We start from the raw sequence: 108,404 nt of genomic DNA on the forward strand, positions 1-108,404 counted from the left end.
CTAATTACAATATAAGGACAGGAGAGAACACAGGACAGGTGAGAACTGATTTTCTATCACCACTAGAACACCCTGCTTATCACTAATTACAATATAAGAACAGGAGAGAACACAGGAGAAGTAAGAACCGATTATCACCACTTGAACACCCTGTTTATCACAGATTGTGATAAATAGGAGCCTTATACACTGCACAATTGCAGGGCCAATTATCGAGAACAAAAATTACTACAAACGTTCGTCCCCGATAAACTGCCCATATAAATGTGCTGCCGACCAATTAATGAACGAGCAAAATGCTAGTTCATTGGGCGAGTTCTTCATTCATGCAGAACACTAAATCATCTTTTCTGGGCAGCAGAATGTGCTGTATGAACAGTGATCTGCTCATCAGAAACAATTAATCTGTATGAGGATGAGCGATGGCAGCAGCCATCTTGTGGCCTCTTAAAAATTAAAGAAAAAGATACATGCAGTACCAGATATGGCATTAATGTATACTAACACAAGCACAGTTATTTTTAAATTTACATTACAATATTTTAATTAAAATCTTGTCTAACAGAGTGCAGTTTGAAAAAAACAAAAAAACAATTTAGACAAATGTGTACAAAGGTATTGCAGTGTATATGAACAAGGCAAGCAGTATTGCTTTATCAATCTTTTCAGTGTAAGAGCATTACAATATGATCTACTATGTCACAGGGCATGTCTAGATATTAAGCTCTTACCCACTTAGTCTACTTTCACACTGGCGTTTTGGCTTTCCGTTTGTGAGATCCGTTCAGGGCTCTCACTAGCGGTCCAAAACGGATCAGTTTGCATTCTAATGCATTCTGAATGGTAAAGGATCCGCTCAGCTTGCATCAGTTCAGTCTCTATTCTGCTTTGGAGATGGACACCAACACACTGCTTGCAGCGTTTTGGTGTCCGTCTGATTTAACTGAGCCAAACGGATCCGTCCTGGCACACAATGTAAGTCAATGGGGACGGATCCGTCTTGGCTACGTTAAAGATAATACAAACTGATCCGTTCTGATCGGACGCAGACGGTTGTATTATCTGAACGTATCCGTCCATGATGGATCCACACAACGCGAGTGTGAAAGTAGCCTTATTTCTTTTTTTTTTGGTCCATACGCATTGGCCTCCAGTATCAAAACTGACCTAGTGCAGATCTCAGACTGCCACTACGGACAGTGAGGATACACTATTACAGAGGGTGTTTTCATACATCAGGCAATTAATGCTGGAGTCATGATGTACACAATTGTCAAAGGGAATATTCACACAAGGTGTATACGCTGCGGAGTCCTAATTTTGCAGCCGGGAAATCTGCAATGTATTACAGTAGCAGCAAAGTAGATGACATTTTGTACCAAACTGCGTCCACATGCTTCAGGAAAAAAAACTCTGCAAAATCAGCATTGAAATTGAGCTATGATGCCGAATTTAAATCTTTAGCACGTCAATTTATATTGCGGACTTCAGCCTTTTACAAAACATAATCTGCAGCAAATCCGCAGGTAACCACTTGTCCGAAATTGATTTTTTTCCGCATTTACATGGATGCACCACCAGGTTCCTTCACACGCTGTGGATTTTGTTGCAGAAATGTCCGTGACTGAAAATCACTTCTATTCAAATGAACAGGGCAGCAAGGCCCAAGGGTTTCCGCGAGTCACCGATTTTCAGTTGCGGAAATTTTTGCCACAAAATCTGCGGCGTGTGAAGGCAAGCTTAACTATTCCTAATCAGGTCACATAATATATAAATTGCATAACACTCCATATTACTTCATGCTGTGAATTCCTATTGGACAAAAATGAATGAAACGTCAAACTTGATGGGTACACTGTGGAATGCATTTGCGTCTTTATTCTAAAAATATGAACATTTTCTTAGACTTTGAATGGTGACACTGAAAAGTACCAATGACAAACACATAGAATGACATTTGCTAAGATTCTAGAATAGCTGTCAGATGTTAACAATGACTAGGTTCAATACAACTGTGTAAAACTAATGACCAATACTGTACACACACAGCCATTCCCGCATTTAATAAAAGAAAAGCTCCTATATTAATGCTTTCACATTGCAGAGTGGGTAAGGATTGCTGCCTATTGACGGCGAGACCGTCCTGAAAATACTAAAATAATTAATAGACTGATCCGCTATAGACCTAAGAGAATAAACACACAAACAGTTGGGTACCTAAACCTTCACACCAAGCATGTGAGGCGCGGCGGCGCTTCTCAGGCGATCCGCACCTTCCTCTTGCATCGGCTCTGCATTTGCAGCATGTGGAGTATGGATCCATAGAAGGTATATAGGATCTGTACTCTGCATGCTGCAAATGCAGAGCCGATGCAAGAGGAAGGTGTGGATCGTTCTGACAAGTGCCGCCGCGCCTCACATGATGGTTTAGGTACCCTTTAAAATTTTAATAGAGAGAGAAAAAAAGACAATGGCGACTGCACTGTATGCGACAACAATAGTGCAAAACTTTATCCCAGATTTAAAAACGGTCCATAGATGTAGAGCCAAAATAAATCATTTTGAAAAAAAAAATCTTTGGTGGAATAAAGAAAGTACAATGGGGGGGAAAAAAGCTCTTTTCTTGAGAAAAAGACCAGAAAAAAATCACTACAAGAGTCCAGATGTTCCCATGTTATTCCAGGGGCGTTTTCAGAGATGCGTCATCGCGGTCCCAGCACAGGTTCCACAATATTCATTATTCATCAATCTGCTCTTTTTTTGTTTTATAAAAAATACCCATTTGTAGAAGTAATAAATAAATTTCATGTAGGACTATGCTCATGTCAACAAGATGGATGAGACTGTTCAGTATATTCTACTTCGTTGGCTGTTGTAAAAGGCATTCCCTGTCCCAGTCCATTGTAGAGTTCTTGCTTCGTCTATTCAGTCACTCTTGCTTCTGAGGGATGCAGCCTTCTATTTCCACCACTTCCGGCCACCCTTCATATTTGTTTGTATCTTTATTGTTCTTTATATGCTGAAGGCAAGAAATAGAAAGCAGAACATGATGTGGTCATTTAAAATATAGATTTAAAAAAACAACATTTAGCAGAAATATACTTAAAGGGGTTGCCCCAAGAAAAATAGTCTTTAGTTTCCAAACCAGCACCTGGATCTGAATACTTTTGTATTTGCATGTAATTAAAAAGGGCATTCTAGCTACTGAGTTATTTAATTACATCTATCTGTATAGCGCCACCCGCTGTTTGCTCTTTTTCTAATTTCTCTGTCCTGCTCACTGAGATGAAAGCATATGCTTAGTTCCTTCCTTCAGCTGCCACCAGCTGCAGCAGAAGGGACACACCCCTGACAAAGGACACCTCCCCTTAAGTTGACAACTTGAAATAAATCTAGCAGAACAATTGGAGCAATGAATGGGGTTGCTATGTACTAGATTATATATGCTTTTCGTATTTTACATTATTCATCGGATAAATCTGAAGGAACCAGACAGCCAGGGGCAGACTAGCTACAGACCCTACAGGAAGACTTACAGATAGGCCAATGCATAGGGGGCTGCCGGAGACCTCCTCATGGCTGACAGCTGTATACCTAATGATATGATGCCTTCAGTAGTAATTAATTAATGCTAGGGGCATCAGGTACTTAAGCGCCTGGCCAGCGGCTGCAAGTGCCCTCCTGAATTTAACTGCATCGCCGTACTCAGGGCAGTGATACAGTTAAAGAGTAAACTATACTTTTGAATAAAATATTGATAAGATGTTTCTAATGCCAAAGTAAAACTTTTTCAAATATACCTTAAAGAAATGTTGTATTTTTCATACACTTCCCCCAAAAAGCATCGGTCCCAGTGCGCTGTACACTGCTCAGCAGTGTACGGAGTATGGACATGACATTGTATGAATGGGGCCGCAGCGCAGTGAGTACGGGCAGGAGCGCATATTGCTGCTCCTGCCTGTGCCCCCTGGAGGTTTACTAACTCCTGGCATAGCACATAGGTACCCATGTGCTATGCCAGGATTTGCTGAGCGGAGCGGGCTCCTGCTTCGCTAAGCTAAGAGTCCTGCATTTCCGCTCTTAGCTTAGTGAAGCAGGCACAGGCAAGAGCCCGCTACGCACAGCTAATCCTGGTACAGGGTACCCATGTGCTATGCCAGGAGTTGGTAACCCTCCGGAGCGTACGGGCAGGAGCAGCATTATGCGCTCCTGCTTGTACTCAGTACAGACATGTCAGTTTTAAGAGCAACGGGAATGATGCGCTTTAGGGGGGGGGTTTACTATGGCATTAGGAACATCTTACTAAAATTTTATTAAAAAGTTTAGTTACTCTTTAAATACTGCAAGGGGGTAGTATTTTATGCTGCACTGTGGTATTTGGTTTTGCTGGGCTGGCTTTTTGAGCTGCACAACGGTACTGCCGGTCCCAACTACTTCTGTTGTCCCTGCCTATTTGTCTTGACCCGTCTACCACAAAGGGACTCTGTTTTTTTTTTTTCCAAGGCCCCTTTAAGCTTCCCGTCCGCCACTGCAGATAACCGAATCAAAACACAGGGTAGGGTGAATTTTCTCATTGCCATCTTGCACTGCAGTGAAACTCAGTAAATTTATTAAGACAGTTTTTTCCCGAGCTATGACTGTACATCATAGTAAATGAGTCAGCCTTACCCCTTCCCACCTAATGTTTGAAGGTGGTTTGTGCAGTGCAAAACCAGTGTGCGCCCCCAAAATTTGCTGGTTTTTTATTCACGAAAGATTGTTCTACCTGCTTCCCCTTTACATGGCAGACTTCCCTGACAATCGGGCAGTGTAAACCCAGCCTAAGTATTCATGTTTATCAGAAAGCACTACAAGAACTAGTCTTAGTTAACAGATTTAGTGCACAGTACTGTGACCCATGTAAGTGATATGTTCATAGAAATAAGGTGGGTTTAGACAAACCAATAGTTGTCCAGATTATCGTTCCTGATAAACACACGTTCCCGTTAATCTGGCCATCTAAATGTGCCGCCGATCACCCGATGAACGAGCAAAACGCACATTCATCGGGTGATCCCGTAGTTCGAGCAGGCACCACCAATCATCGGTTCTGGGCAGCAGATCGTGCAGTCTAAACAGAGATCTGGTGCACAGAAACAATGGTTCTGTATGGGGATAGCAATCCCTCGTCCTCATGCTGTGGAGGTGATCACTGTGGTCTCCTTCACTGAACGAGCAGCCGACTGTCGGGAAAGAACATTTCCCTCCCAACAATCGGCCGCTCCATCAGTCTAAACCCACCTTTATGCTGCAGTCATTGTCCTTACTGACACAAGGTAAGTGACTGCACAGGCAGAGGTGAAAGCCTGGACTCTGTTTGGGTAGATCCGGATCGGTTTTGCACATACGGACAATTTCTCCTTATACGTCTTTGCAAAGCTGTTAAAGTTACATGTGAATTGTAAGTACACAGCTATTTAGTCCAACCACAAATTCCGAATTGAAGTGAGGTGTAGCCATGACGTACACTTCAGCAGAATCAACTCTGATAAACCGGGTTTACTGGCTGGTAGGGTTGACCCGGCTGATTAAATGAAACATCTGTTTTGATAGCTCCTTGGAATAATGTACATCTGCAAAAAGTCTTGTACCTGCTCAAATGGACTTTTAGTCTTTATGCCTTTTCCACCAACAAAGACCCAGTTGTCTCTGAAGCTCAGAGAGTTGATGACTGTACTTCCAAGCTCTGAAATCAGTTTTCGGGCTTCATCATTCAATCTGTAAATTAGCGAAAGACAAGATTCTAAAATGAAAAGTTTAAGGGAATGTCTAGTTTTACCCCTTTAACCTGTAAACTCTGTGTACAGTGTTGGTCAAATAGCTTACACGTAGTCAATTGGGACAGATCTAACGATAGGACAGCATGTCTGTAGAAGCCATGGAGAACTCATCAGCAGCTTTCCTGTCCTATCATTAGATGACTGCTGTCAGAATATTGGAAGCTCTGGTGATTCTCAGATCAGAAATGTAGGTTTAAGATCAACCTATATCCAAAAAGCACCTTGAAGGGAGTCCGTCACCTACTTGACTGGTTTATAACCAATCGCATAGTTCAGTGGGACACAAAGACATGACACAGATTTTACCTGTGTTTAGTTTTTCAGATCCTCCAAACTGCCAAAAAAAAAAAAAGTTTTAGGATATGCTAATGAGCCATCGGAAGTGCCCAGGGGCAGAGAGTTTGCATATGCCCATGTCCCCCTGCCTTACTCGCGCCTAACTGCTCCCCGGCCAGCGTGGGACATCATTTTTCCTTGTAGCCCAAATCCTCTGTGGGCAGAGGCACAGAGATATGCCGTGTGCATGCGCCAGCTACTGGTGGGAAATTGGAGTGACAGCACACATAACTTCTTCCTCAATGGTAAAAATAACAATTTCTGTTTGAAATAAATGGGTCATTCTCAGAAAAGTTTTCTTTTCTGCAAAAAAAAATAAAAAACAAAACAAAAGAAATTTGAGTAAGAGCACAGGGCAGGGCAAAGCCTATGGTCTATTTAGAATGTAACCTTTGTCCACAGCCTCCAGGTTGCTCTTTGCTTGCCTAGCCCCAGGACAAACCGGTAATGAAAAATGCTGACAGAAGCGGCTCAGCCTTCTGTCATGTGCACCAGAAATATGGCGGCAATGTGCATCTGTGCAGGAAAAACTGGCACGACACTAAAATGGTCTGAAAGGTGGTGAGGAACACTTCAATCTGTCTTCTAGTAACCACCAGACTTGGACAGAGATGAAGATATCATTTAGAACTGATGTGTCAAGTGCTTTTGTGCCTTTGATATATCTTTGAGCCATCAGGAAGGATCATCAAGACGACAAGGTCACCCTCTGCAGCTGGAAGAAGAATCTCTACTAGCATACAGCATATATACGGTATATAGACACATGTGCTGAGAGATCTTAGAAAGTACAGTGCTCAGTCACAATGAAAGGAAGGAGATCTGGGTAAAGAATTATTAAAGGGGACGTGAGGGCAATAAACATTATATAGAAGTGCTTCAGAAAGAAAAATCACACTCAAAAGTTCCACCGATTTTCTACCATCCTTGAGAATCCATGACCACCCCCCAAAAAGATGACTTTTTATATAGCCTATATTTCAACTGGATCGAAACAGCCTTGCGTTAACAAGGGTGTACCTCCTTAATATGTTTCAACAAAGAGAATCGGTACAACATGTTTACCTAATAAAGTTAAATTTTTATTGTGACATAAAACAAACATACATGTAGAGCCCATACAGTGTGCCTCCAGAGGCAGTTCACAATGCATTCACTAGTAGCAGATCTAAATTGTTTGAATGCCTGCATTCACATGGAGGGTGTTGTGAGTGCAGGGCCTGGATCAGCATGTATTATTTGAAGCTATATCCAGCCCTGTGATCATTCCTTTCTCCAATTTAAAACAGGTATAGGTGTGTATGCAGGCAGGCATAGGTTGCATATATATGCTATGATCGTGACTATTCAAATCATTAATCATCAGGCACTAAAGCCGTGTATATCAGACCGATCTAAATCCTTCACCTACCCGATATCCAGTGGCGTGCGTGTGAGCTGTCTCTGTGCGGCGTACTCCCTGAAGAAGCATTAAGCGAAACGTACGTCGGGGAGTACGCCGCACAGAGACAGCTCACACGCACGCCACTGGATATCGGGTAGGTGAAGGATTTAGATCGGTCTGATATACACGGCTTTAGTGCCTGATGATTAATGATTTGAATAGTCATAGCATATATATGCAACCTATGCCTGCCTGCATACACACCTATACCTGTTTTAAATTGGAGAAAGGAATGATCACAGGGCTGGATATAGCTTCAAATAATACATGCTGATCCAGGCCCTGCACTCACAACACCCTCCATGTGAATGCAGGCATTCAAACAATTTAGATCTGCTACTAGTGAATGCATTGTGAACTGCCTCTGGAGGCACACTGTATGGGCTCTACATGTATGTTTGTATGTTTGTTTTATGTCACAATAAAAATTTAACTTTATTAGGTAAACATGTTGTACCGATTCTCTTTGTTGAAACAACTTTTTATATAGCCTGTAGCACCAATAATTACAAGTAAAAGATCCCTATATTAACACACGTATTACGACGACTATTGCTTCTTAACCTGGGGTCAGTGAGACACGCTACATTGCTTCTGTTGTAACGGGTCTTCCTCCACATAGGGCAGGGGTGCTTAAAGTGCGGCTCTCCGACTGTTGTAAAACTACAACTCCCATCATGCCCTGCTGTAGGCTGTCTGGGCATGCTGGGAGTTGTAGTTTTGCAACAGCTGGACGGCTGCAGGTTGGGCAACCCTGTCATAGGGGAACGGGGAAGAAGTTCTCAAAAGACTGCTAGGTGGTTGTGGTTTTTCACTAAACTGACTCAGCCGTAGATTGGTATCTGACCATTGGGGCTAAAAATGACAATTAAGGGGTTAGATAAAACAGCTGCACATTTACATTCATGTATCCAAGCCACAGGCTCTGTTCACACCACCTCTAGTGCGGACACATGTGGGGTATACATTCAGGCTTAATAATCGGAGCATACCATGGGCATAGTCCAATATGAAAAGACTTTTTTTTTTTTTTTCTTTCGTGGACCCCGCAGAAAGCTATAGCTATGCTACAGTGTATATCCTTGCAGACCTGTGGATGTGTGGGGAGAGCCCTATACATCTTTGGCACTTACTTTGATGCTCCGTCATCATAGGTTGCCATACAAACTATTGTTCCATCTGGAATCTTCTTAAGGAATTCAATGAAGGGGGTTACATCTAGAAATAGTAGAAGAGAAACACTAATGGTTAAGGTTTATCTTCATCTTTTAGGACTACATTCATAAAGTCAATACCATCTATAACACAATCTCCCTCACTAGCTTGAATGGCTCATCTAAACATGCATTTCTTCACAAGCGCGAACAGGAGCCGGGTGTGATGGGTCATCATCAAGCATACTAGTGGCATGTAGGATGCTCGTCGCCTGTCTGGCCAGTCAGGGCAGATGTCCACGTAGTTTTGTTTTTTGTTCATTTTATGTTTAGATCTTATTCACAAAACCATATACACTTTGCGGACTCACTGACTTTAATGGATTGTGGTCTGCATTTTACTGACATATTGGGGGACATTTACTAATCATGATGCAAAATGCACTAAAAATAATGGCGTTTTGATTTGCACCAAATATATAAACAGTTTCCTTATTTCTCATCAGAAAGAAAGAAACACACCAGAAAAACGCTTTGAATGTCAAAGTGGGCGAGGCTACCAAATTGGCGTATATCACACCTCATTTATCAACTTATCCTCAGCTTAAAAGGTGCAAAATGTTTTGGTAGATTAAACTGGCTTCTGTGCCCCGTCATAGGGGCTCAATAGCGGAAGAAAACGCTTCAGTTTTGTCCCCATTCATTGTCAATGGGGACAAAACTGAACTGAATGAAACGGAATGCACCAAACTGCATTCTTTTCCGTTTGGTTGCGCTTCCATTGCGGACAGAATAACGCTGCAAGCAGCGTTTTTATGTCCGCAGAGTTGTGCAGAGCAAGACGGATCCGTCCTGACACACAATGTAAGTCAATGGGAACGGATCTGTTTTCTCTGACAATAGAAAACGGATACATCCCCCATTGACCTTCAATGGTGTTCATGATGGATCCGTCTTGGCTATAGAAGACATAATACAACCGGCTCCGTTCATTACGGATGCATGCGGTTGTATTTTTGTAACTGAAGCGTTTTGGCAGATCCATGACAGTTCCGCAAAAAACGCTAAATGTGAAAGTAGCCTTACTTCGCCACCCACGTCTCTCCTGATTCCCACACGGCCGCAGCTGCATCTCCCCGTCGCGTGGATCAAAAGACTCGTCAACGGGGGGTTGGGGCTATAGCGGTGGTCGCCTCCTCCACCCCCCACCTTGGACAGATGTTTTGGTCTGCGTGAAGGGGAGATGTAGCGGCAGCCGTGCAAGGATCAGGAGCGATGCGGCTGTCGAGTAACGGGGTAAGTATAACCGATATGAGGGGCCTGGGCATTGGGGGGGGTCATTACAGGGGTTGGAAGAAGCCGCACATTCAAAATCAGTTGAGGACGGTCACAAATGTAATTAAATCTTACATTTTAACACTTTGGCATAAAAACTAATTATTAGCCTACAATTACAAAAGACATTTTAAAAATAGCACACTCCTTTTGATAAATGAGGTGAAACAAACCACCACACTAATGATGTGAGGATTATTCTGGGGCAAAATACACCATTATAGATAAATGTCCCCCATTCTGTCTTTCTGTGGAACGGACATACGGATGCGGAAAGAATACAGATGACGGGTGTGCTTTCTGTATCCATATGTCCTATACTTGGTCGCAAAATGTGGACCATAGACCCCATAGGAGTCAATGGGTCCGCATAAAATGCTGATGCAACAAGTACGGTATCTGTATTTTTCGGGCCACAAAATACATACGGTGATGTGCATGAGATCTCAAAAGGGTTATTACCATGTGGATATTTATGACATATCTATCCAATACGTGCAGGTGCTCATACCGATCCCTATCGCGTATTGCATGGCTCTATCCATTTGCTTCTAAGGGAGTTCTTTAAATGGCTGAGCGCGCTTACTTTGCAGCTGACCAGATTCCAAGATGTGAATGGAGAGAGCCATGCATGATGTGCAGCCACCACTCCATCCCCAGTGGTACAGGATAGGGCCTCATTCTCAAGAGAGGTGTAGGTCCCCAACGTGGCTAAGGACACGTCAATAATTCCAAATGGGAATAAACCTTTAAAATGGTGACCTCATTTTATACGTTGTACAGTTTGCAGGAGAAACGCGTGCTGTGTCTTCCTGACCTTGCTCGAGGAGTAACAGGCAAGACCAGAAAGATATTACATGAGCAATAAAATCGATTTCTATAACATACTGAACAACAATATTCGTTTGAAGACAAGTTATTGCACTAGAAAACATCTCTCTAGCTAGGATTGCTATCAATATATAGAGAATATGCATACACTAAGGGTCCATTCACACGTCCGTAGTGTATTGCGGATCCGCAATACACCCGGCTGGCACCCCCCATAGAACTGCCTATTCTTGTCCGCAATTGCAGACAAGAATAGGACATGTTCTATTATTTTTGCAGAGCCGCACGTGGAGTGCTCTCCGCATCCCGTTCTGCCCCATTGAGAATGAATGGGTTCGCACCCGTTCCAGATATTGCGGAACGGATGTGGACTCATTTGCGGACGTGTGAATGGAGCCTAAGGCTCTGTGGTTTTCATTACAGCAGACACCACCTTCAGCGACATAATGGTGTCCAAGTTCCATTGCGGTGTGCATGTCACATCGAGAGGGTACACAGCCTAACAGGATTATTACTCAAGCCAGAATAACTGCTTCTTAGTATCAAGTTACTGAAACAAGAGTTTCTGTTTTTTTTGGACGATCAAATCCTTACCTCCACCCCACAAGTCGTAGTACTTTGTTTCAATTAATTCTCCAGTTTTACCTTAAAAAAATGAAATCATAAAAAGGTCATATTAAATGCTTGCATTTTCAAAAAGTCGATATAAAAATAAAAAAAAAAGTATATATATTAAAGGGATTGGATAAACATATTGACCGGTCATCCGTGAGATGCAAGATGGCGATGCCTTTTCCTCAGGCATGATTCTGCGCAGGCGCTGAACTGCAAATGGACCCGTTTGACTCACGCACAGATACAGGCACCAGAATTACAGGTACCCAGGAACAGCAAGAGGAAGCGGCACTGTCATCTTACAGCCCGTGGACATAGGGGATGGCAGGTGAGTAGGGTTACTCCACTCATACCAGGGTGGCTGCGGGCAGTATACAGTCATGTATGCTTGGATAGGGCATTCATTTTGAGAAATGCCAAGGGAAGCTGGCCGTTTGAATTTGTATAGTGTATTGTTTAATTGGCCTCAGCGTTATACTGCCAAATGTACGGAGGGCATAGATGTAGAATTTATATGCAGGCCAGTTGTGACCAAACCCATCTGCTGCCAAGAAAGGATCATTTTGGTGTCAGCATCAACAACACTTACACTAAGGCTACTTTCACACTGGCGTTTTGGTTTCCGTTTGCGAGATCCGTTCAGGGCTCTCACAAGCGGTCCAAAACGGATCAGTTTTGCCCTAATGCATTCTGAATGGAAAAGGATCCGCTCAGAATGCATCAGTTTGGCTCTATTCCATCTCCATTACGCTCTGGAGGCGGACACCAAAACGCTGGTGTCCGTCTGATGATGCAGAGCAAAACGGATCCGTCCTGGCACACAATGTAAGTCAATGGGGACGGATCTGTTTTCTCTGACACAAAAGAAAACGGATCCGTCTCCCATTGACTTTCAAAAGAGTTCATAACTGATCCGTCTTGGCTATGTTACAGGTAATACAACCGGATCTGTTCATGACGGATGCAAGCGGTTGTATTATTGTAACGGATCAGTTCTTGCAGATCCATGACGGATCTGCCCAAAACGCGAGTGTGTAAGTAGCCTAATGAAGAAGCATTTGTTTGCTCATTGGGCCAGTTACCAGGAACACGTGTCCGTACAAAGGCTCATTACTGGCAATGGTCTCGTGTAAAAGGACCTTTAGACTCCATGTGCACGGGATCACATACTGGAAAAGTCTGGCTGCTCATTGGCAACCATTTCGTAATAGCAAAAAGATTAACAACAAAAAAAAAAAAAAAAAGCTACCGTTCAACAAAACCGTGTTAATTCCACGTCCGACATTGTTCTTCACGCCACTCATCAAACTAGAAAGAACAAACAAATGCATCAGGAGAGGCAGTAAAACCATCCATGCTTTTCCTAGTTATCACAGGGATGCCTTCATTTTTGCAGTCAAACATTTTTAAACAGTCAGGGGACAAGGCAGGAAAGTGATCCTTACACAACATCATCCACACAAATCTTGGGCCCGACAACATTAGCTGCTCCGCTTGAAATCTTGAAAGGAAAGTGCTTCTCTGGACAAATCTTTGAAATGCCACATCTGTATCTTGGTGCCTTAGTAGCTGTGCGCAAAAAAGAACACAATATGGCGTTAACTTCTTCTGACTATATAACCGCTAGATATGGCACGTATTAAATGAAGGTGGTTTTGAATGAGTTTATCAAATAGAGTGTTGGTCGTTTGAGTTTCTTTTAACCTTCTTACGCCAAATTCCTCTGCAGACTCCTTATGAAGCATGGTATACTAGTATTTTTGAAAGAATAATTCACAATTACGCCCATGCTTACAGGGGTTGTCCGGGCTACAGAAATTGCTGATCTATTGTCAGAATAGGTCATCAATATCAGATCAATGAGGGTCTGATGCCCAGCACCCCCAACGATCAGCTGTTTTTGGGCAGCTACGGCCCAGGAAACTATACAGGGTATGGCGCCCAGCTCCATATACAGTGTGGTGTCCACGTGAGGTGCTGCCTTTCATGAATGTGAGCTGCACTGCAATATATGGAGTCTTCTGCTTCTGGCACCGCGGCTGCCCATAACTGCTGACCAGTGGAGGTCCTGGGTGTTGGACCCCCAACGATCTGATATTGATGACCTATCCAGAGGATCAATATCTGTAGGCCAGACAACCCCTTTCAGGTAGTGGTACGATTTCAAATCAGTCTCATGTTTAGCTGTAATGGGACATTAAACTCACTTCACTTCCATAATAGACCGGGTAACAGCAAACTTGCCCGCTGACAAAAATTTGGCGCAGAATGCACGCCAAAATTCTGATCGCAAAAGACTGTAAACAGACCCTTAGTAGATCAGCCCCAGCGATCATTCCTGATGGTCTACTAAATGCAGTTCACAGCATGGCGGCTTTATAGCAGAATAGCAGCAACACCAGGAGAATCCTTTGCATGCACTGAAGATGAAGTATGATTTACAGTTTTTACTTACTGGGATGTGTGACAATGTCCAGCTGTGACCTGGCTGAAAGACGGGAGAAAACACAATGACAACCATTAGGCATACAGAAGAGGAATGAAAGGCATCGATTACAGGGGGTCTGACACCTAGGAATAACGTGTCCGATGAGGGTCTTCTATGCGCTGCATACAAATCAGCTTTAGTTCGGCCTTGTGTCTTGATCCAAACCAGATTAGGTGGATTGGCCCACTAATGTCACCTATCCAGAAGGTAATGGATAGTCGCTGGGGCTCCAACTGCTAGGACCCCCACAGGGGGTCATCCAACAGTGAACAGAGTGCGGTGGCTCAGGTGCAATACTACTCCATTCACACAAGGGACTTGGGGACTCCCATTATCAGTTGGGGTCCCATCAGTAAGGCGCACAGCAATCATACATTTATCACCTATTCTGCATATGCTTTTATTGCCAGTGGTTCCTGTATGTGCACAACATGTATGGGGGCTGGTGGTAGATGTTGGGGGGGGGGGGGGGGGGGGGCACGATTGAGGTACGGCAGTTTTTGGTGGAAGGACTGTTTACTGCACATTCACTAGGAAAACATCAGAAATGCAAGAGATAAAAGAGAGAAACCATATTAAGATGCCATACACCAAGCTGACAAGTCAAGTATACCTATTACTCACCTAGAAGTTGGCCTAAATTAGAATCCATCTTTATTTCGAATACTTGAGAGATGATGTAAAAGGTCAATAAAGCTGCCGCCACGGCCACAACATACTTCACTGCACCTAAAGGAGTAAAAACCCAAATATGCTAGTAATACAACCAGACTGCATCAAGGAACAGGGTTGGTGATTAGAAGTTTAATGGAGGAGAATATCAAGACAACGTGTGAATCTGGACTGAGACGCTGAATCGTGTATTTGCCTGTATGATTGTGTGGATCTATTTAAGTGGACGTGCTCTTCATGTAATGCAATGACAGGTCAGATGCTACACGTCTGCAGCCAGCAGAGGGCACTGCCAGTTTCTCTACCACTGAAGACCCAGTAAATCAGAAATACCAGCTTCTCATGTACATGCATTGCTGCGCGGCTTGCTGGAAGTGACAGATTCCCTTTAAGAAGCAAAATAAAACTTCATATTCACATTACATCGGATAATAAAAGCCCCTATGTAGTGCTGTCAGCAGTTTAGTATGGTCAAAACTGCTGACAGACTCCCTTCAAGTGGAAAACTAAAATTTCAGAACAATATTTTATAACCATATTTTCTTCAGAGCGCATTGCTGTTAATGAAGGAGTGCTACCCCCCTGCCTGTTAACCTACTGATGACCAGGTGCCACATGGCATGCTGGCACGGGTGTAAATACTATGCTCCTGCCATTGGACAGGCCAAGTGTCCAGCTGCGAGAGGCTCCGGGGAAAGAAAGACATTTACTATAATTACAGAGCCCGTGTAACAGAAATCCAAGGCAGAAAACATCACAGTCCATTTAACGGGTCGCAGTACTTGCTTATTGCCATCTGTCCTACATGGTCCACAAAGCTACCAACCTGCTATCCTCATGTTTGACGATGACGATGTAATGTTCTCTGCAACATAAAAAAGAGCAGGGAGTTATTTACATGGAAACCAAAGCGTAGGCCTCGCGTTCTACACCTAAGAAAAGCTTCTCCATCACCCCGGACGCTTCTGCTGCTTCTCTTGAGGCTGTAAGAACCACTTTTGTTGAAGTTACAGTAATACATTTGGAAGTTGCAAAAATAATATTTCTCAAATGTGCGCTCAGTATAAAAGCTTGCTTCATAAACAAGCAAGTATTAGCAGAGTACAGGCTGCTTTCTATCAGGAGCGGCACGGAAGTGTCGGATTGAGAACATAACTGACCGGAACGGGGCCTAACAGATCCCATTACATAGAATAGGATCCGCTAGGTTTACATTCAAGAGAATGTTTAAAGGGATTCTGTCACCTCTTTTTACCCTATAGAGATGCGGACATGCACGGCTAGATCGCCGCTAGCATGGAGAAAAATTGTGGCACATACTACATGCTTTGTGAGAGTCTATTCTGCACCCAGGCCGCTCACTACTTCCTACACCCTCACCAACTATTATGGGTCTTCAAGATCTCCTTGCTGCTTCTTAAATGGTTCCTTTCCTACACTGAATTCACAGTTCCCCAATTTGGGAGGTTCTTTGCTGCCAGAAGCCCAAAATTGCTGCGGCTTTAAAAGCGTTATTTGTATGTATGTGAATACACTCCTGCAGGACCGGTCACCAGAGAGGAGAGCCTTGCTGCTTCGGACCCTAAGGGCAGGTTGATGAGGAGGTTTTGAGTCACATTTTCCTGGAGGTTTGTCCAGCTAAAACCAGAATTGGAAATCTAAAGGAAGGGCTTGGGCCTCTTCACAGTAACGTTATTAGTTCCGGATACAATGAACTCCGGCAGTCTGTTCCTCTGCGCAGATGTGAACCCAGCCTAACACACTGCTTTCAAGCAAGTAATCTAGAAAAATAGGTTTCTATATGTACCGTAAATGGAGATAAGATATACTGTAAGAAGTGTTCCAGTAGCTAATGGCCCTCCATAAACAGAGATAACAAACAGTACAGGTCCCCTATACACAACACAATAGCTGAAGATTAAATACACTCATTGACAAAAAAAATATATAAAAAATTATAATACACCCAGATAGAAATGTTGGATCGCTGCATAACTCAGCATGCGGTTATGTCTCAGGCAGAAATATCAATGGTTACAGGTATGGACTGAGATGACACTGTGTCTTCCCCTGCTGCCTATAAAAAGGCTCTCAGAGACTACATTTGGGTAGTGTACCTCTTGGTGAGAGCAGGGCTGTGGAGTCGGAGGCAATTTTGGGTACCTGGAGTCAGCAAAAATGACCCGACTCAGACTCCTACTAAATTTAAATTGGAATAAAAAAAATAAATAAAGCAAGTTTAAATGTCCCAATTCACAAAAAGTTATAATTAATGACTTCTCTACTGTAAGAATAAAGGCCAATGCATGCAGTGCGTCACGTTACAGCAAAACGAACACGTTAAGTGACCGTGAAGAAGCATGCTTTTCATGTGCTTCACTATATGGCACGCAACGCACAATTAGGAGCTGCAATACTTATACTTTCCATAGTGTTGTGTTCCGCTTTTACAGGGAACGCAACGCCCATGGTTAACCTAGCCTCTCACTGATAACGGATGAAGTAAATCTGTTTTTTGCAGGACTAGAGACACTTGTATAAGTGAAGGGAATGGATAGTCAATAGTTCAAGACAGAAGCTGTAAACCATTGGAAAAACTGCTGTCATTCAGCTAAGGCTATAAAAACTTGTAACTCATATTGTTAGCTTAAACTTTAAACATGACTATGGGATTCTCCTAGGAAAATCATGTTTTACAATAAATGCCCCTTCCTGGATCCCCCCACTGCCCTATCTTCAGCAGAAGATCAGCACACAAAGGAGAAGGCAGCAGCTTCTGCCCAACTACCTCTCTGCTATAAGAGCTTAGAAGAACTTGGTGGAACAGCCGTATGTTGCCTTTCTTTCCTTCAAGGAATGTATAAAATACATTTACATATTAAATACAGAGGAGTCTGAGCATTTATCTACTGACTCCACAGCCCTGGCTGAGAGATCAGATCGTTGTTTGCTAGACATGCCTCTATGATGCACTTGAAGACATTTTGCCCAGCTGACAGACTTGGGCTACTTTCACACTAGCGTTTCTACTGGATCCGGCAGGGTTCAGCAAAAACGCTTCCGTTACTGATAATACAAACATCTGCATCCATTATGAACAGATCCGGTTGTATCATCTTCAACATAGCCAAGATAGATCCGTCAAGAACTCCATTGAAAGTGAAAGGGGGGCGGATCCGTTTTCTATTGTGTCAGAATAAAACGGATACGTCCCCATTGACTTGCGTTGTGGGTCATGAAGGATCCATCTTGCTCCCCATCCCATGATGGAAAGAAAACCGCAGCTTGTGCGGGTTGCTCTCAGGTATGGGAACGCAACTAAACGGCACGGAATGCATTTTGGAGCACTCCGTTCTGTTCAGTTACGATTTGTCCCCATTGACAATGAATGGGGACAAAACGGAAGCGTTTTCCTCCGGTATTGACTTGAGACCCTATGACGGATCTCTATACCGAAAAATAGAAACACCAGTGTGAAAGCAGCCTTAGAGATTGATGCATCATTGGAGTGAGAGAAGCATGATGGTCATTTTGAGGAATTGCCACAATCTAGGTCATCGTGACCTAGCTGTCAGTAGTTCAGGAGTGGCAATTAAGTGAGGGCATGGAAACACAGTCTCCAGATGGTCCAGACAGACCACCAGTGGAGAGGAATACTTCAAAAAGCAAATCAAGTATAACAAAAAGTGACTGCCGTGAATCTTGAAGGCCCTTTCAGCTCTTGAAGAATTCAATAATGGTGAAGGCGAACAATCAGGACAGCAGAATCCAAAACTGTGCCACTAGATGAAGGACTCTTGGTGGCTATGTAAGCAGAGGTCCCCGTTTCTGTATAGGCTTTATCCTATGGCTATTTCTGTCTCACAATGGATATTTGTCACCAAAAGCTACAGGAGAACTCGAAAAATTAGAATATCGTGCTAAGTTCATTTATTTCAGTAATGCAACTTAAAAGGTGAAACTAACATATGAGATAGACTCATTACATGCAAAGCGAGATATTTCAAGCCTTTATTTGGTATAATTTGGATGATTATGGCTTATAGTTTATGAAACTTCAAAGTCACAATTTTGAGGTACCCTTTGCTCAGGGGGTATGGAATAATTAGCTGACTAGAGTGTGACACTTTGAGCCTAGAATATTGAACCTTTTCACAAAATTCTAATTTTAAGCTCCATTAATGCAATACCTTTTAAGTTGCATTACTAAAATAAATGGACTTTTGCACGATATTCTAATTTTTCGAGTTTCACCTGTATATAGCAAACAATCCCCCTACACAAAGTGTAGTTATTTTATTGTTGGGACACAAAGTTAATTCCTTGTAAAAAAAGTACTGCAAGGGTTAGAAAGGGACCACGAGGACAAGGGGAACCAGCTTCCATTTACACTACAGATCGACCCTGTGAAAGGACATCAGTTGTCCCCCCTGCTCTTTAAGGCTGTCATTTCATTTCTTTTTCATAAAGGAGTAGTACAGGCAAATATAAGAAGTAATATATCTCATCAGAGAAAGATGCTTCTTCTGCGCCCCCCCCCCCCCCCCCCCCCCCCCCCCCCCCCAAGGGCTGTATTACACCAACAAATTATCTGACCAATTTCTGTCCAATCAGAGCCATAGCTGGTGTGTACAACAAAAGATCTGTTTGTAAATGACCGTCTGACCAATGATTGGTCAGATAATCTGTTCAGTTCACTGCTCAGATCCATGTCCTGTGTATGGGTAGACAACCCACTAGAATTACACACAGATTGAAGAAGAAAAACTGCTATAAATAACGGCCAGAAATAGTGTCATTCCTCATGTACAACCATACAACCGCTTATTTTATTTTTTTAATTATCTGAAACGATAGTTAAACTTTTAAAGGAGTTTTCCGAGTGTTTTATACTGATGGCCTATCCTCATGATAAGTCATCAGTATCTGATCGGTGGGGGTCTGACTCCTAGCACCCCCACAATCAGCTGAAGAGACTGCAGTGTTTCGGTGAGCACTTAGTCCTCTTCCTAGGACAGTGATGTCATCGTACATCAGTCAAGTGGCCCAAGTGCAGCTCAGTCCCATTCACGTGAACAGGACTGAACTGCGATACCAGGCACAACAATACAATGGACGGCGCTGTGCTTGGTAACCAGCGAGGAGGCCACAGCACTCACAGGAGTGCTGAGAGTCTGACCCCCATCCAGAGGCTGTACTACAATAATCGTGATAATGGTATCACTACAGAGAAATAGAATATATCTTTTACGGATGGAAAAGATTTATCAGTCAGAAAAGACTCTTGGCCATTGACAGCTATCCTAAATGATTGTTTTCAAGGACCATAGCTTTACATTTATTTACACCCTGTTTACTAGTAAAAAAACAACCATCTTTCCCTAATAAATTATATTACAAAAATACTTCACATCCCTGTTATACTATTAAAAATAATCCAAAATGAGATTTACACTTTCAAGAAAGGATTACAGCATGAATGCATTCTTAATGCTGAGTCACTCTGATTTTCAGTAATGACTCCTATTCCCAAGGCACATAGGGGCAGATTTACTAAGAGTCACACTTTACCATGTCTAAGAATACAAATCACAGTCTTAAAAGGGGTTAGCCAACCCCTATAATGACCGTGCCCCTCATATAGATTATACTTACCCCCGCTCCCCAGCAACCCAAGTCGTTCTGATCCCCAGCATGGCCGCTGCTGCATATCCGTTGCGCGGATCAAAACATCCGGCGACCAAGAGGGGTGGGATCAGCCAATGGCAGACGAGAGGGGACGAGGCCCTGCCTAGCATTGCGGGGGTAATGCTAGGGAGGCTTGTCCCCATTGCAGCTGCTATTGGTGCTCCCCCCATTGCCGGATATTTTAACCCGATCAACGGGAAGATGCAGATGTGGTCATACGGGGATCAGAAGAGATGCGAGTGACGGGGAGCAGGGTAAGTTATAACATATATGAGAATCCCAGGCATTGGGAGAGGGGGGTTCATTATAGGGGCTCGATAACCCCTATAATATTAGACAAGTTTACTATTCTGGCACATGGATCTTGTAAAATTGGAGTACCAGATTTACGATAGAATTCTCTCCGTGCACCAAAAAAAGAGGATAGGAGTGTGTCCCAGGTGTGACCCGCACCTATTTGACATTAATGGCATATTCTAGCTAAAAGCCATGTCTACTATACTATACTGCAGGGCTTGACAAATTTCCTTGGAATCTAGGAGCCAGCTAAAAAAGTTAGGAGCCAGGCGGAGCCGCGTCATAAAATCTATATTGCGATATAATTTTAAGCATGTATATCGCAATATATTGTTTTCTATATTGGGGGGGGGGGGGGAGGGTGTTTAAACTTTTTTTTTTTTACTTTATTTAATAACTATTAGCCCTCCTTAAGGGCTAGAACCCTTGTCATATTCACCCTAATAGAGCTCTATTAGGGTGAATAGGACTTTTACCTCTCCCTGCTGTCCTGTGCTTTGTGCACACAACAGCAGGGAGATGACCATGGCAGCCAGCCCTCTGATCAGCCCCCCTCCAGCTCTGATCAGCCCCCCCCCAGCCTCTGATCAGCCCCCCCCAGCCTCCCTCTGATTAGCCCCCTCCAGGCCTCCCTCTTATCAGCCCCTCCAGCCTCCCCTCTTATCAGCCCCTCCAGCCTCCCTCTTATCAGCCCCTCCAGCCTCCCTCTTATCAGCCCCTCCAGCCTCCCTTTATCAGCCCCTCCAGCCTCCTCCTCTTATCAGCCCCTCAGCCTCCCTCTTATCAGCCCCTCCAGCCCTCCCTCTTATCAGCCCCTTCCAGCCTCCCTCTTATCAGCCCCTCCAGCCTCCCTCTTATCAGCCCCTCAGCCTCCCTCTTATCAGCCCCCCCCGCCTCCCTCTTATCAGCCCCTCCAGCCTCCCTCTTATCAGCCCCTCCAGCCTCCCTCTTACCAGCCCCTCCAGCCTCCCTCTTACCAGCCCCTCCAGCCCCCCTCTTATCAGCCCCTCCAGCCTCCCTCTTACCAGCCCCCTCCAGCCTCCCTCTTATCAGCCCCTCCGGTAACAAACCCACCCCGCCTCCCTCCCCAGTATTAATCATGGTGGCAGTGGCCACAGGGTCCCCCTCCTCCTCCTCCCCCCCATCATTGGTGGCAGTGGGCAGTTCCGATCGGAGTCCCCAGCAGTGTAATGCTGGGGCTCCGATCGGTTACCATGGCAACCAGGACGCTACTGAAGTCCTGGCTGCGATGGTATGTTAGTGAGCAGCATTATACTCACGTGCGCCGTGATCGCCGGGAGCTCCTTCTTCTCATAGGTCTGTGCGGCGCATTGCCTAATGCTATAAGCATAGCAATGAGCCGCACAGACAGAAGAAAGAGCGCCCGGCGATCACGGCGCACATGAGTATAATGCTGCCTCACTAACATACCATCGCAGCCAGGACTCTCAGTAGCATGACTCCTGGCTGCGATGGTAACCGATCGGAGCCCCAGCATTACACTGCTGGGACTCCGATCGGAACTGCCCACTGCCACCAATGCAGAGAGTCGAGACTGAAGAACCCGGCCCCCGACCTCTGACAGGACGCTGTGATCCGCGCGAATAACCCCTCAACTGAGGGGTTAATCGCGCGGATCACAGCGTGCAGTCATAGGGGCCGGGATATGGCCATTCATTGGTGGCGCAGTGGCCACAGTCCCTCCCCTCCTCCTCCTCCTACCCTGTTCTTAGTGGCCAGCGGCAGCCGCGCACAGTGGGGAGGGAGGTACTCCTCTCCTTCTCCACTGTGCCGACTCAGGAAACCATGGTGCGCGCCGAGAGCGCATCTTTGAAAACGGGCTGACAAATACCCAAGCGCCAGGACCAAATTCCTGGTCGCCATAACGACCTGGCGCCCGGGATTTGTCGAGCCCTGCTATACTGGCCTGCTAGCCATAGGGTGCCTGGCACAACCTTCTAGACCCTAGAGAGTATACCGAGAATGGATAATGATTCTAAAGCGTGACTGAGGGTCAATCTATGTAAAGTAAGGTAAGGTATTTACAGAAATATATGTTGATTGTAAAATGTTCTCCAAATCTCCTTACCTGGTTATGTTCATAAAATCAAAACCACGACAGTAACGCTTAAAACGCCAACCGCAGGAAACTAACTTTTCACTTCAGACGCTGTGAAGAAAGACAAAGTAATGAATCAGCAAAGAAGAACAATTACTAGAAAGGTTCCTTCACACGTGGCAAATGGGAAGGGGCTGCGTACTTGAATCTCTGCCAGCGCCATTCAGATTCTGCAACCAATTGACCATGTGTGATCATACCCTAAAAGAAGCCGTATATTACCAGGAAGCACATGGATACTGCCAAGACTGAAAGGGGAAGGGCGCAGACAAACAAAGAGCACGAGCCTACTGGACAATACTAGAACTATAACCCTGGAGTAAAGGAGCAGCTCAATAAAAGATATATTCTACTACAGGGGTAGGCAACCTCCGGCACTCCAGTGTTGTGAAACTACAACTCCCAGCATGCATACTTCCTCTGCTCTTCTCAGAACTCTCACAGAAATAAATGGAACACGCTGGGAATTGTAGTTTCACAACAGCTGGAGTGCCGAAGGTTGCTGATCCCTGTTCTACTAGAATATTTAGGCACCACACCCATGTGTGCAGAACAAACCGGTATCAAGGACCGGTAAGGAGTAGAGGCCTTAGTATGACTATCAGAAATCTACAATTTACTAATTGGCGCATCTAGGGTTTCTACACTTTTTTCCTGACATGCTCGTAAACTGAGTGGGGCTTAGCAGAAAGAGACAGAGCTTCACGAAAAAGGGCAGGGCCTCCGGTGCGCCATTTTGCACCACAATTCTGGCATAAAAATTTGTCTCAAATTAACCAATAGTTATGTGAGAGAATAAGGGGCAGTAACGTGTTAAAACCTAGAGTTTATTAGGACAATTAAGATCCCAAAATAGGGAGGAGAAAGCCCCTACCAGACAAACTAAACAAACATCGACGAGGGACCTACGTAAATAAGTCACCTGCAGGTCACGTCCACTACCACCTGCTGATAAGGTCCCGACGCGTTTCCTCTGTCAGTGTGATATTGGCAGATTCATCAGGGGATGAAGATGGTAAAGATACAGCTCAATGGCTGTTAGCTGGATAGCTCTTGCTGATGTTCAAGCTGGTAATGTGCAGTCCAGAATGATGTCTGGAATCTGCTCCCTAAAATACCCATAGCAATTAAATAAATTTAGAGCATGTGTGTAACTTACTCTCATCAGAGGCGTGCGTTCCACCTCCATATAGCAGGACCGGAAGTACTTCCGCTCGTCTCCACCCTGGAACGCACTGACGTCAGAAAAGTGCATCCAGAAATACGTATATGGGTTAACGACGGTGGAACGCATGCAAGTGCGCAGGTGCTGAAGGATAAATTCAGCGCCTGCGTGATTTATTCGAATAAAAATTCGATATCGACTCCTGGCTATTACAAATACGACACATGCATAATTCGAATAAATATTCAATATAGTTTTCTGGCTATTACCAGTTCGACGCATGCAGAACTCGTCGACAGGTTATTCGATAAAGATTTATTAGATCGTATGAGATCGAATAAAATTCGATATAACAAGGCCTTTGCAAAATTTATGCTTGTGTAATTTATTTGAATAAAGTTCCTTACATCCATAATTATCTTCAACTGTCATTTGTAATAATGAGAAGATTATATATATATATATATATATATATATATATATTAGATAGTCACTCAGCGCTAGGATGTGAATGATCATTGATAAGCCAGATAAGCATTAGCTTCAATGGTCATTCAAAAGTCAAAGACATTATAGAATTATATAATAAGCTAGGGTATATTATAGTGGGAACAGCAATTTTTACAACAAAGGAGGGAGGAAAAAGTGATTTAGGGAAATAAGGCTAACGGTTTATAAAATTTGCGATACGCCTTATCAAGATATCCTTCTTCACCTATAGTTTGATATATATACTGTTCGACCTTTTTCGGTCTGATACACTTATTTTCTGACAGGTATAAATATTCTTTATACAGAATGTAGATCTTTCCAATATATACGGATGCGACGGACAGTCATATAAAACATCCGAAGGATAACACCTCATTGAGGCCAAGTGGGCTCACCGTTTTTAGTCTGTGGGTCTACTGTCTCTTTTTGTAATATTTTTCTATTTAGGTCTCCTCCTCTCGGTGAGGGACATACAACTTCAATCACACAAAACCTCAAAGATGTTTCGTTTCCTTCATGAAACTGCTGTAAACACCGCTAAAACATTTTTTGGATCCTTTTTACAGTGGACGATTGTACAACAAAGATAGTTTTGGATCCATCTATCAGAACCTAGACCCACCACACCAGCCTGGAGTATTGGTGCATCAAACCGTGAGTGGTTACACTTACATATGGTGAACGTGGTGTCATTTATCTTTGATGCATGTGTATTAGCCAGATAACTAGTGTGAAAGTACCCTTACTAGTGTGAAAGTACCCTTACTAGTGTGACAGTACCCTTACTAGTGTGACAGTACCCTTACTAGTGTGACAGTACCCTAAAACTTGTGGTGGAAATCCGTAGCCTAAAGTGACATGCAGCAGATTTCAAATTTCAGCACCATGTGAATGAGATTTTGCAAAATCCCCTTAAATTCGCCTACAATTCTGCAGTGGAAAATCTGCAGTGTATCCGCCACGCATCAACACACCACTCCAAATAATGAAGGATAGGCGATAACAGACTGCACGGTGGTCCGTCTATCTCCACCAGCCCCCAAAGAACTGAATGGAGTGAACCAACGTGCGCACCACTTCTCCATTCAGAGAGGCGATTGAGAAATACCAGCAAAATGTACCCTAGCAAGGAGCTACCACCACTGGACAGGTGACATAAAATCAAGCCTAGACATACCGATGCTGCCGCTCCATAAACAAGACGCAGTTTGATTCCATCTCGTCCAGTAGGCAAATTAGAGTTCACCGGTCACTGCCAGGGAAGTATACTGGCTGTCTGACAATAATCCCTCCCAAACCGTACCCTTTCATATATGGATCTTGCGTTCCCTTAGGTCATATTTCATGTCATTAAAAACCTGAGTCTGCACCGCGCCGTCCACAGCAGACACAAGCACAGTGGATTTCCATACAGTCTGGAAATACGATCAGCCAGATATACAGGTTAAACTACAAAAATTTGAATATTGTGCAAAAGTTAATTTATTTCAGTAATGCAACTTAGGGTACTTTCCCACTAGCGTTTTTCTTTTCCGGCATCGAGTTCAGTCCTAGGGGCTCAATACCGCAAAAGTACTGATCAGTTTTATCCTAATCCATTCTGAATGGAGAGAAATCCGTTTAGGATGCATCAGGATGTCTTCAGTTCAGTTAAGGAGGGAGATAATACCGCAGCATGCTATGGTTTTATCTCCGTCCAAAAAAACTGAAGACTTGCCTGAATGCCGGATCCGTTTTTTCCCCCCATAGGAATGTATTAGATCCGGCATTCAAAATACCGGAATGCCGGATCAGTCCAAAAAAAGGGCATTAATCCGGATCCGGCCTTAAGCTAAACGTCGTTTCGGCGCATTACCGGATCCGACGTTTAGCTTTTTCTGAATGGTTACCATGGCTGCCAGGACGCTAAAGTCCTGTTTGCCATGGTAAAGTGTAGTGGGGAGCGGAGGAGCAGTATACTTACCGTCCGTGCGGCTCCCGGGGCGCTTCAGAGTGACGTCAGGGCGCCCCACGTGCATGGATGACGTGATCGCATGGATCATGTGATCCATGCACATGGGGCGCTCTGACGTCATTCTGGAGCACCCCGGGAGCCGCACGGACTGTAAGTATACTGCTCCCCCGCTCCCCACTACTACTATGGCAGCCAGGACTTTAATAGCGTCCTGGGTGCCATAGTTACACTGAACGCATTTTGAAGACGGATCCGTTTTCAAATGCTTTCAGTTCACTTGCGGTGTTACGGATCCGGCGGGCACCTCCGGCAAATGGAGTGCACGACGGATCCGGACAACGCAAGTGTGAAAGAGGCCTTACAAATGCCATCAGTTGGCATACGTTTTGCCGGATCTGACAGGCAGTTCTGGCGACAGAACTGCTTGCCGGATAGGGTTGGACGATATCAAAAATATTCCCACGATAACGATATTAAGAAATTTATCGCGATAACGATGTATATCGCGATAAATTCCCATTTCGAAGAAAAAACACTCAAAATATGGACTCGTGCTTCAGATCTTTAATTGTAAAGTATTACACATTTTACAATTGCTCCTATTAAGTAGGCAGAGGATTTAAAGGAAAAACTATATTTCTTTACATATCCTTTTACCAGATAATAACAGTAACAGTAGTGAAAATTCAGTTTCAGTGTAAAAGAAACAGATATGACGAGACAAACTGTCTGCTGTAGTCATAGACATTTATGTTTATCAGATAAAGTGGCCAAGTTAGGCGTTCTAAAAGTAGTCACCGTTTGTTGATCATTGTCTGGATGGTGGTTGATTTGTCAGGTTAGATATTTTCAGCTGACGGACACCATGCAGAAAAGGTTCTGAACGTCACCTGAGCCCTTGTACAGACTAAATTCTCTTAAAATTATGCAAATAAACTAAACTGCCTGAATGATTGGGCAGTTCGATACTGTGGCATTCATTGGAACCAACCCAGCATCTGAGCGATGTCGGATTCAGAATGGCCAAATGACAGACATTTGTTATCTTATGTGACAAGAACAAACAAGCTCAAACAATAACTTAGGAATCTATCCATATGCAGTCTGCAGATAATTAGCACCTACAAAGACGTTCTTTTTTGTTCCTTTTGAGAATGTCTTTGTAGTTTGTGGGTGCTCTTTCATGTGTATATATGGCTACCTTAAAGCCTTTTTCAGACAAGCGGGAATCATGATCTGTTGTGGTGTTGGTGTGGACTCACTGGAGTCTGGACACTGTTCATTTTGCAGGATTGCACAGCATTATTATACTGATTTATAATGCTGTGCGTCTCTGCATGGCCTTACTTCTACAGAATTATACTGACAGCATAACCAAACCATCAGGGATTCTGTCAAAGTAAGGTCAGGCCCTAAGACACACAGCATTCTTCTAAATCGGTATATATCTATGTGCATTCTTGCAACACAAGCAGTGTCCAAATCCATAATAGAGAATCATGCACAGTGACAGTCACACACACAGAGCATGATTCCTGCACAACAGGACACGACACACTGGTGACGGTCTCTCGTCTGACTGCACTGACTGACTGAACTAGCCAGGTCTAAAAAATTAGTCATATTTAGCCGACATATGTTTTCTTCAATGGTTAATTTTGCTCTCCCAGAAAGGGATTTTAAAATGCTTTACTCATTTTTACTAAGAAGGGCTTGACAAATTTCCTTGGAATCTAGGAGCAAGCTAAAAAAGTAGGAGCCAGGCGGAGCCGCGTCATAAAGCCCCCAGTAGGTGCCCCCATAGTGCTCCCCCCCCACTTTTCCATAGAGCCCCCCAATAATGCTGTATACCATGTTGCATATACCGCCGCTCCGTCCCCGGACCCTATTGACTATAATGGGGACGGGGGTGGAGCTCCGGCACAGCACGGCAGTTCGCGGTGAGAGGCCGCCGGACTAAAAAGTTGGACATGCTGGACTTTTAGTCCAGCGGCCTTTCACCATGCACTGCCGTGCTGCGCCAGAGCTCTGCCCCCATTATAGTCAATGGGGACGGAAGCGGCCTGGTCCGGCGACGAAACAGCGGAAGGACGGATCCGACAGGGTGATAACCAGCCTGCCGGATCCGTCCTGCCGCAAGTGTGAAGTACCCTTAGTTATATAGCTACTGAATGAGACAGAAGAAGGGATGCCCTTTTAACATGTATATCTCCTTGAGAAGCAATTTGATCTAAAGGGTTAATTCAACCTGTAATCTAAACTCTGTGTCATCTGTCACTTTTATCTCTCTGCTCCTGTCCCTTAATCTGATCACTGCTGCAACAAAAGCATCAGCCAACAGCCTCAGTGTAACCTGTTCTTTTAACTCAAAGAATCGAATGAGTCTCTAACTAATCGGATCTTTAGATTCTTTAACCTGTGACTCATTCGATTCTTTCTAGACTCCTCCTGTACTTGTGTCAGTGACTAGAGCTGCTAGTCCCTTGCCTCAGCTCTGATTGGTTGGTGGGCGGGGAGGGGAGGGGCTGGCAGAAGCAGCTTCCACTCTAGGATCAGATTACACTCCCTTTGAGCCCCTCCCCTCCCCTGCTGCCAGCGTCTCGCTTCTTGTGTGCTGTGACGGAGCTGACTGAGGAGCTGTTCACACGGTGCTGCCTCCGGACAGAAGGCAGCTCCTCACCCATCGCCCGGGGGCACCTTTGAAAAGGAGTGACAAATACCCAAGCGCCAGGACTAAATTTCTGGTCGCCAAGGCGACCGGCGCCTGGGATTTGTCGAGCCCTGTACTAAGAATATTAATTTGATACAGTACTGGGTTTCAGTCTTCCCGCAAACACCTGTTATCAGCCCACCCTTGGACCACATTCTTTCACTCGCTACTGCAGTTGCTTGAATTGCTAAATACTTTTTGGCCAAGACACATAGCAGTGGCAGTCTTGATTTCAGAGGAATGTTTCCACCACTGCAGTGGTTTAGTGTTTAGAGGTTCCACTGCAAGAGAGAAATACAGCTCCATTTCAGCTGTGGGGTTTAAAGCTGCCTCGTCACACATCTGAGTATTGGCATTTAATTTATTGTTCTTAGACAGAAAAAAAGCGAGACCTCTAGCCCTATCAAAACTGTTTTCATTGGAAGTACTGGAACTTTCACCAGATGGCAATGACTGTGACTGAATCTGAATGAGCTCATTTTCAATGCGCTGTTTAGTTAGGCTAGGATCAGCACTGACATTTAAAGGGACTCTGTCACCACTTTCTAACCCCCCCTTTTAAAAGTATTGTTCTCTCCATGGCGCCCTTGTGATTACAAAGGTGCTGTTATAAACATAAATTCGCCGATCGTTGGATAAAAATACCTTTTATCTAACCTGTCAATCTTGTGGATAAGGTGCCCAGGGCGTTTCTGAAGCTCTGAAGCTGCCGCCCGCCGCCGTTGGTGCCCAGCTCCTCCCCTGATCCTTTCAGCGCCGCCTGAATGTAAAGAAAATCCCGCCTCGGCTCTCGCTCAGTGCCCCCTCCTCCTTTTCAAAGATCCCGCGCTGTGCGCACAGGCCTGTACCTGATGCGCCCGTGCGGACCTTTAGAATCAGCCTCATTGAGCGAAGTGCGCATGCGCGCACTTCGCTCAACCTCCTCATAAGACGAGCACAGGCCTGGTGCGCACGCGCGGGATCTTTGAAAAGGAGGAGGGGGCACTGAGCGAGAGCCGGAGGCGGATTTCTTTACATTCAGGCGGCGCTGAAAGGATCAGGGGAGAGCTGGGCACCAACGGCGGGCGGCAGCTTCAGACCTTCAGAAACGCCCTGGGCACCTTATCCACAAGATTGACAGGTTAGATAAAAGGTATTTTTATCAAAACGAGACGGCAATTTTATGTTATAACAGCACCTTTTAATCACAAGGGCGCCATGGAGAGAACAATACTTTTAAAAGGGGGGGTTAGAAAGTGGTGACAGAGTCCCTTTAATTTATAACGGGGATCAAGAGCTGTACAAATCTCAAGTACAGACATTGTTTGGCTATCACTATACTTGTCTGTAAGTTTTACTTTGGCTCTTCTTTTCATTTTTTCCAACATCTCTGTATCCGTATCCCTTTGATTGAACACACCGCTGTACAGTGTATCTAGCAATGGCAAAAGAGAGCCTGCTGGTTACCGCCTCCTCCCCACTTAACAGGTCGTCAGATCACTAACTTCTTTTAGAGAGACAAACACTCAGACAATACATTTCTGTCTGACCAATTCAGCTCAAGATAGCCTGTTTGTGTGTTTTCTGTAAGAACAGCATTGATCAAATCTTTTTGATCCCAGATTCTGGACAGCATGTTATATGTCGAACCCCATCTAGTTTTGCAGTCACCAACTATTTTCGGGTTAGGTAAATTTTGCTCTGTTTGCTTCTCGCATAACCTAAGCTGAAGTTTCCACGAGGAACTAAATGAGAAAACTATTAAACGGCATTTTCCGGATGACTGCTTGACAGCGATCATCATCTAGTGAAGCCATTACAGCTAAATGTAGGCAATGGCCAAAGCAAGGTATTCTTTTCTGACTCATCTCCCTCAAAGCCTTTACTATATTTGAACCATTGTCGGTTGTAAAGGCGCAGTGACTGGTTGGGTCATGAGGGGATTTCCCATTGGGATAAGACATTTTTAATAGCCACAGCCAAATTAGCTGCAGTATGTGCTTCAGGCATATAGAATGTATCAAGGCGAACGACATACAAGGTTAAAGTCGTTATCTACCCAATGGCTGGTCACAGTCCAGTAAGGCTCAAACGATCCTTGGACGTCCACCATCAACATGTAAGTGAAATGTTGCTGTTGGTTTAAAGTTTCACAAAGGCCTCCTGCACACGAACGTTGTGGTGCACCCGTGGCCGTTGTGGCCGTTTTCCGTTTTTTTTCGCGGACCCATTGACTTTCAATGGGGTCCGTGGAAAAATCGGAAAAAGCACCGTTTTGCCAGCCGAATCCGTGATCCGTGTTTCCTGGCCGTGAAAAAAATATGACCTGTCCTATTTTTTTCACGGCAACGGTTTCACGGAACCCATTCAAGTCCAATGGGTCCGTCTTGATTAAAGAAGAACACGGATGCACACAAGATTGGCATCCGTGTCCGTGATCCGTGGCCGTAGTGTTAGTTTTTATACAGACGTATCCGAAGATCCGTCTGTATAAAAGCTTTTTCAAAGCTGAGTTTTCACTTCGTGAAAACTCAGAACCGACAGTATATTCTAACACAGAAGCGTTCCCATGGTGATGGGGACGCTTCTAGTTAGAATACACTACAAACTGTGTACAGACTGCCCCCTGCTGCCTGGCAGCACCCGATCTCTTACAGGGGGCCGTGATCAGCACAATTAACCCCTTCAGGTGCGGCACCTGAAAGGGTTAAGTGTGCTGATCACGGCCCCCTGTAAGAGATCAGGGCTGCCAGGCAGCAGGGGGCAGACCCTCCCCCCCCTCCCCAGTTTAAATATCATTGGTGGCCAGTGCGGCCCCCCCCCACCCCCCCCCTCCCTCTATTGTAATTATTCGTTGGTGGCACAGTGTGCGCCCCCCCCCCCCTCCCTCCCTCTATTGTAATAATTCGTTGGTGGCACAGTGTGCGCCCCCCCCCCCCCCTCCCTCCCTCTATTGTAATAATTCGTTGTGGCACAGTGTGCGCCCCCCCCTCCCTCTATAGCATTAACAACAATTGGTGGCCAGTGTGCGGCCTCCCATCTCCCCCCCCCCCCCCATCATTGGTGGCAGCGGAGTTCCGATCGGAGTCCCAGTTTAATCGCTGGGGCTCCGATCGGTAACCATGGCAACCAGGACGCTGGTTGCCATGGTTACTTAGCAATAGTACAATAGTAGAAGATTCATACTTACCGGCTTGCTGCGATGTTCGTGTCCGGCCGGGAGCTCCACCTACTGGTAAGTGTCATTGCTAAATGGAACTGTCACTTACCAGTAGGAGGAGCTCCCGGCCGGAAGCAGACATCGCAGGCTCCCAGGTAAGTATGAATCTTTTACTATTGTACTATTGCTAGTAACCCGCTGCCACCAATGATGGGGGGGGGGGGTAGATGGGAGGCCGCACACTGGCCACCAATGTTGTTAATGCTATAGAGGGAGGGGGGGCCAATGGGGGGCGCACACTGTGCCACCAATGATATTCAAACTGGGGAGGGGGGGGTCTGCCCCCTGCTGCCTGGCAGCCCTGATCTCTTACAGGGGGATATGATAGCACAATTAACCCCTTCAGGTGCGGCACCTGAAGGGTTAATTGTGCTGATCACAGCCCCCTGTAAGAGATCGGATGCTGCTAGGCAGCAGGGGGCAGTCATGTACACAGTTTGTAGTATATTCTAACTAGAAGCGTCCCCATCACCATGGGAACGCCTCTGTGTTAGAATATACTGTCGGAAATGAGGTTTCACGATCTAACTCATATCCGACAGTATATTCTAACAGAGGCGTTCCCATGGTGATGGGGACGCTTCAAGTTAAATATACCATCGAATTGGAGAAAACTCCGATCCGGATGGTATAAAAGGGACTCCAGACTTTACATTGAAAGTCAATGGGGACGGATCCGTTTGAAATGGCACCATATTGTGTCAACGTCAAAACGGATCCGTCCCCATTGACTTGCATTGTAATTCAGGACGGATCCGTTTGGCTCAAGGAAGACCCACGGACGAAAAAACGGTCACGGATCACGGAAAAACGGGTCCCGTTTTTGCGGACCGCAAAAAAATACGTTCGTGTGCAGGAGGCCTAACTTTAAGTTGTACTTTTATAAGTACATCATGGTACATTTTTGGGATAGCTACAGATGAAAAATATTTTCTATCTGGAATTTCATAACAGGGATTAAGTGTTTTGATCATGTTATGGAATGGTTCTTTTTGTAGCTGTATACATTGGCATCATATCTTTAACCAGCCATTTAGTGATGGCGTGTGTACATTTTTTCCATTCTGGGGAAAGAGCGGTCATATGGACGTCCTTTGTCCCACATTCTTTAATATTTGTTGTTGGTTGTGTTAACTGACCTTTGTCAGAATCACACAGCCTTTTTCCTCTACCTATTTTTAATGGATTTTAATTTTTTTTCAATTCAGTTACTATTTGGTACTCTTTTGGGTGATGGAATTGTAAGTGGGAGGTCAAATTTGATGTATTACCACCCTTGGCTTTTACATGTTTCCTACATTGGCGGCAAATTGGATCACCATCAACTATACTGTTCTCCCCCCGCCCCCAGCATTCCTTTTTTCAAAACCAAAAATTTCCATACTGGAGCTGAGCAATTTGGTTTTACTACAACCTCTTCTTGGCTGGTTTGCTCTGTTTCATCTGGTAGAAGAACTAGAACACCTTGACTGCTGAAGTCTGGCTCTGATGAATCTGAGTTGTCTGACTGTTGCTGCCATGTTTCTCCTTTTTCACGGTATTCTGGTGATCGGTCACGGTCACCTTGTGGACAGTGGACTAACCGATTGTCCTTGATCTATGATGTAGTGGTATACTAGTCTCTCTATCTATTGGTGCTTGCTGGTTAGTTAACTTTCCTATAAAAACAAAAAGATAAAACTTCTTAAATAAATTTCTTATGGCTCTCTAGACTGTCATTACACAGTCTAGTGTCAAATCTGCTTTACTGTCTAGTTACTATACTATAAAACCTTTGCTGTGTGTGGATGTCAAGATTGTTGCATCTTTTCATTTTGTTTAGGATTATTACTTACTCAGATATTCTCTGTTTTCCGGGTGAGGCTCAAGTGCCAACTGTAACTTCAACACGCAGCAAATTTGGTTGGACAGACTCACTTTCACTGGTCCTATCTGGTGGTGGGTGTCTGACCTGGTGGCCGTGTCCTCAATCCTCCTCGGTCAGTGGGCTGGGGAGGCCCTCTGTGTCTGGTACAAGGAGACAAGACACTATAGTCCTTCTGACTGACTCTTTATTCTTGCAATCGTTGCGGGTCCAAATTTGGGACCCTCAACGATCAACACTTTTGATACGTCACTATGACATATCAAAAGTATTAAAGTGCAGCAGTTACTATTACTAACTTACTAGGGATTATTACTTACTGAGATATTCTCTGCTTTCCGGGTGAAGCTCAAGTACTGCCAACAACACGCAGCAAATTTGGTGACAGTTGGATAACTTGGATCCCTTTCACTGTCCTCCTCACTCCTGTCTGGTGGTGGGTGTCTGACTGGTGGCCGTGACCGTGGTCCTCATCTCGTCTCGTCCTCCTCAATCAGTCAGGGGAAGGCAGAGGAGAGCGGGCTGGGGAGGCGGCGGCCCTCTGTGTCTGGCAGCTGGCTCAGCCTCCGCCTCAGGCTTGCTATACTAAAGGCTAGAAGGAGTTCAAGGAGACATATACTGTTTGTATGGTGGCAATAGGAGACATTATACGTATGGCAGGACTCAGGATGCTACAAATAGTAGCCTCCGTCCGCTCCTCCACCTCCCATACAGTATGATGTCTCCTTGTGGACTGAGTCTGACTCCTGTCCTGACTGAGTTGACCATCCTGTGTGTACAGTTCACTACAGTAATATCTCCTTGTTGCTTTGCCCCCATAGTATGGGGGCCAGCCAGCCACCCGCCAGGGGGCCACAACAAGTCGAAACATTATATACTACATGGCTGGGAGGATCGATGTGGGGCTGCATGGGCTGTGGCCCGGCCGGTGGGATGGGATCATAGGAATGCTGGGCAAAGGCAGAAAAAGAGGCCAAAAGCAGTCACTTGCCAGGGCTGGCAACCGTCCAGTCCAGACTCCAGCCAGGGGACTCAGGACTCGGTCCTCGGAGACATTATACTCTCTCTGGACTACTATACTAGGGGCCACAAGGGGACGTTATACTGTATGGGGCGGCCGGGGGCGGCCAGCCAGGCCACAAGGAGACATTATACTGTATGGGCGGGCGGTCAGGCGGCGGCCACAAGAGACGTTATAATGTATGGAGTTGGACGGACTATGGGGCAGCAGCCAGCAGGAGACGTTATACTGTATGGGGGGCCAGCAGGAGACGTTATACTGTATGGGGGGCCAGCAGGAGCGCAGCCGCAAGGAGCCATTACATACAGTTATAATGGGGGGCAGCTGCGCCTTCAGGCTGCAGCAGTCACAAAAGGAGACATTACTTAGAGTATATGGGCTGGGGGCAGCAGCTGCCCCCTCCATGTCTTATGGGCTACCTGTGTGACTGTGACATAAATTGTCACCGGTGACCTGTCTGGCCAGTGTGCCGGGTGGCTGCCCACCATTATTCCTTCTTGTTGGTCAACCGTCATGCTCATCATGTCATGGGGGAGCCGGGAGGTACTGGAGGGAGACAGGAGTGCAGGGACTCATGATGGCTCAGGAGCATGCAGCTAGTGGCACTGGTAGGCAGCGCAGCCAGGCATGAAGGACCGACTGAGTGGGCACTGGGCCTGGGCCTAGTCCAAGACATATAACTGGGGTAATAGGCAGAACTAAGTGGAGTGACATTTTACACCTTTTAATAGCTGCCCGTCCGGCAGCTGTGATATAGGGTCGACAGTCACTGGAATCTCTTCTCTCCGCAGGGGGTGGGTGGGACGGGAGTCGGAACGGAGTGTAGCAGGTTCATCTCGGAGTCTGACTGACTTTCCCGCCACTCTCTGCTGTAGTCTGTAAGTATACTGCGCTCAGCGCTGCTAGTCTCGGCCTGGGGGCGTGCTGATTCCGACGTTAGAGTAGACGTCGGTCGGTGGGCGGAGTCGGAGACAGCGCATTCCGAACAAGCAGGAGAAGATATAGATAATGATGGGTGGGGGCAGCGCAGCGGTGCCGCGGACTCTGTTTTTAAAGCTGTGACGTAACGAAATATACCGTGGTATTAGGAAACGGCGATATCGCCATATCGCCGTTTTTTTAATACCGCGGTATATCGAAAAACCGGTATATCGCCCCAACCCTATTGCCGGATCACTCTGCCGCAAGTGTGAAAGTAGCCTTAAAAGGTGAAATTAATCTATGAGATAGACTCATTACATGCAAAGCGAGATATTTCAAACCTTTGTTATAATTTGGATGATGATGGCTTACAGCTTATCTCAGAAAGTTAGAATATTGTGAAAAGGTTCAATATTCTAGGTTCAAAGTGTCACACTCTAGTCAGCTAATTAATCCATAACACCTGCAAAGGAGTCCTGAGCCTTTTGAATTGTCTCTGTCTGATTCAGTAGGAATCACAATCATGGGAAAGACTGCTGACCTGACAGTTGTACAGAAAACCATCATTGACACTCTCCAAAGCCTCAAAAGTTAATTGCAAAAAGAAGTTGGATGTTCCCAAAGTGCAAGTATCAAAGCACATTAATAGAAAGTTATGTGAAAGGGACAAGTGTGGAAGAAAAAGGTTCACAAACAGCAGGGATGACCGCAGCCTGAGAGGATTGTCAGGAAAATGGCCATTCAAAAGTGTTGGGGACTTTCACAAGGAGTGGACTGAGGCTGGAGTTAGTGCATCAAGAGCCACCACACACAGACGGATCCTGGACATGGGCTTCAAATGTCGTATTCCTCTTGTCAAGCCTCTCCTGAACAACAAACGTCAGAAACTTCTTACCTGGGCTAAAGAAAAAGAGAACTGGTCTGTTGTTCAGTGGTCCAAAGTCCTCTTTTCTGAAGAGAGCAACTTTTGAATCTTATTTGGAAACCAAGGTCCCAGAGTCTGGAGGAAGAATGGAGAGCCACACAATGCAAGATGCTTGGAGTCCAGTGTGAAGTTTCCACAGTCTGTGTTGATTTGGGGAGCCATGTCATCTGCTGGTGTTGGTCCACGGTGCTTCATTAAGTCCAGAGTCAATGCAGCCGTCTACCAGGAGATTTTGGAGCCCTTCATGCTTCCTTCCGCAGTCGAGCTTTATAGAGATGGTGACTTCATTTACCAGCAGGACTTGGCACCTGCCCCCACTGCCAAAAGTACCAAAACCTGGTTCAATGACCATGGGATTACTGTGCTTGATTGCCCAGCAAACTCACCTGACCTGAACCCCATAGAGAATGGATGGGACATTGCCAAGAGAAAGATGAGAGACATGAGACCGAACAATGCAGAAGAGCTGAAGGCTGCTATTGAAGCATCCTGGTCTTCCATAACACCTCAGCAGTGCCATAGGCGGATAGCATCATGCCACGCCGCATTGAGGCAAAAGTGGCCCAAACCAAGTACTGAGTACATATGCATGAATATACTTTTCAGAGGTCCTACATTTTTCTATTTAACATTCTTTTTTATATTGATTTCATGTAATATTCTAATTTTATGAGATTGTGAATTTTGGGGTTTCATAAGCCATCATCATCCAAATTATACAAATAAAGGCTTGAAATATCTTGCTTTGCATGTAATGAGTCTATCTCATGTGTTAGTTTCACCTTTTAAGTTGCATTACTGAAATAAATGAACTTTGCACGATATCAACTTGCAGGATAACAGGCCGAACTGGATGGACAAATGTCTTTTTTCGGCCTTGTTACTATGATATTCTCATTTTCCGAGTTTTACCTGAAAAAGCACGCTACAGCGATCAATGGGACAACAGAAACCTAAACCCGGAAAGACTGGTTCCTGTTAGTGGAGTTCATGCAGGTCATTGTTGAAAGTCAGGCTCCTGTCACCAGTATACAGCTAGCGATGCAGGAAGCGCATGCACCTCAATAAATTAGAATATCATTGAAAAATTAAAGTTTTTTAATTTAATTCAAAAAGTCAAACTCATTATTATGTATATTCATTTTTATTTCTGTTCATATTGATGCTTATGGCTTAGAGATAATGAAAACTGAAATGTTAGTACCTCAGAAAATTAGAATATTATGAAAAAGTTCCATATTGTAGACTCATGGGGGGGTCGTTTATCAAACTGGTGTAAAGTAGAACTGGCTTAGTTGCCCATAGCAACCAGATCCCACCTTTCATTTTCCAAAGGAGCTGTGAAAAATGAAAGGTGGAATCTGATTGGTTGCTATGGGAAACTAAGCCAGTTCTACTTTACACCAGTTTGATAAATGACCCCAATGGTGTCACACTGTAATCAGCACAAAATGCTGATTACAAATGCCTTTAGGCCCCTTTCACACGGGCGAGAATTCCGCGCGGGTGCAATGCGTGAGTTGAACGCATTGCACCCGCACTGAATCCTGACCAATTCATTTCAATGGGGCTGTTCAGATGAGCAGTGATTTTCACGCATCACTTGTGCGGTGCGTGAAAATCGCAGCATGCTCTATATTCTGCGTTTTTCACGCAACACAGGCCCCATAGAAGTGAATGGGGCTGCGTGAAAATCACAAGCATCCGCAAGCAAGTGCAGATGCGGTGCGATTTTCACGGATGTTTGCTAAGGAGATGTTGTGGATGTCCATTCACTTTATTATTTTCCATTATAACATTGTTATAATGGAAAATAATGGCATTCTTCAATACAGAATGTTAAGTAAAATGTTGCTTATGGGTAAAAAAAAAATAATAAAAAAAATTACCTCATCCACTTGATCACGCAGTCAGGATCCTCTTCAATCTTCTTGTAGGACCTGCAAAAGGACCTGCACTGACATAATGGCGCTCACCACGTGGTGAGTGCGATAACATCAAAGGTCCTTTTGCAGGTCCTGAAAGAAGAAGAAAAAAGATGATGCCGGCCGCGCGATCAAGTGCATGAGGTGAGTATTTTTATTTAACCCCTAAAAAGCCACATTTTAGTAAGCATTCTGTATTGAAGAATGCTATTATTTTCCCTTATAACCATGTTATAATGGAAAATAATAAAATCTACAGAACACCTAACCGAAACCTGAACTTCAGTGAAGAAGTCCGGGTTCAGGTCTGGGTACCACAGTCTGTTTTTTATCATGCACATGCAAAACGCATTGCACTCGCGGGTTTCCCCACAACGCATCCGGACCAAATCCGTGACGCCCGTGTGAAAGGGGCCTTACACTGTCTGGTTCAGTAGGCTACACAATCATGGGGAAGGCTGCTGACTTGACAGTCGTCCCGAAGACAGTCATTGACACCCTCCACAAGGAAATTAAGAAGCCACATAAGGTCATTGGAAGGACAAAGTGTGGTAGAAAAAGTTGCACATGCAACAGGGATAACTGCAGCCTTGAAAAGATTGTTAAAAAAAAAGTCCATTCAAGAATCTGGAGAAGATTCACAAGGCATGGACTGCGGCTGAAGTCACTGCTTCAAAAGCCACCACACACAGATGTATCCAGGGCATGGGCTATAACTGTCACATTCCTTGTGTCAAGTCACTCATGACCCAGAGAAAAAGTCAGAAGCGTCTTACCTGGGCTAAGGAGAAAAAGGACTGGACTGTTTTCAGATGAATGTAAATTTTGCATTTCATTTGGAAATCGAGGTCCAAGAGTCTGATAGAAGAGTGGAGAGGCACACAATCCAAGTTACTTGAGGTTCAGTGTGACGTTTCCACAGTCAGTGATGGTTTGTGGAGCCAATCATCTGCTGGTGTTGGTCCATTGTGTTATATCAAGTCCAAAGTCAGTGCAGCCGTCTAACAGGAAATTTTAGAGCACCTCATACTTCCTTCTGCTGACAAGCTTTATGGAGATGCTGGTTTCCTTTTCCAGCAAAACTTGGCACCTGCCTACATTGCCAAAAGTACCAACAACTGGTAAAATAACCACAGTATCTCAGTGCTTGATTGGCCAGCAAACTCCAGAGAATCTATGGGGTATTGAGAGAAGATGAGGGACACCAGACCCAACAATGCAGATGATCTGAAGGCCGCTATCAAAGAAACCTGGGCTTCCATAACACGTCAGCAGTGCCACAAGCTGATCGCCACACTGCATTGATGCAGTAATTCATGCAAAAGAAGCCAAGTATTGAGTGTATATACTGTACATACTTTTCATTAGGTTAACATCTCTGTAATAAAAATCTTTTTTTAATTAATCTTATATACCGCACCTAGGTTTTTGGGGAGGAAAATAAGAAGAAATTTTTTTTTTTAACCAAAAGGTGTGCTTTGGGTGGCACTGTTACAGGGGGGTGGGGATCTGTGGGTGGCACTGTTACAGGGGGGTGGGGATCTGTGGGTGGCACTGTTACAGGGGGGTGGGGATCTGTGGGTGGCACTGTTACAGGGGGGGGGGAATCTGTGGGTGGCACTGTTACAGGGGGGGGGGGAATCTGTGGGTGGCACTGTTACAGGGGGGGGGGAATCTGTGGGTGGCACTGTTACAGGGGGGGGGGAATCTGTGGGTGGCACTGTTACGGGGGGGGGGGAATCTGTGGGTGGCACTGTTACAGGGGGGGGGAATCTGTGGGTGGCACTGTTACAGGGGGGGGGGGAATCTGTGGGTGGCACTGTTACGGGGGGGGGGGAAATCTGTGGGTGGCACTGTTACGGGGGGGGGGGAATCTGTGGGTGGCACTGTTACAGGGGGGGGGGGAATCTGTGGGTGGCACTGTTACAGGGGGGGGGGGAATCTGTGGGTGGCACTGTTACAGGGGGGGGGGAATCTGTGGGTGGCACTGTTACAGGGGGGGGGGAATCTGTGGGTGGCACTGTTACAGGGGGGGGGAATCTGTGGGTGGCACTGTTACAGGGGGGGGGAATCTGTGGGTGGCACTGTTACAGGGGGGGGAATCTGTGGGTGGCACTGTTACAGGGGGGGGGAATCTGTGGGTGGCACTGTTACAGGGGGGGGGGGAATCTGTGGGTGGCACTGTTACAGGGGGGGGAATCTGTGGGTGGCACTGTTACAGGGGGGGGGAATCTGTGGGTGGCACTGTTACAGGGGGGGGGAATCTGTGGGTGGCACTGTTACAGGGGGGGGATCTGTGGGTGGCACTGTTACAGCGGGGGGATCTGTGGGTGGCACTGTTACAGCGGGGGGATCTGTGGGTGGCACTGTTACAGCGGGGGGATCTGTGGGTGGCACTGTTACAGCGGGGGGGATCTGTGGGTGGCACTGTTACAGCGGGGGGGATCTGTGGGTGGCACTGTTACAGCGGGGGGGATCTGTGGGTGGCACTGTTACAGCGGGGGGATCTGTGGGTGGCACTGTTACAGCGGGGGGATCTTTGGGTGGCACTGTTACAGCGGGGGGATCTGTGGGTGGCACTGTTACAGCGGGGGGATCTGTGGGTGGCACTGTTACAGCGGGGGGATCTGTGGGTGGCACTGTTACAGCGGGGGGATCTGTGGGTGGCACTGTTACAGCGGGGGGATCTGTGGGTGGCACTGTTACAGCGGGGGGATCTGTGGGTGGCACTGTTACAGCGGGGGGATCTGTGGGTGGCACTGTTACAGCGGGGGGTCTGTGGGTGGCACTGTTACAGCGGGGGGATCTGTGGGTGGCACTGTTACAGCGGGGGGGATCTGTGGGTGGCACTGTTACAGCGGGGGGATCTGTGGGTGGCACTGTTACAGCGGGGGGATCTGTGGGTGGCACTGTTACAGGGGGGGGGATCTGTGGGTGGCACTGTTACAGGGGGGGGGGATCTGTGGGTGGCACTGTTACAGGGGGGGGGGGATCTGTGGGTGGCACTGTTACAGCGGGGGGATCTGTGGGTGGCACTGTTACAGCGGGGGGATCTGTGGGTGGCACTGTTACAGCGGGGGGATCTGTGGGTGGCACTGTTACAGCGGGGGGATCTGTGGGTGGCACTGTTACAGCGGGGGGATCTGTGGGTGACACTGTTACAGCGGGGGGATCTGTGGGTGACACTGTTACAGCGGGGGGATCTGTGGGTGACACTGTTACAGCGGGGGGATCTGTGGGTGGCACTGTTACAGCGGGGGGATCTGTGGGTGGCACTGTTACAGCGGGGGGATCTGTGGGTGGCACTGTTACAGCGGGGGGATCTGTGGGTGGCACTGTTACAGCGGGGGGATCTGTGGGTGGCACTGTTACAGCGGGGGGATCTGTGGGTGGCACTGTTACAGCGGGGGGATCTGTGGGTGGCACTGTTACAGCGGGGGGATCTGTGGGTGGCACTGTTACAGCGGGGGGATCTGTGGGTGGCACTGTTACAGCGGGGGGATCTGGGGGTGGCACTGTTACAGCGGGGGGATCTGTGGGTGGCACTGTTACAGCGGGGGATCTGTGGGTGGCACCGTTACAGCGGGGGGATCTGTGGGTGGCACTGTTACAGCGGGGGGATCTGTGGGTGGCACTGTTACAGCGGGGGGATCTGTGGGTGGCACTGTTACAGCGGGGGGATCTGTGGGTGGCACTGTTACAGCGGGGGGGATCTGTGGGTGGCACTGTTACAGCGGGGGGATCTGTGGGTGGCACTGTTACAGCGGGGGGATCTGTGGGTGGCACTGTTACAGCGGGGGGATCTGTGGGTGGCACTGTTACAGCGGGGGGATCTGTGGGTGGCACTGTTACAGCGGGGGGATCTGTGGGTGGCACTGTTACAGCGGGGGATCTGTGGGTGGCACTGTTACAGCGGGGGGATCTGTGGGTGGCACTGTTACAGCGGGGGGATCTGTGGGTGGCACTGTTACAGCGGGGGGATCTGTGGGTGGCACTGTTACAGCGGGGGGATCTGTGGGTGGCACTGTTACAGCGGGGGGATCTGTGGGTGGCACTGTTACAGCGGGGGGATCTGTGGGTGGCACTGTTACAGGGGGGGGGGGAGATCTGTGGGTGGCACTGTTACAGGGGGGGGGGAGATCTGTGGGTGGCACTGTTACAGGGGGGGGGGATCTGTGGGTGGCACTGTTATATATGTGCCATCCACAGACCCCCCAGCCCATAACAGTGCCATCCACAGACCCCCCCCACCCCTTAACAGTGCCATCCACAGATGTTCCCCATAAAACTGTCATCCACAGATTCTCCCCCCCCCCCCCCCCCGCCGCTCCAGTGCTGCAGTATACAAATATAAAATGTCAAATTCAATTAAAAGTGATTACACATGCCCCCTCACTCCTAATATTACCGTACATCCTAACAGATTGTGTACAACCCAGGCAGGCCGGCATCACTCACTGACGTCATGTGCCTGTGCTGCCTGCTTCATTCATAAATTAGGCGGTGCAGGCACGTGACATCAGGGAGCTATGCTGCCGCCCACCCGGCCTGCCTGCATTCTACAGAAGCTGTTAGGATGTACGGTAATACTAGGAGTGGGGGAGATGTGTAATCACTTTTAATTGAATGAGACATTTTATATTTATAGTGCAGCACTGGAGCGGCGGGGCCGGACTACAGTGACTGCACCGCCCCGCCGCCCCCAGCTCCTCCTCCCAGTCCCTCCCCGCTCTCGCATACATCGCAGCCAACGATGTAAAAATGTCAGCATTCGCCCCATAAGACGCAGGGGCATTTTCCCCCATGGGGGGGGGGTGCGTCTTATGGGGCGAAAAATACGGTAATATTCTACTGACGTTTAGGTTTTCAGTAGCTGCAAGCCATAATCATCAACATGAAAAGAAATAAACACTTGAAGTAAATCACTATGTATGTAATGAATCTATGTAATATAAATTTCACTTTCTAAACTGAATTACTGAAATAAATTAAAGGGGTTGTTCGGGTTCAATCCCTGTTTTCACCCACTCAGCCGCTCTGACATGAGCATCAGAGAATTCCATGCCTCAAAGCTCTCCTTTGCCCTGCGGTAAATCACGCCGGGCAAAGGCTTTTTTTTTGGAGATCCGGTGACATCACCGGCACAACTGGGCAGGCTTTAGCGCTGCCATCAGTGCTGGTGACGTCACAGAGAACACTGCTAGGCGGAGGCCTCTATCTAGCAGTGTAAAAATTAGGGATCGACTGATATAGATTTTTTAGATCCAATACCAATAATCTGTGACCTTTCAGGCCAATATCCGATATATTATGAGATATTTTATATCTGTATAAATTATATTATATTAGTTAGTAGTCACTGAGGTGGTGAAAATTTGCATCTGGCACTAGTGTATTATAAATGTCAATTATAAATTAATAAAGCCCTTAGTTGGTAGTCAATTTATCATTTAGAAAAATTGGTGGAAATAGCTCACTGACCACACACTCACGGAAGGTGCACAATCTAGTGAATTCACCCTTCAATTAAATCATTATCAATGAGAGATTGGCACACTTACATACGGAGCCACACGGAATCTTTACAATTTATTATAACTGTGTATAATTAAAATATAATCCAATAAAAATGCACATGTAATAAAATACAATATACTATACAGTAGATTCAATTGGTCATACCCAATCACCTTGGTTAGGGTTAGTTCATGTGGATACTACCACTGGTGAGTGTTCACAGAAGGTTACAGATGCCCTAAGTATTTCTTTGGTATAAAGCCTGCTCTACTGGTATGCAGGAAACTACTATTGCGCGTCAGATTTACAGCAACCTAATTTTAAAGATAGTCATTTTTGAAGACATCAATTTGAATACAAGAATCACCAGAAATATAGAATGTATTGAGTAATTTGCGTATAACTGAGACTAGGGATGTGATTTTAAGAAAATATTACACACAGCAAACCCAGCATTGATAAATGCAAAACAATATGAAAAAAACGCACCAAAAGAAAAAAAACGCATCAGAAAAGGAAAAAAAAAAAACAACAATCGCATCAAAAACCGCATGTACAAAAATATTCTAAAAATAATAAAATCGCATTGACTACAAAACATACAAGCAAATACGGGTACTCACAGTAATAAGAAATACCAAAAAAAAAAAAAATCTATAGAATAATCATATATGTGAAAAATCGACATTCAAGGAATCCACATCCTTCTTTTCCATAAGACCATTAAAGGGTATAAAAACCCACAATCCACTTGCAATGGGTGTTGCCACTGAGGAAGGGGAGAGCCATCCCCGAAACGCGTCTGGCAAATGCTTCACCCCACAAGGACTTGAACCTCGATTAAACAGTGCACTGTTATTTAAAAGGATCTCGAGGATAAGAGAATGGACGCTTCGCATAACCTGCCTTAAACCTGCTGGGAAACTATCACTGGAAACACAATCCACGTGACCTACTCATTATCAAGACGCCGACGTAGCAGAAGCCGGGACGCCGGCCTGCAGCCGGATTCAACAAACGACTTGAAAAACCAGCTGGGTACAAGGGAAGGTAAGCCCACGATTGTAGGTCACCAGTATTGACTCTAACACATATCCTGTGAACACCATCAACATGGATTAGTCGATTTGTCAATGCGATTGTTTCATGCGATTTTTTTAAACGATAATTCATCCGAAAGTTTGTGCGGAATTTTGTGAACATTCCTTTAAGAATCAACTATAAAGTGTTTGAGAAAAACACAGGGACTGTATTAACAAGTGGAGGAATACACCTATGTGTCGCCTGCTGAGACACACCAGTGATACCTGCAAACTGGCTGCATTTTCTATTCCAACGCAAACAATTGCAATATGTGTTAATCTGATACAGGAGTAATCTAGCATTTATCAAGACAGGAGCCACAACTGACGCGCAATAGTAGTTTCCTGCATACCAGTAGAGCAGGCTTTATACCAAAGAAATACTTAGGGCATCTGTAACCTTCTGTGAACACCCCCCCCCCCAGTGGTAGTATCCACATGAACTAACCCTAACCAAGGTGATTGGGTATGACCAATTGAATCTACTGTATAGTATATTGTATTTTATTACATGTGCATTTTTATTGGATTATATTTTAATTATACACAGTTATAATAAATTGTAAAGATTCCGTGTGGCTCCGTATGTAAGTGTGCCAATCTCTCAATTTATATTTACATTTATAAAATACTAGTTCCAAATGCCAATTTCCACACCATCCCCCCCCCCCTCACTGACTTTATTAACCCCTATCAGACCTCAGATCAGCCCTTTATTAACCCCTATCAGACCTCAGATCAGCCCTTTATTAACCCCTATCAGACCTCAGATGAATAAAATAAAAAACTTCTCACCTCTCCTGCGCCGCAGCTCCTCTTCATCACCAGGTCCGGCGTCTCGCTCCCCTGTGTTCTCCGGCCCGCGCTGCACTGTCACCTGACAGAAGACCAGGGAGGGTGAGTATCGGAAGTGCTTGCTGCGCTTCTTTCCCACTCCTGGCACCCGTTGCCTACTAGTGCTCCCTTCAATAATGGAAGCGCCCACTAGTATTCCCTTTATACGCATTATCAGTATATCGGCAAGGTTAGATGCCGATAATGTACAAAATCCTGAATATCGGCTGATAATATCGGTACTTCCGATAATCGGTCGATCCCTAGTAAAAATAAACAAAAAAGCCCTTGCCCTGCACAATCCAGAGGGGCAAAAATGGGGATAAGTCCAGGTTCAGCTCTGAATGTGGACAACCCCTTTAACTTTTCAATGATATTCTAATTTATTGAGATGCACCTGTACCCACCAGTTCATTGCTAGCATTAATCTAAAGTTGCTCAAAATGGACAATTTGAACAGAAAAGATCATTCATCTGGGGAAACTTAACAGTCAATCATTTTACCTGATCGATGACAGACCACCATCTTCTGAAAAGAAGAACGCCAAGCCTGAAATTTTCATCCAATAGTAAGACTAACTATATTTTTTTCAAGGAAAGCCCGCTCATGAACAAACAATCTTTCGCCCATCCCCTGGTTTCATTGAACATGTACGGCCACTCTGAACAACTGTAACTGCCGATATGGACTAAAACGCGCATGGCTGGTCTGTGAAATGATCAGTCACCAGATGTTTGTGTGCTCAACCGTGTACCAAAGGATCAGAGAGTCTGGGCACATGCACACTGGCATGAAGCCTGTAAGGTGCCATACAGGTTCAGTTGGACTTCCACAGAAGTAATGCCCTATTGTGGCTCGGTGCCAGAACTACCATGTGCAATTCTAGCAGTCTGTCTACTCTCCATGCTTCTGGGAGCTTCCCGACACTTCACAGCATAGTCATAGGGCTAGTGACTTCCTCTGACTGTAGACTGTATGACAACTGGCTACAGGGACTGATGGGGTGGCCACGGCTGTGGAAGTTCAATAATAATATACCGCTACCTCCTTTATATTCTTCACTTTTCTTAAAGGTATTTTCTAGCAATCATATCTTCAGCATAGGTCATCAGTATCAGATTGAAGTGAAAACTCAGATCTGAAAAAGCTTTTATGCAGACGGATCTGCGGATCGGTCTGTGTGAAAGTAGCCAACAGCCACGGATCACGGACGCGGATGCCAATCTTGTGTGCATCCGTGTTTTTTCACGGACCCATTGACTTGAATGGGTCCGTGAACCGTTGTCCGTCCAAAAAATAGGACAGGTCCTATTTTTTTTGAACGGACAGGAAACACTGACGCGGATGAACAACGGTGCATTTTCCGAGTTTTCAACGGATTCATTGAAAGTCAATGGGTCCGCAGAAAATCACGGAAAATGGAACACCGGACACGGATGCACACAACGGTCGTGTGCATGAGGCCTTAAGAAGCTTTGATGCTTCTGGAGACTGAACTTTTTCCTCTCCAGTCGGAGGCAGTGCCCCTTGTCTTTTGAGGGCATTTGACATGGAGCAGTTTTTCACAGTCCAGACTCCATTCCAGCACCTCGGACCAACAACTACCCCATTCCCACATGGCAGAAAACCAGAGGTCGCTGTCAGCACACCAACCAATCACGTCACTTCAAAATTCACCAGTAGTGATATGACATTAACCATAAAATACCTAGAAAGTACTATATCATTTAGTACATACACACGGTTAAAAACTGAGGAAGGAGTCCGTGTTAACTCCGAAACGCGTATGGTGTGAATACGTCTCCGGACCAATTGAGCTTGAAAACCTACTGCACAAAAAAAAGCTACAAAGTTCCGGAGCGCTCCTGCTAGTTAAAGCACATGCAAAATTCTGTTGCGTTTGAATGTATTGAGACGCGTGGAACGCCGACACACAGACAGTGCCCAATGTTGGGAGACCTCGGCGCGGGCCAACAAGTGTCCATCTAAGCAATACACCGCAATTACTCACCATAGGAAGAAGCCAGAGGTAAGAGCCTTTTTACCGCAACACGTGGGACGCCACGGAAAGTGCGGGACTCCGTGCTGCGATCTCAGAAAGAGTGAGCAATTTCGCCGTTACTATGTTGTAGTCATTTACCTGCATACTACAAATATGGGACGATAAGAGAACTATCTATAGATATCGCAAGATGTTGACACTACAAAGCGGATTTATCGCGAGATATCAACAGTAGCGTTGAGCGAACTTGTGTTTTAAGTTCTGCGTCCAAAGTTCGGGTTATCGAAGCATCCCGTTATGGATTCCGCTACCACGGACCATAAGGGGATTTGGAATCCAGAACGGGATTCTTCGATAACCCGAACTTTGGACGCAGAAGTTCACTCAACACTAATCAACAGCAGAAACACTAATCAATCGGTGGGATCCATTTCAGCGTCTACAAAAGCCCGATCCTATAATCATATAGTGTTCCTAAGGGACCTTTAACTATCAATTCTAATAGATTTTCCAAGTTTTTATTACGTTTTATTTTATTACGTAACATGTCTTTTTGACTCCATTTTTTAACCATGTACTAAATGGTATACGGTCTACTTCCTAGGTACTTTATGGGTCTGATATTGTATAATAAACGATCTCTATCTGTTTCTCCAGGTGTAGGTGTGCCCTACCACTGGGTGGAGCCTGCTGCAGGTGCACCCTTTCCTTGCTGGTCGGAGGGTGAGCCATCTCAACAGCTTTTTTCAATCACATCACTTGTTTCATTTTTTTTAACATCAGCTGCAAAATAGAAGGCGAAACCTGATTGGTTGCCAAGTCCACATATTACAGAAAGGTGGCACACAAATGGCACCACACGCGGTACAATGCCCCGCTCCGGACTGCTCCTGGTTACTTTGCCCTCAGCCGCTGTGACAGGGGGCGAAGTCCCGGGAGATCATACACTACTCTCTACACCGTTTCCACGTTCCCGTACCGATGCCGCATCACACTGCCTAGACAGCAGCCTGACAGGATGACAACATAGTGGGCAGACAGCTGGGCCGCCCGAAGAAACATGGCGAGTGCTCCATGGACGGCTCTCTAACCACAGCGCACCGATAACCCGAAGCATCGCAGCGGTAAACAGGCTTACTGACCTCCTCAGTGCTCCCCAGGCTTCCGATCACCGGCCAGCAAGTGAGCTAGCGCTGCCGAGGAAACCAACTACAAGGTCCATCATGCTTTGCGCGGCAACCGGAAGTCCCTGGCTATTTGAAAACTTTATTGATGCAGAAACATTTCCCCTCCCCCAGTTTATCTTCTGACGCTACGAGCACGCAGATTAGCTCGCTGTTGTCAGGAACCTAAGGTTTCCGCCATTTTAAGGGGAAAGTGCAATAAACCTGCTACTTACTGACAAGCTTGTAATATGGAGGGGACAGTAGCCCTAATATCAGCCACACTCACCTATGTGTTCACATGGAGGGTCCCAGTGGACCATGGCAGAGGGTTGTATGTCCTGTTGGGATTTCCATTCACGTACATAATTGTGGGCATGTCAAAAGCCATAGTGCAGCATGGCATAAGTGCCCAGATGGGCAAAGATTACAGCTGGCCACTGACACAAGCCAATCCAGGGCCATGGTGGTCCGAATAGGGAAGGGCACACATTATGGGATTTACATAAGTAGTTTCTGCAGCTGTTTTGGTTGCACTGGATTTTTTTAAAGAAAAATTTGATGGTTTCGCTGTGATTATGAAACATCAGGCCTTATTCACACGTCAGTTATTTCCATCAGTTATTGTGAGCCCAAACCGGTAGTGAAGCCCACTCGGAGACAAGTTCTGTGTTTTTGACCACACCTGGTTTTGGCTCACAATAAGGGCTAATGCACACAAACTTATTTTCTTTCCGCTTCCGTTCCGTTTTTTTTGCGGACCGTATGCGGAACCATTCACTTAAATGGGTCCCCAAAAACAACGGAAGGTACTCCGTGTGCATTCTGTTTCCGTTCCACAAAAAAGTCGTGCATGTCCTATTATTGTCCGCAAATCACGGTCCAACGCCCTATTCAAGTCAATGAGTCCGCAAAAAACACTGAACGCACACGGAACACATCCGTATGTCATCCGTATTTTGCAGATCCATACTGTAGAAATGCTATGCCAAGCCGATATTGCTCATGTGTTTGCTGATTAATAAGTTACTCTTTCCGATCTGTAAAAAACTGATCGCATACGGAAACCATACGGATATGTTTTGAGGAATAACGGAACGGAAGAGGACTTGAAGCAGAGAAAAAAAAACTCAGATACGGAACAACAGATCTGTGAAAAACGGACCACAAAACAATAACGGACGTGTGCATGAGCCCTAACTGATGGAAATAACTGATCAAAAAACTGAAGTGTGAACTTGGCCTTCAAGGGGTTGTCTCACTTCAGCAAGTGTCATTTATTATATAGAGAAAGTTAATACAACACTTACTAATGGATTGTGATTGTCCATATTGCTTCCTTTGCTCCCTGGATTCATTTTTCCATCACATTATACACTGCTCGTTTCTATGGTTATGACTAGGGATGAGTGAATCGACTTCGGATGAAGCATCCGAAGTTGATTCGCATAAAACTTTGTTAGAATACTGTACGGAGCGAGCGCTCTGTACAGTATTAGAATGTATTGACTCCGATGAGACGAAGTTATTACTTCGCGAATTCTCGTGAGACTTCGGGTAATAACTTTAGAAATTAATTTCTACTTAAAAAAAATAACAATTTCCCGAATTTCCCAAGTGGTACCTTTATAATACATCCTAATACTGTACAGAGCGCTCCCTCCGTACAGGATTCAAAGTTTTATGCGAATCGCCTTCACTCATCCCTACTTGTGAGTATGACTTCTATTGCTCACTCACATACAATATGGGCACAATGAGGTAAAAAGAAAACACTGCATGTTTGAAAGACTGTCGGCGCTCCTGCAGTGGACTTGTATTTGCTACAGGTGGCTGAAGTGCTGCATATTATACATGACTGTGTGTATTATTCCCATACTTTGATATCACTATTAAAAATAACCCTTTCCTATAGTGTCTCAGTATCTTATTACTGCATCAGTGCTTCCTGTATTGTGACATCACTTTGATTCATCCCGATACTGTGACATCACTGTATATATTATCTTTATATGATGATGTGTTTATTGTTATTGTCCCTGTGCTGTGACTTCACTGTGGACTTAGCTATTAGCTATGACATCATGCTACATATCATCTATCCACTTTGACATCACTGTGGTCCTTAGCTATCATCTGTGACATCACTGTGGTCCTTAGCTATCATCTGTGACATCACACTAGATATCATCCACCCACTGTGACATCACTGTGGTCCTTAGCTATCAGCTGTGACATCACGCTACATATCATCCATCCACTGTGACATCACTGTGGTCCTTAGCTATTATCTGTGACATCACACTACATATTATCCACCCACTGTGACATCACTGTGGTCCTTAGCTATTAGCTGTTACATCACGCTATAGATCATTCATCCACTGAGACATCACTGTGGTCCTTAGCTATTAGCTGTGACATCACGCAATTGATCATCCATCCACTGTGACATCACTGCGGTCCTTAGCTATTAGCTGTGACATCATGCTACATATTATCCATCCACTGTGACATCACTGTGATCCTTAGCTATTATCTGTGACATCACACTACATATCATCCACCCACTGTGATATCACTGTGGTCCTTAGCTATTAGCTGTGACATCACGCTATAGATCATTCATCCACTGTGATATCACTGTGGTCCTTAGCTATTAGCTGTGACATCACGCTATTGATCATCCATCCACTGTGACATCACTGTGGTCCTTAGCTATCATCTGTGACATCACACTACATATCATCCACCCACTGTGACATCACTGTGGTCCTTAGCTATTAGCTGTGACATCATGCTATAGATCATTCATCCACTGTGACATCACTGTGGTCCTTAGCTATTAGCTGTGACATCACGCTATTGATCATCCATCCACTGTGACATCACTGTGGTCCTTAGCTATTAGCTGTTACATCACGCTATTGATCATCCATCCACTGTGACATCACTGCGGTCCTTAGCTATTAGCTGTGACATCATGCTACATATTATCCATCCACTGTGACATCACTGTGATCCTTAGCTATTATCTGTGACATCACACTACATATCATCCACCCACTGTGACATCACTGTGGTCCTTATCTATTAGCTGTGACATCACGCTATAGATCATTCATCCACTGTGATATCACTGTGGTCCTTAGCTATTAGCTGTGACATCACGCTATTGATCATCCATCCACTGTGACATCACTGTGGTCCTTAGCTATTAGCTGTGACATCACGCTATTGATCATCCATCCACTGTGACATCACTGTGGTCCTTAGCTATCATCTGTGACATCACACTACATATCATCCACCCACTGTGACATCACTGTGGTCCTTAGCTATTAGCTGTGACATCATGCTATAGATCATTCATCCACTGTGACATCACTGTGTTCCTTAGCTATTAGCTGTGACATCACGCTATTGATCATCCATCCACTGTGACATCACTGTGGTCCTTAGCTATTAGCTGTGACATCACGCTATAGATCATTTATCCACTGTGACATCACTGTGGTCCTTAGCTATTAGCTGTGACATCACGCTATTGATCATCCATCCACTGTGACATCACTGTGGTCCTTAGCTATTAGCTGTGACCTCACACTACATATCATCCATCCACTGTGACATCACTGTGGTCCTTAGCTATCAGCTGTGACATCACACTACATATCATCCATCCACTGTGACATCACTGTGGTCTTTAGCTATTAGCTGTGACATCACGCTATTGATCATCCATCCACTGTGACATCACTGCGGTCCTTAGCTATTAGCTGTGACATCATGCTACATATTATCCATCCACTGTGACATCACTGTGATCCTTAGCTATTATCTGTGACATCACACTACATATCATCCACCCACTGTGACATCACTGTGGTCCTTATCTATTAGCTGTGACATCACGCTATAGATCATTCATCCACTGTGATATCACTGTGGTCCTTAGCTATTAGCCGTGACATCACGCTATTGATCATCCATCCACTGTGACATCACTGTGGTCCTTAGCTATTAGCTGTGACATCACGCTATTGATCATCCATCCACTGTGACATCACTGTGGTCCTTAGCTATCATCTGTGACATCACACTACATATCATCCACCCACTGTGACATCACTGTGGTCCTTAGCTATTAGCTGTGACATCATGCTATAGATCATTCATCCACTGTGACATCACTGTGGTCCTTAGCTATTAGCTGTGACATCACGCTATTGATCATCCATCCACTGTGACATCACTGTGGTCCTTAGCTATTAGCTGTGACATCACGCTACATATTATCCATCCACTGTGACATCACTGTGGTCCTTAGCTATTATCTGTGACATCACACTACATATCATCCACCCACTGTGACATCACTGTGATCCTTAGCTATTAGCTGTGACATCACGCTATAGCTCATTCATCCACTGTGACATAACTGTGTTCCTTAGCTATTAGCTGTGACATCACGCTATTGATCATCCATCCACTGTGACATCACTGTGGTCCTTAGCTATTAGCTGTGACATCACGCTATAGATCATTTATCCACTGTGACATCACTGTGGTCCTTAGCTATAAGCTGTGACATCACGATATTGATCATCCATCCACTGTGACATCACTGTGGTCCTTAGCTATTAGCTGTGACATCACACTACAGATCATCCATCCACTGTGACATCACTGTGGTCCTTAGCTATCAGCTGTGACATCACACTACATATCATCCATCCACTGTGACATCACTGTGGTCTTTAGCTATTAGCTGTGACATCACGCTATTGATCATCCATCCACTGTGACATCACTGTGGTCCTTAGCTATTAGCTGTGACATCACACTACATATCATCCATCCACTGTGACATCACTGTGGTCCTTAGCTATCAGCTGTGACATCACACTACATATCATCCATCCACTGTAACATCACTGTGGTCCTTAGCTATTAACTGTGACATCACGCTACATATCATCCACCCACTGTGACATCAGTGTGATCCTTAGCTATTAGCTGTGACATCACACTTCATATCACCCACCCACTGTGACATCACTGTGGTCCTTAGCTATTAGCTGTGACATCATGCTATAGATCATTCATCCACTGTGACATCACTGTGGTCCTTAGCTATTAGCTGTGACATCACGCTATTGATCATCCATCCACTGTGACATCACTGTGGTCCTTAGCTATTAGTTGTGACATCACACTACATATCATCCATCCACTGTGACACCACTGTGGTCCTTAGCTATCAGCTGTGACATCACACTACATATCATCCATCCACTGTAACATCACTGTGGTCCTTAGCTATTAACTGTGACATCACACTTCATATCATCCACCCACTGTGACATCACTGTGGTCCTTAGCTATTAGCTGTGACATCACGCTATAGATCATTCATCCACTGTGACATCACTGTGGTCCTTAGCTATTAGCTGTGACATCACACTACATATCATCCATCCACTGTAACATCACTGTGGTCCTTAGCTATTAACTGTGACATCACGCTATTGATCATCCATCCACTGTGACATCACTGTGGTCCTTAGCTATTAGCTGTGACATCACGCTACATATTATCCATCCACTGTGACATCACTGTGGTCCTTAGCTATTATCTGTGACATCACACTACATATCATCCACCCACTGTGACATCACTGTGTTCCTTAGCTATTAGCTGTGACATCACGCTATAGATCATTCATCCACTGTGACATAACTGTGTTCCTTAGCTATTAGCTGTGACATCACGCTATAGATCATTCATCCACTGTGACACCACTGTGGTCCTTAGCTATTAGCTGTGACATCATGCTACATATTATCCATCCACTGTGACATCACTGTGGTCCTTAGCTATTATCTGTGACATCACACTACATATCATCCACCCACTGTGACATCACTGTGGTCCTTAGCTATTAGCTGTGACATCACGCTATAGATCATTCATCCACTGTGACATCACTGTGGTCCTTAGCTATTAGCTGTGACATCACGCTATTGATCATCCATCCACTGTGACATCACTGTGGTCCTTAGCTATTAGCTGTGACATCACGCTATTGATCATCCATCCACTGTGACATCACTGTGGTCCTTAGCTATCATCTGTGACATCACACTACATATCATCCACCCACTGTGACATCACTGTGGTCCTTAGCTATTAGCTGTGACATCATGCTATAGATCATTCATCCACTGTGACATCACTGTGGTCCTTAGCTATTAGCTGTGACATCACGCTATTGATCATCCATCCACTGTGACATCACTGTGGTCCTTAGCTATTAGCTGTGACATCACGCTACATATTATCCATCCACTGTGACATCACTGTGGTCCTTAGCTATTATCTGTGACATCACACTACATATCATCCACCCACTGTGACATCACTGTGGTCCTTAGCTATTAGCTGTGACATCATGCTATAGATCATTCATCCACTGTGACATCACTGTGGTCCTTAGCTATTAGCTGTGACATCACGCTATTGATCATCCATCCACTGTGACATCACTGTGGTCCTTAGCTATCATCTGTGACATCACACTACATATCATCCACCCACTGTGACATCACTGTGGTCCTTAGCTATTAGTTGTGACATCACGCTATAGCTCATTCATCCACTGTGACATAACTGTGTTCCTTAGCTATTAGCTGTGACATCACGCTATTGATCATCCATCCACTGTGACATCACTGTGGTCCTTAGCTATTAGCTGTGACATCACGCTATAGATCATTCATCCACTGTGACATCACTGTGGTCCTTAGCTATTAGCTGTGACATCACGCTATTGATCATCCATCCACTGTGACATCACTGTGGTCCTTAGCTATTAGCTGTGACATCACACTACATATCATCCATCCACTGTGACATCACTGTGGTCCTTAGCTATCAGCTGTGACATCACACTACATATCATCCATCCACTGTAACATCACTGTGGTCCTTAGCTATTAACTGTGACATCACGCTACATATCATCCACCCACAGTGACATCACTGTAATCCTTAGCTATTAGCTGTGACATCACGCTATTGATCATCCATCCACTGTGACATCACTGTGGTCCTTAGCTATTAGCTGTGACATCACACTACATATCATCCATCCACTGTGACATCACTGTGGTCCTTAGCTATCAGCTGTGACATCACACTACATATCATCCATCCACTGTAACATCACTGTGGTCCTTAACTATTAACTGTGACATCACGCTACATATCATCCACCCACTGTGACATCACTGTGATCCTTAGCTATTAGCTGTGACATCACTCTACATATCATCCACCCACTGTGACATCACTGTGATCCTTAGCTATTAGCTGTGACATCACGCTATTGATCATCCATCCACTGTGACATCACTGTGGTCCTTAGCTATTAGCTGTGACATCACACTACATATCATCCATCCACTGTGACATCACTGTGGTCCTTAGCTATCAGCTGTGACATCACACTACATATCATCCATCCACTGTAACATCACTGTGATCCTTAGCTATTAGCTGTGACATCACTCTACATATCATCCATCCACTGTGACATCACTGTGGTCCTTAGCTATCAGCTGTGACATCACACTACATATCATCCATCCACTGTAACATCACTGTGGTCCTTAGCTATTAACTGTGACATCACACTACATATCATCCATCCACTGTTACATCACTGTGGTCCTTAGCTATTAACTGTGTTCACCAGCCCTTGTTCTTAATGTTTTTGAGGGTCACCAGCAGGCCCTCGCCCATAATGTTTTTGAGGGTCACCAGCAGGCCCTCACCCCTAATGTTTTAGATGGTCAGATCAGCAGCAGGCACTCGCCCCTAATGTTTTAGAGGGTCAGCTCAGCAGCAGACCCTCACCCCTAATGTTTTAGATCAGTGATGCCCAACCTACGGCCCGCGGGCCAAATGTGGCCCGCGAAGCTGTGTCATGCGGCCCGCGCAGTGACTGGACTTTATCAGCGCAGGAAGCGCTGCGAACGGCACAGGCAGCAAAGCGATGCTGCCTGTGCCTGCAATCTCCCCGCCCAGCGCCGCCTCCTAGCTAATTTATTCACTGCACTTGCCTCTGTGAAATTGAAGAGAAGCGCCGTAATCTCGCACAGGCACACTGGCAGAGGCATTGAAGTGCGCATCATCCTGGCCTCTGCCAGTGCGCCTGTGCGAGATTACGGCGCTTCGCTTCAATTTCACAGAGGCAAGGCAAGTGCAGTGAATAAATTAGCTAGGAAGAGGCTCTGGGTGGGGGGGATATCTGTGGATGACACTGAGGCGTGATATCTGTGGATGACACTGATGGAGGGGATATTTGTGGATGACACTGGGGGGGGATATCTGTGGATGACACTGAGGGGGGGATATCTGTGGATGACACTGAGGGGGGGGATATCTGTGGATGACACTGAGGGGGGTATATCTGTGGATGACACTGAGGGTGGGATATCTGTGGATGACACTGAGGGGGGTGTATCTGTGGATGACACTGAGGGGGGTGTATCTGTGGATGACACTGAGGGGGGGATCTGTGGATGACACTGAGGGGAGGATCTGTGGATGACACTGAGGGGGGGGATATGTGGATGACACTGAGGGGGGAGATCTGTGGATGACACTGAGGGGGGGGATCTGTGGATGACACTGAGTGGGGGGAATCTGTGGATGACACAGGGGGGGATCTGTGGATGACAATGAATGTTGGGGGGATCTGTGGATGACACTGTGGGGGGGATCTGTGGATGACACTGAGGGGGGGATCTGTGGATGACACTGAGGGGGGATCTGTGGATGACACTGAGGGGGAATCTGTGGATGACACTTAGTGGGGATCTGTGGATGACACTGAGGGGGGATCTGTGGATGACACTGAGGGGGATCTAGGGAGGGGTGTGGGGATGTTGGGGTGGGAGCTCTGGAAGGGGTGGGAGGTCCGATAGGTATGTGGGGGTGGGAGATCCGGGAGGGGGGGCCCATACATTTTTTTTGCTATGGGACCCAGTCATTTCTAGCTACCCCCCTGATTAGTAAGATTGGGCGGGCACTGGAGCGATAGAGCGCCTTGCTGTAGGAGAAGCCGGTGGGAGATGAAAAGAGGAGGGGCCAGCTCCTGGTGGTGTCGGGTACACGGCGTAAGCATGGCGGTGGAGGATCTGACTGAAGCCTAAAGACCAGACATCAAGGTAGACCTGCAGAAGAAGGTGACAGCGCAGTATGTGATGTATACATGTGTGTAATGTATGTAGTGCAGTGTGTGATCATCACATACTGCACTACATACATTACACACATGTATACATCACATGCCCCCTCACAGTAATAATGCCAAGATATGTGCCCTCTTCACAGTAGTAATGCTCACACATGCCCCCTCACAGTAGTTATGCCCAGATATGTGCCCCCTCACAGTAATAATGCCAAAATATGTGCCCTCTTCACAGACGTAATGCTCACACATGCCCCCTCACAGTAGTTATGCCCAGATATGTGCCCCCTCACAGTAATAATGCCAAGATATCTGCCCTCTTCACAGTAGTAATGCTCACTCGTGCCCCCTCACAGTAGTTATGCCCTGATATGTGCCCTCTTCACAGTAGTTATGCCCTGATATGTGCTCTCCTCACAGTAGTTATACCCTGATATGTGCCCACTCACAGTAGTTATGCCCAGATATGTGCCCCCTCACAGTAATAATGCCAAGATATGTGCCCTCTTCACAGATGTAATGCTCGCACATGCCCCCTCACAGTAGTTATGCCCAGATATGTGCCCCGTCACAGTAGTTATGCCCAGATATGTGCCCTCTTCACAATAGTTATGCCCTGATATGTGCCCTCCTCACAGTAGTTATGCCCTGATATGTGCCCTCCTCACAGTAGTTATGCCCTGATATGTGCCCCCTCACAGTAGTTATGCCCTGATATGTGCCCCCTCACAGTAGTTATGCCCAGATATGTGCCCTCTTCACAGTAGTAATGCTCACACATGCCCCCTCACAGCGTTTGCATTTCTTTCTTGCAAAGCTACCTGGTTCCGGCCCGCGAAATTTATACCAAGTCTAGTGCGGCCCTCAGACGAAAAATGGTTGGGCACCACTGCTCTATGGCAACAAAGGGGGAACAGACTCCATGCAGATGCCCAGGGCTTGGAGTGAAACAATAAAAAGTACTTTTAGTTTATTGTACAGATCTTAGGTCACCAAGTATCCGGAATAATAAGCTCCACGCTTCCTTCTCAGATATCTTTCATAGGGTTGCCTGCCTTCACTGTACAGCAGTATTTTACCATCAAAGGACATAGTTCACTGCAATTTACTCAGGTTCTCTGTTCAAAATTTGCTTTTGTTGTAAACATTGAGTAGTGAAACCCAGGGTTAATCATTTCTAGTTCTGCTGAAAATGTGAGACATTAGTGCCTTATTTTTATTTTTTTATTTATCAGGTATAATGGAAAGAGCTGTACCTGTTCTGTGTATTTGACCTGCTACTGGTTTTATCTCACAATAAGGCCTCATGCACACGACCGTATGTATTTTGCGGTCCGCAAAAAATATGGATGACATCCGTGTGCATTCCATATTTTGCAGAACATAACAGCTGGCCCCTAATAGAACAGTACTATCCTTGTCTGTAAGACGGACAATAATAGGACATGTTCTATTGTTTTGCGGAACGAAAATACGGACATGCGGAAACGGAATGCACACGGACTACCTTCCATTTTTTTGGCGGACCCATTGAATTGAATGGTTCCATATACGGTCCGCAAAAAAACTGAACCGACAAGAAATGAAAATACGTTCGTGTGCATGAGGCCTAACTGATGAAAATAACTGACCAAATAACTGAAGTGTGAACTTGGCCTAAGGTGATCACACATGCTCAGTTTAAATCTTTAACTGTAAAGAAATAAATGGGGGTCAGTCAGCACATCCCAATGCGCAGGTGCACATTGCCTTGGCTGAAAGTGCAACAGCAAAAACAAACACAACGCAACAGCACTCTGCAAACACGAATAATAATGTAAATTCAATAGTGCCATACTCACTATAGAAAATGAACTAATGCTAATGCTACGTTATAAATGTGAGATTCTTTTCAAATATTGTATAAAATTATCTGTGCCTATCCGCCGGCGTCAAGGCGATCTCTTTAGGAACCTACACTAAACACTACCTCCATTGGTGCAATACTGGCCTCGATTAAGGAAATGCTGGTTCCACATGCATGCCGAGCCCAACACTATATTATACCTCTTTTGGTGCCACAATTAGAGTGGCCAGAGGTCTGGTTTTAGGCCAGACAGTCTGGCTTTCAGACTCCCTGTCCTCCGTCCGACCTACAGCAACTGAAAATCAAACAGATTTGACACAGGGTAAAATGGTAGAATGATAACAGCGATATCTGTTGGGCAGGATACATTTATATCAGTGCCACAACCCCTTTAATTGTCCCAATCTATGTCTACATTTAGATTGCCAACCAGCCTTTGAAACAGAGAAGTCTCCTTATTTTTTCATATGGCTATATATCAAAAGATATAGGAGGTCATTTATTACTAGATATATGCCAATTTTTGGCTTATATCTGTCGCAAATTCTGTCGTAAAGGACATTTGCAGCCGAATCTGTGACTTTTCCAGGCTCACGCCAGGTCTAAAAAAGGGGCGTGGGGGCCTGTTTTAGGCATAGAAAACTATATAAATCTATGCCAGCAAGGGAGCTGACGTAGATTTAGGCCAGCAGTGCATGCGCCTAAGTTATGTAGAGGCCAGCACCTCTAAATAACTTAGGCGCATCATGCAACAGCGCAAGGGGTATTAAGACAGGTGTCTAAAACGCCATTCTTAATAAATGACCCCCATAGTGCTGATGTATGTTCCTCGGTGGACACCAGTACACTCTTGATGACATTTATAATTACTGTATGTTCACATAGATGAAAACTGCATGAATTTGTTTTATTCATTAAATCCTTTTGACACATATGAGATTTTGTATCATGACATAGGGGAGTAATAATTTCCACATTGGTTTAATATAAATGAATGTTTCCTAATTTTCTACATGTCCATTGAAAGGATTATCGTTATGACTCATGTACCTTTTGTATGATCAATGACGGATGATAAAACTATCCCATTGTTTATTTTTGGTTTAATCTGAAAAGTAAATTTCACATTAATCTTTAATAACACTATTAAGCATGCCCTCTACAGATCTTTCAGAAATCTGATATAGTAAATAATAATCATTCTTAGGCCTCATGCACACAAACGTATTTTCTTTCCTAGTCCATTCCGGGTTTTTGGCGGACCGTATACGGAACAATTAATTTCAATGGGTCCGCAAAAAAAATTTAAGTTAGGCCTCATGCACACGACAGTTGTTTTTTGCGTTCGCAAATTGTGCGTCCGTCAAAGAGGATCAGTTTTTTTCCCACAGATCTCTTGTAATAAATGCCTATCCTTGTCCGCAAATGTGAAAAAAGTAGGACATGCACTATTTTTTTTGCTGAAGGGAAACACGGACAACGGACGCGGAACACAAACGGATGAACTATCAGCATTTTTTTGCTGACCCATTGAAATGAATAGGTCTCCATTCTAACCGCAAAAAAAATGGAACGGAGGCCGAGAAAAACAACTGTCGTGTGCATGAGGCCTTACTCCGTGTGCATTCTGTTTCCATATGTCCGTATTTCCGTTCCACAAAAAAATAGAACATGTCCTATTATTGTCCGCCTTACGGACAAGGATAGTACTGTTCTTTTAGGGCCAGCTGTTCCGCTGCGCAAAATACGGAATGCACACGGACATCATCCGTATTTTTTGCGGATCCGTTTTTTGCGGACTGCAAAATACATACGGTCGTGTGCATGAGGCCTTAAAGGGGATGTATCTCTAAATCTCTGAATTTTTCCAATACTGAACAAATACTTGAAAACTACCACTATTAACTACCCACATCTACCAAACAGGCATATAGAAGGTGCTTTCGGAAGTGTTTCCATACGATCCTACAGAAATATGACCCTGCACAACCCTGTGACGAGTGTAAGCATTTCCTGCTCTGTTTAAGGACTTATGCCTACGAACGTAAGGGCTCCGTGCCCGTGCGGTCTGCAATGCACGGGCACCGACCGTGACGCAGCCGCATGCGGATCACGGACCCATTCACTTGAATGGGGTCCGCGATCCGCATCCAACGGTCCGCACCGCAAAAAAGTAGTACTTCCGTGGGGTTCTGATCCGTGCTTCTGCACCGCATCTCTGGGTGTGTGGACCTATTCAAGTGAATGTGGGCCGCAATACGGCCACGGCGGGGCAACGGCTGTGTGCATGAGCCCTTTGACAGTTGAGATGTGCCTACTGGAAGATTCTGGCATATTCATTAGCTCTACACCCAAACCCAAGGTTGCCAACCAGATTTTTTCTTTTTTCTAGACAACTTATCTCAAAATCACGGACAACCCAAAAATTTTACGGACAAATTGGAAAACCATAATGAATGATAAAATGATAAGTAATACATGCCTATAGCTCACTAAACTGATAAGAACTCTTTACCAGCACTTGAATGGGTCCACAATCCGGAAGGAGCTGTGTGGAACGGAGGCACTACAGAGTTCTTCCGTGGGGTTTCTGTCTGTGCCTCCTGACCGCAAAAAAAATAGAACATGTTCTATTTTTTGGCGGTGCGGATGGATCACAAACCCATTCAAGTTGAATGGGTCTGGATCCGTCTGCGGAATCTGCACGGATGGTGCCCATGGAACGGCCAAGCAACGGCTGTGTGCATGAGCCCTTACTGTGAGCTGTAAAATGATGAAAATTACCACCAAAATAATCTTGTTAAGTACTATTAGCCTCAAAAAAAATCACAGGCACATCTAATTTTTTATGGACACGTAAAGAAGTCGCCAATTTTTACAGACTGTCCAAAAATTTCTGGACGGTTGGCAACCCTGCCCAAACCTGCCTTTTTTTTTCTTTGCTGAGTGATGTCCCAGATTTGTTCCACATCATCCAAACCATGCGGCTGAAATCACACACATGCACACTAAAGTCTGCTCAATGCTAACATGTTATACAATCCTGTACTCCTCTCTGGCTCCATTGCACTAATGCACATGTACCAGAAGATTGGTAAGGTGATGTTCTTGTCTATTCTGGATAATTGAGCTACATTTTTAGAATTTAGACCTGTTTACAGCAAGAAAATTATATTCAAAAATAAAAAAGACATTTACACAGAGGAACCACAATATTAAAACCACCTGCATAACATTGGGCAGGTCCCACTAATGCCACCAAAACAGCACTGACCTGTCACAGAACGGACTCCACAAAGCCTCTGCCTGTGGTATCTGGCAACAAGATGTTAGCAGCAGATTGTAATTTGTAATTCATAATTTGCAAGGTGGGGCTCAGTGCATCAGACCTGTTTTACAAGAGCATAACACCATTTCTCAATGGGATTAAGATCTAGGGAATTTGGAGGCCAAGCCAACACCTTGAATTCTTTATCTTGTTCCTCAAACCATTCTTGAACGATTTTTGCAGTGTGGCAGCATGCATCATCCTGCTAAAAGAAGCCACTGCCATTAGGAATTACTTTTGCCATGAAGGGGTGTAATTAATCTGCAGCAGTATTTAGGTAGGTGGTACATGTCAAGGTAACATCCATATGAATGCCAGGTCTCCACTGGTACATTGGCCAAGCATCTCAATGCCTCCACCAGTTTGCCTTGTTCCCATGGTGCATCCTGGTGTCATTCCCCAGGTAAGCAGCTCACATGCATCTAACAATCCACTTGATGTAAAAGAAAATGTGATTGATTGACAGGGTCACCTTCTTCCATTGCTCTATGATCATTTCTGAAGACCACATGGCAGGGATGCTCAACCTGCGGCCCTCCAGCTGTTGTAAAACTACAACTCCCATCATGCTCTGCTGTAGGCTGATAGCTGTAGGCTGCCCAGGCATGCTGGAAGTTGTAGTTTTGCAACAGCTGGAGGGTCGCAGGTTGGGAATCCCTTCTCTATGGCTTCAAGTTAAAATACACTGTGTGCAGAGCCAGCATTTGGGGTGGGGGCAAACTGTGCAATTGCCTGCGGCCACTCCAGCAGTAGTCAGTTCTGGCTTAGGAGTCCATGCTCTAAATCCATATATGGCTTGGGAGTCCCTGCTCTATGTCCATATATGGAGTCAGTGCTATGAAGGGGGTATCCCCAAGCATTGTCAGTATGCTTGAGGACACCCTGTGTATTTAAGCTTTATTTAGCCTCTATTTTTGAAATGTTTTTGCTAGGATTCAAACTCACAACCATCTACATTAAAGACAAGAATCTTAACCACTGAGCTATAGAGCTCAATGTTAAAGTGCTGTAGTTTCTCATGTATTAGGTATTCATGTACAGCAGAAGTATAATTTTATATATTTTTTTAGTAATTGTAAAATAAAAGTATGGCAAAAAATAAATATGTAATTACTTAAAAAAAACAAAAACATAAAATTACACTTCTGATATACACTGCCTGTCCAAAAAAAAAGTCGCCACCTGGATTTAACTAAGCAAATAGTTATGAGCCTCCTATGATTAATTACTGCATGGGCGATTATCTTTCAGCTGGCAACAAGTCATTTAACCCCAACTGTTTCAATGAGTTGCTTCTCATTTCTTAAACAACCATGTCGAAAGACACATCTTGTGGTCGTGGAAAAGATGTTAGTCTGTTTGAGAAGGGTGAAATCATTGGCATGCATCAAGAAGAGAAAAGATCTAAGGAGATTTCAGAAACTACTAAAATTGGGTTAAGTACTGTCCAACACATTATTAAAAACTGGACGAATAGTGGGGACCCATCGTATTTGAGGAAGAAATGTGGTGGGGAAAAAAATCCTGAATGATCGTGATCGGCGATCACTTAAACATTTGGTGAAATCAAATTGAAGAAAAACAACAGTAGAACTCAGGGCTATGTTTAATAGTGAAAGTAAGAGCTTTTCCACACGCACAATGCAAAGGGAACTCAAGGGATTGGGACTGAGCAGCTGTGTAGCCGTAAGAAAACCACTAATCAGTGAGGCAAATCAGAAAAAATGGAAGCTTCAATTTGCTAGGGAGCATAAAGATTGGACTCTGGAGCAATGGAAGAAGGTCATGTGGTCTGATGAGTCCAAATTTACCCTGTTCCAGAGTGATGGGCGCATCAGGGTAAGAAGAGAGGCAGATGAAGTGATGCACCCATCATGCCTAGTGCCTACTGTACAAGCCTGTGGGGTTGCTGTAGTTGGTCAGGTCTAGGTTCAGCAACAGTATGTGCTCCAAAAATGAGGTCAGCTGGCTACCTGAACATACTAAATAACCAGGTTATTCCATCAATGGATTTGTTCTTCTGATGGCACAGGCATATTCCAAGATGACAATGCCAGGATTCATCAGGCTCAAATTGTGAAAGAGTGGTTCAGGGAGCATGAGATATCATTTTCACACATGGATTGGCCACCACAGTGTCCCAATTGAGAATCTTTTTTTTTTTTTTTGTGGCAGGCAGTGTATATGAATACATAATACATGGGAAACTACTAGGTTCTTGCCTTTAATGTAGATGGCTGTGAGTTCAAATCCTGGCAGAAATGTTTACAAAAAACAGGCTAATTAAATACACAGGGTCTCCAACAGTAAAAAGTTAGATTTTATTGGAAAAAAAAATTGGCAAAACATAAAATATGATCAAATAACACCCGTGTTAAGACACACCGACCTTTATAACTTGTGTAAACTTGGCCGTTATTTTTTGTTGGGAAAGGTGGCAACCGTAACAGCATGGGTCTGCATCTGTCTGCGGCAACTGCACAGATGGTGCCCATACATTGGAACGGCCAGAACACTTATTCTGTATAGAAATCACTATATCACAGTTCAGTGCTGCCACCTAGTGGTCTGAATTGGGATATACTAATAATGAGCCTAGTACAGGCTGCAGCTCATTATCAGAACAGGGTGCTTTTCTCGATCTCCGCCGGGGAAATCGCGCCTGAACAGAAAGCGTACACTTCCGGTTTTTAACATTCTCAGATCCCGCAGTGACATTTCACCACGGCATCTGAGTGGTTAAATGTCCACAGTCAACATTACCGCAGATTGCGGAGATTGGCCACGGGTGCTTGCTGTATAAAACAGACATTATTACATTATTACAAGACCCGGGGCAAGGAATCCCCTGTGCCACTCAAATTTACATAAAGAGGGGGAAGTTAAGCAGCGCACCACAGCAATTTTTTTTACACTAAGCCACTCCTCTAACTCCGCCCAGTGCATAACTATACTCACCCAGTCCCACCTAATGAAATCTATCATAGGGTACACAGTGGTACCAATACACCGTGCAATAAACAAAAGAACCAGTTGGTTCTTCCTCATCCAGGGTGTCGCTGGTGTGATGTCCACTGGATGCAGAACTAGGTCCTGTGGTGATAGAGCAAAAAGAATGATCACATAAGGAATGGATGTTAACTGCCCCGTGAAATCCCCAGCAGGGGGCACTGTGCTGGCCCTGTAAGACCGAGCCATCGCAATGTACAGTATATCAGGGTAATCTAGGGCATTTCCCCTAAGCGCTTCCACACAGTACTAATGCTAATGCAGTACTAATTTACAGCAGAAATGCCCACATTGTGCCACCCTCACAGTAGTTATGCCCATCTTTGTGCCCCTTCACATTAGTTATGCTCGCCTTTGTGCCCCTTCACAGTAGTTATGTCCTCCATGTGGCCCCTCACTGTAGTTATGCCCACTTTTGTGCTAGTCACAGTAGTTATACCCACCTTTGTGCCCCCTCACAGTAATTATGTCCACCTTTGTGCCACCTAACAGTAGTGTATACCCACCTTTGTGCCCATCACAGTAGTTATGCCCATTTTTGTGCCCCTCAAAGTAGTTAAGCCCATTTTTGTGCCCCTCACAGTAGGTATGCCCATCATTTTGCACCCGACAGTAGGTATGCCCACTTTTGTGCCCCCGCACTGTGGTTATGCCCACTTTTGTGTCCCCTCACTGTAGTTATGCCCACTTTTGTGCCCTCTCCAGCTCCATGAAAGAAACCCCCCCACACAATTACTTACTTGCTTCTCTGACCTGACAACGCTCCCACACAAATCTGTACTGCTGGCTGTGCAGGAGGCTGATTCCCGGGCTTTCAGCACTCCTCTCACACAGCCAGCAGTATGATGTGCAGCCTGAGGGGGCGTGCCGGAGCTTTGCAGAACAGTGAAGTAGGGAGCGGACGGCTGCAGTGCGGGTGCGCCCCCCAGCTTCTGCACATGCCCTGTCTGCCCCCCTTACTACGCCCCTGCCTTGGGTACCCATGATCCTGTAGTCTGTCAACCAGTTCTCTTTCCTTTGACCACTTTTAGTAGATACAAATCATTGGAACATCCCATAAGTCGATTTAGAGATGCTCTGACCCAGTCATCTGGCTTCATGATCTGTATATTTTTCCTGTTTCCAACACGTCAACTTCAAGAACTGACTGTTCACTTGTGACTCATATGTATCACACTCCTTGAAAAGCACCATTTTCACAAGATAGTTATTCACTTCACTTGGCAGTGGTTGTAATGTTATGGCTAATCGTATATATCTTATGCTTCTGTAGTGTCCCACTAGATAGGTGTGGGCACTACACAAGGGTCAATTGGTGTGCGTGTCACTCCTACTCACAAGGGACAGAAATGTTATATTTTATTATGCATTTAATGTATTTTCTAATGTGTTTTTTATATGCAATGTTCCCCTGTGTAATGTGTAAGCAGGCCTAGTTGGGTGTAGTTAGACATCCCAGACACTAGAGGGAGATAGGGAGCCCCTAGTATAAATGTTCAGGCCCAGACAGGGAGAGGGTGGTTCAGAGTCAGGAGTCTGCAGAGACAGAAGTAAGAAGGCACCAGCCAGAGATATGCTGAGGGCCTCCTCCTGACATGCAGCTTGATAGCCCTGGCTGCTAGCCATGACCAGGAGGCTAGTGAAGAGCCCTAGCCTGTCTGTAGTCCAATAGAGCCTCAGTTAGCTCTGAAGACACCCCAGTAGCAGGACAGAACCTCCTGGGAGAAACCCACAGTCCTTCACCAGACAAGTAAGGATATTTCCAGCAAAGATAAGTACATTAATAGGCAGAGGTACTATAAAGAAAAGCAAGGATTTATACGGGAGGAAGATATATATTTTACCAAGGATTTAAGCCACCATTTAGGCATCCGGGCCTTGGGATTGAAACCAGACAGAAGTTCTAAAGGAACAGTGTACACTATTTCTGAGGAAAGGTACAACCTGATTCTGAGTGTGTTGTGGATTTACCCTCTGAGTATCTTGCATGATCCATACCTGCCATTCTGTGAAATAAGCCTGCTTGTGAAGCTTGTGATCTAAAGGACTGTATAACTATCTTGCTGTACAAAGTTGGACTGTTAAGTAAAGCAACGTTTGGTTCACTATACCACCTGTGTACCTCACTTATTCCAACTATAAATCGGTGTGCCACCGTCACAGGCACTGGCGTCACGAATCCAAAAGGGACCTTGCCCCAGGCACTCAAAATACCTGTAACATCCAGGGCACCTCATCCACCATCAGGCCTGGTCCCTACATACCGAGTGTGCCCCAGAGGAACTGTGTCTACCTCTCCTTCACTGCCGCATGCCTGCCCAGGGTTCTCCAATACAGTGAGCAACCCTCGATTGCCCATAACCGTGACCTCACTTCGCAATACCCTGCAGGTCTGGCGTGCTGCACTTCCACTGACACTTCCACATTTACAATATATGGCTGGGGATTTGCATTGGCTTCTCACATACCAAGATGTGAGTCATACAGAGTGGCATTACTGAGTACCTAGACACTCCCAGATTACATAATTGGTCTAATACACATAAAGTGTGTAAAATATTTGAGGATTTTTTTAAAGAGGCTGAGGTTAATACATCTACTTCAAGCCAGTGAGGTCTGTGTGGGATTGAAAAGTGCTGAACGGTTCACTTTAAAGAGAACCTGCAACCACAAAATGCAATGCAATCTGGAAGTAGCATGTAATAAAACAGTGGAGTGTGTGTGTATATATATACACACACCCATGGTTAACCTTTATGTGACCAAGCCTTTAATGTCTATGGGGACATTTATGAAGATTGGTGTTCCCATACTCCAATCTTAATCCCCTGTGTGGTATGCACCTTATTTATTAAGAGGAAAATTCCCCCTGGTGACGTGACCACATCCTTAGTACAGGAGGCAATGCTCTGTTTCTCCCCATAAGGCCTCATGCACACGGCCGTGCCGTTTTTTGCGGTACCAAACCGCGGATCCGCAAAAAGCGGAAGCCGCCCGTGTAGCCTTCCACAATTCGTGGAACGGGACGCCGGCAATATAAATGCCTTTTCTTGTCCGCAAAGCGCGGACAAAAATAGGACATGTTATATTTTTTTAGCGGGGCCGCGGAATGGAGCCACAGATGCGGACAGCACACGGAGTGCTGTCCGCATCTTTTGCAGCCCTATTGAAGTGAATGGGTCCGCATCCGAGCCGCAAAAAAGGTGGCTCGGATGCAGACCCAAACAACGGTCGTGTGCATGAGGCCTTACTGTGTATTAGTGTTTCTGACTAATGGAGCACCAAGTCAATGTTCCTATCAGGTTCTGATCAAGGGACTCAGCACTTAAATCCCTTCCTGGCCATATACCATTACCAGTGATATTTAGCTCACTAACTAGTTTCCTTGTTCCCTGTTCATGCATTTGCGTACTGATCCTTCTGTGCTTCTGACCTTGGCTTGTCTTCTTGTAACATCCTGGAGTATGTCACTAAACTCTTTCTCCCTGCTACAACATGTCAGGTGCATATGTATTTCCACCTTATGTAGTCTAACCGTGCATTGCCAATGTATGTATTTCTATGCCTGTTTTATATATTTGCTGTAATGTCAATGTACACCAGCAGGTGGCAGCAGTATGTAGCAGAACCAACCAGTTAGTATACCTAGACTGGAATAGTTCATTCCAGGCTAGCTCCCCTCTTTGAGTAGGAGTGGAATGTTCCCACATCCTGCCTCATGGGGAGGAAGGAAAGTTCTAGTTAGTGTGTACCAGCCCCCTCCTTGGGGTAGGCTGTGTTAGCTGGAGCTCCCAGAAACAGGGATCCCACCCAAAGATCCTCTTCCCAGCCTGAGTCATCTACCTCAGTGCTGGTTGACAAGCAAGCAGCCACCTCCAGATCTACAGATCTCCAGGAAGCCATTCCCTGCAAGCAGAACTGTGAATGTTACTAATCCAAAGTCCAGGAGAAGCCAAATTCCTCCTCAGCTAGTCAGGCCCATATCAAGCAGAAGATAAATACCTGCCAGATTCTCCAGGCATATAGTATAGGAGCAGAAGAGGCATTAACCCCTGCCATACATTGCCAATACCTGCTGGGACCTAAAGACTATTGCTGTACTCATATGGATTTATGCTGCACCCATTAAGTAAAGACAAGTTGGATCATATTACCTGTTTGGATCTCATTCATTCCTCAATTACTCCTATTAACCACACTCAATTTATTGCATGTGAGTCGGGATACAGGAGTCCAGCCGTACCAAGGTAGGAGACACCGTTGACACTATACAGAGACATTATCCCCCTCTGGCATTCCTCACTTGGTACGTGAGTTATTACATCTTAAAGGGCCCTGTTACAGTACATGCGCAAGCTGCAATTGGCGCCACAAACTAAAAACTATTAATATTGCGCCAGTGTGCATCTGTCCCAATCCGGCTTACTGCATTCTGACCACCCTCTGTCTCTCATTTGGTACTGTGTAGCCCGTCTGGTTCTGACCCATTTCCGTATGACTCTGCTTTGGTGTTTGTTTGTCTGTTGGTGTGTCTCTGCATTTATTTAGAGTAGGGACCGTCGTCCAGTTGCGGTTCTGCCAGGTAGGGCTTATACTTCAAGTAGGTAGGGAAAGCAGGCTGGGTTCTAGGTTAGGCCTCACTGTCCTTGTCTGTCCCTACCTACAGGTGTTACAAGAAACACATAAACAAGAAAGAAAAAAGTTACTTCTGAGTGAGAACAAAATGTAATATGGGTGTTTACTAATTGCAGTCAATGGAACAGAATATATTTGCAAATGTTTGCTGAAAAAAGTAGCGTTTTTTTTCTTTTCCGGTATTAAGTTCCATCACAGGGGCTCAATACCGGAAAAAAAACTGATCAGTTTTATTCTAATGCATTCTGAATGGAGAGCATTCCGTTCAGTATGTATCAGGATTTATCAGTTCAGTCCCTTTTACGTTTTTTGGCCGGAGGAAATACTGCAGCATACTTGAACACTTACCGGAATGCCAGATCCAGCATTATTTTTTCTATTGAAATGCATTAATGCCGAGTGTTCTGGAAAAACGGATCCGATTTTGCCGTCGACGCATGCGCAGACCTTTAAGAATGTGAAAAAGATAAATACCAGATCCGTTTTTCCGGATGACAACCGGAAAGACGGATCCGCATCGGGATCCGTCTGACAAATGCATCCTTTTGCGTCCGGCGACGGAACTGCCTGCTGGAATCCTCTGCCGCAAGTGTGAAAGTACCCTTAATAAGCTATGATTTAATTGACAGCATACTTACCTTTATTTGCATAGGGATTATAAATGGCATAAACAAGTCTTCATTGTTAAATATTCACATTTCTATAAATCAAAAACAATTCCATACAAGTGTAGTTCCTATAGCAGTTGCATGGATTTCTGCAAGCTCCATTGGACAGTCACAGACAACAGGCATGCTATTCTGTACTTGTTGAGGTGGTGCAGAATTTAGATCCTGATGGCCAGTCCGTCTCAAAGTGTGGCGGGTGCTGAAGGCAATATTTCCTTTCCACAGCAGCAAAGTCTTTATGTCATAAACGGGCAAATACTTTGCAGTCGTAATCTTGCATGACCTTGATGGTTCTGGAGTCAGACCTTTTAAGATTGCTAGTCTCTCTCCTTCGGGGGTATTCTGGTGGCAAAATTGCCTCTATTGGTAGCTGTGGTCTGAGAGAGAAGGGTTCTCAGGTCTTAGGCCTAGTCTGCAGGAGTTGGCACATGTAGTTCTTGTCTGTAGCTCTACTAAGACTAACTAACGAGTGGGCGGACCAAGCACACCACTCTGGCAACCTTACCAGTCTCATACATTGCTATTAAGTATACAAACCGTATATAAAAATAAGTGTTTTAACAACAAATCACAACATTTAACTCAGTAACATTAAATTAACCCTTTTAGCAGTAACTAACCCTTTGCCGTCGTCCTCTGGGGCACTGCATTTCTCATTGGGTGAAACAATTCAAAACCAATATCTGTTTACGCCATGGGAAAAGTTTGGGTGTTCAAAGACTTTGTAAGAGACAGTGAACAGGATCTTTGCCATGTACGAGCAGAGTCCTAAAATGTCAACTAGGCTGAGCAGTATAGAACTACAAGTGCCACAAACCACGGTATGGCGTATATTACAAAAACATCTGCCTTGTAAACCATACAGACTGAAACTGGATGACAATCCAAAACCCTGTGACTTTTGTATTGACTTGCAGGGCCGATTGAAAAAGGATGAATTCTCCGACAGACTGGTGTTCAGTGATGAGGCTACCTTTCACCTCAGTGGAAGGTCGGTTACTGCAACATAAGAATCTAGGTCTCAGAAAACTCGCATGCCCTTATCAGGCACATAAGGGACTGTGCAATGAGCAGGCGCACAGTATGCGGTCCCTTCTTTTTTGCCCAGGATACTGTCACTTGCCACTCCTACCTGGAAGTATTATGCCACAGATAGAGGAGGATCTGACAATGGTAGTGTATCAGCAGAATAGTGCTCCTCCTCATTTCCAGTTAGGGATGGAATATACCTGGGGCCCTTCTTCAGGCCCTCGGCTGCCTTACTAAGACATCAGCACTCTGTGATCTCATTTGTGGAGGTGCCAATGCCTGTGGGAGGGAGCTCCCTCCTTCTAAACCACCTAGATGCTGTGATCGCTATTGACTGCAACGTCTAAGGGGGTTAAACAGCCTGGATCGACGCTTCTGCTAACACAGGTCGTTGGAGCCCAAGCATGGCTGTCATGAGAGCGCCGAGCTCCTGCTCTCCTCTAAATAAATAATAATAAAGTCAAACAGACCGCGCTGCTGTACACCAATATGAATTTCCTCGTCAATCACAACGGGCTATTTTTCATCGGACATTGAAAACACCATCCAGCTCCCCAGGAAGGTGTCTCTTCTCTTCCAGACTCTCCTATAGGGATCAAGGATTCGCCACAATGGTGAAGTATTGCCAGACTCCGTCAATATAAAAAGGATTTATTCTACTTACAAACACATCCTTGTTAAAAGCACATCAAAGTCTTAAAACCGCATGCACATCCACGCCTGTACAATATTTCACTGTTGACTATTGTCAGCAACCTTACTGATTGTCACCTTTGCTGCTTTAGATCCTGTTAAAATAAGGATCCATCATTAATATATCATTATACAATGTGACCTGACCATTGTGATGCCGTCACCAGGTCTGGTGTACACAACTACGCTCAAGTTGTAATTTTGCCAAAGAGCATAAGATATTTTTTATAAAAAGATATGCAGTGCATGTTGGGTTCTGAACAGTTCTGACCTCCTCCTGTAGTCAGACGACATATTTATTCTTATCTGCCAGATCTCATGTAAACTGTAATGTTATTAATGTTCAAGAGCTTTTTGAGTCTTAAAGGGGTTCTGCAGTTTGTTTAAACTGATGATTATTCCTGTGGAAAGATCATCAGCTTCTGATCGGCGGGGGTCCGACACCTGGGACCCCAGCCGATCAGCTGTTTGAGAAGGCAGCGGTGCTCCAGTAGCGCCGCTGCCTTCTCGCTGTTTACTGCTGGCCCAGTGACGTCACGACTAGTATCAATAGCCTGGGCGGGGCTAAGCTCTGTTCACTTGAATGGACCCCCGCCGATCAGATGCTGATGATCTATCCAGAGGATAGATCATCAGTTTGAAAAAACTGCAGAACCCCTTTAAGTCTGAGAGAGCTCAATGGCATCATTCATTAATGAATTAGCACATTTGTTTTCACACAACACTTCTAAGTAGGAGATAATGGATTGATCTAATGCTGAAGTAGCTTTGGGACTGAATATACATGTATTTGATAGGTCTTGTTCAAATCTGAGCCTTCTGTCAGAAGTATACAGTACGCTGGGAAGACTCCAACCTATGCTATTGTACAAGTATGTAAAGGCATATGTCGCCCATTGCCTCCCATTGTAAAAAAAAAAAAAAAAAAAACATACTGCTTAGATGCACCTGCCTCATTATTGTGCATCTATCAATGACTAACAGTCAAAAGCACATGAAGTAGTAAAAAGTCCATACTTAACAAATAAAGTCCTTTGATAGTTAAAGTGGATGCTTTAAGCCTGATAATTGTAACTTTGCTGTGTTTCTATAGGAGGATGTTTTGAAGCAAGCTGTAATCAGTGCTGATTGAAGGCAGTGCCTATTTAATGGTGATCAGCAGAAAATAACCGCAGATTATGGTTTTAGTGGACCAAGGGGCGGGTCCTAGCCCGTTTGTGAACCTGATCTCACCATAATTGTGCTCTGGTGGGGTGAGTACTTTCTGAGGGAGATGCAAAGGAGTGGATTTTTTAGTAATATTGTATATTCACCATTATGTGTTTAGCCATGACTAAGGACATGTATGTAACCATCCACAACACGTAGGCCGTTCTCTCCTCACTATTGTGCAGTTTTTGATTCTTTTATTTATTTTACTCACTTAAATAGTGCTGACATGTTCCACAGCGTTTTACAGACATCATTATCTTGTGCTGTCTACGGTGAGGATCACAATCTAAGTTCCCTATCGGTTTGCCTTTGGAGTGTGGGAGGAAACCGGAGTACCTGGAGAAAGCCCACACAAACACAGAGAGAACATGCAAACTTTAGGAAAATGTTGACCTTGGGGAGATTCAAACCTAGGAACCCAGCTCTGCAAGGCACCAGTGTTGACCACTGAGCCACCGTGCTGAGTGGTAAAACAAACCAGGATGGATGCACAGTCTGTATGCATGTATGGCAATTATCGTAATGAATACCCAAAATCAATGACTGGTGGGGAGAACTGTTATTATTGTTACATGTAAGGCTACTTTTACACTAGCGTTTGTGCTGGATCCGGCAAGGTTCAGCATAAAAGCTTCCGTTACTGATAATACAACCATCTACATCAGTTATGAACGTATCCGGTTGTATTATCTTCAACATAGCCAAGATGTATCCGTCATGAACACCATTGGAAGTCAATGGGGGACGGATCCGTTTTCTATTGTCATATTGTGTCAGAGTTAAATGGATTCATCCCCATTGACTTGCATTGTGGGTCATGACTGGCCCGTCTTTCTCCGCATCCCATGACGGAAAGAAAACTGCAGCACGCTGCGGTTTGCTCTCCGGTATGAGAACGGAACGGAATGCATTTTGGAGCATTCCTTTCTGTTCAGTCATATTTTGTCCCCATTGACAATGAATGGGGACAAAATGGAAGCATTTTTTTCCTTTATGGAGATCCATTATAGGGTAAATAGAAACACTAGTGTGGAAGTAGCCTAACATGTAAGACAGCTGTCACCAGCAACCTTAAAGGGGTTATCCGAGACAAAAAAAATGTCCACCATATGCCCGGGCCCCCCACACTGAATATACTTACCCCGCTCCTTGCACTGCTCCTGGTCCCCGCACAGCCGCTGCTGCTTCTCCCCATGCGCAGATGAAAACATCTGGGGGTAGGGGAGGGGGGCTCAGCCAATAGCAGGCTGTGATGGTGACAAGCCTCCCTAGCATCGCGGGTGACGCTTTGAAGGTTCGTCCCCGTCACCGCCTGCCATTGGCTGCTCCCCCCAACACCGGATGTTTTCATCCGCCTATGGGGAGAAGCAGCAGCGGTGGTGCAGGGACCAGCAGCGGCACAAGATGCAGGGAGCCAGGTAAGTAGATTCTGTCTGAGGTGCCCGGGTGTATGGGGGCATTTTTTTGTGTTGGATAACCCTTTTAATATCAAACTCCCTCACTGCTTTACCACTGCCTGGTCCTGTCAATGGAAGCAGTGAGGGAAGGGCTGGTTACAGAAAGAGGAGGAGCTCGGGTGCAACAAAAGCAATGGTGACACCCTCATCGCACCAAAGGTCTAATCTGCACATTAAGACAAAGTATTATAACTCAAGAATGGAGCTTCGGGTCACCAAAACAAAAACTGTATATTTAATTTGTAAAGCACAAATTAGTGTCTATGCAAACAGCGTGAGAGGGAGGTCACCGGTGAGAGATTCCCTTTAATGTAGAAGGTAACAATAAGAATAAATATGAATCATAAAATGCATTTTAATGATGCGTCATTTCTGTTCACATTAGGAGTTCTGTAGTCCTGACAAAATATCTGCTGTCAGCATAGAACAACGTTGCGATCCTATTAAGGTGTGACACTTGAACCTAGCCTGTATTTGTTGTGTAAATCCAGAAAGTAAGGACATTGCGACATACCCATGAATCTTGGCATATGCAAATATAGCTGCATTGTGTGCATAGTGCAAGCATGGGAAAAGATTTAAGAGGCGGGTAAATAAGACAATATTTGACATAACAGGTCATACTTATTTATGATGGTAAGTACACTGTTATCATAAAAATCTCAAATAAGAAAAGTCATAAAACATTCGCTGATTGAAATAAAAACTTCTTCTTCCTGGATATAATCAGCTGGGGAATGGAGAAAGTGTTGTGAGATTTAGTACTGCAATGTCACTGGAAATCTAGGACAAGAATACATTTGAGCTGGCCATACACATTAGATAAATGTCAGACAAACCTGCCAATTTCAAAGGGACCAGCTGACCATCTAATGTGTATGGGGGTCTCCTGACTACCCCTGATGTCAAATATTGGGGAAGAAAAGGATCAGGCAGTTTAACTTCCTGATCTTATTTTCTCAAGGAGATAAGTGGATTCTGCCAGAGGTTTTCTACCCTCAGCACAGATGTAGCTAGGGTTTCAGCATTGGAAACACTCAGGCTCAATTCACACCTGAGCGTTTTACAGCGCGTTCCTACGCGCTGTAAAACGCTCAACAAGGAGAAACCAATGCTTCCCTATGGGAATGGTTCTCACCTGGGCGTTTTACAGCGCGTACGATCGCGCTGTAAAACGCCCGACGCTCACACAAGTTCTGTAGCGTTTTTTTGGGCGCTTGTCGCGCGTTCCCGTACTATAGACTTTCGGGAACGCGCGACACTGTGTGCACGCTTGTCTCTGTATGCGCGCTTGTAAACGTCCGTACAATCGCGCATACAGAGCGCTCGTTTCAGAACGCTCAGGTGTGAATTGAGCCTAAGGCTGGGTTCACACTTGAGCGTTTTACAGCGCGTTCAAACGCGCTGTAAAACGCTCAACACATGAAAACCAATGCTTCCCTATAGCCCTGGTTCTCACTTGAGCGTTTTACAGCGCTGAAAAACGCGCTGTAAAACGCCCTACGCTCAAACAAGTACTTGAGCTTCTTTGGGGCGTTTTGACGCGCGTTTGTGGCCATAGGACATTGCAGTCAATCACACAAACGCGCGTCAAACGCGCGTTTACTATTGCAAAAAACGCGCGTCAAAAACGTGCGTTAAACGCGCATATCAAAGACGCTCAGGTCTGAACCCAGCCTAAGGCTAAGGCTGGGTTCAGACCTGAGCGTCTTTGATATGCGCGTTTAACGCGCGTTTTTTGCAATAGTAAACGCGCGTTTGACGCGCGTTTGTGTGATTGACTGCAATGTCCTATGGCCACAAACGCGCGTCAAAACGCCCCAAAGAAGCTCAAGTACTTGTTTGAGCGTAGGGCGTTTTGACGAGCGTTTTTTGCAATAGTAAACGCGCGTTTGACGCGCGTTTGTGTGATTGACTGCAGTGTCCTATGGCCACAAACGTGCGTCAAAACGCCCCAAAGAAGCTCAAGAACTTGTTTGAGCGTAGGGCGTTTTTCAGCGCGTTCAAACGCGCTGTAAAACGCTCAAGTGTGAACCAGGGCCATAGGGAAGCATTGGTTTTCATGTGTTGAGCGTTTTACAGCGCGTTTGAACGCGCTGTAAAACGCTCAAGTGTGAACCCAGCCTAAGTAGACCCCTAATCAAGATGACACCACACCATGAACATTTTACCAATACCACTAAATAGGGACTGAATAATATCACCGTACTGTTACGGAATACATACCAAGTACAAGGACCAGTATTACAACTATATGGTGACTGTATAATGGTAGTTAGGTTTGGTTGTAGATCCTATAATTAAATGCAGTACAGTGAAATCCAATAACATGCAGCTGATGCATGCATTCTCCTATTAAAGTTCTGGCCCAGACCACTTTGACATCTTCTTCTAGCCATGACTTGTGTCTGCAAAGTTTGCAACAGAGATAACTTTGGCTCCTAATTTTGCAGCACCCTCTCTACCTCTTCCCATAAGGGTCCATTCACACGTCCGCAATTTCGGTCCGCAATTGCGGACCCATTCATTTCTATGCGATCCGGAATCCCGAAAAAGGATAGAACATGTCCTATTCTTGTCCACAATTTCGGACAAGAAAAGGCATTTTCTATTAAGTGCCGGCGATGTCCGTGTTTTGCGGATTCACGGATCCGTGGATCCGCAGAACACACACGGACGTGTGAATGGACCCTTATGCTGATACCCGCAGTTTTATGCCTGTTGCTGCCACATTAGACCCTATTGCTATAACTGCTGTATGGCAGGGTGCCCCTTAATACTGTATTTTTAGAAATTACACAACTACAATTAACTCCTCAAATGAATGACACATAAACGCACACCTGAAAATATTGCCAAGTTCCCCTTGTGTTGCCTTGATAAATAATAATTCTGCATTGTGCCCCCTAATATATTATAATGACCATTGTGTTCTCTAAATTAATAATATTATACATTAAGGGGACACAAGGGGCATTATTATCTATTAGGGATGCACAAAGGACCATTGTGTCCCTTTATAATAATGTCCCATTCTGCCCCCTTAAAATATAAAATGCCCCATTGTGTCCCATAATATATAATAATGCCACATTGTGCCTCCTTAATAAATAATAAGCCATTGTATCCCCTTAATATATTATAATGGCCCACTATGCCCCTTAACCACCTCAGCCCCTATAGCTTAAACACCCTTAATGACCAGGCCACTTTTTACACTTCTGACCTACACTACTTTCACCGTTTATTGCTCGGTCATGCAACTTACCACCCAAATGAATTTTACCTCCTTTTCTTCTCACTAATAGAGCTTTCATTTGGTGGTATTTCATTGCTGCTGACATTTTTACTTTTTTTGTTATTAATCGAAATTTAACGATTTTTTGGCAAAAAAATGTCATTTTTCACTTTCAGTTGTAAAATTTTGCAAAAAAAACGAGATCCATATATAAATTTTTCTCAAAATTTATTGTTCTACATGTCTTTGATAAAAAAAATATGTTTGGGTAAAAAAAAAAAAATGGTTTGGGTAAAAGTTATAGCGTTTACAAACTATGGTACAAAAATGTGAATTTCCGCTTTTTGAAGCAGCTCTGACTTTCTGAGCACCTGTCATGTTTCCTGAGGTTCTACAATGGCCAGACAGTACAAACACCCCACAAATGACCCCATTTTGGAAAGTAGACACCCTAAGGTATTCGCTGATGGGCATAGTGAGTTCATAGAACTTTTTATTTTTTGTCACAAATTAGTGGAAAATTATGATTTTTTTTTTTTTTCTTACAAAGTCTCATATTCCACTAACTTGTGACAAAAATAAAAACTTCTATGAACTCACTATGCCCATCAGCGAATACCTTGGGGTGTCTTCTTTCCAAAATGGGGTCACTTGTGGGGTAGTTATACTGCCCTGGCATTCTAGGGGCCCAAATGTGTGGTAAGAAGTTTGAAATCAAAATGTGTAAAAAATGACCGGTGAAATCCGAAAGGTGCTCTTTGGAATGTGGGCCCCTTTGCCCACCTAGGCTGCAAAAAAGTGCCACACATGTGGTATTGCCATACTCAGGAGAAGTTGGGGAATGTGTTTTGGGGTGTCATTTTACATATACCCATGCTGGGTGAGAGAAATATCTTGGCAAAAGACAACTTTTCCCATTTTTTTATACAAAGTTGGCATTTGACCAAGATATTTATCTCACCCAGCATGGGTATATGTAAAATGACACCCCAAAACACATTGCCCAACTTCTCCTGAGTACGGAGATACCACATGTGTGACACTTTTTTGCAGCCTAGGTGGGCAAAGGGGCCCACATTCCAAAGAGCACCTTTCGGAGCTCACCGGCCATTTTTTACACATTTTGATTTCAAAATACTTCCCACACATTTGGGCCCCTAGAATGCCAGGACAGTATAACTACTCCACAAGTGACCCCATTTTGGAAAGAAGACACCCCAAGGTATTCCGTGAGGGGCATGGCGAGTTCCTAGAATATTTGATTTTTTGTCACAAGTTAGCGGAAAATGATGATTTTTTTTTTTCTTACAAAGTCTCATATTCCACTAACTTGTGACAAAAAATAAAAACTTCCATGAACTCACTATGCCCATCAACGAATACCTTGGGGTGTCTTCTTTCCAAAATGGGGTCACTTGTGGGGTAGTTATACTGCCCTGGGATTCTAGGGGCCCTAATGTGTGGTAAGTAGTTTGAAATCAAAATCTGTAAAAAATGGCCGGTGAAATCCGAAAGGTGCTCTTTGGAATGTGGGCCCCTTTGCCCACCTAGGCTGCAAAAAAGTGTCACACATCTGGTATCCCCATACTCAGGAGAAGTTGGGCAATGTGTTTTGGGGTGTCATTTTACATATACCCATGCTGGGTGAGATAAATATCTCGGTCAAATGCCAACTTTGTATAAAAAAATGGGAAAAGTTGTCTTTTGCCAAGATATTTATCTCACCCAGCATGGGAATATGTAAAAAGACACCCCAAAACACATTGCCCAACTTCTCCTGAGTACGGGGATACCAGATGTGTGACACTTTTTTGCAGCCTAGGTGGGCAAAGGGGCCCACATTCCAAAGAGCACCTTTCGAATTTCACCGGCCATTTTTTACAGATTTTGATTTCAAACCACTTCTCACGTATTCGGCCCCTAAAATGCCAGGGCAGTATAACTACCCCACAAGTGACCCCATTTTGGAAAGAAGACACCCCAAGGTATTTCGTGATGGGCATAGTGAGTTCATGGAAGTTTTTATTTTTTGTCACAGGTTAGTGGAATATGAGACTTTGTAAGGAAAAAAAAATAAATCATCATTTTCCGCTAACTTGTGACAAAAAATATAAAATTCTAGGAACTCACCATGCCCCTCACGGAATACCTTGGGGTGTCTTCTTTCCAAAATGGGGTCACTTGTGGGGTAGTTATACTGCCCTGGCATTCTAGGGGCCCTAATGTGTGGTAAGTAGGTAAATGACCTGTGAAATCCGAAAGGTGCTCTTTGGAATGTGGGCCCCTTTGCCCACCTAGGCTGCAAAAAAGTGTCACACATGTGGTATCGCCGTATTCAGGAGAAGTTGGGCAATGTGTTTTGGGGTGTCTTTTTACATATACTCATGCTGGGTGAGAGAAATATCTCGGCAAAAGACAACTTTTCCCATTTTTTTATACAAAGTTGGCATTTGACCAAGATATTTATCTCACCCAGCATGGGTATATGTAAAATGACACCCCAAAACACATTGCCTGAGTACGGCGATACCAGATGTGTGACACTTTTTTGCAGCCTAGATGCGCAAAGGGGCCCACATTCCTTTTATGAGGGCATTTTTAGACATTTGGATCCCAGACTTTTTCTCACGCTTTAGGGCCCCTAGAATGCCAGGGCAGTATAAATACCCCACATGTGACCCCATTTTGGAAATAAGACACCCCAAGGTATTCAATGAGGGGCATGGCGAGTTCATAGAAATTTTATTTTTTTTGGCACAAGTTAGCGGAAATTGATATATATATTTTTTTCTCACAAAGTCTCCCTTTCCGCTAACTTGGGACAAAAATTTAAATCTTTCATGGACTCAATATGCCCCTCACGGAATACCTTGGGGTGTCTTCTTTCCGAAATGGGGTCACATGTGGGGTATTTATACTGCCATGGCATTCTAGGGGCCCTAAAGCGTGAGAAGAAGTCTGGAATATAAATGTCAATTTTTTTTTACGCATTTCGATTCCGTGAGGGGTATGGTGAGTTCATGTGAGATTTTATTTTTTAACACAAGTTAGTGGAATATGAGACTTTGTAAGAAAAAAAAATAAAATTTCCGCTAACTTGGGCCAAAAAAATGTCTGAATGGAGCCTTACAGGGGGGTGATCAATGACAGGGGGGTGATCAATGACAGGGGGGTGATCAGGAAGTCTATATGGGGTGATCACCCCCCTGTAAGGCTCCATTCAGATGTCCGTATGTGTTTTGCGGATCCGATCCATGTATCAGTGGATCCGTAAAAATCATACGGACATCTGAATGCAGCCTTACAGGGGGGTGATCAATGACAGGGGGGTGATCAGGGAGTCTATATGGGGTGATCACCCCCCTGTAAGGCTCCATTCAGATGTCCGTATGTGTTTTGCGGATCCGATCCATGTATCAGTGGATCCGTAAAAATCATACGGACATCTGAATGCAGCCTGACAGGGGGGTGATCAATGACAGGGGGGTGATCAGGGAGTCTATATGGGGTGATCACCCCCCTGTAAGGCTCCATTCAGATGTCCGTATGTGTTTTGCGGATCCGATCCATGTATCAGTGGATCCGTAAAAATCATACGGACATCTGAATGCAGCCTTACAGGGGGGTAATCAATGACAGGGGGGTGATCAGGGAGTCTATATGGGGTGATTACCCCCCTGTCATTGATCACCCCCCTGTAAGGCTCCATTCAGATGTCCGTATGTGTTTTGCGGATCCGATCCATGTATCAGTGGATCCGTAAAAATCATACGGACATCTGAATGCAGCCTTACAGGGGGGTGATCAATGACAGGGGGGTGATCAATGACAGGGGGGTGATCAGGGAGTCTATATGGGGTGATCACCCCCCTGTAAGGCTCCATTCAGATGTCCGTATGTGTTTTGCGGATCCGATCCATGTATCAGTGGATCCGTAAAAATCATACGGACATCTGAATGCAGCCTTACAGGGGGGGTGATCAATGACAGGGGGGTGATCAGGGAGTCTATATGGGGTGATCACCCCCCTGTAAGGCTCCATTCAGATGTCCGTATGTGTTTTGCGGATCCGATCCATGTATCAGTGGATCCGTAAAAATCATACGGACATCTGAATGCAGCCTTACAGGGGGTGATCAATGACAGGAGGGTGATTAATGACAGGGGAGTGATCAGGGAGTCTATATGGGGTGATCACCTCCGTCATTGATCACTCCCCTGTAAGGCTCCATTCAGACGTCCGTATGTGTTTTGCGGATCCGATCCATCTATCAGTGGATCCGTAAAATTCATACGGACCTCTGAATGGAGCCTTACAGGGGGTTATCAATGACAGGGGGGTGATCAATGACAGGGGGGTGATCAGGGAGTCTATATGCGGTGATCTGGGGTGATCAGGGGTGAATAAGGGGTTAATAAGTGACGGGGGGGGTGTAGTGTAGTGGTGTTTGGTGCGACTTTACTGAGCTACCTGTGTCCTCTGGTGGTCGATCCAAACAAAAGGGACCACCAGAGGACCAGGTAGCAGGTATATTAGACGCTGTTATCATAACAGCGTCTAATATACCTGTTAGGGGTTAAAAAAAACACATCTCCAGCCTGCCAGCGAACGATCGCCGCTGGCAGGCTGGAGATCCACTCTCTTACCTTCCGTTCCTGTGAGCGCGCGCGCCTGTGTTCCCGCGTTCACAGGAAATCTCGCGTCTCGCGAGATGACGCACGGATGCGTCCAGGAGGAATGAATCAACCACCTTCCGGACACATCCATGCGTTAGGCGGTCGGGAGGTGGTTAATATATTGACCCTTAAAGGGTTTCTGTCACCAGAATTAACCCTATTATAATGGCTGACATTAGCAATGTGCTAATGTCAGCAGACTCTAACTCTCCTAATCTCATGCTTATGGATGCCCCCGTTACTGCCCAATTTTAACTTTGATGATATGCTAATTAGCCTCTAGGAGCAAAGGGGGCGTTGCTCCTGCTCCTAGAGGCTTCGTTCGCCTACCTCAAGTCACGCCCTGCCGTCCTTGATTGACAGGGCCAGCATTCGTCTTCTTCTGCCGGCCCTGGCACACAGGGCTGGCAGGAGGATACGAACGCTGCCTGGCCCTGTCAATCAAGGACGGCAGGGCGTGACTTGAGGTGGGCGAACGAAGCCTCTAGGAGCAGGAGCAACGCCCCCTTTGCTCCTAGAGGCTAATTAGCATATCATCAAAGTTAAAATTGGGCAGTAACGGGGGCATCAATAAGCATGAGATTAGGAGAGTTAGGGTCTGCTGACATTAGCACATTGCTAATGTCAGCCAGTTTAATAGGGTTAATTCTGGTGACAGAAACCCTTTAAGAAAATAAAACTTCATCATCCGTCTTGCAGAGTTAGTATCCCATCCCAGTTGACACAATGCGGTGACACAATGCACCACTTGCATCAGAATGCTGACATCCTATGTATGGTCTGGCATCCTGTAGGTCACAGGCCTAAAGTGACCTGCAGCCTACAAAAGGGGGAATGGTAAAGAATGGAGCCAATGGCTACTGTTGTACCACAGGCTTCAACTATATTAGTGTTCTGCACAGCAGAGTTGAGATTTATTATAAATCACATCTGCCTCAGTGTTCAGTATTTCTGTGGTGATTAATATGGTAATAGCACCATCTAGCGGTGTTAAAAATGTACTACACTTTGTTTTTTCTGTTAATAAAGATTATTGTATTGTGGGAGGTGCAAAGAATTGTGGGAGTGTAATTTATCTTGGGAAAGAGAAACCCCCATTCATCAAGGACACAACAGCAGAGCTGTCCTTCTGCATATCTTCTTCTTAAATTCCACCATCCTTGTGCAAATATATCTGGTGAGAGACATCTACCTTGTAGACATTATGTTATGCAGAGCTGTTCAATCTGTTGTATTGTTACTCAGCGACATTGTTATTAGATGTTAGCTAGACATGTAGTCTTATGTATAGGCAGCCATTTTACCATGTGCTTCTGTGTAATGCAAATGTTACAGTACCTGCTATGCTATATACTTATTCATGTTATATGTATTCTTATAGCTTTACCACTCAAATACTCTTGTTTTGCCAATAAACAAGTTAGACTACAAAGAACAGTCCTCTTATTTGGAAGACAGGAATGGTTTATGCTGAATGTCAGACTGCACACTATGTGAGTAATGTTGGGCGCGAATATTCGAATCGCGAATATTAATCGTGAATATCGGCTTAGAGAATTCGCGAATATTTAGAATATAGTTATATATATTCGTAGTTTTTAATATTCTAGATTTTTTTTTCATCAGTAACCTCCCTTCTTGCTTGTGGGCCAATGAGAAGGCTGCAATGTCTTTGTCTGAGCTTAGCAACATCAATAGCAACCAATAGGAAAGTTGCCTGCCCCTTTGTCACCGCCAGTTCTGTGAGAAGGTCTGGCAGACGTTCTTTTCTACCTCTTGTATGATGTTCTTTGTTTTGGTTTCACTTTCTCATCTCCTTTCCTTCTGCCAGGTGTCACTTATTTAGACTAATCGTCTTCCTTTATATTCCCTCCCATACTGCCTCACTTTGCGGTTTATACTACTTCCTGGATGAATTGTTCACTGCTGGAGGCTGCTTCTGCTGTTTGCTCAGATAAGTCCTTTACTTTATTGTGTTTCCTTGCTGGCTTGATTCTAGGTGACCCTGACTCCGTCCGTATTAAGTGCAGGGAGCCGGTGGTCGTGTCCCCTCACTATTACAGGTGTCACACAAACTTAGGTACGTGGGCATGCAATCGTCTACCATCGAGACCCTTGCATGTGCATAGCAGTCAGGGAGAGCTCTTAGGGTTTTATAGGGCTCACCTATAAGCTCCTTAGTTTGGGATCAAGCCAGTCGCTCGTTTATTCATAAGTTCCAGCTATCTGCAAACTTCACCCGTGACACCCTTACTATATAAGAACCTCTCCAGCTGCCTTTTTCTACCGTTTTTTTTAAGTTCTGAGAGAGACAGCAGTGTCATTGCTGTGCTCTGTGCTTTCCACACTACATTAGATAGATAGTTAGATAGCTTTTATATATATATATATATATATATATATATGTGTTCTAAGGGGTTACACTCTCAGGCAGGGCGGCGATGACAGATTCTCTTGCAGACCACAGGATTAAAGTCCAAATGTTGCTTTATTTATAACACTCTAGCAATACAGGCAACCCCAGTTATAATTCACTGGGTAAGGTGAAGATTCAGCACCACAAAACATAAACCAACCCAAAATAAACACCTGCCTGTCTGGCCTCTGACTAATACAGGGAAGATCCTAGCTCACCTATTGAACACAGCTCACACAGAGAGCCAGCGGGGCAGCCATCTTCCCAGACTTTCTGCAGGCATTACTTTCCACAGACTGACAGCCTGGGCTGTGCTTTATTTCCCCTTGACGATCCCAGCTGGCTTCAGCTGGGGATCCCTCAGGCTAGGGGAAAACCTGTCCCGGAATGGGGTGGACTGGGGGAGGTCCCTCTACCAATCCTACCTTCTCCCAGTCCAATAAAATCCAGCCCATAAACTTATCAAAACTGTCTCAGCAACCTACACATTGCTGAGACCATTTTACCTTCTGGATTTTATTTACCTCACCCAGTTGAGGAAGCTGGGTGGGATATACACCCCTTCCCGATCTGCTGTCCATATATACATGCGGACCTGCTAAAATGTGAAGTTTCACGTATTGCACCAAAATATTCATTAGTGCCAATTAGCGCAATCGCGAATATATTGGAGCACTCTAACTGCATATAAAGCCATTTTGAATGTTTTGCCGTGCCAACCATTTTTTCCAGTCTCAGGAAACTTCTAACAGCTTGGAAAATGTAGCAAAAATTGTGCGCATTACGCGAATATTACATTGCAGATTTTTCCCAATCAAGAAAATAATCTCGAATTCGCGAATATATGACAAATATTTCTCCTAATATTCGTGAAATATCGCGACCTCGAATATAGCCCCTGCCACTCATCACTATATGTGAACGTGTATGAAGACAGAACAATTAGTGTCCCATGAATTTCAATACAGTTGAGGCCTCATGCACACGACCGTATTTTTTTGCGGTCCGCAAAACGGGGTTCCGTTTTTCCGTGATCCGTGACCGTTTTTTCGTCCGTGGGTCTTCCTTGATTTTTGGAGGATCCACGGACATGAAAAAAAAGTTGTTTTGGTGTCCGCCTGGCCGCGCGGAGCCAAACGGATTCGTCCTGAATTACAATGCAAGTCAATGGGGACGGATCCGTTTGACGTTGACACAATATGGTACAATTGCAAACGGATCCGTCCCCCATTGACGTTCAATGTAAAGTCAGGAGTTAATATACCATCGGATCGGAGTTTTCTCCAATCCGATGCTATATTTTAACTTGAAGCGTCCCCATCACCATGGGAACGCCTCTATGTTAGAATATACAGTCGGATTTGAGTTACATCGTGAAACTCAAATCCGACAGTATATTCTAACACAGAGGCGTTCCCATGGTGATGGGGACGCTTCAGGTTAGAATATACTAAAAGAACTGTGTACATGACTGCCCCCTGCTGCCTGGCAGGGGGCAGCCCCCCCCCTGTAGTTAACACATTGGTGGCCAGTGCTGCCGCCCCCCCCCCTCCCCTGTAGTTAACTCATTGGTGGACAGTGGGCCCCCCTCCTTCCCCTGTAGTTAACTCGTTGGTGGCCAGTGGGCCCCCCCTCCCTCCCCTGTAGTTAACTCATTGGTGGCCAGTGGGCCCCCCTCCCTCCCCTGTAGTTAACTCGTTGGTGGCCAGTGGGCCCCCCTCCCTCCCCTGTAGTTAACTCGTTGGTGGCCAGTGGGCCCCCCCTCCCTCCCCTGTAGTTAACTCATTGGTGGCCAGTGGGCCCCCCTCCCTCCCCTGTAGTTAACTCGTTGGTGGCCAGTGGGCCCCCCCTCCCTCCCCTGTAGTTAACTCGTTGGTGGCCAGTGGGCCCTCTCCCCTCCCTCCCCTTCCTAATTAAAATCTCCCCCCCTATCATTGGTGGCAGCGGAGAGTACCGATCGGAGTCCCAGTTTAATCGCTGGGGCTCCGATCGGTAACCATGGCAACCAGGACGCTACTGCAGTCCCGGTTGCCATGGTTACTTAGCAATTTGTAGAACCATTATACTTACCTGCGAGCTGCGATGTCTGCGTCCGGCCGGGAGCTCCTCCCACTGGTAAGTGACATGACCTGTCACTTACCAGTAGGAGGAGCTCTCGGCCAGACGCAGACATCGCAGCTCGCAGGTAAGTATAATGGTTCTACAAATTGCTAAGTAACCATGGCAACCGGGACTGCAGTAGCGTCCTGGTTGCCATGGTTACCGATCGGAGCCCCAGCGATTAAACTGGGACTCCGATCGGTACTCTCTGCTGCCACCAATGATAGGGGGGGGATATTTTAATTAGGAGGGGGAGGGAGGGGAGAGGGCCCACTGGCCACCAACGAGTTAACTACAGGGTAGGGAGGGGGGGGCCCACTGGCCACCAACGAGTTAACTACAGGGGAGGGAGGGGGGGCCCACTGGCCACCAACAAGTTAACTACAGGGGAGGGGGGGGCCCACTGGCCACCAACGAGTTAACTACAGGGGAGGGAGGGGGGCCCACTGGCCACCAACGAGTTAACTACAGGGGAGGGAGGGGGGCCGGCCGCACTGGCCACCAATGAGTTAACTACAGGGGAGGGGGGGCCCACTGGCCACCAATGAGTTAACTACAGGGGAGGGAGGGGGGGCCGGCCACACTGGCCACCAATGTGTTAACTACAGGGGGGGGGGGGCTGCCCCCTGCTGCCTGGCAGCACCTGCCAGGCAGCAGGGGGCAGTCATGTACACAGTTCTTTTAGTATATTCTAACCTGAAGCGTCCCCATCACCATGGGAACGCCTCTGTGTTAGAATATACTGTTGGTTCTGAGTTTTCACGAAGTGAAAACTCAGCTCTGAAAAAGCTTTTATGCAGACGGATCTTCGGATCCGTTTGTATAAAAGTAACCTACGGCCACGGATCACGGACATGGATGCCAATCTTGTGTGCATCCGTGTTCTTTCACGGACCCATTGACTTGAATGGGTCCGTGAACCGTTGTCCGTCAAAAAAATAGGACAGGTGATATTTTTTGGACGGACAGGATACACGGATCACGGTCTCGGCTGCAAAACGGTGCATTTTCCGATCTTTCCACGGACCCATTGAAAGTCAATGGGTCCGCGAAAAAAAACTGAAAACGGCACAACGGCCACGGATGCACACAACGGTCGTGTGCATGAGGCCTGAGAGTAGCACTTTTCTGGACCATTCTACTCCGAGTTGGCTACACAATTCAAGTAAGCCAGGAGCCGCTACTCTCCCTGTACCTTCTCTAGCTGTGCTGAGGGGGCATATGCATGGAGGGTTGAAATAGATAGCTGTCCACCAAACAAGCTAATTTGTATGGCTGGTCTTAGATTAAATAAAGCTCTGGATTTGCAATATGCTAGTATTATTTACAAGATGTCTATAAGATAAGTCTAGAAGTTTTTCTTGATCCTCACAAGTGCCAGGTATTTTGGTCATACTGTGTCTGTCACACCGATATGCTTTAGAGGACCTAAAAGCTGACTAATAGTAATAAAATGTTTTTGCACTGATTGAACTTTCAATGAGTCACAAGAGCGCAATGACTATTTGACTGGGGCCTGTTTTTACAGAGTGGTGTTACAGCACCACCTATAGGCACTATATATAATTTCAGATTTCGGTTGATTGTATACTTTACATGTGTAAAAACGTATTTACCAGATTATTAAATAATACAACTGTGAAATTGTAGTAATCACCTTCCTTTACCTTTATTATGAGTATTACAGCTTAGTTCTAAAAAGAAACGTAACATATGTGCATCATAATAACTAATACATAATGTACTTCTCTATAATTGTAAATGGCAACATCTAAGCATGGGTTCCCCAAAGGTGCTGAATCAGAATGGAGGGCTTGTCTCCTCCACAAAAAATAAACTGCTGATAATAGCTAAAAATTCAGTGAAATAAATAACTTCTATTAATATATAAGATATAACTTCAATTAATATATAAGATATAACTTTATGTATTAAAATATGATATTCTGCACAGACAGCAGGTCCTTTATTTCTTTTCTCTCATTAGGCTCTATTCGCACTAGTGGTATTCCTTTTATAACTGGGCAGTGGCAGCTATGGTGGATCTGTTTTCAAATGAATACCAGCGAACCCTGGCAGGTTCCATTGACTTAATGGGAACTATCAGGCTCTGTTAGTTTTGCTGGCAAGTATAGAAATGCAGACTGCACCATTGTTACTGTCCAAAATATTGAAAAGGGTGGAACCCCTGGAGATCTTATCGACGATTTATTCTGGATTAATTACGTTAAAATAAACATATACTTAGTATACTTGAATAACGGCCCTTACATGGTGATGAGCGGGTCTAAGTACATATGGATGAGACTTACAGACAGCAACACCACGACATCTGATTGTCCTTAACACGCTGATGTTATATGAATAAAGAGTGAGTACCTTATGCACCACTTATCTGCTTACCCCCTCCCCCTTATTTTCCCTTATCCCCCCCCCCCCCCCCCACACTTACCTGTTTATGTCTAATATCTGTTTTTCTGTGTTTAGTTATAAGTTTAACTACATGTGGTGATTGGCACCACGTGATTGAATATGTTCCGTAAAGACTGATTCTGTCCAAAATGTTTGTTTACAAGAATATTGACAATGTCACAGAGATGTTCCTGATACGCGCTATATCATCTTGTACCTGTATCTTATTGTATCTTATTTGATCTGAACAGATATGTATCTCTTGTATCAAACAGTCAGTATATTTGCTTTATTGGCTGACAAAACAATAAAAAGAGTTTTAAAACAAAATATTGAAAAGGGTGATAAAAACCAAAATGGAGGATCCAAAGACAAGTGTAGGAGCATTTCTATGCTGTGAGACCTCATTCACACACTGTTGTGCTTCTAAAAACTACCTACTGAAACAAAAATCACAATACACTTGTTTGAAATAATTTTTCATACTGACCATTTTTTGTCCACTTTTTTTCATATTTAAAAAGAAATTCAAGGAAATGCATATAAGTTTTACATACCTATTTTTCCACTTTTCAAATCCATTGAGGGGATAGGAGAAAAAAAAAGCATGCAAACATACAAGAGAATACAGCACAACATACCTATTACATCCGGTGATGTCTCCTCTGATGTAGATGTTCTCTTTCCTCATATTCTCCATTCGGACCATACTTCTTTCAGCCGTGTCTTGTCTCTGCAGAGTTTGCCACATAGGCATCTTTGATTCCTCACTTTTCCATCATCTTCCTTATCCTGGTGCCCCAACATTGTTATACTCTGCTACCCCCAATACTGTGTCTGCTGTGTTCCCCAAAGCCCACAAACACTATACTGCAAAAAAATAAAAAATCGTGCCATAAAGAAAGCACCCCCATAGCAATCCCAAAGTCCCACCAATAGTAATAATTCTCTCCCAGAGTTCCCTCAATAGTAATAGTGCCCCTAAGGCCTCATGCACACGACCGTATTTTTTTGCGGTCCGCAAAACGGGGTTCCGTTTTCCCGTGATCCGTGACCGTTTTTTCGTCCGTGGGTCTTCCTTGATTTTTGGAGGATCCACGGACATGAAAAAAAAGTCGTTTTGGTGTCCGCCTGGCCGTGCGGAGCCAAATGGATCCGTCCTGAATTACAATGCAAGTCAATGGGGACGGATCCGTTTGACGTTGACACAATATGGTGCCATTTCAAACGGATCCGTCCCCATTGACTTTCAATGTAAAGTCTGGAGTCCCTTTTATACCATCTGATCGGAGTTTTCTCCAATCCGATGGTATATTTTAACTTGAAGCGTCCCCATCACCATGGGAACGCCTCTATGTTAGAATATACTGTCGGATATGAGTTAGATCGTGAAACCTCATTTCCGACAGTATATTCTAACACAGAGGCGTTCCCATGGTGATGGGGACGCTTCTAGTTAGAATATACTACAAACTGTGTACATGACTGCCCCCTGCTGCCTAGAAGCATCCGATCTCTTACAGGGGGCCGTGATCAGCACAATTAACCCCTTAGGTGCCGCACCTGAAGGGGTTAATTGTACTATCATATCCCCCTGTAAGAGATCAGGGCTGCCAGGCAGCAGGGGGCAGACCCCCCCCTCCCCAGTTTGAATATCATTGGTGGCCAGTGCGGCCCCCCCCCCCCCTCCTCCCTCTATTGTAATAATTCGTTGGTGGCACAGTGTGCCCCCCCCCCCTTCTATTGTAATAAATCGTTGGTGGCACAGTGTGCGCCCCCCATTGGCCCCCCCTCCCTCTATAGCATTAACAACATTGGTGGCTAGTGTGCGGCCTCCCATCTTCCCCCCCCCCCCCGATCATTGGTGGCAGCGGGTTACTAGCAATAGTACAATAGTAAAGATTCATACTTACCTGGGAGCTGCGAGGTTCGTGTCCGGCCGGGAGCTCCTCCTACTAGTAAGTGACAGTTCATTTAGCAATGCGCCGCACAGACCTGTCACTTACCAGTAGGTGGAGCTCCCGGCCGGACACTAACATCGCAGCAGCAGCCTGGAGCAGGTAAGTATGAATCTTCTACTAGTGTACTATTGCTAAGTAACCATGGCAACCAGGACTGTAGTAGCGTCCCGGTTGCCATGGTTACCGATCGGAGCCCCAGCGATTAAACTGGGACTCCGATCGGAACTCCGCTGCCAGCCTGCCACCAATGATGGGGGGGGGGGGGGGGGAGAGAGATGGGAGGCCGCACACTGGCCACCAATGTTGTTAATGCTATAGAGGGAGGGGGGGCCGATGGGGGGCGCACACTGTGCCACCAACGATTTATTACAATAGAGGGAGGAAGGGGGGGGGCGCACACTGTGCCACCAACGAATTATTACAATAGCGGGAGGGAGGGGGGGGGGGGCGCACACTGTGCCACCAACGAATTATTACAATAGAGGGAGGGGGGGGGCCGCACTGGCCACCAATGATATTCAAACTGGGGAGGGGGGGGGGGGGGTCTGCCCCCTGCTGCCTGGCAGCCCTGATCTCTTACAGGGGGCCGTGATCAGCACAATTAACCCCTTCAGGTGCCGCACCTGAAGGGGTTAATTGTGCTGATCACGGCCCCCTGTAAGAGATCGGGTGCTGCCAGGCAGCAGGGGGCAGTCTTGTACACAGTTTGTAGTGTATTCTAACTAGAAGCGTCCCCATCACCATGGGAACGCTTCTGTGTTAGAATATACTGTCGGTTCTGAGTTTTCACGAAGTGAAAACTCAGCTTTGAAAAAGCTTTAATGCAGACGGATCTTCGGATCCGTCTGTATAAAAACTAACCTACGGCCACGGATCACGGACACGGATGCCAATCTTGTGTGCATCCGTGTTCTTTCACGGACCCATTGACTTGAATGGGTCCGTGAACCGTTGGCCGTGAAAAAAATAGGACAGGTCATATTTTTTTCACGGCCAGGAAACACGGCTCACGGATGCGGCTGCCAAACGGTGCATTTTCCGTTTTTTCCACGGACCCATTGAAAGTCAATGGGTCCGTGAAAAAAAACGGAAAACGGCACAACGGCCACGGATGCACACAACGGTCGTGTGCATGAGGCCTAATAGTGATAATGCTCCCCAAAAGTATCCCCATTAGTAGAAATGCGCTCCATACATTGTCCAATAATAATAATGCCCCACAGTATCCCCAGTAGTAATAGTTCCCCTGTAGTGCCCCCAGTAGCAGTAAGGCCCGCTAGAGTGGCCCCAGTAGTAACAAGGTCCCTCTATAAAGCACCCCTTTAGAGCCTCTGTAGTAACAAGACAGATTTATAAGGCATACCAATAGAGTCCACAGTAGTAATAATGCCCCTTATAGTGCCCTCAATATTAATAATTACCCCTGTAGTAGCTCCAGTAGTTATAATGCCCCCTGTGGTAGCCGCAGTAGTTATAATGCGATCTGTAGTAGCCCCTGTATTTATAATGCCCCTGCAGTGCCCCATGTTGCACTTATAAACCCCCGTAGAGTCCCCTGTATTATAACTTACCCTGTAGTGCCAATAAGTATAATGTTACCCCAGAAGTGCCGAGATAGATATATACACTGCTCAAAAAAATAAAGGGAACACTTAAACAACACAATGTAACTCCAAGTCAATCACACTTCTGTGAAATCAAACTGTCCACTTAGGAAGCAACACTGAGTGACAATCATTTTCACAGGCTGTTGTGCAAATGGGATAGACAACAGGTGGAAATTATAGGCAATTAGCAAGACACCACCATTAAAGGAATGGTTCTGCAGGTGGTGATCACAGACAACTTCTCAGTTCCTATGCTTCCTGGCTGATGTTTTGGTCACTTTTGAATGCTGGCGGTGCTTTCACTATAGTGGTAGCATGAGACGGAGTCTACAACCCACACAAGTGGCTCAGGTAGTGCAGCTTATCCAGGATGGCACATCAATGCGAGCTGTGGCAAGAAGGTTTGCTGTGTCTGTCAGCGTAGTGTCCAGAGCATGGAGGCGCTACCAGGAGACAGGCAGTACATCAGGAGACGTGGAGGAGGCCGTAGGAGGGCAACAACCCAGCAACAGGACCGCTACCTCCGCCTTTGTGCAAGGAGGAACAGGAGGAGCACTGCCAGAGCCCTGCAAAATGACCTCCAGCAGGCCACAAATGTGCATGTGTCTGCTCAAACGGTCAGCAACAGACTCCATGAGGGTGATATGAGGGCCCGACGTCCACAGGTGGGGGTTGTGCTTACAGCCCAACACCGTGCAGGACGTTTGGCATTTGCCAGAGAACACCAAGATTGGCAAATTCGCAACTGGCGCCCTGTGCTCTTCACAGATGAAAGCAGGTTCACACTGAGCACATGTGACAGACGTGACAAAGTCTGGAGACGTCGTGGAGAACGTTCTGCTGCCTGCAACATACTCCAGCAATGCCAGCATGACCGTTTTGGCATTGGGTCAGTAATGGTGTGTGGTGGCATTTCTTTGGAGGGCCGCACAGCCCTCCATGTGCTCGCCAGAGGTAGCCTGACTGCCATTAGGTACCGAGATGAGATCCTCAGACCCCTTGTGAGACCATATGCTGGTGCGGTTGGCCCTGGGTTCCTCCTAATACAAGACAATGCTAGACCTCATGTTACTGGAGTGTGTCAGCAGTTCCTGCAAGATGAAGGCATTGATGCTATGGACTGGCCTGCCCATTCCCCAGACCTGAATCCAATTGAGCACATCTGGGACATCATGTCTCGCTCTATCCACCAACGTCACGTTGCACCACAGACTGTCCAGGAGTTGGCAGATGCTTTAGTCCAGGTCTGGGAGGAGATCCCTCAGGAGACCGTCCGCCACCTCATCAGGAGCATGTACAGTCGTTGTAGGGAGGTCATACAGGCACGTGGAGGCCACACACACTACTGAGCCTCATTTTGACTTGTTTTAAGGACATTACATCAAAGTTGGATCAGCCTGTAGTGTGTTTTTCCACTTTAATTTTGAGTGTGACTCCAAATCCAGACCTCCATGGGTTAAAAAATTTGATTTCCATTTTTTAATTTTTGTGTGATTTTGTTGTCAGCACATTCCTGTATGTAAAGAACAAAGTATTTCAGAAGAATATTTAATTAACTCAGATCTAGGATGTGTTATTTTTGTGTTCCCTTTATTTTTTTGAGCAGTGTGTATATATATATATATATATATATATATATATATCTCATATATATATATATATTGTGGGGACTCGCTCTGGTAGACAGGATTAGCGGATGCAGTATAGAGGCAACAACAAGATCTTTGGATCAAACAGTTCAGTGTTTTATTCACACTTTAGGTAAGTGACAAAACAAGCAGTCATATCCAAATAAAAAGTCACCTTGCGGTGTTGGTGGTAATTCACACCATGAGGCAATTCTGCCTCAAAGAGTCCTTGCTGATAGCAGCACCAACCTGTTTTGACGGCAAACAGGTAGCAAGCCTTCATCCAGACACAAGGCTCTCAGATCCCAACACACAGTGCCGGCCTTTGGGGTGTGCGGGCTGTGCGGCCGCACAGGGCGCCATAGCAACAGGGGCGCTGGGCGGCCGACAGCTCGCAATGTAATATGCGGCAGGCGAGGCTGCACTTGTGTTCTCCCTCGGGGCGCCCCCTCCATCTCCCCCTCCCCTGTCTGACCTGATTCCTCCTCCCCTGTGTCTGACCTGCCTGCTGCCCCCGCCGCTGCCAATAAGAAGAGAGACGGGAGGAGGAGGGGAGGGGCTGTGGCCACTGCGCCACCAATGAAGATAACTGACCTGTAATACAAATACAGGAGGCGGGTGCTGGAATCAAATAGCCGACACCCGACCTCTGTGACAGGGAGCTGCGATCAGCTGCAGTTGAGTTAACCCTTCAGGTGCGGTACCTGAGGGGTTAACTGCCGCTGATCGCAGCTCCCTGTCACAGAGGTCGGAGGTCGGGTGTCGGCTATTTGAGTCCAGCACCCGCCTCCTGTATTTGTATTAGAAACGTTGGTGGCACAGTGCGCCCCTTCCCCCCCCAACACCCCAGTATAAGAAACATTGGTGGCTCAGTGGGAAGTGCCAATGAGGGTTAAAAAATAATAAAAAAAATTAACTCACCTCCTCCAGTTGATCGCGTAGCTGCCGGTCTCCTGTTCTTTCTTCAGGACCTGTGGTGACGTCACTGAGCTCATCACATGGTCCATTACCATGGTGATGGATCATTTGATGTATCATGTGATGAGCACAGTGATGTCACCACAGGTCCTTTGACAGGTCCTGAAGAAAGAACAGGAGACGATCAATTGGAGGAGGTGAGTTAATTTTTATTTATTTTTTTAACCCTCATTGGTACTGCCCACTGCGCCACCAATGTTTATTATATTGAGGGGGGGGCGCACTTCACCACCAATGTTTATTATATTGGGGGGGCGCACTGCGCCACCAATGTTTATTATACTGGGGTGTTGGGGGGGCGCACTGCGCCACCAATGTTTATCATACTGGGGTGTGGGGGGGGGCGCACTGCGCCACCAATGTTTATTATACTGGGGTGTTGGGGAAAATAATACAGTGAATAGACTTTCATCCTAGCAACCGTGCGTGAAAATCGCACCGCATCCGCACTTGCTTGCGATTTTCACGCAGCTCCATTAACTTCTATGGGGCCTGCGTTGCGTGAAAAACGCACAACATAGAGCATGCTGCGATTTTCACGCAATGCACAAGTGATGCGTGAAAATCACCGCTCATGTGCACAGCCCCATAGAAGTGAATGGGTCCGGATTTAGTGTGGGTGCATTCCGGTATTTTGAATGCCAGATCTGGCACTAATACATTCCTATGGGGAAAAATGCTGGATCCGGCATTCAGGCAAATCTTCAGTTTTTTTCGCCGGAGATAAAACCGTAACATGCTAAGGGCTCTTTCACACTTGCGTTATTGTCTTCCGGCATAGAGTTCCGTCGTCGGGGCTCTATGCCGGAAGAATACTGATCAGGATTATCCTAATGCATTCTGAATGGAGAGTAATCCGTTCAGGATGCATCAGGATGTCTTCAGTTCCAGTACGGAACGTTTTTTGGCCGGAGAAAATACCGCAGCATGCTGCGCTTTTTGCTCCGGCCAAAAATCCTGAAGACTTGCCGCAAGGCCGGATCCGGGATCAATGCCCATTGAAAGGCATTGATCCGGATCCGGCCTTAAGCTAAACGTCGTTTCGGCGCATTGCCGGACCCGACGTTTAGCTTTTTCTGAATAGTTACCATGGCTACCGGGACGCTAAAGTCCTGACAGCCATGGTAAGTGTAGCGGGGAGCAGGGGAGCAGCATACTTACCGTCCGTGCGGCTCCCCGGGCGCTCCAGAGTGACGTCAGGGCGCCCCAAGCGCATGGATCACGTGATCACATGGATCACGTCATCCATGCGCATGGGGCGCTCTGACGTCATTCTGGAGCGCCCGGGGAGCCGCACGGACTGTAAGTATACCGCTCCCCCGCTCCCCCGCTCCCCACTACTACTATGGCAACCAGGACTTTAATAGCGTCCTGGGTGCCATAGTAACACTGAAAGCATTTGGAAGACGGTTCCGTCTTCAAATGCTTTCAGTACACTTGCGTTGTTACGGATCCGGCAGGCACCTCCGGCAACGGAAGTGCATGCCGGATCCCAACAACGCAAGTGTGAAAGAGGCCTAAGGTTTTATCTTTTGCCTGATCAGTCAAAATGACTGAACTGAAGACATCCTGATGCATCCTGAACGGATTTCTCTCCATTCAGAATGCATGGGGATATGCCTGATCAGTTCTTTTCTGGTATAGAGCCCCTAGGATGGAACTCAGCGCCAGAAATGAAAAACGCAAGTGTGAAAGTACCCTAAAATATTACGTTTAAATCGCCCTTTCCCAATTTTACATATAAAATATATAAACAATAAATAAACATATTACATAGCGCTGTCCAAACTATTAAATTATTAAAAAATATCTCCTATGCGGTGAGCATTCGCCATTTTTTAGTCACCTTGTCACCCCAAAAAATAGGATAGGACTGTTCTATTATGGGCCGAATGTTTCATAAAATGCGAAATGCACGCGGCTTTTTTTGGTGTTTTTTTTTTTTTTGCGCGGTATTGAGTATCGCAATACTTTTTTATGGTGACGAAAGCGAATCAAAATTTTGGTATCAAAACAACCCTAAGCTGATCTGATCGGCGTAGCGTTGTCACGATACCAAAATTTTGATTCGGTTTCGATTTGGCGACTAAAAATTTGATTTGGGTCCTAAATTTTTCAGTTCAGGAGCCAATGGCTACTAGGTATTTTTTTTTAGTCTGGAGCACTGTGAGCGCTTCCATTGTGGAAGCGAAGCGCTCATCTCCATAGTGATCTGTTTGTATCGCCGTCCTCAGGACAGTGATACAAACAGAAGGCTGCGGAGGAGCAGGGCAGGGAGGTGTGTCCCTTTCCTGTTCCTCTGATAGGCTGCCGGCACTACTAGGCCGGCAGCCTATCAGAGGCCGGAAGGGCGGCACGATCCGCCTGAGCCGTACAGCGCTGGAGTCGGGACACAGTGACAGGCCGGAAGAGGCCTGCATCGCATCGCTCTAAAGAGGTAAGTATAAGTGTTAATTTTTTTTATTTTTATATATACAATACTTTGTTTTACTGGCACATTATTGGGGGGGGGCTATTACTGGCACTTGATTGGGGGGCTATTACTGCCACTTGATTGGGGGGGCTATTACTGGCACTTGATTGGGGGGGCTATTACTGGCACTTGATTGGGGGGGCTATTACTGGCACATGATTGGGGGGGCTATTACTGGCACATGATTGGGGGGGCTATTACTGGCACATGATTGGGGGGCTATTACTGGGGGCTATTACTGGCACATGATTGGGGGGCTATTACTGGCACATGATTGGGGGGGCTATTACTGGCACATGATTGGGGGGGCTGTTATTACTGGCACATGATTTGGGGGGGCTGTTATTACTGGCACATGATTGGGGGGGGCTGTTATTACTGGCTGATGAGATGCACTGGGGGGCTGATGAGAGGCACTGGGGGGCTGATGAGAGGCACTGGGGCTCTTATCTGAGGTCTGATTGGGGGTCATTCATATTGGGGTCTGAGCTGAGGTGTGATCTGGGGTCTTATTAACATTGGGGATCTTATTGGGGCTGTTAGCTGAGGTCTGATTGGTGGTCTGACCTGAGGTGTAATGAAAAATATTTTTCTCTATTGTGCCCACTTCCAGCCCGGAGCCGAGCTGCCCAGAGCACTGATCCGGAGCAGCTTGGAGAAAAAGGCCTCACAGTCTCCCACACTCCTTCTGCCCGGCCAAGCCAGCCAGCACCCCTGAGGCCAAGCCAGCCAGCACCCCTGAGGCCAAGCCAGCCAGCACCCCTGAGTCTTCAGAACTGTAAGTGTGTGTGTGGGGAGGGGGGGGGGGCGTTCACACACACACACACACTTAAAATGTAACGATATAAACAACTCGAAGTTTACTGAATAAGAATATACCCAGCTAGCAAAAATGCTGTCCCCCCCAGATTTTGGGGGGTTCCTACACCCATGCTGGCACGTCTGCACCATTTCACAGTTCACACTGGCTAATCAGCTTTTCGCAGCGCAAAGATCCTGCTGCTGATTGACCAGTGTGTAGGACTGGAGCAGCAGGCGCTCCGCTCGCATCCCGCTTGTTCCTGTGTCACTTACCACGTCAAGGTCTGCCGACTACAGCCCGCCCCAGCCCAGACAGACTGAAGGACTGCTCTGGAGACTGTCGAACCGGACTATAAGGTAAGTTACCTTATAGTAATTTACATGCACTAGAAAACTGATCCATACCCTGTCGAATTTAGCAAAGTGGCAAGATTGAGCAAAAAGACACAATTGTTTGAGCAAAACAAAGCTTGTGCAAAAATGTGTGGCTTCTTAGTGCCACAATTCTGGTGCAGGGGGAATGATAAATCTTCCCATTGTGTTTTCTAGCACCTTCTGAACTATGTTATAGGCACAGGTGCTAACATTGTTGTGCCCATGGAGGGAAAAGTAGGGTAAATTAATGATGGCACACCAGGGCCGGTGTAACGTTATACTTCCCTACCTCGTGAGATTTCCCTACTCTCGTCACTTCCGGTCGCACCAGACATGACGTGAGGAGGTGTTCAGCACCGCGCAGGCGCACAACGACGGGTTAGGGAAATTTCACAGCAGAGTGCGCATGGCTGGGAGCCTCGCCGGCGGTTAGGGTAGGGAAAAATTATGGGCCAGTGGTGCACAGGTGCGGTGATCGGATGGATGTTCTCAGCTGGACACATGCCGACACTGTGCATGCGCTTGGAGCCTCACCAGCGGTTAGGATAGGGAAAAAGCACTGGCCCGTACGTAATTTTTCCCTTCCCTAACCGCTGGTGAAGCTCCCGGTGCATGCGCAGTGTCGGCCGGTGCCCAGCTGAGAACATCCATCCGATCACTGCGCCTGCGCACTGGCCCATAGTTTTTCCCTACCCTAACCGCCAGCGAGGCTCCTGGCGCATGTGCACTCTGCTGTGAAGTGACGAAGGTAGGGAAATCTCACGAAGTAGGGAAGTATAACATTACACCGGCCTTTGGGGTGTGTGGGCTGGTAACTACTTGGTTGGATAGTCAGCCAGCCTATGCCATGATGCCAGCAACAAGCAGTGTTTTTTTTTTTTTTTTGGGGGGGGCGCCACAAGGTTAGCTCGCACAGGGCGCCTGAACACCTAAGGCCGGCCCTGCCAACACAGACATGGCTTCCGAGCCCAGCTGCCTATTTAAGGCCAGCCAAATGCTGCCAAAACCAGAACCGGCATTTAAAATCCGGTCTGGTATTTGACCTCACCTGGCTGTAAATCTGCCCAGCATCACATGCTGGGAAGAAAATACCTGTTTTCCCAGACGAAACCTCTCACCGTGTCACTATATACTGTGTATTTATATATATATATATATATATATATATAAATACTCACTTGACTCCTACTCCATGTTGCCATCTGCAGTGCAGCTCACAAGCCTCTTCTGGCTCAGCCAGAGTTGCCATGTCGCAGTGCATCCCGGTAACATCCCCATCATCTCCTGTGCCAGGTCTCAGTCAGTGTGATACCGTGGTCACGAATGCCTGCAGGCATTCATGACCACGTCATTACGTCGCCAGACACAGTGCAGGAGGTTGTGATGATGTAATCACAACCGCCTGCGTTGTTATACTACTTCATAGAACATGCCCCCCCAAACAAAATATATTGGTCTAAAGTACGCCACCCAAGAAGTACTATAGAATATATAGAACAGAGTCTATATTGTGCCAAAATAATCAGTGTGAGCCAGAGTGATATTTTTGGCACAACGTCCACAAGTACTCCTAACTCCTCTAGTTTTACGCTATTTTTATACACAATGCATTCAAAAATTCTTCAGACCCTTTCACTTGTTTTATATTTTGTTAATCTTCTACTAAAATGGAAAAAAAAATACGTTTTCCCTATCAGTGTGCACTCAATACCCCTTGTGAAAAATCTTTGCTAGTGTATTGAAAAGGCAAAAAATAAAATCTTGCATTGAAATAAGTATTCTGACCCTTTACTCAGTACTTAATTGAAGAACCTTTGGCAGCAATTACAGCCTCTACACACCTGTATTTGGGAATTTTCTGCTATTTTTTCTGCAGATCCTCTCAAGCCCTGATAGGTTGGATGGGGACCGCTGGTGGACAGCCGTTTACAAAGATGTTCGATTGGGTTCTAGTCAGGGCTCTAGCTGGGCAACTCTAGGACATTCACAGGATTGTGTCACTTCAGCAAATGCCATTTATCATGTATGCAAAGTTAATACAAACCACTTACTAATGTATTGTTATTTTCCATATTGCTTCCTTCGCTGGCTGGATTAATTTTTCTGTCGCATTATACACTGCTTGTTTCCATGGTTATGACCACCCTGCAATCCAGCAGCAGTGGCCGTGCTTGTACACTATAGGAAAAAGTGCTGACCTCTCTGGTGACTGGGACCATGAGAGCATGTATAGGACGGAACTTTTTCCTATAGTGCGTGAGCATGGACAACACATCTGGAGTGCAGTGTGGTTGTAACCATAAAAATAAGCTGCGTATATTGAGATGGGAAAATTACTTAAACCAGCAAAGGAAGCTGAGCAATATGGACAATCACAATACATTAGTAAGTGGCTTGTATTAACTTTCTCTACATGATAAATTCCATTTGCTGAAGTAAGACAACCCCTTTAAGCCTGTGTTACCTTGGCTACGTGCTTAAAGTCATTGTCTTGTTGGAGGTGAACCTGCAGCCCAGTCTGAGGTCCCGAGCAATCTGGATCAGATTTTCATTAAGAATATCACTTTACTTTACTCCATTCAGCTCTCCCTCACCCTGAGCAGTGTCCCTGTTCCAGGCACTGAAAAACACCACCACAGCATGATGCTGCCATCACCATGCTTTACCATAGGGATGGTATTAGATAGGAGATGTGAAGAGCCTGGTTTCCTTCAGACATGATGCTTAGAATTGAGGCCAGAAAGTTCAATCTAAGTTTCTCCAGACCAAGAATTTTATCAGGATAACAACTACCGTCACATGCAAACGGGGATAGTGCAGCCCTAAACTGCCTGGACCTACTATCCCTACCTTCTTGCACAATCACCCTAGGCAGTGATCCACAACTGGACGACAGTCCTTATACTGCAATATGTGAAGGGCAACACACAAACAGGAACAAACAAACACTTAAAGAGTAGTCGTACGGAAAAAGGGTCAAGAGCCAGATGATCAATACAGTACAAGTAACGACAGAGACAAATAAGAAAACCAAATCACACCAAAGAGTCAGAACCAGGGGATCAAATGCAATACCAGAATGCCAGAAGCCACAACTGTAGTCGCAAGTCTAATCCAGAAATCAAAAGCCAGGAAGTCTGCAATAACACAATGAACAGTGGGGTGGGGCATATTCTCTTCCCAGAATTCCCAGAGTGGTGTTGCCTGGCCTAAAAGACTCCTCACGCCATTTAGGTAATCTCCATAAAGAGATATAGAATTCCCCGAATCCTGGCCTAGGCCTCTCACCCAGTTAAGCCAGTACTCTCTGCTCTGCACTAATAAAGGGCAATCACCCTGAAACAGTTGTCTGTAGATGAGGTGCTGGCTTAATTATTATTCAAGTCATGTCTCAAGGTCATTACTGCAATATGTGAAGGGCGCCACGCAAACAGGGACAAACAGACAAACACAATGAGAGTAGTCTTACAGAAAAAGGGTCAAAACCTAGACGATCAATACAGTACAAGTAAGCCAGAGGCAAACCAAAAACCAAAAAGATGTCAGAGTCAGAACCAGGAGATCAAATATGATACCAGAACACCAGAAGCCAAAACTATAGTCACAAAGTCCAATCCAGAAATCAAAAGCCAGGGGAGTCTGCAATAATCACAAGGGACAGTTGCAGGAGTTGCGGGAGCCCACGTTCCCTGACGTTCAGGAGGCCGGGCGTACTTTATCATTGGCCTGGGGCACCTATGAGGGCTGGGCCACGTTTCTGGGGAAACCATCACAATCTTGTTTCTCAGTCTGAGAGTCATTTAGGTGCTTTTTTGCAAACGCCAAGTGGGCTTTCATGTGTCTTTTACTGAGAAGAGGCTTATTTCTGGTCTCTCTACCATAAAGCCCAGATTGGTGGGGTGCTGTGGTGATGGTTGACGTTCTGGAATTTTCCCCCATCTGAACACAGGATCTTTGGAGCTCAGTCAGAGTGACCATTGGGTTCTTGGTCACCTCTCTTACCAAATCCCTTCTCCTCCGATTACTTAGTTTAATAATTCGGCCAGCTCTAGGAAGAGTCCTGTTTGTTCCAAACATCTTCCATTTAAGAATTATGGAGGCCACTGTGCTCTTTCGAACTTTCAGTACAGCAGATTATTTTTTTTTTACCCTTTGTCAGATCTGTGCCACCATGCAGTCCTTTCTATGAGCTCTACATGCAGTTCTTTTCTCCTCATGGCTTGTTTTTTGTTCTGATATGCATTGTCAGCTGTGAGACCTTATATAGACAGGAGTTTGTCTTTCCAAATCATGCAAAAGATACAAAACATCCTGCACAATTAGATAACTGAATATGCAGATGTACACGGCAACATTTATAAGGAAAAAAAATCACGGAAAATAATGCACTAACACAATAGATGCAAACATTATATATGGACTAAGCCCTCATTCTGGTATGATTAAAATCTGAGACTCTCAGCCAATATATTTTGATGAAAACACATCCGTGCCTGCCTACCTGCGCCAAGGTGGTCTCAGTCAGGCAGGTCCTACTCTAAACCTACTGTCACGAGGTTCCGAAGGTGCACTCGGTCCCCCATTTCCGGCAGACCTGTTGCTTAGCTTTGGGAATGAGGATTTGTGCTTGACCTCATTCCCAGGGCGGCTTTGCTGGCTGGGTGGCTCCCTGCTCCTAGTCTGCCTTGAGCGCCGAGCTGATCACTCGGTGCTCGACTGGTTGGCCTGTCGGTCATGTGACGCTGGCCACGTCACATGACCCTCACTCGCCACTATAAATACAGGCAGCCTGCTGGCCACAGGTTGCCTGTTAATTTCTAGGTTCCTGGCTATTTGTTGGACTACTGAAGACTTACCTGATCCTGTTCCCTGACGATCCTCTGCCTGCTCCTCCTGTACTGCGCATCCATCCTGGTATTGTGACCTCGGCTCCCACCTGACTACTCTCTTAGGACTCCTCTTGTACTTCGCTACTCTCCTGGTATTTGACCCCGGCTTCTCCTGACCATTCTTTGCTTAATCCGTTGTACTGCGTAGCTCTCTTGGTTCTGACCCGGTCCATTCATGTTCTGTATTTTGTCTTGTCTGTCTTCCCTGCACATATCCTAAGTTAGGGACTGCCGTCCAGTTGTCCCCTGTCATCAGGACTCGTGAGGCAAGTAGGCAGGGCCAGGGGTGAGGGTGGAGCGCAGTGGTCACTACCCTTCCACCTGTGTGTGTGTGGACGTGACCGTTACAGATTAACAGGCCCAACAACCACTGTATCATGAATCCTCTTATTACCCTGACTGACCATGTCTCTAACTTGACACAGATGGTGCAGGAGCTAGGAGGGAAACTCCGTTCTTTTGAGTTAGGGCAAGGTTCTTCCATTCCTCTGCCCCCCAGTCCACATGTTGAACCCCAGATCAAGCTCCCAGAACCCTTTTCTGGAGACCGGAGGAGGTTTCTCTACTTCCGTTTGCGCCCCGTGTCCTCCGGTCCCGAGAGCCAACGCGTGGGGATTATTATTTCTCTACTACAGGGTGATCCCCAGGACTGGGCATTCTCGTTACCTCCTGGGGCCAGTTGTCTGACTTCCGTGGAGGGTTTTTTCAGGCCCTGGGTACCCTCTATGATGAACCAGACAGGGCCCTGGTAGCCGAGACGGCTCTTAGGGCACTGGTTCAGGGCCATCTCCCTGCGGAGGAGTATTGCACCCAATTCAGACGGTGGTGTGTTCCCTCTGGATGGAATGAACCAGCCCTGAAGAGTCAGTTTAGGTCTGGTCTTTCTGATATTTTAAAAGATCTATTAGTCAGTGTTGAGGAACGGTTTAGACGTATGCATTTATATCCATGCATGCCTGCAAACACGTGCGGGCATGTATGGTATATATGTGCATACATTAGCCATAGCATCATGGCACAATGTGCGCAAATGTGCCCAGCATCTGCGCACGTCTGCCCATGGTGATCCCCAGGGGCTCATGGTGGCCCCTGTGGGAAATATGTGCCCCCTTATGATGTAGGAGCTTGTGCCCCCTTATGATGTAGGGGCTTGTGCCCCCTTATGATGTAGGGGCTTGTGCCCCCTTATGATGTAGGGGCTTGTGCCCCCTTGTAATGTAGGGGCCTGTGCCCCCTTATATATATGAATGTGGCCCCTTATATAATCCCCCTTAGAATGTATGATTAATGTATACATGTGTATGGATGTGCCCCAAGCATCAATACACATGTATATTATATATATTCCCCCCCTCCTACAACTGAAACCAGGTGCATCGGTGTGAATGTGCCCCAAGCATTCGCACCGATGCAATCTGGCCTGGTGGGCGGCGTGGCGCGGGAGTGCGGGCCACCGGGGGATAAATCCGGCGGCCCCGGCACTCAGGGTTAAACATCTGGGCCCCCACCTGGAAGAGGAGCGCGTCCTGCGCTCCGGGAGTCAGGGCCCCCCACGTGGCAGCCGACCGGACCGGACCCCCCCTTCAGATAGGAGAGCGCGATCGGCGCTCAAGGCTGCCCTCACCAGGAGGAGAGAGGATCGGGACCCCCCCCCCCTGGATGAACGAGCAGACCCCTGGACGACCATAAGTATCACCCCCCCACTATCCCACCAACGCCTTAACCCTTGTACCCCTGAGCACCCCTGATACCCTGTTCCCCCTCTGGTTAACCCCTGCCATACCCCTATTCCCCTGGTTACACCCCTGATCCCCTGATTAACCCCACTGATAACCCCTGGCCACCCTGAACCCTACTGATAACCCCTGGTTTCCCTGACCCCTACCATTTAACCCCCCTGGTTAAACCTTGCATCCCCTGGATAATCTCAGCACTCACTTGCAAGTAACCCTTGCAGTGCTGAATCTATAGTGTCTGTGGCCTGCACTCCCCTGCAGTGCCACTGTTAACCCCTTGTACCCCGTAGGGACAGTGATTAAGTCAGGCGGGTGGGTTGTTATTACTTGTATGTGTGAACTGTATAGTTAGTTAATGGGTGGAATTGGGAATGTGTAGTGTAGTTTAGGATTGTATATGTAG

The 108,404-nt window shown here is 45.7% G+C and overlaps 1 protein-coding gene and 1 long non-coding RNA gene across 3 annotated transcripts; one reads left to right on the forward strand and one right to left on the reverse strand.

Annotated features, from left to right (window-relative positions):
* Positions 1–2,634: 2,634 nt before the first annotated feature.
* Positions 2,635–22,851, reverse strand: FAM3C (FAM3 metabolism regulating signaling molecule C). Of its 2 annotated transcripts, none has more exons than XM_040411618.1 (10): positions 22,769–22,851; positions 15,521–15,559; positions 14,647–14,751; positions 13,990–14,022; positions 12,980–13,103; positions 12,784–12,842; positions 11,514–11,564; positions 8,733–8,817; positions 5,631–5,757; positions 2,635–3,019 (listed from the first exon to the last, which is right to left on the reverse strand). In XM_040411618.1, the coding sequence occupies exons 2-10, from the start codon at positions 15,531–15,533 to the stop codon at positions 2,930–2,932; spliced, it is 687 nt and encodes a 228-aa protein (XP_040267552.1). In that variant the 5' UTR covers positions 15,534–15,559; positions 22,769–22,851; the 3' UTR covers positions 2,635–2,929. The 2 variants fall into 2 exon arrangements, with proteins under 2 accessions (XP_040267552.1, XP_040267543.1); XM_040411609.1 differs by having other exon boundaries at positions 15,521–15,564; positions 22,764–22,849.
* LOC120981856 lies at positions 22,764–49,674 on the forward strand. Its single transcript, XR_005774797.1, has 3 exons — positions 22,764–22,851; positions 30,554–30,560; positions 49,561–49,674. It is a non-coding gene; the product is annotated as an uncharacterized LOC120981856 (long non-coding RNA).
* Positions 49,675–108,404: the final 58,730 nt, after the last annotated feature.

Source organism: Bufo bufo, chromosome 1 (assembly GCF_905171765.1).
Source record: "Bufo bufo chromosome 1, aBufBuf1.1, whole genome shotgun sequence".
Taxonomy (NCBI): domain Eukaryota; kingdom Metazoa; phylum Chordata; class Amphibia; order Anura; family Bufonidae; genus Bufo; species Bufo bufo.

Bases quoted from the DNA above. Each gene is read 5' to 3' on its own strand.
- FAM3C (XM_040411618.1), bottom strand. The intron at 8,818-11,513 runs GTAAGGATTTGA...TACTATTTCTAG, and splicing joins CTACGACTTGTGGGGTGGAG to ATGTAACCCCCTTCATTGAA. The intron at 3,020-5,630 runs GTACAAGACTTT...TCTTGCCTTCAG, and splicing joins CTAAAAGTCCATTTGAGCAG to CATATAAAGAACAATAAAGA.